The sequence below is a fragment of the Monomorium pharaonis genome, chromosome 1, assembly GCF_013373865.1.
Source record: "Monomorium pharaonis isolate MP-MQ-018 chromosome 1, ASM1337386v2, whole genome shotgun sequence".
Classification (NCBI taxonomy): Eukaryota; Metazoa; Arthropoda; class Insecta; order Hymenoptera; family Formicidae; genus Monomorium; species Monomorium pharaonis.
In genome coordinates this window covers 29,848,595-29,992,773 of record NC_050467.1, presented here as the reverse complement: position 1 = coordinate 29,992,773, position 144,179 = coordinate 29,848,595, and the positions used below count along the sequence as shown (strand labels likewise).

General features: G+C 33.9%; 9 protein-coding genes and 1 long non-coding RNA gene across 11 annotated transcripts; 6 read left to right on the top strand and 4 right to left on the bottom strand.

Moving 5' to 3' along the window:
* The first annotated feature begins 5,874 nt into the window (after window positions 1-5,874).
* LOC118647449 lies at window positions 5,875-10,862 on the top strand. Its single transcript, XM_036292425.1, has 2 exons — window positions 5,875-6,292; window positions 9,225-10,862. Exons 1-2 carry the CDS (start codon window positions 6,256-6,258, stop codon window positions 9,677-9,679), a joined length of 492 nt encoding a protein of 163 aa, XP_036148318.1. The 5' UTR covers window positions 5,875-6,255; the 3' UTR covers window positions 9,680-10,862.
* Window positions 10,863-18,231: 7,369 nt separating this feature from the next.
* Window positions 18,232-29,267, bottom strand: LOC105840204 (peritrophin-48). The gene is made up of 2 exons (XM_036293467.1): window positions 27,683-29,267; window positions 18,232-19,409 (listed from the first exon to the last, which is right to left on the bottom strand). Exons 1-2 carry the CDS (start codon window positions 27,687-27,689, stop codon window positions 18,391-18,393), a joined length of 1,026 nt encoding a protein of 341 aa, XP_036149360.1. The 5' UTR covers window positions 27,690-29,267; the 3' UTR covers window positions 18,232-18,390.
* Window positions 29,268-62,912: 33,645 nt separating this feature from the next.
* LOC118647836 lies at window positions 62,913-68,350 on the top strand. 2 transcript variants are annotated; one of them, XM_036293536.1, is made up of 4 exons: window positions 62,913-63,863; window positions 64,211-64,406; window positions 64,650-64,847; window positions 66,338-68,350. In XM_036293536.1, exons 2-4 carry the CDS (start codon window positions 64,250-64,252, stop codon window positions 66,622-66,624), a joined length of 642 nt encoding a protein of 213 aa, XP_036149429.1. In that variant the 5' UTR covers window positions 62,913-63,863; window positions 64,211-64,249; the 3' UTR covers window positions 66,625-68,350. The 2 variants fall into 2 exon arrangements, with proteins under 2 accessions (XP_036149429.1, XP_036149412.1); XM_036293519.1 differs by having other exon boundaries at window positions 62,913-64,406.
* Window positions 68,351-82,521: 14,171 nt separating this feature from the next.
* Window positions 82,522-83,600, bottom strand: LOC118647859. Its single transcript, XR_004964999.1, has 3 exons — window positions 83,563-83,600; window positions 83,093-83,267; window positions 82,522-82,826 (listed from the first exon to the last, which is right to left on the bottom strand). It is a non-coding gene; the product is annotated as an uncharacterized LOC118647859 (long non-coding RNA).
* Window positions 83,601-83,705: 105 nt separating this feature from the next.
* LOC118647848 (mucin-7-like) lies at window positions 83,706-118,187 on the top strand. Its single transcript, XM_036293563.1, has 4 exons — window positions 83,706-83,766; window positions 117,229-117,332; window positions 117,426-117,891; window positions 118,029-118,187. Exons 2-4 carry the CDS (start codon window positions 117,312-117,314, stop codon window positions 118,151-118,153), a joined length of 612 nt encoding a protein of 203 aa, XP_036149456.1. The 5' UTR covers window positions 83,706-83,766; window positions 117,229-117,311; the 3' UTR covers window positions 118,154-118,187.
* On the bottom strand, window positions 95,265-97,949 carry LOC118647819. Its single transcript, XM_036293419.1, has 2 exons — window positions 95,870-97,949; window positions 95,265-95,505 (listed from the first exon to the last, which is right to left on the bottom strand). Exon 1 carries the CDS (start codon window positions 97,603-97,605, stop codon window positions 95,872-95,874), a length of 1,734 nt encoding a protein of 577 aa, XP_036149312.1. The 5' UTR covers window positions 97,606-97,949; the 3' UTR covers window positions 95,265-95,505; window positions 95,870-95,871.
* A 2,537-nt stretch (window positions 118,188-120,724) lies between the features above and the next one.
* On the top strand, window positions 120,725-122,371 carry LOC118647854. The gene is made up of 3 exons (XM_036293621.1): window positions 120,725-120,872; window positions 121,014-121,193; window positions 121,848-122,371. The coding sequence occupies exons 2-3, from the start codon at window positions 121,066-121,068 to the stop codon at window positions 122,074-122,076; spliced, it is 357 nt and encodes a 118-aa protein (XP_036149514.1). The 5' UTR covers window positions 120,725-120,872; window positions 121,014-121,065; the 3' UTR covers window positions 122,077-122,371.
* A 176-nt stretch (window positions 122,372-122,547) lies between these two features.
* Window positions 122,548-123,419, bottom strand: LOC114254346 (protein ANTAGONIST OF LIKE HETEROCHROMATIN PROTEIN 1-like). Its single transcript, XM_028190409.2, has 2 exons — window positions 123,297-123,419; window positions 122,548-123,213 (listed from the first exon to the last, which is right to left on the bottom strand). The coding sequence occupies exons 1-2, from the start codon at window positions 123,417-123,419 to the stop codon at window positions 122,548-122,550; spliced, it is 789 nt and encodes a 262-aa protein (XP_028046210.1).
* Window positions 123,420-135,416: 11,997 nt separating this feature from the next.
* Window positions 135,417-136,622, top strand: LOC118648895. The gene has a single exon (XM_036295421.1). It carries the CDS (start codon window positions 135,446-135,448, stop codon window positions 136,619-136,621), a length of 1,176 nt encoding a protein of 391 aa, XP_036151314.1. The 5' UTR covers window positions 135,417-135,445; the 3' UTR covers window position 136,622.
* A 1,888-nt stretch (window positions 136,623-138,510) lies between these two features.
* LOC118648896 lies at window positions 138,511-139,233 on the top strand. The gene has a single exon (XM_036295422.1). It carries the CDS (start codon window positions 138,526-138,528, stop codon window positions 139,207-139,209), a length of 684 nt encoding a protein of 227 aa, XP_036151315.1. The 5' UTR covers window positions 138,511-138,525; the 3' UTR covers window positions 139,210-139,233.
* The last annotated feature ends 4,946 nt before the right edge of the window (window positions 139,234-144,179 follow it).

The following is a 144,179-nucleotide window of genomic DNA, read 5'->3' as shown; positions in this document are numbered from 1 at the left end:
CATTATGTGGTCTTTATTACCATGTTATAGACACTGTCTAATCCTCAGCTTCTCTTTTTAAATTTATGATATTATAATTCTTTTTTATAAAAAATATTTTGGCAATCTCTCTTTTTCTTTTGTTATTTTCACAATGCAAAATCCACGAAAATTGCCAATCGAACGTGGTTCATTGTTAATTGTTAATTGTTAATGTTTATTGTTAATATAATTTTATTTTTTTCTTATAATTTTATATTTGTAATAGTTATAATTTTAGAATTGTTTGTAAATTTGCTGCCACGGACTTTTAATGATTGTAGTCTCGCAAATTATCAATTTGTAATCACTTGAGAAAGACCAAATGTCATGGTCAAAACGTCGGCGTCGTATTATTTAATTTAATAAAGGAATTTTAGTCAGTCAGTCGACTACATAGTTGTCTTTCTTTGGATTTAATTACTAGCGGCAATAAACAATCCCTGCTGGTTTTTATTTCCCAACTTATTAATGATAATGTATGAAACAAATTTATTTTACCAAAATTCAAATGGTAATCTGTGTAATATTTTAATAAAACCCGATGTTTTTTAAAATGCATATATGAAATCTGTAATGTCAGCTCAAAAGAAAAAAGATATTACATATTTCTTGAAATATAACCGTTGTAAAGCTTTTATAATAAAAAACATTTTAAATTTCTAAAAGTATTTATATTATTATTTTTCTTATACACTTACACACAATCAAATGTAATTATTTGCATTTCACAAAATATTCTCTTTTTATCCACGTGCTCAAGTGATTATTGCATATTTGTCAGTAAACAATTATATCCATATTGTTTCCACTTTATTACATTATCGGAATTTCATTAATAGTGCGGGCACTTACCTTTCATCGTAAGAAACCTATTTAAAGAGCAATATCTATTTCTTCGCTTAAATTGCTAACTAATAAATACATTATTGCGAAATGATTTTTATATAAGTGCTTATCACATAGTACGTGCTTATCATATCTGACATTTGACAAAGCTAGTAATAGATTAAAGACAAGACAAGAATCTAACGTTCTTGTCTTAATTCTCTAATATCAAGAATTACTATGTCTTAATCTCAATAGGCAATTTCTTGTCTTTTTAATTCATGCAAGATTCTTGATACTGTTATAATATCTATAAATATAAGAGAGACCGGGGCTAACTCGATCCGTGGGTAAATCCCTTTCTTATTATCTCAGAGATAATCATATATTCAAAAAATATTAAATGAAGAAAATTCATTTCAAGATTGTTGCAACTTCCACAATTTCTTTATAATTTATATTTAATGATAGTCACGCAGAATGTAATAATTTTTTTTAACATATCTAAAGTTATTATAAAAGTTTATTTTTATTCGCGTCATTTAATAACGCTAATTTAGTAAATCTTCAAAATAGCCAATCAGATCCATATTGTTTCAAAATACAAAGACAAATTTATTATCACATAAATACATTATTATATGTTGCTCAAAATGAAAATCCAACGTATGGTCAACTCTTTATTATAGATGTTAATGAAACTATAAATTATCGTCTTACTGATAATTCAGGTTTAGATTTTGAAATTGTACATAATCTTGAACATATAATCAGAGAATCAAATGTATTTGTTCAATCTTGTCAAATAATGGGTGAAGAATTATACAGAATCAACGACGATTAAAAATAGAATCTGGAGAATTGATGCCAGAATTGCAATTACCATTTATTTTTAAACCAGGTATGGATCGACGTCGATACAATATTCAAAGAATCAATGAAGTTGCTGCTGTTTTTCGTACAACTGTTGATAGAGAAATTCTAGAATCATATGTAACAATACGTAATAAAAATATTAAAACTTTGCGAAAGGTTAGTTCTATGGATCCAAATGTTGAACCATGCATGGATATATGCATTATTTTATCCATATGGTACTTAAGGATGGCATAGTGACTTAACAAAGTTAAATAGTAATAAACGAATATCTAGAAGTCAAAATATACTAAATATCGCATAGCTGTTCGTGACAAATATAACGTTTTTTTATTAGGCCGTTGTCTATTTCAACAGTGGCTTGTAGACAATTATGTTAAAATAGAAAAAGACAAAATAAGTTATTGTAAAGATCATTAAAAAGAATTACACATTGGAACATATTACAAACTATGGCAAATAATCTAAATGGACGTGTTGGAATAGTGATTATACTTCCACTCACATTTACAGGATCACCATGTAATATGTTGCAAAATTATCAAGGTGCAATGGCAATTGTTAGTAAATTTGGTAAACCAGATCTTTTTATTACTATGACTTGCAATCCTAAATGATCCTTTTGCCTGGTCAATAAGCTTCTGATAGACCTGATACTTATGAACGCGTTTTTAATATTAAAAAAGATTATTTAATTGATTTGATTGTAAAGCAAAAATTTTTTGGAGAAGTAGCAGCCTTTGTATATGTCATAGAATTTTAAAAACGCGGTTTACCACATGTTCATATGTTAATTACTTTAAAATACGATTACAAAATAACAATTTCCCAAATCGCTGACAAATATATTTCTGTTGAAATTCCTAATTCTCTTGAAAATCAAAGATTACATACCATTAGCTATAAGATATATGTTTGATAGATGAAAAATGTTTAAAACATTATTCTAAATCATATCTCGAAGAAACTAGAATGAATGAAAATGCTTATCCTTATTACCGTCGACAAAATAATGGTAAAAATTATGAACGTCCTGGTGGATATATAGTTGACAATTGTTATGTAATTCCATATTGTCCTATTTTTTTAATCATTTTTAATTGTCATATAAATGTTGAAGTAGTTTCAAGTATCAAACTATTATATTCTTTATTATATTCATCGTTTCACTAATGATTGACAATGAGATACATACGTTCTAATGTATTACCTTTATGGCGTTTTCATTTTTTTTACATTTTTTATTTTTTTTATAATTATATATTTGTGACCGTTTTAATTTTAGAATTGTTTGTAAATTTGCTGCCACAGACTTTTAATGATTGTATTAGTCTTGCAAATTATCAATTTGTATTCTCTTGAAAAGGACCAAATCCCATGGTCGAAACGTCATAATTATTTAACTTATAATAAAGGAACTTTAACCAGTCAATCGACTACATAGTTGTCTTTCTTTGAGTTTGAAAATATTTGCGACTTTTTTACATTTTACAGAACATTTAGTATTTTCTAGAAAAGTAGAAAAAGTCGTAGCAAAGTATGAAAATGTAAACAAACAAAATAAAACTTAAAAAACCAGTTTATCTTTTAGATTTTATTTTGAAAGTATTCTATTTGTAAATTACATAAAATTAAAATTTAATATTTTTTTAATAATTCCCTTTACTTTAAAACATTGTAAATTATTAAAAATATCACACAAAAGTAACTTAACCCGGGATAAAATATTTCTTATATGCTCGTATATGCTCATATTAGAAGTAATTTTATACGCTCATATATGTATTTTGTCCCCAAAAACTTATATATGGTCATATATGTGATTATCTAATCATATTCAAGCATTATATATATTTAAATAAGTTTATATTTGAAGGTATAGTATTGTGATCTGAACATATATAACTCCATAAGTTTGTATGTAATTATATATAATTTTAGTTTTATTTTCTCAATTTTTGGAAGCTCTCTTTAAGTTGTAGAGACTCACGATGTTTCAAAAAACGAGCTACATTTTTCTAAAATGCGAAGATTTTAAAAAAATATTTTTTATATTTCATATTGAAAAAATTTTTTATTGAACCCTTATACCATTTATTGGAAGTTTCGTGCTACGTCAGTACTCCGGGTCCTCGAGTAACCATCGTGGAATTTAATTTGCACTTTACAGATAATAAACGGTTCTCTATTATTCCCCATCCCTTCAAGAACGTCCTTAAGGGGTTACACCAACCTAGCGGAAAAAAAAATTCGATTTTTTTAAATTACATTTTCTTGAAGCTTCAAGTTTTGAGAATATATCCTGAAAGTTTTATGTTGATATCTGAAAAAATGCCGGAATTACAGAGAGTTGAGTAAAACGGGATCGAGCGTTCGAGTGCTCGAATTGGAGCAATATCAACATAAATCGCCACTGGACGATGATGTGATTAAAGTCATTCGTCCAATATTTGAAAACAACTTTCTAGTGATAATTTACTGGAGAAATGCGTCGGTGGATTTACGCAAAACGTTAACGAAAGTTTGAACAATCTGATTTGGCGCATAGCGCCAAAAGTGCAGCACAGCGGTGCACACGTTGTGCAAATTGCTGCCAATATTGCTGCATACACATTTAATGAAGATGCTGCCGCATATTTATTAATGATAATAAAAAAATTGTGCTGCATATTGCGAAAATCAAGACCGAGCGCGCATCAATGTGGCCGAAGTACGAGCGCAGAAGGCGACGCGCAAAGAAAAGATTGCTCGCTGTCAACAAAAGTCTTCACAAAGCACTGCTGTTATTGATGTGGAAGGAATCTCATATGGCCCCAGAATTGTCGACTAGAGGTAAAGTGCAAAATTCGGCTATTAACAATAGTAGAACTAAACTTGAAACTTTAAACGCGTTTTTCTCAAAACATGGTTTTCAAAGTCGGTGACCACCAGATCTCAAAAACTAATGGATGGATCGTTTTCAAATTTTTACACAATACTCTCAGAAACATTTTTTTGTCGGTGACGATCTATTTTTTTTTTAATCGGTCTTCATTAAAAAATAAAAAAATGAAAAGGACAAAAATTTTTCGTTTTTTTTTTAATTTTAACTTCAACTCATCGCCATTTTGTAACAAACGATAAAATCGACAATCGGCGATCGTCACCGACAAACCACTACTGTTAACTTAAAAACACCATTTTGTTTTTTTGTTTCAGATGAATCGTTTAGACGGGACAGTGGTCACCGCAAAATGCGTTTTTCCAAACCTCAATATGTGTCGGCGGCCATATTTCTGCTTTCCGTCGCCATTGTTTAATAAAAAAATTTTTTTTATATTGTCGAAACATAAGTCAATAATCACCCAAAATTTCATTTAATTCCCACTACCCGTTTAGGAGGAATAAAATATCAAAGTTAGGCCTGTTTTTCGACCGTCTAGGTTGGTGTAACCCCTTAAACTTATTCTCGCAATAGCCAGTCCGATGGTCGACGTTTCCCCTCTCTGCTTCCAACAGGTTAAACTAATTTAGGGCATCTACGTCAGTTTCGAAACATCTTTGTATTTGAGCAGTTTCGTGTTCAATCTTTATTCATCATTATATATCTTTGATCTTCACTGTTGTACAATATAACTTGTATTTTTATTATAGAAGTTTGTTAATAACGATATATGAGAAATGTTAATATAAAAAGGAATACGAAGAAATTTTCGGTATGACAGTAAGATTATTTATTAAATATGTAAAAATTGTTAGTTTCCATTGTGTAATAGAAAAATCATGTATGCGTATATTTATATTCATATTATAAATTTTGTAGTTTAAAATTTAAATAAAAAAATTTTACTTTTTCATTGTTTATAGCGTATGTGTGTACAAGCAAGTTGTTTTTTTAATACTTTAATATTTTGAATGTTTCTTTCCTATCTTTTTAATACAAAATGCATGTGAGTATCTGTATTTATCCGGGTAATCCGGGTATATAAGAGTTAACATTTAAGAATATTTGCGATTAAATTTAAGGTCTCAAAAAAATTTATTTAACGTATTTCGAACGTTATTCAAGTTTTCAAAATTTTACAGCACGTTTCAGATTATTATTTAAAATCAAATATAAATAAAAGAAACATTTCTCTTTTAGGTCTCTTTTTTTCTGTCTCAGAGATTCAGGTTACCATAAAAAATTTAAGATTATTGTTTAATATTCAGGAGCAACGGGCGGATTGTAAAATATTCAAAGACAGAGATTCCTCGAAGATTCAACGGCAGATTAGAGGGAAAAATAGGATTATCAAAAATCGTTTAAGGATCCAACAATCGAGGAATCGCTACAATGGCTGAAAGACCGTCGGTGGCTGACAGTGAAAAAGTGGTAAAAATCGCGCCCGATGAGACGCAAGAGGTCAACGCCATTTTGTCAGAGGAGACGCCGGTTGTCACGGAAGACGAAAGCGAAAGTAGAAGTCGGACCAAGAAAAACATCGTCGCCGTGCCGGAACAAAACGAGATGGAGAAAAACGGGAAGAAGTATCGCCGTGATAGGAACAAACGATGGAGGCTCGAATTGAATTGATTAACGTTTCACACGGTTAGTTCGTTCTTTTGGTTTTTTTTGCACTAGCAATCTTTAAACCTCTGATTGACGACCTGTGAGACGCACGCAAACAGCCTCCAAATTGGAAATATAATAAATTTTTAGAAACGTATAAGTAAAGTGATTGCAAATAAATAAACATTCGAGATATCATTTGAGATTATAAAACATTACATCTGATATATTCATTTTATTATTTACATAATTTAAATTTTTGATTTCAAAGTCAAAACCTGTTATTTAACAATAATATTTAAAATTATTAATTAATATTCCATTGTAATCACAATAAAAATATTATTAAGTATGTTTATTAAAAATATTTTTGTTGTCTATCTTAAATTTTGTATGCTGCCAGATTTATGTTTAATGGTGCCTAGTGTTAAAAATTAATAAACTAATGATAAATATCTTTTTCAAACACACAAATACTTGATAAATAAACTTGATAAATAAATAAACTAAAATTATATTAACATAATTTCAATTTTTTGCAAAAATTCTGTGGTTTTGTTGTAAAATTATAAAGCAAACATTTTAATGAAAATAAGTTGACTTAAAGAAACAGCAAATATATTTGTTATTGGAATTATAAGCATTAAAAGTTAGTAATTCATTTTATCGTTATACATTCTAAAATTTTTCACCTAAAAGCTGTTTTGTTATAAAAGTTCAATTTGTTTAATTGTAAATCCAACTTTCTGTTAATCTGCAAAGTAACTGTTATTAAACCTAAAAAATCGAATTTAAAAAATCTCTTAGAAGCCATTTTTATAGTAAGAATGTGGTTTTTCTAAAAAAAAAGAAATTAAATTTTTCTGTGTAGAAACTAAATAAATTCTTGTCATTTAACGTTACAATTGATCTAAAAATTAGATTTTATATTAAAAGCTAAATGTTTTTTATTTGAAAAAATCAAACTGACTTTTTGATCTGTAAAAATTTTTTTTCAATTTAGAAACTAGAGATATATTGGGCTTGTTTTAAGCTATACCCTGTTTCGTTACTAAAAGCGATATTTTATTCGCGGCAAAAGTCAAATATTTGTTGGACTGAAAAGCCAAATTCTATCATCATAAAAGCTATTGTTTCTTGCGCACCAGTCCTTTCCTTATAAAAAGCTAACCATCTGTGAAATTGATTTTATAAAATATAGATAAATTTTTTTTACTATTTTGGAAAGATGTGAACAACAATAAATAAAATCTTTTATCGCTCATTAAATATTTCCAATTTTTCATACGCTTTACCAAATGTAACTGTCGTAATTTGAATTTTAAGCGCCTTTTTCTGTTTTTCTTTTTGTCCTTTCATTCCGCTCTCCCCCCCCCTCTCTCTCTCTCTCTCACTCTCTCTCGCTTTCTTTCTCTCACTCTCTCTATTAATAATGTCAATATTCACGCAATTTGAACAAGATTTTTTTCTATGAGCCACTCAAATATGCATATTATAGAATTTTACATTGCATTTGAAATGCAAAACGATGCTTGACTGTTCCGATAACTTTAAGTTAAACGTACTAAACAACTTCAATTGCAATTATTGACCATTTTTTTGAAACTATAAAGTGTCATATTAAATAATATATTACATCAGGAAAATTAATTTAAATTAGAAGTGATTACAAAATGTTCCATTATTGGTTACAATGAAAAACAGGGTAGTTCTATACATAAAAAAATAAGTTAAAAACGTAAAATAAACATAGATTAATTATTTTGGGATGCATCATTTTTTAGATAATCAAATTTTAAAATATTTTGATATAAAATATAAAATATCTTCTAAACCGCTATAACTTTTTTTACCATAATTTTATCTGAATATTTTTATGCACCGAGAATAATAAAATTAATAGCAATAATAAAAATATCTAGCAGTTATTATACAATATTATATAATATGCAATATAAAATTGTGTATTCTTTTTATAGTATTTATATTTTTTACATTAATTGATTTATAAAAATATAAAATTAATAAATCAAAAATATAATAAAATTATATAGAACGTTTATTTACTTTTATATGCTAAATGGTTACACTAAATTAACAAAGTTTATTACAGATAACACGGTATTTCAAATTCTACATTTGTGGAATATATATGTTTAGCATCAATAGCTCTATAATGACGCCACAAAGAGATAATGTAAAAAAATAATGTATTTGAATATCATTTTATAAAATTAATAATTTTTATTAAAATTTTGTAACAAACAAATTAATCAATGACAGCCGATGTAGCGTTATATTTCATTAAATTTTGATAACAGTATTATATGATTTAGTCTTTTACCGATTTAATATACATAAAATAGCTTATTAAAATACATAATTAAGCACATAATGTGCAAGAGTTAGTTAAGCATAAAATTAAAAATTTTTATTTCCTATATTTAAAATAATATCTAATTATTTAAGAAAAAATGATTAAAAAGTAACAACTCGTTATTTTTTTAGTAACTGTAAATGTAACAAATTATTTTTCAAAATCAATAACTTGTAATAATTGTAATTAATTACTTTTTAATGAAAAAACTGTAACTGTAACTAATTATTTTTACAAAGTAACTTTCCAAAACTTAATTTTATTTACCCTCTTCCCGGCTCTCTACCCATAAAATTAGAAAATTATGTTTTTATTTTATTTTTTCAAGTTGTTATCAAATTTAAATTTAAAAAAATAAAAAACAATTTTTTTATTTTATAAGTAAAAAAGGGAAAGAAGATTGTATTAAAAAAATTTTTTAGAGGAATTAATTTATATATTTTGTGGTTATTATTAAAGCAAAATACATTTTCATCATTTCACACAGCTCGCTATATAGTCTTTAAAAATTAAAATATTACTTTTTAAATTTATTTATCACAATTACTTTTTTTAAAATAACTAACATTACCTGTGTATTATTATTATTTTTAGGAATTTATTCAGTGGCTATTTTATACATAGTCACGTTGAGTGCTGCTGCTCATCTCAACAAATCATCAGTGGCTGATTTTCTGTCAAAATGTCCCAAGAATAATCCAAGGAACAAAACAGTTCTTATACTCCATAAAAGTGACTGTACAAAATTCTACAATTGTTATATGGGAAAGAAAGAAGATCCAGTAAAGTGTCCTATCATGGATAAGAATGGCAACAGATTACATTTCAATCCTAAACTTCAAATATGTGATTGGCCCTGGCAAGCAGGATGTCAGATATTGTCATCGACCCCAACATTCAACGCCAACAACCCCGTCACCAAGTATTACGACGCCAACCACACCGATACCGACTACTCCAAAGCCACCAACCCCGTCACCAAATACCCCAACAACTCCCTCATTGAATTTTTGTGTTTTAGATGGCAAAATACATTTGCTTCTCCATAAGACTATGTGCGATCATTACTATTTATGTTCTAATGGTATAGTAAATTCCATCCCTCAAACATCCCACACAGAATAAAATATCTAATAGATATCTAATAAATATCTACATATCTATATGATGTTCATATCTATTGTGGATAACTAGCAGACATCTAATAGATGTCTTAAATATCTATATCTTCTGAATAACTAGCAGGGATATCTAATGGATATGCACACATTATCTACATATCTATGTCCACCAAACAGCTATCCATTAGATATCCATGCGCTGTCCACATATCCACGTCCACCAAATAGCTACCAAGGATATCTATTAGATATCCACGCGTTGTCCACATATCCACTAAACAGCTACTAAAGATATCCATTAGATATTCGGTCGCCAGCCGAGTAGTGCGTGGCGTCGCCGATAGAGCGGCGTGCAACTCGGAAGTAAGATGCAACAACCACGCTATATAAGGATTACTCGCAGTGCAAGAAACAAGTCTAAAATTAGACTTCCCCAGCGACGAGGGTGTTTCTGTGGTAACTACAGGACCTCTCAGAGCATGCTCGACGGGCCTTCACCCACTTTTGATGATTTTTATGACATCCTCCCACACACAACGTAATATGTATTACATATCTAATGAATATCCTTGATAGATATTAGGGATATCCATGAATATATAGAAAATATCCATTAGACATAATATAAATATCCAAATGTCCGCAATATAAGATCTAGTAAATATCCATGGGATATATAGATCAATATCCAATCGACATCCATAACAGTATCTTTATGTGGATATTTATGTAGATATCCACTGGATATTCTATAGATGTCGACTGGATATTGATCTACATATCCTATGGATATTTATTAGATTGCATATTGCGGACATCTGGATATTTATAGCATGTCTAATGGATATTTCCTATATATTCATGGATATCCCTAATATCTGTCAAAGATATCCATTAGATATGTAATACATATTATGTTCTGTGTGAGATGCAATCGCAATTTATTATTCAATCCAGTTCTTGGTGTATGCGATTATACGGAAAATGTAAAATGCAATGCTCTCATTCCACGAACTACGGAAATCATGTTATCAACTATCTGCTCACTAATTACGACGTCGCCAAATCCGCCATTGACTTCAACATCGTTTTCTCCAAAAAAAAAAAAAAACCGATAGAATCAGTAAAGCCATCTGCCTGTTTAATTTGCGTACCAAAGATTAAGCCTTACAAAGTTCCCCATAAGATTTGGTGCCATTATTATTATTGGTGTACTTGGAGCATAAAATCTATGGTGCCAAAAAAATGCAAAAGCCCTTTAGTATTTAATTCAGATATCAGCGAATGTGATCGCCCAGAAAATACAGATTGCGGTAACAGAAGTACTCCATCACCAAGACTTACAACACCTGAAGAATACACAACAACGACAACACATTCTCCACGAGATCCCAATAAACCTCGTGAGAATTGTCCTCCAAAGGATTCAACAGAAAAAGCGCAAATAGCTCATGCATGTCTATATGTACCCAATATTACGAATACGTAAACAGTAAAAAAATATTAAAAACATGTCCAATAGGCAAGCATTTTGACTACGTGAAGGAAATTTGCGATATGTCGGCAATAGTAAAGTGTATTTGGCTGATACCGATGTTCGACATTCCAATATTTGACGTTCAAGTTGATGACTATAATATGTATTACATCCCAGTGAACACATTTTATAGCGGCAATATAACATGGAAGTTGCATGTAATTTAACATTGTTATTTTTGTGATATGTAGGTGCTATATGACATAGAAATAACCTGTTACGTAATATTTGTTATACGCAAGTGATATAGCTGTTATACATCGTTTTGGCGTTACAGTTATTCAACAAAAATTGTATAATTGTAACATAACACGTTCGTATCAATGTTATTACGGAACGATGCGTCGTAGTTGACTCAGAAATCAGATAACATTATAACATCCTGAATGATAGATCTATTTGATAATAAAAAAAATTATTATAAAGATAATGTTTTCAAAAATAACGGTTTGTCTACAATTACTGCGCACAAAAAATGCACAAAATCTAAATTTATCATGTGCTGAACAAAAACAGAATAATAAATGTATACTATTCAATTTTTCTTAGAATTATGATCTATATAGTTAACCATCTAATTAATCATTTGAACGCTTCAAAGATTAGTGCTAAATAAATTGCAATTCAAATTATTAAGGTTATGGAAAAAGATAAATTTAACAATAAAATTATAAGTAAATAAATTAATGCTATTTATTTTTAATGTTTTGCAAAATTTAAGTGCTTTTATAAAAAATAATATAGTTGCGTCAGTTTATAACATATAAGTATATGTAGACAATAACAAGTACCCATATCGATGAGTCAAATTGGCGTAGCAGGTAGAGTACAAGGTTCGTCATCCTAAGGTCCCGGGTTCAAAACTAGCAGCGGCAAGTAAGAATAAATTAAAAAATAACATAATTTAAATTTAATTAATTAATAAAAATTTATTCTAAATTTATTATGTGCTGTTGATAAAAATAATTTAAAAAAAATAAAATTTTTATTTTATTTTATTTTTCTTTGTAACTGTTGTGTAACGGTTAAATAACATGTAATTATAACATGTTATATTGCTGAGTCGGAAATTGTAACTTACATGTAAGTTACGTGTAATTTCAGAGTAACGTAACCTGTTATATTCGGTTACATTGCTGTTACACTGCTACTGATCACTTGCGTATAACAAATATTACGTAACAGGTTATTTCCATGCCATATAGCCCCTACATATCACAAGAATAATAATGTTAAATTACATATAACTTCCATGTTATATTGCCGCTATAAAATGTGTTCACTGGAATCTGTTTGCAATCGTTCTAGGCGTTTGCCCTCTCACAGACTCTGTAGAGGAAGTACGTACTGTTGCCCCATGAGTGCAAATGTACGCAATATTACAAATGTAAAACAGATTCTTCGAAATTGTACGAATGGCTTATATTATGACCATGCATGTTCGTCAGATTTGCAACGAATAAAAGCAAAAAATTTCAGAAAACATTACATAAAATTCTGCAAAATACTCTACCGAATAATTCTAAAGGAAAAATTTCCGAAAACTTTGTACAAAAATCTGTAAAAACTGTAGAAATTCATGCACAAAAATATGCAATTTTTTGTGCAGTAGTTTTTGTATAATTTTTTCTTACGGGTATGTTTATCTGTTCGGGATTCAGCATGTATTGAGTTCGCGCCGTCACGTCAGATGGCAGCAGCTATCGATCATCGTTCGCGTAGATCGCGGGGCACTAGCATGCGCCAGCATGCGCATAGCACTAGATTACTAGAATCAACTACTTCGGTACGTGTACTACTGTACTCTATGGTAGCGGTTCACTTTTGTTCATCGTGCTAGTGCTTCGACATAGTTTTGGTGTTCGAATCTATTCGTGAGATCATAGACGATTCATCCGAAGAGTGCTCAAGGAAGGACTCATTTTCATCATCTTTAGAGAGACTCAGCCACACTGCTCTGGTACACCACCATCGAGAGACTCACGCTCATCACGCTAAGCTAAGCGCACGCCGCCGGCGCGCGGCGCCGCGTGATACCGGCTCACGGGCATCATCGTCTTCACCGGTAACAATTAATATAATTTCTGCCGAGTAAGTGGACATTATTTCTTGACTATAGACAATCTCATCAGTGCTCTCAAAACTCAGAAAACGCGTGTAATGTGTATAAGTTAAGATCTGTAAAATATACGGTACGACTCAGACATCTCGGAGTCTACGTGACACGTAATTGTTGTGCAATTAATTAAACATTTTTTCCACGAACGTCCTCTCACCCTGCATAACATTCTCAGGGGCATCTCTTCGCAGAGTCGCGAACATTATCTATATGAGCCAAATTACTAAAATTACCTTACGATAAAAAATCGGATTCCGTTGTGGTTTGTCCTATTCTTATTAATACTATAATTAATGACATACATATAAGATTTACCTTTTATAAATAAAACTTACAAATTTTTTGTATCAAATATAAAGTACAATAAAATATGTATATTATGAAATATATATTTTTACAGTTTTATTCTTTATTTCAGCAACATTTTAATTTCATTATTTTTTACTAAATATGATGAACCATGTTTTTATATCAATTTTATATGGTTAAAAAACGATAAAAGAATTATATGTATCTCTATACAACTTGAAGCAATTATATACGTGTGCGTGCGTGCGTGCGTGCGTGCGTACAATTCAATTTTTTATTATCAACGCAATCTTACAAACATATTTCAAATGCAATGTTGCGGTTGACATGTTGCAAAAATATTATTCTTACATTGTTAATGTGATATTACTTTTATCATGTTTTGGAAATATTCTTGAAATATTGCATCTAAAACATTTTTTTGTAATATTTCAGAAACATACAAATATGAAATCAAATTTTTCTTTTCTTTCTGAAAGATTACAGAAATATAGCACATGCAATATTACGAAAAATATAAAACCGAACATTTCAAAAATATTTCACATGCAAGTTACAATTAAAATGTTGATAAAATATTTCTGTACCATTTCCAACCATTATAATATTTCAGTAATATTACATGTCGTGTGGAATTATTATTAATGGGTTAAATTTTCGTTATTAATTTAAAAAATACATCAATTCTTAAATTACTACTTAGGCTTAATTGCACGAACATGATTTTAACTTTTTAGGGCCGGTTGTTCCAACTTCTTGATAAATTTATCTACAAGGTAAGCATGTATCTATCTTTATTTCTTTTCTAAAGAGTTAGTTGTTCCAACTTTTTGTTGTTCTTCCACCATGGATTTTACCGAGAGCCTTGTCAATTGTCACGCTCTTGGCAACGTTTGTCAACAAGCGAGTCGAATCTCGGTTTCGAGTCTTGTCGGACGCGTTAATAAAGCTGCTTGGTTTTAAAGTTCTAAAGTGTCTTTTATTTCCGCGGCGCGCACGTTACAATATGTATAAAAGCGTGGCTGTCATGGAAACTTCTCGAGTTTGCCAAGCAGGCACATGATTATATGTTTCAAGAGCATTAATTAACAAACAAAATAGATTTATTATCAATAACTAAAATTTTAAATGTGATCTTTGTGAATGTATGATGAAAATTTTTCTTACCATATAGAAATTTTGACTAGAACAAATCATTACTATTTAATACTAGTAGCTTTATAAGTAAGGTTGTAGTATTAATGATTTTATACGCTTCTTGCTGCTCTTCCGTCAACTTCAGCCTCTTTGGAATTAGCTTAAATCTAAGATACATTAGTGTAAGATTTGTAATTCTTCCTTTTTCTTTTAAAACTAAAAAAGGAAACATACACAAAGTATTAATTTTATCTCAGAATAGTTTATTTATTTTATACAAAAATGAAAATTTTGTATAACTTATCTGATTATGCAAATTTCTCTCTACAATGTAATTCACGATGTACTTCACGATGTAATATGCATAATTATGCATAACACCGTACAAATTCCCACCATTTGTACTAGACGCCGGGCGACGACGATAATAATGACTACGACGTTTTTTAAGGGGTCAGAGGCAGATAGAAAGTCAAAAAAAGACACTCTTTGGGATTTTTTCTTTGAAGCTACAGTATTATAGTTAATTTATGAATATTGGCACTGTGTTACATAACATTTAAAGAAAATTGAAAAAAAATTGAAGTAAAATTATTAAAATTTAAAGAAGTTATAGTTAATTATAGAAACCGCCTTAAAAAAAAAACTTTAAAAAATGTTTTGCGGTGCCAACTGCTGTGTGAAGCCGGATCATGTGAAACAGATGAATAAAAAAATTTTAGTTTGTACATGAAATTTTCTAGTTCTTAATCGAAGATTTTAGGAAAAAATTAATTTAGGACAAAATGGAAGCTGCCAAAAGTCAAACATCCGTTTTGTGTAAAAAAGCGCCAATTTTTTGTACATAAAATTAAATATATAAGTAAAAAAAAATTTTTTCGATTAAGGACTTGCATTTTATTTTAGAAGAAATATTCTCTATTCGTATAAAATAAAATTAAAATTTTTCAAATGTCATTTTTTACAATTATTTAAGGTAATTCTTCCGAACCAAGGCTCCATCTCCAAATGGGCTAAAATATTTTGTAACGTTTCAGTATTGTTAATATACCATATTGTTTTGATAAGTGTATAATATTGACTTAATCTTCACTTTCTTTATATTAGAGATTTAATTAACGCTTTTATCACTCTCATTACAATATAATTCACTAATTTGCGCTTGATTTACGCTTCATAGTGGAGCTAAAGGATATGATGTTATAATATTTTATAATATTATACATTTACTTATACAGCACACAATGTCATTCGAATATTCTGCACTCATACTGTAAAATTACGTAATATAATATACTGCGTATAATGTACTAAGAACATTTCTATTTTTTTGCATATCTCAAAATATGTTTGTAATATCTCTTGTAGTATAAACATTGATATTTAATAATTCTAATTAAATTATAATTAATTAAAGTTGCAGTTGTATAAAAATTAGTTTTAATTACATATTAATAAAAATTAAATTATATTTATTCTACGTACAATTATAATAAACTTTAATTAAATTTACAATTAAAAGTTTCTACACACACACACACACACACACACACACACACACACACACACACACACACACATGCACATATAGACACATAATTTCAACAAATAAAATGATTTTTTTCTATTTATTTTACTCAAAAAATTAAAATTTGTTTAATGTCACTAAAATTTGAAAATTTCGGGATTTTGACCTTTTCAGAACAATATCTTGAATCTCAAATTTTGGGATTATAATTTTTTGGAAAAATGCATGTTCTCCCAAAAATATGCACGTTTCTAAAATGCAGGCGAGGCAGCGCAAATAGTGCGGTGTGCGTGCGGGGTACGTTGGCTTATCAGAACCGTGGCCGACGAAGTGTCTTCTAGCGCGCGCTTTGCAACGACAAAACCTTGGGGAATTATAAATAGCGCAGCGCAGCGTAAGAAAGGCGTGAATTTCATGTAGTCGTTTTTTATAATAATAAATAACTAAGATCCTTTTTTTATTCTCTTCTACCGGAAAACTTCAATTAATTATATACCAATATATTATGATATATTACAACGTAAAGCAAACCCCCATGCCGAGGGAAGTAAATGTTAGCATTAAGTCTTCTCCTTTCTCTCCTGCTCCTTTTTCTGTCAACTGGAACCTCTATTCACTTCTCTAAATATCTTACGCAGTCTTTTATTTGTAGTTTATTATTTAGTTTTAGCCACAAATTTATTTATCTGCGTTTCATAAAATCAGAGTTTATCCAAAACGCTACCAGATTTTTTATATCCTTTTTTTGCTGATTCTTTTGTATTAAAATATAAGATAAGTGGAGTATGAAGTAATTGCATTACGCAATTCCACAGTTAGATACTTTAGATAGGTATAAGCACAAAGAATGTAATAACCTTAAGATATTTAACATTGTGTTACCGTTTAAATTTCTGAGACTAGCTCTATAATGAGCCCGTAGCGATCTCACAAATTGTTAACGCGGACAAGCTTGTTTATTTGGCTTTTAAAATATATATTTGTATTATATTGTAAATGGGATCAAATAAAAACTATATTAAAAAAAGAAAGCGTACGATCATCGAAGTCAAGCAACGTCGATTATGGCAGACACTTGATCGTTTTTACACAACACTGGAAGATTTTAAAATTTTCAGAAAGCTGTCAGTGAAATATAAAATATTAAAAAAAATATTTTAGACATGTTTCAGATATGTTTCAGACAGATTAAAATGTCCACTTTCATGTAATGTCAAAAATGTCGTATCTGAAATATTTTTGAACAATTTCAAAATATATTTTCGATATATTTTTGATGCTTTCAGAAATATTTCAGATGCATTAGAAAGAGCATGTAATGAACTCTCTTTTCCGCGATGCTGATTGGTCCTCTCGCTGCGCTTACATCGTGTTGCGAGAATAACTGTCATTGCGATTGTATTTTGAGCTGTCAAATTTGTATAAATGCTTATTTTTGAAATATATTTTATTAAAGTTAAAAATAAAAAGTCAAATAGCGCGCGCGAAGTGCGCATCTATGGTGTCTACTTCGTGAAAAATGACATTTTATGTATCTAAAACATATTTGAAACATGTCTAAAATGGTTTTTCATCAATAATTTTTCTACTCACTAATATACCTATGATACGCAACGATGCGCGCTGACTCACTTTCTATTTTATAACTTTTAAAGTACTTTGAGTTAAACTCTAAAATTTCACGAGTATGTTGTTGAATATTTTTACTATTGATTAAGGCAAATTTTTTTTTAAATTTTGATCTTATAAACTATATTTCCTATATTAGTTTAAATCTTTTATTTGAATAAAACGTAACAAACATACATTTATAACATGGCTATTAAAAGGTAAAAAATAACAAGGAAGTTTGAAGACGATTAAAAGTCTTTTTATCAGATTTATTAAAATATCTGAACAAAATATATTATTTAAATGTTTACAAATATGGCAGTATAATATAAGCCATATAGGCAGTTTAATAAGTATGCTCTATATGTTTCTTCTATTCCACGTTATTCTTAACATTTTTATACCTTTTTTGTAATTAACGACTGTTTAGGGAGCCAGTGGTCCCAACCATTTCTGCAATCTTTAACGTTAGTTGCGTCGTCGCATTTCATATTGGTTCTATCATAATAGAATCCCCAATTGCATTCATATAGCTTCTTCTTTCCATTTACACACTGGTAATACAATCTACAGTCACACTCGTGGTACCATTTCTTGGGAGTAGGTCTTGGGCAATCGTCAGGTTTTATATCCTCGCAACCAGCATCTATTGGATTCGTACAGAATTTCAGAGTCGGGTTAAAATGTAAATTTTTTGGGCAGGTTTCGGAGGTCCATTCGTTATTTTTGCAGACGAAGTACTTCTCGCAGGAACACTCATGTTTTATTTTGTCGCCATTACTGCATACATGTGTCTTATTGCAGTCTGTACCTTCAACGCAGGTCAACGTAACGTTGTCAAAGTGCCATCCTTTAATGCACTCACGCAAAACCCAATCGGTTGATTTGCACGTATAGTATTTTTGGCATCGGCATTCATGTGGTTTATTTGTCCCTGTTATGCATGGGACAGGATAAACTCTGCAATTTTTCTTATCACCCGGTTGGCAAGTTTTTGTTGCATTATTAAAGATTTCGCCTTCTGGACATTCACGCAGAACTTTTTTAAAATTACTGCATTCGTAGAATTTCTCGCAGTTACATTCGTGCTCCGTTAGATCCCCGTTAATGCATATGCCAGGAGAGATCGTCGATGAAGTAGTCCAGATTGTAGTTGGGGTGGTCGTAGGAATAATTGGACAATCCGAAAGCTCCCATTTAACACATCTTTGCTCCTTTTTGCTAAAGTATAGGTCGGCTGAGCAAATACGCAACAGCTTTTGACCGTTTCGGCATTCGTAGAATTTCGAGCAACTCGTTTCGTGAAATATTAATAGCGGCGGGTAAGGGTCCCACGCTGGACATTTCTCATTGGTAATCGGTAATTTACTTGCAATAATTACAGTCCAAGATGCCATAAAGGCGATTAGGTGTATGCCTGTGTCAAACAAAAAATATCTCGGTCAAAATTTGTAAAAATTTGTTTTAATTGTTATACAAAATAAAACATTTTTTATAAATACTAAAAAAGTTTACATTTTGTCTCAAATATTTCTTTATACATATAAGTTTTGAAAAATTTTTATATCAAAAATTAAATAAATTTTCTAAAAATTATAAAATTATGCACAGAAATTCTAAACAATATTGCAATTTATATAATAATTGCGAATAAGATATACACAAATTTTCAACATATTGTTGGAGTGCAAACATATCACATCATATGATTATGTTTAATTTATTAAAATAATCCTAAGGCTAATTATCAAAAATTACTTTTTAAATTAATTTTTATTTTTTAGTATAATTATTATTATTTTATATTTTGTTTTTTTTATCTCGAGAATGTTTAGAATATTTATTTTTGTTGCTTAAAACTTTTTTACAAATTTTATTTTCTATTATATTTGCAATAATTATTTTTTAGTTTCTCGGAATACTTAATTATTATACCAGACCAAAAAACATCAACTTTTTATATTTTAGTTTAAAACTTAAAATAAAACTTATTAAAATTTGGAATTTAAAATTACACTACAGGTATACTTATATGCGTCAGATTTGACTACTAAGTAATTGAAATTGAAAAAATTTGAAAAAAGTTTTAAAATTTTAAAAACATTTTTTTCAAAATTTTTTGTAATTTTTATATAATTCTTGTATAATTCTGTGTAATTTTTTATTCAGCACCAAGTCAACTGTTAGTTCATTTTGAGTCGGCAAGAAATATCAAAATTAGACTAGATATCGACTTATATTTGACTAATATCTGACAAAAGTTTTGATTTTATTCAACTACAACCTGCTAATAAATCAAATTAGAAGTTGACTTATGACGACTAAGTATCAAGTTTTAGCCAATATTATGCGGCAACTTTTGGTTTTGCTAAAAGACAACTTTAAATTTCCTGCCAATAAACAACTTATAGTCAAAAATTAAAGTCGACAAACAATCATACAAAAAGCATTAAGTAAAAGTAAGTACATTATATAAAAACTTTAAACGTCAATTTTGAAAAATCAATGTCAAGTCCACTTTTAAAGAGACAATTTTTAATTGGCAAATAATTACTTGTGCTGTGCCAGTTTATGACGTTTTAAGAATTTTTTCGATTTTGCAAATCTTAGAATACTTTAGAATAATTTCAAGCGACGCGGTAGCGGCGCGACGTCAAGTACATAAAGAATCCTGCTGCATGATGCAAATGACGCAAACTTTATTGCGCAAATGTCATGCCGCTACTAAGCTTTATCTGGAATTTAGCTGTCAAATTCATTTTCAGTTAAAATATCTCAGAAACTAAAATTATAATCTAAAATCTAATGGCAATTTTGTTATATAATATTGATGTAAGCTTTCGATTGCGACCACTCCGAGTAAAATTGGTACACTCGATCATTTCTGAAATCTCATAATCTCTTGCGCGAAAAGCTCACTTGGATTATTTTTCTCATTCACACGTACACACACGCGCAAAGCCAGTTTGTCGTTCAAGGGGCTTCACAATGTGCCTACATATAATTTTATAAAATTGAAATTAAAATTACTTCGTAATGTAAGTGGTGAATATTGGTACGCAAAAAATACATATAATAAATTTAATAATTCTGTGATCTTGAGATCTCTTGCACGAAAAAGCTTATTTGAGTTATTTTCCACAGATTCACATGTACACACATACGCAAAGCCTGTATGTCGTTCAAGGGGCTTCACAATGTGCCTACATACAATTTTATAAAACCAAAATATTATTTTATAATGGAAATGGTAAATATTGGTACGCGAAAAAAGTATAATAAGTTAACAAAAATAAAATAAATATATAATATAAACAAATACATGATATATATGTAAATGTCAAAAATATTAATAATAAAATATTAAAAATTAATAAAATTACAAGCTTCTAAATATTTAAGCTATAATTACAATTATAGATGTATAATATATGTATAATAGAGAGAATAAACAGATGGTGAAAGAGAAACGAGAAAAAGAAAGAGAAAAAGAGAGTGCGAGAAAATAAAAGAAAAGAAAATGGGACAAAGCAAATAATTTTATAATTTCAACTTAACTTTATCTCTCAATGCAAATAAATATAAAATTATTAGTACAATATTTCAATGAAAATATAATTGATGTACATTATACAAACATGATATGTACCAAAAGCGCAAAATAGGTGTTAATAAATGATTTAAGTAAAGAAATGCAATTGACCTCAAAATGTTAAAAATGCATTCATATTTTTTGCAAAACAAATAAAATAAAATAAATTATGAAAAATATATACATATATACATACATACATATCAAATTAACACATTTAAAAGTATGTATAATGAAACTTATGTAATTAAAAAAAAAAGTAACGCTTTAATTTTTACAAAAAGGAGTGAAATATCATAAAAAAACCTTAAAAAGGTAAAAAAATACGCCAAGTACATAAACGCGTGCTTTCCAAAATAAATTTGAAATTAATACAGTTAGCCAAGTATATTTTAAAAAAGACTTAAAAAAGGTTAATAAACATCTATTAAAGAATTGCTTAAACGGGCTTGATGATTAAATGATTAAAATCAACCAACGGGATTATAGTGAAGCAAAAACTTGGCGTGCCCGGCTTAAAACGCCCGACTTAAAATGACCCATCAATGTTATACAATATAAAAATTATTTGTACAAATGAAATAATAAAAAAATAATACAACAACACAACAATACGACAAGAGACACGCACAAATAAGTTATGGTACTTAAAAAATCAGGAATTGAATAAAAAACTAGAATGACTCACCAATAAACAAGAAAAAAAGACAAGAAGTGAGATCAAACCAATTATCTTTTACAACCAGAGCTCTAACAATAACAATATAAACAGGTACACACAAAATTATAATATCAATGTTACACCGGATTAATTCACACTACAAATAAATATCAACAAACTTCATGAAAATTGGTTTGCAAATCTTTTTGGGACCTCCATTCCTAAAGAGGTACAATTATTGTTGCAATTCGGAGAATGATTCAATTTACCAATGACCAATACAAGAAATACGACATTTGAATTTATTAAAAACATTGAGAATAATATTGACAGATGCGATGAGGAATTACAAATGGCAATCAGGAATGAAACAATACCAATTATCAATAAATTGACAAAATGTTACATGAATTGCAACAACAATGATAAATTGATACTGAAATATCTAAAACGTACTAAGGAATTCATAAAAGAGCAACCGAATATAATATTTACAAAGGCTGACAAGGTGTTACGTCATTGTAAACGCGCGATAAAGATTACGGGCTGGCAGAATCCTATGGAGGGAGAAGCGGGGGAACGTCCCCTAGATCAGCGCCGAAAAACCGGTTTCAAGCGGCGGGACCTGCGCACACGGCTCGGCCTATGGTCTTGCCTTTGCTTCCTCGGGAGCCCCCTCCCTTGCAATCTTGGATTCTCTCTTTCTTTCTAGGCTAGAAAGGAGGGCCGTCCGCCCTTGTCAGACTTGAGGTACAGGTTCGGGCACGAATAAGCGCTGTGCAGGCACGTGCGCGTTCGGCTTTTAGGCCATTGTTGCGAGAGACGAGCGAGCGTTCGGACGAAGTGACGAGTGATTGACTACAAGCATTTTTACCTGAGTTGGAAATACGCACGGGATATTGAAATAATCCATAAAATTTCTTGGGAGCTATTGCTGTACGCCTCAGGGCAAGGAGCGTGCGACACGTGCTGATGCGAATTATATCAGTGCAAGGCTGACTTCTGTCGCATTCTGGGCTTTGTCTAGCCGACAAGAAAAATCTCGGGCAGATCTCTGGTAATAGCTGGGCGATAACAGCAATTTTGATTTCCTAATATTATTCATTGGACATCAGGTAATTCTCACTTGTTATGAGTTGATCACTATACGGGAATTGCGCTCGACGCACTATTTTACGAGGTGTGAAAACCTTTGTCGTTTTACGGCAAGCGACGGCATCGCTCACTCGTCCTCGAGACAGGAATACATCGTTTAATTGAGGGTTCGAAACTCATACAAAGTTTCGGAATCACATTTTATAACGATCTCTTAATACTACAGCAACCTATTTTACTTACTCGTTATCTTTCATTATATGGCAAATTGATACGCATGCTAGAGAACACGTGGCTTCTCTTTTGTTTTCATTATTTAATGCTAAGAAATTAATACTTTATTTATTTTGCGATTTAGCCAAACGCTTTCATTTTTTGTTCATTTTTTAACTAAACCTGCTAATCTAAAGTTTATTAACGATGCAATTTACATTTTATCTATTTTATCTACTTTATCTATTTATCTATTTTTTTAACAATTAACCAAAGATTGATTTGTGACCATGCGATTTCCGACCCGCTAGATGTACGCAATGTATCATAACAAACGTAATATATTGTTCGCTTTTATCTTTATATGATCTCAGTTCATTTAAACCTTTTTTTTTCCTTTTGCTTCCGTTAGATAAATGTTCATATTCGATTACGAACGAATCAGCCTGTAGATAACCAACACAAGGGGAATACCACGGTGGCATTGGATAGAGTAAAAAAATAGAAGAAATGCTCTCAGACCAAAATACTTACAACATTATGAAAAAAGATCCGATCAGAAAACTAACGTACGAACTCCGTACATTACTAACAAAATGGAAACAAAAGAAGTATATAGACGATAGTACATACAGACGCTTAATGACCACTGATATATCCTGCAGATCGGTCCATGAGTCTATGTTTCATTTTATTGATTGATCTAGGGCAATTAGTCACTAGTTTTAAATAATAACTTGTGTTCTTGTCAACTGTTAAGAAAGTTAAAAAACTGTTGTCAGGTGTTATTCCACGTGCCTATGGATTGCCAAAGATTCACAAACCCAATAATCCATATAAAATCATAGTTTCGCCAATAAATAGTCCACTCCACAAAATTGCTGAATTTTTACACAAAATCATATATAATAGTTTAGAGACCACTAATAGCTAAATAAAAAATAGTTATGAATTGGTTGAAAAACTAAAAGGTATTAAAATAGATTCTAGTTTTACATTAGCCTCATTCGACGTAGTGTCACTTTTTACAAATATCCCAAAGGAAGATGTTATTAAAAGTATTGAAAGAAGATTTAACGCGATCACACATAACAGCTCCATTCCATTCAACGAATTCATAATAGCAATTAACTTAATTCTTGGCTCTACTTATGTTTCGGACAACGCGGGATGACGGCGGGAAGGTGTTTGTGCGTAGGCGAGGGGCGCAAAGAAGCTCAACTCGTTTTGGTTTCGAATAACACACACAACTTTACTAATGGTCACTTATGTACAGTACAAGCGCGAAATCGGGTTCCGCGAGCGCGCGGCACGACGCACTCCGATACAGCCAACCGATCTCGCAGAACCCGGTGCGAACTCGATCTGGTCGATAACAGCACGCGATAGATTCTGCTTCCTTGCTATCATCCGCGCCCGACTTTCCCTCACGAGCATCCGCGCGCTTTTCGCCAACCCGCTTCCCATTGGCCCGCGATCCCGCGCCAGGAACGTGGCGGCATGACATTACCAAATTTGGTAATGTCGCTCTCGCGCGTTCCCGTCGTTCGCACCTGCTCGCGCCTCGGTTTTTCGGCGCGAGCAGCCTTGCTGCCCGTGTACATCCGCCGTCGCGAAAGTGATGCGAATTCACTCGGATTCGCAACAACTTACTTTAAATTTACTAACATAACATACAAACAAATCTTTGGCACTCCCATGGGCTCCCCGTTGTCACCGATCATCGCAGAAATTGTGATGAGAGACTTTGAAAAGGATATTATAAGCTCATTACTTTACCAATTGCCAATTTACTTTAGATACGTGGACGACATTTTACTGGCGACTCCCGATAACAAATTAATAGAACTGTATAACAATTTCAATAGTAAACATGGTAGCTTAAAATTTATATTGGAAGTTGGAGCCAACAATAAAATTAGTTTTTTGAACGTTACATTAATGATAGAGAACAACCATGTTATATTCGATCTATTCAAAAAACCGACTTCTTCGGGAAGGTACCTTAGTTTTTATTCTCATCATCCATTATCACATAAAAAAGGAGTGATTATGGGATTGGTGGATGACACATTGTTCCTATCGCATCCAAAGTTTTTTTCAAAAAAATATAACTAATACAATAGACATATTATTAAACAATGGATATCTTTTAAAAGATATATTCAACACAATAAATAATAGAATAAAATTTCACAAATACAGAGAGAACAATAATGATAACATTAACAATAAAGAAAAATCAAAGTTGTTTATAATACCATATGTCAAAAACATATCCAAAAAATTTTTAACACTGGAATCAATAAAAAAATGTAGGCTATCGTATAAACTAAATAATAATCTTAATAAATACATAAAAACTGGTAAAGATATATTGGAGCCGATAGAACAATGTGGTGTGGTATATAAGATCTCATGTAATGACTGAAACTTATGTAGGACAGACGAAAAGGAAACGTATCACTAGAGTCAAAGAACACAAGAATGACATTAATAGAACATGCAAATCCCCTATTTCACAACATAAAATTGATTTTCATCACAATTTTAAATGGGATAAAGTAAAAATTTTAGACAAAGAACCGAATTATTCCAAAAGATCAGAGATGCTATATATAAAAAGACAACAGAGGGGTCTTAATATACAAAATGACAGAGCATTTAGAGAGTGTTTATCTACCTATCCTTGACTCCTTTCCGAAAATCTAAACAATCATACATCAGTCTATGTTTAACCACGTTATAAGAAACGTCGTGAAAACGAAATGTGAATATTAACCAAGTAAGATTTCTTCTTCTACTTTTTAACTATCACAAATTTTTACACTCATTCTTGACAGTTATTAACCAATTTTATTTATAAATCTATTTATTCATTAATTTATTTAACTTATTAATTTTACAATTTTAATTTTTAATTATTGACGCAATTTTCAATTCCTTTTACCTCTTAATATTGACTATAATATTCATCCAATTTACTTTTAACATTTTCTTAACAGTTGACGAGAACACAAGTTATTATTTAAAACTAGTGACCGATCTGCAGGATATATCAGGTACGAATGATCAAATATTTCAATATCTACAACCGAAAATTGTTGTCTTTAATTTCTAATCAATTATATTCCGGTTCTAGTAACATTAACAAATGGGAAGGACATTCCAATAATATTAGATAATAGATATATTATAACACCGTACATTCACACTATATGACTCCCAGTCTAAGATAATGAAGACAATCTGAAGATGGCCGAAACAAATGTGCCAAAACGTCATTGTTAAATTGTACAAATAATTATCTAAGTAAATTTTACATGCGAATTACAACTTGCATCGGCTCTATTAGTACTTTATTTAATCATAATATATTATAAAAAAATAATAACCTATGAAAAACTTCACAAAATTAAAAAAGATATGTCAAGTATATAAACACATTCAAAAATGGTTCTATTAAAAAATTATTTGAAAAATAGGAATATATAAGTGATAACATATAATAAAGCAGAAACTGACAGATAGTAAAGCAATATCCGAGTCACATTAATTGCATTCTTGTATATATATTTATCAATATCAATAACATAGAGCCTTGGAAATTCAGAAAAAATACGAGCCGGGCACGCCAAGTTTTTGCTTTACTTACTTTACTATAATCTTGTTGGTTGATTTTAATTATTTAATCATCAAGCCCGTTTAAGCAATTTTTTAATAAATATTTAATAAATTTCTTTAAGTTTTTAAAAATATACTTGGTTAACTGTATTGATCTCAAATTTATTTTGGAAAGCACACGTTTATGTACTTGGCGTATTTTTTTTTACCTTTTCAAGGTTTTTTTATGGGATTAACGTATATGAAACGTTCTGAAAAATATGTAAATTTTCTTAATATATCTGAATCTTTGACTATATAAGTATTTATATAGTCAAAGGTCTGAATACGTTTCCTGTCAAAAAATTTCGAGATTATTTTTTATTACAATCACCAATTATTGTTACAATTATTGAAATATTGATTATTTATATATATTATTTACCAAGTAAATTATAGTACATAAAAATTTCTTAATGATTTATTGCTACAATTTTTATTATAAGAAGAATTGATAAATGCTTACCTTTCATCGCTTAATACTTGTTCTATTCGTATTTGAAATAAAAACGAACTTGTTATGATGTATATATAAAATATCCTTTACACCTTACTAATGAATCTGTTGAATATATAACTGACTGAAAAACCGCGTCGGCTTTTATAATCACATTATCATATGACCAGAATCTTCCGTGTATCATGGTGGTGATAACGTGATTATAAAAGCCAGACAAGAATTTCAAGATATCGACTTGTTTTGTCTTGATTTGTTATAATAAGGATATCAGGTTCTTGTACTTGATAAAATCAAGACAAAATAAGATTCTATTAAATGGTGTCGGTATTGTTATACTATTGTGGCATAGATATTTTATACGGTAAAAAGCTGCGCAACGACATGACGATACCGACACGGTTTTGTGAACTTGGCACTCAAGTTGAAGCGATTTAATTTCTTAATTTTTTTTTGAAAAATTTTTGTATGTCGTTAAATATGTAGTAACATTTATTTTGTTTGTAGTAGCGTAGAAAAAAATATCGGAGTATAAAAAAACGTCATCTCCGACTTTGAATTAAATCAATTATAGTAACTGTTTCTTATAGAAAATTGTTTGTAGTGGATTGTAGTACAATTATTTCCGTTTGTAGTTAAACTGTTTACGCGGTATAATTATTTAAACAATTTATAGACGGCAAAATTTTTAATTTTATAGATAGCTCAAATCCACTTGCAGGACTAGATCAGAATTGTTTGTAGTTGTTTGTAGTAATATTGCTTTCATTTGTAGTTGACCCATTCGCTCGGTATAATTAAATAAATAAAGGTCTTATAAGTGGTAATTGTTAATTTTTAAGATATTTTAAATTTGCTTGCAGAGATCAATTCAGAATCGTTTGTAGTTGTTTGTTGTGATTTTGCTTTCATTTATACAATGGTTAAACCGTTCGCCCGGTATAATTAAATAAACAAATGTTTTATAAGTAGTAATTGTTAATTTGTAAGATATTTTAAATCCGCTTACAGAGATCGATTCAGAACCGTTTGTACATAGTTGTTTGTAATAATTTTGCTTTCGTTTTTAGTTACCTTGAAAAGTAACAAATTCCCGTCTTTTTCCAATTGTTGCAATTATATCACGAAAACGGTTCAACTTCAAACAAAAGAAAAATTATTACAAACAATTCTGAATCGAGTCCCGCAAGCAAATTTGAGCTATCTTTAGAATAAAAAAAGTTGTTATCTATAAATTGTTTAAATAATAATACCGCGCAAACGGTTTTCAACTACAATCGAAAAAAATTGTACTACAATAAACTACAAACAATTTTCTATAAGAAACAGTCGTTAAAATTGATTTATTTTAAAGTCGGAGAGCGATGTTTTTTAAATGTCTGATATTTTTTTCTACGCGCTACTAGAAACAAAATTAATGTTAATTACTACATTCAAATACATACAAAAATCTTTCGAAAAAATAAAGAAAAATACCCGCTTCAAGTTAGGTGCCAAGTTTACAAAGTCTATCGACACCTTTTAACGAGTTACAGAATCGCATTAACTATATACTTATTGTTTTAATAACCTTTTTTAGAAAAGGTATAAAAAAGCGCCAAGTATACGCGCGCATGAAACGTCCTTAAAAATCTATTTCTGTACAAAATAATTTTAATTTGGCAATACAAATGTGCACTACAAATGAAATTTTAATAAAATTGTTTTCCCTCCCCCAAAAAAACAAAAAGTTTATTTTTTCTACAAAAGAAATAATACGAAAAACCTGCGCTTATAAAAATGAATGTTCATACGAACTATTATTTGTACCAATATTATAAATAAATTCAAAAGGTTCACATTTAGCAAATTAAACTTTCGCCTAGTGATTCTCAAAGTAGAGTCTTTGCCCCTTAAATTAAAAAAAAGTACATGTAATTTGGATGATTTTTCGCAAAGTTGCATCACTTTGAAAATTGCCTAAAAATCGATCAAAATTTTTGTCTCGTTTTTTTGCGCCAGTGTATATGCTTATTACATCATAGATGATGGAAATACAGCTGTGTTCAATTTGAAGATTAGTATAACACTATGTGTGGTACTTTGCGTTATAGTTCATTTCAGTGATTATACACTGGCGCAAAAAAAAACGAAACAAAATTTTTGACCGATTTTTAGGCAATATATTCAAAGTGATGCAACTTTGCGAAAAATCATCCAAATTATATGTACTTTTTTTTAAATTAAAGGGCAAAGACTCTACTTTGAGAATCCCTACGCGAAAGTTTGATTTGTTAAGTGCGAACCTTTTGTATAGCATAAAAACCAAACATGTGTTTTTTAATTGAAAAAAGTAAAAGTTTGTTATCATTTTGCACAAGTTTTTCGTTAAAATTTTGCTAATATTAATTCAGATTCTTAAAGTTTATTTTTTTCTAAGCAATTAAAAAAAAATACATGTCGATACGATGTTTTTTGTTGATTGCACGCGAGTTTGAAATTTGCACTGCATTTTAGGGTATTTTAGCGAATAAATACGGTATTTTTTGAATATCATGAATTTTGAGTATTAATATGATATTGCACATTGATTTTATTCGTATTTAACTCAATCATACCGCCGTCATTAAAGTGACCCGATGTGCACCACGTGGAGAAAGACGATTGGATTTTGTACATCATGTGGTCCTGAAAAGGCTGATTTTTTAGAAAAAATTTGAACTTTTATTTTTTATGTATTAGCATGTGTATATCTATGTTCACGTGTATGTGTGGGTTAATGAGTATAGATGAATGTGATCTTCTGTTGACTTCAGTAAAATTGGTGCGTCAGCTATCCGTTATATTCAGATCAGTAAGTACAAATTTCCACCGATGAATTTCAGAGCCACATGATGTTCAAAATCCGATCGTCATTCTCCACGTGGTGCACATCGGGTCACTTTGATGACGGCGGTATAATTGAGTTAAACACGAATAAAATCAATGTTTAATATCATTAATACTCAAAATTCATGATATTCAAACATACCGTATTTATTCGTTAAAATACCCTAAAATGCAGTGCAAATTTCAAACTCGTGTGCAATCAACAAAAAACATTGTATCGACATGTATTTTTTTTTATTGCTTAGAAAAGAATGAACTTTCAAAATCTGAATTAATATTAGCAAAATGTTAACGAAAAACTTGTGCAAAATGATAACAAACTTTTACTTTCTTCAATTAAAAAACACACGTTTGGTTTTCATGCGATACAAAAGGTTCGCACTTAACAAATCAAACTTTCGCCTAGGGATTCTGAAAATAGAGTCTTTGTCCTTTAAAATAAAAAAAAGCACATATAATTTGGATGATTTTTCGCAAAGTTGCATCACTTTGAAAATTGCCTAAAAATTGGTCAAAAATTTTGTTTTGTTTTTTTTTTGCGCTAGTGTATTTAAAAAAAAAGAAAAAATACTTTATTTAAACTTAAATTTAAAAAATAGAAAAAAATGAGTGGACAAGAAGGGAAAGAGAAAGAAAGAGAGAAGAAGGAGAAAAAGAGAAAAAAAAATTTGATGTAGTTAAAAATTAATAAAAAAAAATAAGAAAAGTAACATAAAGTAAGTTATTTAACATGTAAATAAATTATAATTATTGTCTTAGAAAAATTATTATTGTTAAAGTAAGAAAGAGTGAGAAAGAGAGAGAGAGGGGGGAGAGAGAGATTAACTTACTAAAATAGTGTTCCGAACGTGAGCTTCGCGAGCGTGAGCTTTGCGCGCGTTGTGAGCGCAAGCTTAACGCTAAAAAAATCAATATATCGATTGCTTCAGTCAGCTGAGTCTGTCGGCCCCGGCGTTGCTTAGTTATGTATAAACAAATGGTTTTGTTGAGAACTTCCTGAGACGTCAACTCGTGCGGACGTGCTCGGAGTTGTTGTAAACGTGTTCGCTGCTTATAATAAAGTTCCTTGTTCGCCAAAAGCGTGTTCTTATTCCGCCGCGTTCGCGAGCGGAAGTGAGTGTGTGTGTGGAAGTGCGAGAGTGCTTCGGGGAGCGCAACACTTTTTGGGGAAGGAAACTTTCCCACCTGGGAAAGGAAAATCTCCTTTGCAAATTTATAATGTTGGAGCACCTTTCGAAAGATTGCAAATGGACATTCTCGGTCCCCTTCCGAAAACTTCTTCTGGAAACAGATATCTTCTCGTCATCGTTGACTGTTTTACCAAATGGGTCGAAGCTTTTCCTCTTAAAAATTCAAGAGCGAGAACAATAGCCGAAGTTTTCGTCGATCAAGTTGTTTCCCGTCATGGAGTTCCCGTAGAAATTCACACCGATCAAGGTAGGAATTTTGAATCAAAATTATTTACGGAATTAATGACTCTTCTAGGAGTGAGAAAGACGCGTACAACTGCTTTACATCCTCAATCTGATGGGCAAGTTGAGCGTCAGCATCAAACAATAATAAATTATCTTTTGAAATATATTTCTGAAAATCAAAAAAATTGGGATCGTTGGATTCCAATGTTTCTTTTAGCTTACAGAACTTCTAAACATGAAATTACTGGAGTTACTCCTGCTGAACTATATTTTGCAAGAGATCTAAGACTTCCATTAGATTTATTTTTAGGAAATCCTCCAAAAACATCGTCGCAGACTAGGAGTCGGTATATTGAGAATTTGAAGAGTAGATTAACGGAAATTCAGAAGAAAGCGAGAGATAGGATGAAAGTAAAATCTTTGCGAGTAAAATCCTGGTATGACTCGAAAACCAGATCTAGTCTTTTTGAGATAGGAGAAAAAGTTTGGTTGTTTAATCCTCGAAGAAAACCTGGAGGAAGGTCTCCTAAATTGCAGAGTAATTGGGAAGGACCTTATTTGATTTTAAAAAGATTAAATGAAGTAGTTTTCTGTATCCAAAAATCGCCAAGGCACAGAAAGAAGATTGTTCATGCAGATAGGCTAGCGTCTTTTTCAGAGAGACATTCTTTTATTTAGGAGAACGGAGCCCGTAAAAAAAAAAAATGAATGAAAATGAATAACAAAAAGGATATTTAAAATAGAATTACTTTTGTCTGGTTGGTTCTGCTGTTTTTCTTTTTCAGATTAAAACGTTGAATTTGGTGACGCTCGGGTCGAAAGTTTACATCTGAAGCAGGAGAGAAACGAATTGAGTCTTCTGAAGAGGGTACTCCTTCTAAGAAGACCGTCTCGCTCACGGTTTTTGGACGTGGTTTTTCCGTGAGACTTTGGGCAAATGCCGAGACGGGGACTTGGGAGTCCTTCGGGACTAAAGGGGACCACGGAGTCATACCCCCCCCCCTTGTCCGAAATACAAGTAAGAAGGGCGCAAGTCACTTGTGAAGAGTGAAGCGTCGTCGATGTGAGAAGAGGAAACGGGCGAGTTCTTCGCTTCGGAAGGTTGGGACTCCGTGCATCGCTCTGGAAGCTGGCCACTTCCAAGATGGGGATGAGCGGAAGTTTCGGCAGGTGGAGGGGAAGAAGGCGTCGCTCGGTAACCTGTGGCTGCGGCTCAGGGTAGAGCAAGAAACGTCTGAAACTAAGTCCAGGAAGTTTTCCTCGAAGAAATCCTCCTTGAATTGTCGGGACGACAATTCTGAAGAAGGGGGGTAGTGTTGCGAACGTGAGCTTCGCGAGCGTGAGCTTTGCGCGCGTTGTGAGCGCAAGCTTAACGCTAAAAAAATCAATATATCGATTGCTTCAGTCAGCTGAGTCTGTCGGCCCCGGCGTTGCTTAGTTATGTATAAACAAATGGTTTTGTTGAGAACTTCCTGAGACGTCAACTCGTGCGGACGTGCTCGGAGTTGTTGTAAACGTGTTCGCTGCTTATAATAAAGTTCCTTGTTCGCCAAAAGCGTGTTCTTATTCCGCCGCGTTCGCGAGCGGAAGTGAGTGTGTGTGTGGAAGTGCGAGAGTGCTTCGGGGAGCGCAACAATATGTTTAAACAAAGCATTAATTAATTAAGCTTTAACTAATCAATTAATCCGAAGACCGTAATTATTTACCTATGCGGAGCCACCCCTAATTTCAATGTCCTTCACATATGTTATTAGGGACATGATCCCGAGTAACTTTTTTTTATAACTTAATCGTCGGTCATTGTTTGTTAAAGAGTTATTAACAAAAAATTTGAGAAAAATATTCATGTAAAATAAAACAACATAATACACATGCAAACACACACACACACACACACACACAGGGGAAATGCAAATGAGGGGCCTTTGACCTCTTTCTCGGCCTGCACCCACTCTGTTGGTAAAAGGGTGCCTTACACAAAAATACGCAAAAGTATGATACTTTGTTGAGAAATAACTATGTCACACAAACTTTTTACACAAAATTTGATGTGGAAGGAGAATGTATTCTCAGAAAAAGCGTGGGCGGAGGAGGGGCTCCGCCCCTCCTTCTGCACCCCCTCCTCGTAACTTTTCCTAACTCTAACCCACCAATTTTATGTCGCTATTTGGTTAATGTGAAAACATTGAAAGCGAACAGAGTGGAAAGTCGCAAACCCATGTGGTACAGTACAAGCGTGGACGTCGTTCACATTCAAGTTTATTAGTACTGCAGTAAAAATGCCGAATGGGTTTGCTTCGTGTAGAAAGTCAATAAAAAGGCAAAAACCAAGAAAAATACTGAGCTCAAATATTCAATTTTTCAATTATATTTGATTAAGAAGATGCTGGACTGCCTCTCAAACTTGATCGAGGTCGATAGTGTAGAGTCATTCGTGCACATTATTAATGAGATTTCGTATATATTTCTTTTATAGATTAAAAAATTGTTTTTTTTAATTAATATACACGTATTAATATTAATCTGTGAATTAAACTAGTGCTCTGTTCTTATCCTCGGATCGCCTCGTACCGATTCCTCACTCACACATATATACGAAATTTTTTATGAGGCTTTTTTCTTATACCAAAGCTTCTAGCATATTTCTGCAAGCATTTTATTATTCTTTCATATAATAAGATTAGTGCGTACTAGTTATTTGTACTTACAAAGTTTTTAAAACTTATGTGTTGCAAATGAAAAATACGAGACGACTGCACAAAAGTATAATTTACTAACTTTTTTTGTTTTCTACAATTATAGGGAGGCACTATTTGTTATTGTCTATACTTTAATTCTAGGGAAAGATTTTTAATTCTATGAAATTAGTAAAAAAATAGGCTTAATTAAAAATAATAACGTTCAATCGGTAAAACAGACGACTCCAGCATTCCCTTAAACTATGTCCACGCTTAATATACTGTACCACATGGGTTGCGACTTTCCATGCTGTTCTTTTCCAATGTTTTCACATTAACCAAATAGCGACATAAAATTGGTGGGTTAGAATTAGGAAAAATAAAAATATAAATGAATAAATATAAATTAATAAATATAAATTAATAAATTGAGTATTGTTTTTATATTCATTTCTTGTTTAAATATTATAATAAAAATTTCAACGTCAAATAGTACATATAATTGTGAAAACTTTCCGTGTTAATAACTTTTTAATAAATGCCGAGCGCGACCTAAAATCTTTACAACATTATTCAGAATGACGACCTTGATAACTCGTGATTCACGAGTAACAAGCGATAAAAGTTAAAATGACCATTTTGTATTGAAATCTCAATAACTCGGTCAAAAAAATCGTACAGCAATAAACAACCACTCACATTAAAGGAAAACGTTCCCGTTCTAAGATGCAAGTAACAAAAATACTCTATGATTTTTTTCACGCGAGATGCAGCGCAGTAAATTCGTATAAAAAATATTCATTTTAACGGGTCAAACTTTATCATTGTGCCACGTTGGTAGAAAATAAGATAACTAAAATCGCCAAAAAGTATTCGAAAAAAGAAGTTTTAAACTTAAAACGCTTTTTAAATTTTGTTTCTACGATAATTTTTCGCTGAGTTGCAGCAGTTTGAATATAGCCTAAATTTTTGGTATAAAAAAAGTGTTCTTTATTTTTTTTTAGTAGTATATATCAAATTCTTTAGAATTAATAAAAATTTTATAAAAATTTTGTAACAAAAGAATATATAAATAAATGTATGACAATCAATGTATCGTTATATTTCATTTAATTTTAATAACAGTAATATACGATTTAGAATTTTACCTTTACAAAGTTCTTATTTAGTGTACATAAAAAACCTGTTAAAGCACATACTTAAACACATAATATACAACACTCAGTAAAGCATAAAATTTAAGATTCTTATTTATTATATTTAAAATAATGTACAATTATTTAAGAAAAAAGTAACGACACTTATTTTCTTAGTAACTGTAACTGTAACTGTGTTTTAAAATTGAAAAATTGTAACTGTAATTAGTTATTTTTCAAAAAAAAAAATTGTAACTGTAACTAGTTATTTTTACAAAATAACTTTCCCAGAGTGTAATTATATTTTAACATAGCACTATACAAATATAGTCATTATTTATATTGCAATACTTTTTAAGTGAAAACATTTATGTAAGATCAAACTTTGCAAAATGAGCAAACTGATATTAATTCGAGAAAAAATGTCGTTTACAAAATCTGCTGCAATACATGCTTTATATGTGGGACAGACCAGGGTATGAACACTGGCCAAAAAATACAGTAATAGATTAGATGTTTTAGTATATGTAAATATTTATTATTATAATCGGCGCAAAATATTTTGATATTATTTTGGTAGAAAAAATTAATATGTATTACTTCAAATTTTATTCAAAATATCATCTTATATTTTTGTGATATATATATAATGCAAAAAAAACAAAAATTTTGATCAAATTTTTAGGCAATCTTCAAAGTGATACAATTTTGCGAAATGTCGTTTAAATTACATGAACTTTTTTTAAATTAAAAGGCAAAAACTTTACCCCCCTTTTTTTTTAAGTAAAAGTATCATGTTTTGCAAGTTTTTCGTTAAAATCTTGCTAATATGACTCTAAGCTTATAAAATTCATTCTTTTCTAAGCAATTAAAAAGAATATCGATACGATGTTTTTTGTTAATTATACACAAGATTAAAGAGCGACCGCAAAAATCACCCGTTTCCTGGTCATTGAGTTTTGATGCGATTTTAGTAGTAAATGATTGTATATCATCAAACATTCATCATGAATATGATGTTGCACATTAATTGTATATGTGTGTATTTAACTCAATTATACCACCGTCATTAGAGTGACTTAATATGCATCACGTAGAGATTGACGGTCGGATTTCGCACATTATGTGGCCAGGGCCAATTTTTTAAGTAAAATTATAATTTCTATTTTTTATGTATGTTTATCGTCAGCTATCCGCTATGTTCAGATCGGCAAGTGCAAATTTCTAATGATGAATTTCCGTCTCTTTCTCTCTGTCTCTCCGATTTTTCTTTCTATAAAACTTGCTGTTTCTTTTTTTGTTCCTTTTTCTGCTTCTTCTTTCTACAAAGTCAAGATCCTCTTTCTTTCTCTCTGCCTCTCTCTCTTTCTTTTTTTCTATCTTTATAGCTGCGTTCCGATATTTACTGTCAATACTGAAAATCAGCAGTATATGTGACATAAACTATAAATTTTTAGTACTGGCAGTGAATATCGGAACGCATCCTATATCTATCTGTCTACTAATCTATTTCCCTTCTTTATTTATTTTTTTCTAAAAGATTATAAAATTTTAAAGATATTGTAAGATATATTTAATGTATTAAAATATGATATATTTTATCACTATTTTAAAGTAAGATTATTCTTATGAAAAAATACTATTGGACTATTGGTCTATTTGCTAAAAAACTACTGAAAACTATTGAAAATAATAGTGTGTCCAATATAGTATTACTAATAGTTCCTATAGTTTTTAGTAGTTTTTTGGCGAATAATCCAATAGTTTAATAGTACTTTTTCATAAAAATATAGCATTACTGTACTATGTTATTTTGCATTTTATTATATCTAATATTTTTTCTTATTTTTTTTACAGTTTTTCCTTTTTTCTTTCTTTCACTTTTTCTTTCCTTCTTTCTTACATTTCTTTCTTTCTTTTTTAAATTCTTTCTTCTTTATTCTCTCTCTCTCTCTCTCTCGAAAGTACGAAAAGTTGCTGTTTTTCTTATATTTAATGTTATTCCTTATTTTATTCTTTTTTTTAAAGGCAAGTAAGACAGGTTAGAGAACCAATCGATATCGCGGAAAAACAGCAACAATAAATTTGATTTGATTTAACATCTCCTTTTTCAAATAGAATATATTAAAAAAATATATTTATTTATTTAAAAACTACCTGTTGTTTCTCCTTATTTTTTTCTCTCTAAAGCTCTTTTTCTCACTCGCTGTGTCTCCTTCTAATTACTTACCAAACGTAATCTCTCGCAACGTAATCTACCTACCTCTTTTCGATCAAATCTCTTTCTTTCTGAAAGATATACATTTTTTAAAGTAAAATTTTAAATTAAATTATAAATTATAACACATTTTTAGGTTGTTCCTATATATCGACCTATTTCTTTCCTATCGTACTAAAGAACAAATATACAGAAATATTATTATGCAAAATGTCAAATTTTTGAATACCTAATTGTATATCTTATTAAATACGCGAAATGGCTCTCTTTCTTTTTCTCAATCAAATTTAGTTTCTCAAATATTTCTTTTTCCTTTTCAAATATAGGAAACTGTCAAAAGTTTCTAAAAACTGTCAAATACGGAGAACTGACAACAGAAAACAACGTGAAGCAAGTCACACAGCACAAACTTGACAACCAACAACCAATTTACATCGCCGAAAAGCGATAACAAAATAAATAACACTTTTTTTGTACAATAAACGCTAATAATGTAAAAATAATTGAAAATAAATATTTTAAAAACCATTAAAAATTATTGTGTGTTCATTGGGATGGTAATCTGCAGAAGAAGAGTGGAGAATTATACATGTGCGATTTATGATAACAATAATATAATTAAAAAATTCCAGCACTATCAAAAACTTTAATTATCAATCAAAGCCGACTATCACCACCATTTAAGTATTTATGCGCAAATACTAATACACGTTTATTAAAGCATGTAGATAACAAAACTGCGTAGTTATTTGGACTTACGTAAAAGGACCCCACCACAAAAAAGATTTCTAGATTTAATGCTATCACTCTTCGAACTATCATTAAATAATATTAGGATTGATATAACGTTAATTATTTTTATTGTTAGAAAAGAAATATTTTATTCTTAAATGGAATGTCGAGTTGCTTTTTGTGCCGTCAAATCACGGAAAAATGTTTTGTATAAAATCATACATAAATAAATGTATATAAAATATGTCCATATATGTTTACATTAGTTTCCTTTTTTTTGTAAAATTTCTGTTTGATATAAAAAAATAATAGTCCATACTTAAAAGACAGAAACTAATTTAAAATATAAGAGTTGCATTGCTTCTTTAAAAAACATTAAGTGTAAAAAATTGTCCATATATGTATAATCATAAAAATGTTTCACATAAAAACATATATAAATACATATAAAATATGTCCACATATGTTTATACTAGTTTTTTTTTTTTAGATTTGCTTAATATAAAAAAATAATTATTATACTGAAAAAATAAAAACTAATTTTAAAAATAATTTTTGCATTGCTCTTTTTAAAAAAGCTGAATATGAAAAATTGTACATATATAATATTATATATATACGTGAAAAAGAGAGAGAGAGAGAGAGAGAGAGAGAGATTGTTAACGAACATATGAACAATATAAAAAAACACGAAAGTTGTCAATCCGTTGTAAGCTTACATCGATGTTCCAAAGATCACAATTTTAATTGGTTGACACCTACTGTACTATATAGCGAGAAACACACACGTAAAAGAAAAATCGCAGAAATTTTTTTTATAAAAAAGACGGCCAATACTTTAAACTTACAAAAAACCACCGAAAATTTAAATCCAATTTACAACAGAGTCATTAGACATACATGAACGTTTGCCTTTTACTTGTACCTTGCTATTTTTGTTTTTGTCTATCAATCAGTCTAACGGTTACTGTTCACCAGTAAAAACCTACATCGTCTCAATTTCAATATTCATCGTATTATTATCTTTATAAATTAACACTCTTTGATATCATTATCTGCATTATTATTATTAAATGACACGAATGTTTAATGTAACAACACGTATGTTTTTGTTGTTTTTCTTTATTATTTATGTCTAATTTAACAACAAAAATTTTTATGTTTCTGTATTATATAGTTTCTTATACTTTTTTTTAATATAATTTACAGCTATAATCGATGTTTCGTTGACACGAATCACAATTTTATATGTAATTGTACATTACTTGAAAAGGACTCAAAGCAGAAGCTGAAACGTCGTAACTGTTATTGTCTCAATAAAATTTGCCAGTTGTATCGTTTTAAAAAATAGTCTTATTTATTACAAATCATCACTAGCAATTTTCAAATTATACCGTTGACTTTGTTGATTACAATAAATTTTTACATTATCTTTGTATGCTATTTAAATACTAAATTAATATTACATGTCAACGTTTTAGTTATGTAATAGAAACAGTTTTTAATTGTGTAAGTGTAATATAAAAATGTAATATTAGATGTTATATTAATAAGTAGGAAATTACTATAAACCAGAATGTTACTGGTAATGTTTTTGGGATATTACTTGTTACATTTGGTTACACGACAGTTGTATGGCAATTATACAGTGTTTACTGGGTAGGCTCAAACAAAAGCTTGAATTTGATTTGTATCGGAACATTTTTGTCATTTTTTTGCTACGTGTCCTACGAGTGGAGGTATCGCAATGTGAAGTCAGAAATCTAAAATTTTCACTTAAGATACGTTCGTGGTATGTCAAGTTCATACTAGCTCACACTCGCCTAATCTTATATGTTTATCTCGAGAACGGTTGGAGATGCGAACTTGGGATAAGCACTTATATATATAGTATCATCAAAACACTTTAAAAAGTCAATCTGTATCTAAGATCAATTAATTAATTAATTAAACCTTGAAACATGCGAATCTCAAGAATGATTGAAAATACAAACTTGAGATAAGGACTAGTATTATCACATGTTTTTGAATTAATTAATAATTAATTAATTAATTAATTAGATATTAAAATATGCATATCACGAGAACGGTTGGAGTTGCGTACTTATAGGATAAGCTAGTATCGTTAAAAGACTTTATACAGTCAATATGTATCTAAAAATAATTAACTAAGTAATTAATTTTAAAATATGCATATTTAAAAAAAAATTGGCGATGCAAAGTTAAAATAAGAACAGTACTATCGGCAGACTTCAGAGAATCAATGGAGTGAGTTCCGTTTGCCTACGTTCCCGATTGCCTACTGCTTCGTTTGCATACAAATTCTGCAGAAATTCCCGATTGCCGACATTCCCGATTGCCCACGTCCCGATTGCCTATGCTTTATTTGCACACACAAAAATAATTAAGGTGCAAACTACACATTGCACACGTGACGTTACTGCACACGTGCACATTGCACACGTTATATTATTACGCTCATACACATTGCACGCGTGACATAATAAGGACTAAAGTTCTTATTATTATTTATGGTATGGTAAATAATTATACGAAAAAAATGAGAAATTTTATATAGAAAACAATATGCATTCGCGTTTTGAACAAACAGATAAAATACGATAAACGTATAAAAAAAGCATTGCTAAACATTACTGTAAGATATGAAATTATATTACTCATAATATTTTATAAAATATAGTACACAATTATTTGTAATAATTTATAGGTTTTTATTTGTATAGTAAATAAAATATTGTAATAATTAATAACACTATATTGAACTTTTATCACTAATATGTTAATATTCTTATGGAAATCAAAAATGGAAAACACGATTAAAGTACATAAGCATATTTTTTCTTTTATTTGCTGTCTGACCTTTTAATTTTCGAGTTTCGGATAGCATTACATAAAAATCTATTTTAACATTACTATAAAATGACATTTTATTATTTGTAACATTCTGATATAATATAACATACACGATAATTAACGAGGGAACTAACAAGTTACTTGTAACAAAGTTACAGTTACAGTTACTTTTTTTGTAAATAATAATTTAATTTCGTTACATTTCTCCATCTATAACGGCTACTTAACGCAGTTACATCTTTTTGGTAAATGATAACTACATATTTCGATAGATATTTCAATAGTTACTTTTTTTGAAACATGCGCTAAAATTTTTAATCAACAACCGGAAAAAAGTTGAATCTACACAAAAGGAATTGTATCGATTCTTAAAATCGAATAATTGCAGTATTAATATGCTAAATAATTACGCTGCAATTAAGAAACGTTTTATTAAATCTAGTACTGAATCTCGTTGGGGCAATATCACAATATTATTGATAAGCCGTAATATCAATGTATTTGTAGTTGTACAAAGTAGAATAAGAATAACTATTTAATTTAAACTACCTACCTACAATTTTGAAATAAATAAAAAATGATCACAATTTATTTTTTACATTAGAATATGCTTTTTTTAAAGCATTTTTTATAAGAGTATCCGGAAACTACTGGGTTTTCTTTATATTTTCTATATTGCAATAAATATTTCTCTTCAATTTTTTAAATATTTGTAACCTGCTTATAGTGTCCTTTTAATATTTCTATATACATAAAAGTTAGAAGCAATTAAATCAGAAACCCATGACGTATTAAATTGCCAAAATATGAATAAAATTAAACCGGGTATAATTCTTCAAAATTACCAATAAAAAACTAAAAAATACATACTCATTTTTTTATATTTATAACTAGCAGAAATAATTTGTTTATAAAAACAAAATTGCAAATAAATTATAATGAATAGATACACAAATATTTTTATTTTTACAAAACTTATTGTGATTTGTGACGTTTAATACTTAAACTACAATCTTGTCAAAAATAAACAGATTTATCAAAAATAGACAGTGCTATTTCATACGTTATTTTTAACATGTAATAAAAATTTATAACGTTCTATATTGATAATTTAGAGAGCTTCTGTATCTTTTAATCAAAGAACCTTGCGTGAAGAGGTCAAGTAAGATATGAATATAAAATTTGTTTTATTGTATATCCAGAAACTAAAAAAAATGTTCTTAAGTATTAAAAGAGCAATTGCCATTTTAAAAATAAAAATTATTTACTGCAATATATTACATTCAATTATTTTGTTTCCATTAATACTAATTTTTTTAACAAACATTTAAATTAAAAAAGTATATAATGTTTTAGTTATATAACTATTAATTGCACTAAAGTTTTCTTTTTAATTTGAATGTTCGTTAATTGCACTAAATTATACAAAAAAAAATAAAACGCACACATTTCTTGCAATAAAAGTAATAAAAAAATTAAATTATATTAATTTAGAGCATATGCATGCGCCGCATAGGTAACAAAATTATTTATACATAGGTAACAAAATTATTTATACATATTTAACGCGTCAAATAAATAATTTAAAAAGGGAGAAAATTAATTAAAACGTTTATTTGAAGAGATATAAAAAAAATGGTTTAGCTCATTAGTCTTGTCTCGTCGAGATAGCTCAATTTAAAACAAATTCGTCTTTCTAGGACGCTTAAGGGGATCCGGGAGTGACAGAGTTACCGACATTTTTTTGGGAACTTGGATTTTCGAATTGGAGTAACAGAATGCAAAATCCTTTTACAGGATTAAAGTACGCACAAAAATGAAGGGGGCGACGTACGATTTGTTCTGATAAATAAAAAAAAATTGTTATTTATTAGTCACCTAACGACAATATTTGCTTCATACAAAAAATCTATAGTTTATATGTATAAAATAATCACGTCGCCCCCTAGAAAAAACTCTCAGGAATAATATCGTGCAATTAGAAATAAGATTAGAATCCTAGAAAAAAAGATTCGCATTCCGCAAATTGGAAAATGAAAAAACGAAAATTTGGGTTATGTACACGTAAAAAGTCGATAAGTAGAGCAATATGAGAAAAATTTTTTTTGTTTTCAATATAAAATTCAATTTATAGATTAATATTAATATGTGTACTTTAATTCTGGAAAAGGATTTCTAAATCTATACAAGAAATACATATAAAATCTCATTAATGATGTGCACGAATGACTCTACCTTATCGACCTCGATCAAATTTCAAAGGCACTCCTGGATCCCCTTAATTCCCGAGATATTAACGATTGAAGTAATTTGAACGCGCCAGATCCATTTTGTACGCGGGCGTCTGGCCACGCGCTAGCAGACGACGTGCACACGCGCGCTCGTCGCCGGCTGTCGCTCTCGAGTAATACTGCTTTTAATAACACATTTACAGTGGTCAATCTTCATGAATTGCTTTAAACTTTTGGAAAAGGTTACTTTTACTATTTAATAAAACGCTGTCAAAATTTCAGCTCTTAATATTTATAACTGTAGAAACAGTAATTAAAAAAAAAAAAATATTTCGGTTTCTAAGCAAGCTAGAACAATGTTCTTTTTTTAAATTTAAAGAAAAATTGCACCTTTCAAATACATCTTAGCCCATTTTAATAGCGTTAATATTTAAAAAATGATTTAATTGTCAATTAGGCTTATTTTTAACACGTTTATTCGAGGCACTTAATTGCATTGCACACATTTCGCAATACCAATATATGATACTGCAACCTTTTAAGAAAAGAAAAAACTTTGGTTCAGATTTGTGCATGACTTTAAAAATGTAGAAATTAAATTTTAGTGGAGCGCGTTTTAAATAAACAATTGACATTACACCAAAAGTTGTTAATATTTTTTAATGAAATTTAGTACACATTTTTATCGTCATAAAAGCTATATTTTCTTACAATTTCAAATGCTTGAGTTAATTTCTAAGAAAATTATTAACAATTTAAGAACTGGCCTTTTTTCATAGTTTTTTCTATTTTACAACCAAACTAATTGACCAATTTTAATGAACTAAATTTATTATTGTAGATCTTCTTAATACCTACAACTTTTGAAACTTTTTTCGATTCCGTTTCTAGTTTACAAGACGCAAGCAAAAAACTGCTTTTTTCTCACTTCAACCCGTAATTTTGCAATATTCTCACTTTTTTGCAAGTGGCAAACGTACTTATCTTAATCTACGCATATTAATTGTGGTTTTCGCACAGTCAAACCTGAGTTACCAATTTTTTTTCAAAAACGGCCCTTTTTCAATCTAATTCTGCCGTCAAAAAACGTTTATTTGCATCTTAGTATTTAGCACATTGTATAATGCGGCACATCGTAATATCTACATTAAAATATTATTAGAATTAATACTATTTTCTGATTTTATATTAAACTAGTACATTACGAGCGCGCATTAATTTTATTTTATATATATTATATACCAAACAAACACGTTTCAGCACGGTTAGATCATTTTCTGGTTATTATGTAAATATCTTTGTTATATAACAGCAAGATGGCTTTGTGATGCAACCGTGACAACTTAATATAGTAATGAAATTTTTGTTACAACTCATTATTATATATTTGTTACGTAACCCAGATCTATAAATTATATGTAACTAAATCACATGCATGTTTTGTTCCATGATTAAGACGTAACAAATACAAAATGTAAGTGACGTCACAGAGCCATTTATTAGAAGCTGTAAATTTTATATAATTTTGTTACATCTATATAATGTGTACTGTGTTCTCTAACGATTATATTACAAAGTTCTAAAATTGTTTGTTCTTTAAAAATGACATCACTGAAATGTAATACAATTTCATATAAATAACGCATCAAATCCTTTAGTTCCACGCCAGTTGCTATGAAAGTTTGTCACAAAAATTTCGATACCTGACACCTGGACATAGTCCACGGATAATTATTTTTGTGCCAATAAATAGTATTTTCAACTATATTAAATGTTTAATAATTAGTGCATATATACAATAATTGTCGTCACAATTAGATTCTTACTTGACACGATCCACTCCGCGTATGGCCTTGATTGAGGACACATGCAAACAAGCAGTTATAATAATTCAATATATAATACAAATTCAGTTTCTTCTGGAAAAACTTGCATGTTTTTTAAAAAAAAATTTTAAAAAATGTATTCAAGTATAACTAAACTTAATTGAAAGATTCACGATTTCACTTCAAGTATTATGTGTTTTAACAGAAAGTAGTTGTCTAAAATCACCACCTAATATAATAATTTTTTCACCAAAAGGTAAATTATTATTCATAATATCACGTAACGTTCAATCTATAATTTCTAAAGCGTATCGTAGTGCTATTGGCGCTTCATCCCAAATAAAAATGTATGTTTTCTTTAAATATTGAGCTTAATTCCTTTGATTGGATTTTAATGTTAGATGTTGAATCAGCAAATAATAGAATTGATAATCCAAATGTTTTATGAACTGTATTTCTTCCTGATAATAATGTTGCTGCAATGCCCGTGAAAGCCATCGTACATACATGCTTATTATGAATTTTGGCTAAATAATAGATATATAGTTGTATATATAAATATTTTACTTAAACCACCAGGACCATCGATATAAAAACAATTACTATTATGATTACGATTATCTAATCTATTTAATACAAGATGTACTATTTCTTTTTGTTTATTATTTAACTGTTGGTATTGATTGATACCAATGTCCATAGCTTTTTCAAATATTATGTAATCTTCTTCCTCATAATTTTCTGTCAATTGTTTTATTTGTGGAAAATTATTGAAACTTTTATCTTCAATAGAAAGTAAAAAATTAATTTGTGCATAAGTTCTTTGTTGGCCTTGTAATATACCAAATTGGATTCCAAGAACATAATCTTCTGACATTGCTACTTTAAAATTTTCCCAGAGCTTTTCAGGATGTAACAGTTGACAATGTAATAATATACGTACAAATAATCTTTGAAGTTGTCTTGGCATCATCCATCCAATAGCTTCATTCATTGTTTGTTTCCACCATCATCTTCAATTAAACCTAAAGCTAGACATGTCGTTGAAAATGATTGACGTACTTTTCCATTTACAGTTTTTAAATCATCGAAACTTGTAGCTTCCTTTATAGTAAGTAATAATAGTCGTAAATGAAATAATTATGTTTGTGTTAAACTAACAGAATACATTTGTCCTGTACAATTATAATGACTTTTACGTTTAACGTAAATGTGAAATACTTTTTCCATTAATTTTTTCTTTCTTAAACGTATAATATTGTAGAATTTCTACATATAAATATTGTCTTGCTTTTTCATCACAAAAATTTAAGGAAAAGTAATCAATTAGCATAGTAACTTGATTCAAAGCAGACGTCATTGCTTCTTCAATATATTATAGCATTATTTTCAATTATAATGCTTTGTTGATGATAAAGATAGATTGGTAAACGTATTATAGCATGACTTTTTTCTTGTAACTTTTTTTCGAGAATACGCCAAGTGGCTTCTACAGGATCAACATAATGAGTCTCTATTAAATTATTTATTTTGTCATGATCAATAATTATATTGTTTGTTGTTGGCTCAATTGTTATGGCAGCAACATCAGGTCCTTTGTAAATATACTTATACAGATATTTAACCGATTTGATACTTAAAACTACTTCAACATTTATATGACAATTAAAAATGATTAAAAAAATAGGACAATATGGAACTACATAACAATTGTCAACTATATATCCACCAGGACGTTCATAATTTTTACCATTATTTTGTCGACGGTAATAAGGATAAACATTTTCATTCATTCTAGTTTCTTTGAGATATGATTTAGAATAATGTTTCAAACATTTTTCATCTATCAAACATGTATCTTATAACTAATGGTATGTAATCTTTGATTTTCAAGAGGATTAGGAATTTCAATAGAAATATATATATTTGTCAGCAATTTAAGAAGTTGTTATTTTGTAATCGTATTTTAAAGTAATTAACATATGAACATATTTCCTTTATTAAAAAGTGTGAATCGTAACCTGATAAATTGTGGAAAACTATTGGAATGTAATATGAATTTTTGTAATTCAGGTTGCAATTTGAATATGCAGGACCACGATATTTACCGGTTAAATGACAATGATCGCGCACCCGCGTATCATCCGGCGCGAACAAATTATTACAAATATGACAACGTGTCGCGTTACGGTATGCCTCCCACTGTTCTTTTGATAATGGAATCATGGGAACATTAGCGGATAAACGCGTCTTAACATTATGTGACAATTCTTCTAGCTGTTTCGTAAACCACGTGACGCAATCAGGATCGCAACGAAATCTAAACACGGATAACGTATCGTCAAATGAGCATTGCACGTAATATTCAATGCTAAATACTTGATAGTGTTGGTATTTGTACGATCCTTGCTCCATGTTAAATTGCGTCTTCTGCAGCACACACTCCAAATCGGCATATACGATGAAGGGTAGCCGCCCCTTGTTTTTGGGGTTATGGAATTTCAACCACTTGTCTTTTTCACTCGGTAAAAGTATTGCGCAGTCGTTCATCTGATTACAGTCCGCTGCGTGTGATTCTAACTTTTCCTCAGAACTGAAGTAATGTAGACATCTGTGAATAATAAAAAAAAATTTAATTTACTATTGTTTTATTTAAAAAAAATTTATAAACATATTTATAAGAGAATTATTACTTACTGATCACAAATGTATTTTTTGTGTTCCTTTTTACTCAATTGTGATCCCACGAGCCGGAAGAGATTTTTTATCCACGTGAAGTGTCCCACGTTGCCCTCGTCTTGCATGTACAATAAGTTTACGTGTTTCTCCTTCTTGTCATCGGAAAGTCGCAGGGGGATAAATCTTTCCTCTTCGATGCCGTACACATTAATGGAAATGTTGTTATTGAGTCGCTCGAATTTTTTAATGTCTTTTAGCGCGACTGGAAAATCAATATCTCCGAAATTTAAAATTGTTGAATAATGCGGGTACGACGACACTCTATCACTATTTCTTTCTGCAGGATGTAGAGCGGCAACCACTGACCACGCGAAGCATGCACTGTCTTTTGATTGCACGTTGATTATCGCTTTTTTCATCATAATAGGTCGTGGTAATGTGAAACAACATCTCGCACGCATAGGATTATACTTATTTATATTAATAGTTAAATTTAGTATACGTGATAACGCCCACCCACTATCACGTTCTTGAAATTCACCAAGCAACGCTAACGTAGGCTCGATAACGTACCGCTTGTACCACTCATCCAAGTCCGATGTTTTAAAAAGATCGCTGTTTCTTGTGGTAATACTCTTATTAGCACGTTTATCCCCCGCTACAAATTCGCCATTGAATGCGGTGTTAACTTTTACACTACCGTGTCTTTCTAAAGCATCCCGCACTCGCTCTAGCACAACGTCTTTAGTATCTTCCAGAAAATGGTGAGGTTCAATGTGACGCACGTTAATCACTGCACCGGTTAAGATACGGCTCTCGAATGCAGTATCTATTTCGCGCCATTCAAGTCTTGCGTTATTAGTATCATCACTAGTGCCCGCGTAGGTACCACCAACGTGCATAAAACGTCTTTCCAGTCGCACCTTTTCACCCGCGAGTCGAACGATTCTCGCCACCATAGATTGTCTCTGTCTAATGGTGAGTCGAGGACGCTTACCACGATTATGTTCCTCGAATTGTTCGATGCACTCCTCACATCTTTGTGACCATGTGAAAATTCACCTAATGTAGCGACTCCGTTTGATTGTTCTAAAAGTTTGCGTTCCATTCGTTCAAAATTATCCATTTTTACGGAAAAACTATATCTTTTACTAAATCGCACTTGAAAACTAATTGCACAGACTTATTATAGAGACAAACTATCTTGCAAAGAGACTCAAAAACGTCTAAGGGATGTTTTAAGAGTTTTACCTATATATACCCAGACAGCACCAGATATCGTACGAATATTATACTCTCATACGTAATGTACTGTGATCATATCGAATATACGTAAAACATTCATATAACGTCTCAGTAGAATGTCATTTTGATATATCCTCAAGATAAACTTAGAATATAGCGACTGAACTTCGCAACTCCTACCGAATATACTGAGATTATATCTAATATACTCAAAACATCCGTAAAATATCCTATGATATATCTCATGTATATCTATCACATATTTCCAAAATATCCACGTAATATCGAAAGTGAATCATGTCAACGCTATCTATGATGTGTAACGTTACGCATTTTCGTCTGCCGTGTGATGCAGACACGTGGTGAAGTGTAGGGTGTGAACGTGCGAACACGAACTCACGGACAACGTGGTTTTCTCAGGAATTACGCCCAGATAACTCTGGTATGTACATAAGATATAATATAGTAACGTAAACTATAATAATATATATATATTGTATATATACATATATTATTTAGGTTATAACCTACAATTATCTGAGCATAATTTCCCAAAGCACCCCAGCGTATTCAACAGATATTACGCTTCATTTTTTGCGATAGCTTCCTGATGTGCGAAATGATTAATTCCTCTTCTTATTTCTTTTTGCTAATTCTGTATGTTTAATTCCTTGTTCCTTATTCCTCTCATTATGCATGAGCCCATATAATGTGAACATACTGTAGACATATTGTGAATATACTGAAGATATACTTTAGACATACGTATAACATTCTTAAGATATATTCGGTATATTCTCATAAACTGCCAGCGAAATTCTATGGGATAAGGCAACGCGGACATACACTGGAACCCCGCGTTAGCGTACTCCGCGTTAGCGGAAACTATCCCCTCCATATGCACTCGGCCCACATGAGTAGCGTGTGTGGGGATAGCAATGAGCAATGCAGTCGCGTATTTCACGGAGTGGGTGTGAAACCAAGCAATAGGAGATAACCCCGCGTTAGCGGACCAAAGCCCCGAACAGTCCGCTAACGCGGGGTTCCAGTGTAGTACGTTATGAGTATATACTCGCCATATCACAGACGTATCTCTAATATTATACGAATATTGCAATATACTTTCGCAATATCCTATTATCGTTCTCATAATCTACATGTGCTGTCTGGGTACTTATTTGTAAAGTCACGTGACTTTTGAAAAGAATTTCAGAAAAAGGGAAAACTGAGATTTAACATGTTGTGACACGTTCAATTGTATCAAAGAAATTTTTCAGGTATAATATTAAACGTAGACTACAGTATCCGCATGTTATATTTTTATTTTTTAAACTAATACTTTTTAATATTTTTTATGTTTATAAAATCTGACAGCCTGATAACGGCGCTGCTTATATGAATAGTGTAGTGGGGAGTGAGGTCCGATTGCACGCATAAACGGTCGGATACAGTTTTATAGTAGGGAAGAGAAAAAGAGAAAGCAAACTCTAACTGGGGTGGAATATACGTAATATAATTTTTATTATTTAATTATTTATAATTTAAATTAGAATACATATGCATATGTAATCTAACTCAAATTATAAATAATCAAATAAAAATTACATTACATATATGAAATAATAATAAAGTCTCTTTACCTGAGCGGCGGCGGCGGCGACCCCTGAGCACGAAGGACTTTCGAAAACATGTTGAGACAAGTTTCTCATTTGTTAGAAAAACAATAAATGAAAGAATTTTGAAATTTATGATAGAGATATTTGTTAAAAAGAAACAATAAACAAAAGAAGATTGAAATTAATGACAGTGTCATTTGCTATAGAAAAACAATGAACAAAGAAAGTTCGAAATTTATGACAGGGTAATTTGTTAAAAAGAAACAATAAATAAAAGGAAGTTTAAAATTTATGATAGAGACATTTGTTATAAAAATACAATAAACAAAAAAAAAGTTTGAAATTTATAACAAAGTAATTTGTTAAAAAGAAACAATAAACAAAAGAAAAATTTATTAACTTGAAATTTAAGTGACAGGTTAGCCCCACTCCTCCACGATAAATTAATTAATACCCCTCCTTTCGCGATAGATTAATTAATCTCCTCGATTAATTTCCCCAATTAATACTCCCCCTCTATTAATTATCCTCTTTCCCCTACAATTAAATACCCTCCCCTCCTCTCCCCTTAACCCAACTCCAACTTGAGTCAGAACCGGCCTAGTACAACTACTTTAAATGGTACTTAATAACAATGTTTATTAAATTTAAAAAAGGTATAACACTTTTTTTATATTACAGCAATGTTACTGTTTGCTCTTTTTAGTAATTGTAAGATGTGAAATATTTCATTTTTCTTGTTCATATACGCAATATGGGTATAAGTTATCTGTAAACAATAAAATTATTGTTCTGTTGTATGACACCAAAATGCGCTAGTAAATAGCTAAACTGATCAATAATGCATTGATAACAATTACCTCTATTCTGTGAGTTTTGAATGTACCCAGCAAACACAAAGTTACATGTAACGTGCCTGTTAGTTATAATTTCTCACTCAACAATGTAATTGTAATATAACACGTGTGTTATATTACAATTACATTGTTGAGTAAGAAATTATAACTAACAGGCACGTTACATGTAACTTTGTGTTTGCTGGGTACATTCAAAACTCACAAAATAGAGGTAATTGTTATCAATGCATTATTGATCAGTTTAGCCATGTATATTGTATTGTTACACGCACTCCCGATTGAAATAAATTGTAACACCACTGAAAACTCACACGGCTCTTTAATGTAACACAAATACAAGAACGCAGTGATAGAATTGCAAGAAATACGTCCGAACAGTTTGACAGCTCGGAATCTAGTCGCAAAGGCACTTGTTTGTAAATAGCAGCCCGTCGTCAAGGAACGCCACGCGGCCTTCTCAGTAATCGTACAGCAGCGCGGGCGTAACACTACCCTCTCTCTTCAAGATTGTCGTCCCGACAATCCGAAAGGGTAGTTCCAAGGCAGTCTTCCGTTTCCCCGATTAGGACACAAAAGTTCCAGGACGGCCTCCTGCTCTCCCTGAGCTTTGTCCCAGGTTACCGAGCGCCGCTCCTAAATAAGTTCTAATTGTCTTCAGGGAAATCCAGGACCTCCATCCTTTCCAAAAGTCCTTTTAGAACCACTATTCGGCATTCTCTGAGGAAGAGACGATCTCCCTCTCCCTGGGCCGACTCCTGAGTGAACTCCACTCCTCTAGGTTCTCGTCTACTGGATTTGATCCAAACGCTGCCCTCCACGCTTTAACCGACGTCGCCGTTCCTCTTCGGACAAGAGGGGGGTAGCCACCGTGGACCCGTCGTCCTGAAAGGACTCCTCTAGTCCCTGCCTCGGCATTCGCCCTTCGCCCCACGGGAAAACCACGGCTCAAAAACCGTGGGTGAGGCAGTCTTCATTTAATCACAAAGAAAAGAAATTGATCCCCCGTCGAAAGGATTTCGCTCACTTTCCAGGAAAGCTTGTAAAGCATCTCTCGTTTCGTAATTTTTTTTTTCTTTTCCTGAAAAGAAAATAAAACAACAAGCAACAAACTTCTCCAATTTCCAAAAAAAAAACAATTCCTTTTTTGTCAACGTCTCGTTTCCTTTTTTTATTTTCTATTCCGGGCTCCGACTCACCTATCGCACCAATTTCCTCTCATAAAAAGGAGCTAACCTATCTGAATGAACTATCTTTCTTCTATGTTTCGGAGTTTTCTGAATACAATAAACTACTTCGCTCAATTTCCTAACAATAAAATAAGGTCCCTCCCAATCACTTTGTAATTTAGGAGCCTTCCCCTTAACTCTTCGGGGATTGAAGAACCAGACCTTCTGCCCCTCCTGAAATAAAATATGTCTAGCTCTGCGATCATAGTGAGACTTAACACGTGAAGATCGAATATCTAATCTTTCCTTAACACTCGCATGAAATCCCTCCATTTTTCGTTGAAAATCCTTAACGAAACCTTCCGCAGTATGAGGGTCTTCCTTACAAGATTCAGGCGGTTTCCCTCGTAACAAATCCAAAGGCAATCTAAGATCTCGCGCAAAATACAACTCTGCCGGAGTCACTCCAGTAGCCTCATGCTTTGAGGTTCTATAGGCCAAAAGAAACATAGGAATCCAACGATCCCAATCCTTCTGATTTGAAGAAATATACTTCGCCAAATAATTAGTAATGGTTTGATGCTGTCTTTCAACCTGACCATCCGATTGAGGATGCAAGGCAGTAGTTCTTGTCTTTCTAATTCCGAGAAGTTCCATGAGTTTAGTAAAAAGCTTGGACTCGAAATTCCTTCCCTGATCCGTATGAACTTCGAAAGGTGTCCCATGCCTGGAAACAATTTGATTAACAAAAACCTCCGCCACTGTTTTTGCTCTAATATTTCTCAAGGGAAAAGCTTCTACCCATTTGGTAAAACAGTCGACTACAACAAGCAAATACTTATTTCCAGAAGAAGTAATGGGAAAAGGACCAAGAATATCCATTTGAACTCTTTCGAACGGAGTTCCAACATTGAAGATTTGCAAAGGAGACTTTCCCTTTCCCAAGGGGCCCTTTCTTGCCACACACACTTCACAGGATTTACACCAGTCCTCTACATCTTGTTTACATGAAGCCCAGTAAAACCGCTTCCTAATTTTCTCCAAGGTCTTATTCACCCCGAAATGTCCTCCCGACAAAGAATCATGGGCTTTCTCTAAAATTTCCTTGACTCGTTTATGTGGAACTAATAATTGAAGGAAGCTAGATTTCAAATTTGGAGCATACCAACTCTTATAAAGGACACCGTTCTTAAGATTTATAACGTCCCAATACAACAAGTAAATACGGGTAGAAACATCCGAAACTTCCGTGCGTAAAGGACGTACTCCTGTTTCCTTACCGCGAAAAATTACCGACAAACTAGGATCCTCTTTCTGTTCCCTTTGCCATTCTTCTAAATTTTCTTCAGCCAAGGTAATACGAGCCAAGGTAATAGTTTTCCTCGACTCTCGAGCACAATTTTCTTCGATCTTAGCACAATATCTACAACCTTGAGATTCACAGTGACGTCTAGACAGTCCATCGGCATTTCCGTGAAACTGTCCTTTCCGAAAAACAATTTCAAATTCAAATTGTTGGAGTCTCTCCAACCAACGCGCGAGCTGTCCTTCAAGATCTCTGAAAGACAAAAGCCATCTAAGGGAAACGTGATCTGTACGAATCAAAAATTTTTGTCCCAAGAGGTAATGACGGAAAGCTTTGATTGCTTCAACTATCGCCAAAAGTTCTCGACGCGTAACGCAATAATTCCTCTCGGCTTTATTCAAAACGCGACTAAAATAGGCTATAACTCGTTCCTTTCCATCCTGTTTCTGGGAAAGAACTGCACCAATACCGATATTAGAAGCATCGGTATCTAAAATGAATTTCTCCTCCTCCCGCGGAAAAGAAAGCATAGGAGAAAAAGATAACACGCGTTTCAATTCGTCAAAAGCATTTTGACATTCTTCTCCCCAAGAAAATTTAACTTTATCTTCCGTTAATGCATAAAGAGGTTTTGAAATAAAAGAAAAACCTTTAACGAATTTGCGATAATACGAACAAAAACCTAAGAAGCTACGCAATTGCTTCTTAGTATGCGGAACTGGCCAGTCTTTTACTGCGGAAATCTTTTCCGGATCTGTAACTACCCCCTCGGCAGAAATTATATGGCCCAGATATTTAACATTTTTTCTGAAAAAAACACATTTCTCCGGATTAATTCTTAAATTTGCTTCCCGAATTCGCCGAAAGACTTTACTAAGATTCTCTAACATTTCTTCAAAACTTTTTCCAAAAATAATCACGTCATCAAGATAAACTAAACAAATTTTCGTTAACATGTCTTTTAAAATTTTTTCCATTAGGCGCTGAAAAGTTGCGGGAGCATTACATAATCCAAAGGGCATTACAGTAAATTGCCAAAGCCCTTTACCAAAGAGAAAGCAGTTTTTTCCCTATCCTCCGGACGAATTTTAACCTGCCAGTAACCACTTTTCAAATCAAGCGTAGTAAACCAAACATTACCTGAGAGTTGATCAAAAATGTCATCGATCCGAGGAAGAGGAAAGGAGTCTTTAATCGTAACCGCATTCAATTTTCGGAAGTCCACACAAAATCTCAATGCTCCATTTTTTTTCCTAACTAACACCGCAGGGGAAACCCAAGGACTTTGAGATTCCTCTATTACGCCATGTTTTTTCATCTCCTCTATTATTCCATAAACTTCGTCTCTCATATGATAAGGAATACGTCGGGGAACCTGTTTTATGGGGGGAGAATCTTCAACATTTATAGAATGACAAATAATATCACAATTTCCTGCAATTATCTCTTCAGAAAATATATCCTGAAATTCATTCAATAAACCAGCAAAAACTTCCTTCTGAGAATCAACAAGATTTTCAGAATTTTTTTCAATGAGCTCCCTTAAGACAGAAGGGACAGAAACAACACGAGAACAATTAAAATTCTTTTCTTTTTTTTATTTAAAATTTCCGAAGGCGGATTCAAAAACATTTTCTAAACTAACCTTTTTAAGAAAGTCAACCCCTAGTAAACAATCGTCATGAATTTCCGCCACGAACATAGAAATCTTCAAAGAATATTTACCAATAAGAATATCAACTAAAATTTTATTTTTGCAAAGAATCTTTTCTCCGGTAGGATATCTCAAAAAACAATTTACCGTTTCCAACTTTTCTCCATAATCTTTCACTAATTTTCTATTTACAATAGAGATGTCAGAGCCCGTATCAATCTTAAAGGAGCAACGTTTTTCATTAAGCATTCCTTCATAATAAAAATAAGAATCATTATCATTATTAAAACTAAGAGAAAGATAAACACAATAATCTTTATTCAAATTATAATTAGAACGAAAAATAATCGGGGCATTACCCTTCGGAGTTGAACTCGCCCCAAAAAGCTCAACTAAGCCGCGTTTCCCTTTGCGTCGGGACATTCAAAACGGAAATGTCCTGTTTTTCCACACGCCCAACATTCTTTATCTTTGGCTGCAGATTTGAGACCGCGCCAATTTTTTCGGGGCCCCCCTTCCTCCGATTTCTCACCCCCAACACTCCGCGCGTCCTTCCTCTCCTCCCTCTCAAAATTCCTCCCAAAACGATCAAAATTTCTCCCGAATTTTTCTTTTCTTTCAAAATTCGCCCCCTGAATGATTTCGATAGCTTTGGCTCTCTCCACGGCCGCTTTCAAAGAAGAAATCCCTTCCAGCTGGAGAGTTCTTCTAAGAAAATTATTGGAAACGGCGGAAATAAATTGCGAACATGCAATCTTGTCCCGCACCGAAAAAGGACACTCCGGATATGCTAAACGCGAAAGCCTTTCCAACTCAGCTCCAAAAGCAGCCAGGCTTTCCCCAGATTTTTGTTTTCTATTGGTAAAAAGAGAATAAGAATTTTGAGTAAGAATTCCCTCCCCAAAACGCAACTCGAGCTTTGATTTTAATTCTTCAAAACTAAAAACCTCTACGTCCTCTAACGATTCTAAAACTGTTCGCGCTTCCCCCCTTAAACTCGCGGCCAAAGCTACAGATTTCGACGCGTCGTCCCAAAGGTTCGCGCGCGCGATTAGGAGAAATTGAGAGAGGAACTCCCGCAGCGGAACCGTCCCGTCAAAAGTGTCAGGCTTCAATTTGAAACCCAATTCCGTTCGCGCACGATTCCCGCACGTGTCCCCCGCGGACGCGGCCCCCAATACATTATCGCCCGAGGCTCTATTATTAGAAGGACTTAGCTGGAAATTTCGTAAACGAGAAAGCTCTTCTTCTCTCTGCCGCAACAACATTGCAAATTCCGATTCCCTTCGTGCTTGCTCCTCACGTATCGCACGCATCTCCTGGAGAACGGCTTGCAGTACCGCCGTCTCCGACATCGTAGATTCAGAAGTCTGCTCTCGAGCCCTTTTCCTTGTAGTGGGCATTTCGGTTCCCTCCTCAACGGAAATATCTCGCGGGCTCGGACGTGTCGGGGTCCTCGAAACCATCCGGACTCTCTCCCTCTCTCTCCTTAAAGCTCGTTCCGATATCCGCTCGTCCGATCCCGGACGAGCCCCCAAAATGTTACACGCACTCCCGATTGAAATAAATTGTAACACCACTGAAAACTCACACGGCTCTTTAATGTAACACAAATACAAGAACGCAGTGATAGAATTGCAAGAAATACGTCCGAACAGTTTGACAGCTCGGAATCTAGTCGCAAAGGCACTTGTTTGTAAATAGCAGCCCGTCGTCAAGGAACGCCACGCGGCCTTCTCAGTAATCGTACAGCAGCGCGGGCGTAACAGTATGTATCCGTTTTATTGATCTATTGTGCAAGAACACATACCCAGCAAATACAAAGTTACATGTAACGTGCCTGTTAGTTATAATTTCCCACTCAATAATGTAATTGTAATATAACACACGTGTGTTATAATTTCCCACTCAACAATGTAATTGTAATATAACACACGTGTGTTATAATTTCCCACTCAACAATGTAATTGTAATATAACACGTGTGTTATATTACAATTACATTGTTGAGTGGGAAATTATAACTAACAGGCACGTTACATGTAACTTTGTATTTGCTGGGTATGTGTTCTTGCACAATAGATCAATAAAACGGATACACATGTTTCAAGCTGGTTTAAACATTTGTATTAATCTGCCCTAGTCTATCTATTTTAGTATGTACAATATATGTATGTACAATACATTTGTGAGACACTCTATTTATACCCAAATAGCACACGACATTCTATGGATATCCATTCTTAATCTATAAAGTGAAAAGTATATACAGGACATTATACATATATAAAATGAATATTTATGGATGGATATAAATGTATGTATACGTCATATGTACATAATATAAATATACTTCGATGGATTAATTACTTATACATCTCCATGTATATTGTATGTATATTGTATTTATATACATGCAGGTACGTATTAAAACATACATAAATGTACTTTCATGTACATCGGACAAACATATTTTCATGGATTAATTTAGGATGTTTTCCGATGCATGTCGAATGTTTATTGTATGTATACACGTGCATATACGTGTCGAAATAAACATAAATGTACATCGGATGAATATACTTTTGTGGATCAGTCATGTATATTTTTCTGCCGGTGAAGTTTGAAAACTTGGCGCTGCAAAAACCCTCATTTGAAGTCTGAACATATATGATCGATATAGTTAACCATCTAATTAACCATTTGAACGCTTCAAAGTATTAGTGCTAAATAGATCGCAATTTCCATCAAATTATCCCAGACAGCACATGTAGATTACGAGAACGATAATAGGATATTGCGAAAGTATATTGCAATATTCGTATAATATTAGAGATACGTCTGTGATATGGCGAGTATATACTCATAACGTACTATGTCCGCGTTGCCTTATCCCATAGAATTTCGCTGGCAGTTTATGAGAATATACTGAATATATCTTAAAAATGTTATATGTATGTCTAAAGTATATCTTCAGTATATTCACAATATGTCTACAGTATGTTCACATTATATGGGCTCATGCATAATGAGAGGAATAAGGAACAAGGAATTAAACATACAGAATTAGCAAGAAGAAATAAGAAGAGGAATTAATCATTTCGCATATCAGGAAGCTATCGCAAAAAATGAAGCGTAATATCTGTTGAATACGCTGGGGTGCTTTGGGAAATTATGCTCAGATAATTGTAAGTTATAACCTAAATAATATATGTATATATATATAATATTATTATAGTTTACGTTACTATATTATATCTTATGTGCATACCAGAGTTATCTGGGCGTAATTCCTGAGAAAACCACGTTGTCCGTGAGTTCGTGTTCGCACGTTCACACCCTACACTTCACCACGTGTCTGCATCACACGGCAGACGAAAATGCGTAACGTTACAGATCATAGATAGCGTTGACATGATTCACTTTCGATATTACGCGGATATTTTAGAAATATGTGATAGATATACATGAGATATATCATAGGATATTTTACGGATGTTTTGAGTATATTAGATATAATCTCAGTATATTCAGTAGGAGTTGCGAAGTTCAGTCGCTATATTCTAAGTTTATCTTGAGGATAAATCAAAATGACATTCTACTGAGACGTTATATGAATGTTTTACGTATATTCGGTATGATCACAGTACATTACGTATGAGAGTATAATATTCGTACGATATCTGGTGCTGTCTGGGTAGTATGTACTGTTGATAAAAATAATTGTTAAAAAATAAAATTTTTATTTTATTTTTTTAACAACATATTGTTCACTGGGTATATATATATATATATGATATACATAGAACGTGCAGCTGTATGTTTTATGGATAAACAATGGATCTCATATGGAGTGCATTTGCTGATACAATGGATATACTATAAATGCTAATTTAAGTACATGTGGATATCCTATGGACATCCAATATCCATGAACATATATTTAATGTATATACACTGTATATTTTTGTGCTATTTGGGGAAGTACACGTTGTAAAATTGTAAATTTATCTATTAAATTTAGTTTTTTGTGGAAACAATTTCAAATATTTTCATTAACAGAAAATCTAAGAGTTTTGTCACAAGAAAAGGAATTCGTACAATTTTTATTAAATTTGGGTAATGGTTCTTTAAATGATCAATTAGATAATGTACAAATTCCAGAAAAATGTATAGCAGATGATAACGCAGATATGGTAAAAGATATGTACCATATAGAGATATCATAACATGTAGGCAATATAGATCTCTTGCAAATTATGTTATATTATCTGGAAGAAATGTCGATGTTATTGATATAAATGAAAGAGTGGTAAATTTGTTAGATAAATCAACAGAGAGACTTTATACAAGTGCAGATACTGTTGAAACTACTAATGGTAATGAAAGTATATATGTAGGAAATTAAACACGCACACACTCAGTTAAAATGTAAGTTTCCTTTATTATACTCGCAAGGATGTGACCTGCAGGGCTTTCTCGCAAGGACTATCTGTTCAATGCTATCCGCATGAATCGCTCGCAAAGACTGATTGTCCCTTTTTTTTTCTTGTTGTTAGGCTCGCAAGTCCAGCTCCGCGGACGCTATCGCATGTCCACTCGCGGGCAAAAAAAAAGAGAGACGCATAAAAAAAAATGCATCTATCTTTGCGACCGCCGTACTGACCCATCGTGTTAGCGTCGGAAAAACTTTTTACGATCGGGCTTGTCCCGCGCCCGGCTCCACATACCACCCAGACAGCACCAGATATCGTACGAATATTATACTCTCATACGTAATGTACTGTGATCATACTGAATATACGTAAAACATTCATATAACGTCTCAGTAGAATGTCATTTTGATTTATCCTCAAGATAAACTTAGAATATAGCGACTGAACTTCGCAACTCCTACTGAATATACTGAGATTATATCTAATATACTCAAAACATCCGTAAAATATCCTATGATATATCTCATGTATATCTATCACATATTTCCAAAATATCCGCGTAATATCGAAAGTGAATCATGTCAACGCTATCTATGATCTGTAACGTTACGCATTTTCGTCTGCCGTGTGATGCAGACACGTGGTGAAGTGTAGGGTGTGAACGTGCGAACACGAACTCACGGACAACGTGGTTTTCTCAGGAATTACGCCCAGATAACTCTGGTATGTACATAAGATATAATATAGTAACGTAAACTATAATAATATATATATATTGTATATATACATATATTATTTAGGTTATAACCTACAATTATCTGAGCATAATTTCCCAAAGCACCCCAGCGTATTCAACAGATATTACGCTTCATTTCTCGCGATAGCTTCCTGATGTGCGAAATGATTAATTCCTCTTCTTATTTCTTCTTGCTAATTCTGTATGTTTAATTCCTTGTTCCTTATTCCTCTCATTATGCATGAGCCCATATAATGTGAACATACTGTAGACATATTGTGAATATACTGAAGATATACTTTAGACATACGTATAACATTCTTAAGATATATTTGGTATATTCTCATAAACTGCCAGCGAAATTCTATGGGATAAGGCAACGCGGACATAGTACGTTATGAGTATATACTCGCCATATCACAGACGTATCTCTAATATTATACGAATATTGCAATATACTTTCGCAATATCCTATTATCGTTCTCATAATCTACATGTGCTGTCTGGGCATATATGAAATGATTTTAACAGAATACATATCTTAATACTTTAAATCCAACATGTCTCCCTCCGCATAAATTGCGTTTGAGAAAATATACTGTTATTATACTTATTAGAAATCTTAGTATCAGTGAAGGATTGTGTAATGGTACTAGATTAATGGTTTTATATTTGGACAATAATTTATTACGATGTGAAATTTTATCTGGTAGCAAAACTGGTGAAATTGTTTTTCTTAATCGTATTACTTTATATTGTGAAAATGTTTACCCGTTTACTTTCAAGAGAAGACAATTTCCAGTAAAATTAGCATTTGCTATGACTATTAATAAGTCACAAGGACGAACTTTTGAAAAAATTGCAGTAGATCTTCGTAAAAATGTGTTTAGTCATGGACAACTATATGTTGCATTTTCACGAGTTCGTTCCTGGGATTCTTTAAAAATATATTTAAATGTTAATAGATTATCTAATAATGTAAAAAATTATGTTTATAAAGAAGTACTTGAATAAAATAATTGACTTTTGAAATTTGTTTTTATAATTGTAATTTTAATATACATAAAATTTATATGAGAAGTGCATGAGATATGCATGAATAGTTTTATGTCAATTTTGTTTGTTATAAAAATATTGTTATAAAATACATACATACATACATTTTATTTAATTTATTTTCCAATAATGATTATAATATAATGATGGTAATGATAATAATAATAGTCATTTTTTATATTGTTGTAAATAATAGAAATAATGATTGAATCATTTATTTTATGGAAAATAATCAAATCCAAGTAAGAGAAAAGTAAGAGTAAAAGAAAAATTTTGTTTTAAAAGAAATATTTAAATTTTAATAGAATTTGAATAATAAAATTTATTGTTTATTGAACTTTGAAAATATATATATGTTACTTTAAGAAAAAAACTTTTTAGAAAATTTTTTGAACTACAAATACTTTTCAGTTAAACATTTTTTAGAGCTTTTATTTTTAGTTTTTAATTTTAACAGACGACGTTGTATATTGTATATTGTATATATTGTATATTGTATATTGTTTATTGTATATATTATAATATATTTTTAAGAAAGACTCAAAAGAAATAAAAATCTGAATTTTTTAATAATTTTAAAAACATGATGTCTGAAGAACATAATATTAATGAATTTAATAATTTAAATTCCATTGAAATGTTCACAAAAACAGAGGAAATTGATGCTATCAAAGTATATGATTCTACAATGTAAGTAATTATATACCAAATATACAAAAAAAAATATGAATATATATGTATAAATACATTGTATTTTAAAATCTATAAAACTACAAAGTAGAATATTTAAAAATATAAAGATTTTTTTTTTTTATCATATTATATTTTTATCCGATATTTCTCTCTAGGAAGCCTAATATTAGGCTTATTAGATTTATTTTGAAAACACTATTCAGCTAAAATTAATTCTTTCATTATAATGTGTGTATTTATTTCGATGTTATAAAATAATGTTACTTTATATAATAACATTTTATTGTCTCATACCTCACAAAATGTGACATAATTATGTTTTTATACATATTTTTCAAAACATTTTTATTGCAAATGACGTCAAACAATTATTTTAACAATAACTATTAATATAAAGTTTAAATACAACAAAAAATAATCACTTATTTTTTCTGGACCAGAAGCCTAATATTAGCCACCGAAACGATATCTTTTTCGTAGTACAATTCATTAATAAAGACAAAGATATTCTAATATTAAAACTAAATAAGTCGTCCAAAAAATGTCGGTCCTCTAAAAGTTAATAAACGATATTAATATTTGAACATCTTTACAGAGAAATAATTGGATACCATACGTAGATGGCATTGAAGCACCAAGATTTGTTGGTAGTAACAAACAATATAAATTTTTTAAATTTTATTTGAATAATAATGATGGAAGACGCATACAGGTGGTGGCATGGAACGAGTTTATTAATACAGTTGAATGCCACATACAATCAAATAATGTAAATTAATTTACTTTTTATTAATATGTTATTTACTTAAAGATTAAATTATTAAAATTTTGTTTGTCATATAATAGGCATTTCTCAGACAGAATAATTGTCGTGTAGTTTATTTCGTTAAAAAAAAATTATTCACATCAAGATTATTTAACAAAAAAATCTAGCATAATCCAATATCAACGTTTCACTTATTTATCAATAATTTAATTTATTCTATTTTCTTAAAAGTTAATTTATTTAGTTTAATTGTAAATTTATTTTTATTATGTCTCTTAATTTTAATTATAAGAACTATACTTGTTTTACATATTTATAACATTTTAATTTTAAATTGTATATTTGGATAGATTATTTATTTAGATGGGGTACAAGCCAGAGTGCCCAAAATGTCACAATTTAATAATGAAAACGTTTTATTCGAACTACAAATTCAAAATAACACCCTGGTTTCCAATTTAGGAAAATTACAAATAATGTCTTCTAATAACATTAAACCGAATCGAGTTCAATTAAGTGATGTATTAAATACAACTAAACTTGTCAGTAAGTTATACTTAAAAATTTATGTTTATATACATAAACTATTTACATAGAATATGCATACGAGTTATTTTTGTTTTACATATAGGTGTGTGTGTGTGTTTGTGTGTGTGTGTGTGTGTGTGTGTGTGTGTGTGTGTGTGTGTGTGTGTGTGTAAATGGAACATATAAAAATTAATATCTTATTTATTATATTATTGCAAAAATTGCTAAATAAAATTGGCATTGTATATTTAAATTTTTTAGACCTGGAAGGTTATGTAAAATCAAATTTTGCAAGTATACATAATAGTAAATTAAATAAGACGATTGGCTGTGGATCTATCAGAGATGGTGTATATAAACTTGAAGTATACATTATTGATTTTAATGAGGATAATTATCACAAAGAACTCATACAAAAAGGGAATAAAATAGAATTGACTGGAATAATACAGAACACAGGTAGATAACTATTTAAATTAGGAAAATTTATAAATACATTATGAACGGCAATCAAATGATTAGAATTTTTGTATAATATATGGATATCGAATATTATATTGTATACTTTCCACTGATTTCAATATCTGGATAACTAAATGGCGTCACTTTTAGTGAGGATTCACCAGTGGACTACTTGAACCAGTGTTATTATATGCGTAAACCTTGTGTACATATGACGTGTTGTTGTGACACATAAGTCTAAGCAGAGATGGGCAAATTTGTAATTGACTATTACCAAATTACAAATACTCAAAACAATGAATAATTAAATGTGATTTAATTACACATTACTTTGAACATTTGTAATTAAACACCATTGAATTACTAATTTGTTTGAACATTTGTAATGGATGTTCAAAGTAATTAAATTACACTATTGTAATGTAATTACATTTGTGTAATTTATTTATGCATTTGTGTAATTTAATTACATTTGTGTAATTTAATTACATTTGTATAATTTAATTACATTTGTGTAATTTAATTACATTTGTGTAATTTAATTACGTCTGTGTAATTTAATTACATTTTAATTTTTATTCGAATTGAGTTAACATAAGTTGATAACTTATGAAAAATGTCTTATGCATGGGAGAAAGCTTTTTTTTTTAGACTCGTATGATTGCCGCCCAAGCAGAAGGCAAACTTCACGCTCGTCTAAAAAATGTCGCTTTCTCCGCTAGATACACAATATATTATTTTTGCAGTATGTACCGTATGTACACTCTCATGTTTTCTTTGTCGTTAACTCAATTCGAATAAAAATTAAAATGTAATTAAATTACACAGATGTAATTAAATTACACAAATGTAATTAAATTACACAAATATAATTAAATTACACGAATGTAATTAAATCACGCAAATGTAATTAAATCACACAAATGTAATTACATTACAATAGTGTAATTTAATTACTTTGGACATCTATTACAAATGCTCAAAATAATGAGTAATTAAATGGAACTTAATTACAAATGCTAAAAATAATGGATAATTAAATGGATTTCAATTACAAATTATAAAAGTAATATGTAATTGAATGTGTAATTTGGAGACAAAAGTATTTGCTGCCACCCATCTCTGAGTCTAAGTAAGTCACTAAGATGGCTTTAGCAAAAGTGGCACCGTCAGTTATTTAGATGTTCAAATCACTAATACTTTCATATAATTAACCTTAAAAGGACACGTTTTTTTGGCGGAAAAATTTCTACAAAATTAAAAAAAAAAATTACTAAAATTTACGTGTTCCAATTATATCATTTTTATTAGAAAAATTCTAGAATTGGAACACTTTTGTAAATTTTTGTAGTCTATTTAAAATTTTGTAGAAATTTTTCCACCAAAGTTTGTTGACTACTTTTTACGAATTATGAATTGTAACATACAATGTACTTCTTAAGTACTTTACGAGTTATATTTTTTTTTAGTTATGATTTTTTTTTTAGGGATTGTCCGGAATCACTTAAACGAGGTATATGGCAATAATTGGATGGGCACAAACGGTCCCATTCGTTGGCCACCTCGTTCACCCGATCACAATCCGTGCGACTTTTTTCTGTGGGGATGTGTAAAGGAAAATGTTTATTTTGAAAGAATTGAAACGCGGAATGATCTCGAAGAAGCTATCGAAGTGGCTTTCGCAAGTATCGATCCAGATATGATTCGAAGGGCAACAGAAAGTGTATCACGTAGAGCTCAAAAGTGTTTAGACAAGGTGGTCACTTTTTTTTGAGCATATACCATAAAATTGTTTTTCATATAATTATTTGTTAATAAAATTATTGTTATAATATTTGTTAATAAAATTATTGTTACATTATACCTTTTCATTATCTAACTTTGAAGAAACGTTGACTTTATTTTGTACTCACTGATAAAATAAATCATAATTATTGACGTTAAACTTTATTGTAACTTCTTCATTATTTCGTTAATCATACTTGCCCTTCACTTATGTTAGTAAGATAGTATTACTTTATGAATTAAAAATTATTTTACTTGTTTGGATTGATAAATAATCAATGATTAACATTGGCATTCAAATTTAGTTGTTCATTTTTTCAAGTATTATATTATTATACACTTTGAAAAGTATCATTTAAAACTTTCCATATACTACAATAAAATGACAATGTACTTTAATTATTTTCTTGATACAGAAGCTAACTACAATTCTAGCCATAAAAACCAAATACATATGAGTCACATCAAGAAATTAAACTAAAATATTCGTTATTTAATATTACATACACGACAATCCTGATAAGGGAAAAAGGAATTATGTTGCCATACCAAAACTTTTTACACATTATTGGTAATTGTATTGTCACAAATCGTAAACGTACACAAAACGTAATATTTATAAAATGAAAGTAGACATTTTCACGGACGCCGGACTTCACAATTTGTGGAATTTATTCCAGCGTGCAAAATTTCCAAAACGAATAGAGAACAATTAATTGTTCACGAATTATTCGCTTTTATTTATTTAAAATTTAAGTATAGCAATGAAATTAATACGACATATTCTTTGGAAACTGTTAAATGCAAGTATAAAATGTGTGGCCAAAAATATTAACCTTACATATTTAATCAATAAAGTTGGAAAGTTGCGAGAAAAAATCAAAAGCGGTAGACTTTTAATGAATTATTCCCTTTTATTGATTTAAAACTCTAGATTATTATTGAAAATATTATAGCGCATCTTCTGAAAGCTGTAAAGTGGCCTGCTAGTATAAATAGAGTAATAAAAAATATTAAAATTTTACATAGAGTTCTGATAAGTTTGCAAAATTACGAAAGAGCATAAGCTGTGGTGGATTTTCAACGAATTATCCGCCTTCATTGATTTAAAATTTAAGTATGTATATCAATAAAAATACTATGAAATAATTCTCTGAAAGCTTTCAATCAACTTTTAATTTTTTTTTAACTTTGCAATTTATGTAGTACAGTTAAAAAGTCTATGTGTAAATTTTAGTTATAAGCTATTGTCGACCATCCTTAGTCCCTATCGCTGACCGTTACGAACAGAGTTGCGGATAGCAATGAATTTTGTTTGCGCTCTTCTCGCCTTGCGACGAGCGACGATCGTCTTGTTTCCCACTGCGCTCATGTTTCCGTTGTAGCCGTGCGTACATTGACAATATTTCACTATTTTCCGACAATAATTATAAGAACTGTACGCAAGGAATCGAAAAAATTTAGAGATCTTTTCGTCTTCGATTTTCGTGGGCAACACGATGGTATAAATATTATGCGAAGGTTTATTAACACCCTGTATATATATACATGGTTCATTATTAAATTATTTTCTTGTTTTATAAGATAATTAATGCATTTAACTCCAATACATAAAATAGTTGTCTTTTGTTGGAAAAAAATTATAATAAATTTTGAAAATATATACATCAATTATTAAAGACTTGTTTATACATAATATTATAGCATTTTTACTCCTAAACAATAAATATACATGTCAAAATGGAAAAAAACAAAAGAGGGTGACATAATTTTTAAGCAATGTAAAATATAGTTATACTAGAACACAACATTGCGCGCGCTTCGCGCGCGCCACTTAGCATTTTTATATTGAACATTGCACTTATTCTTCTTCTGTAATATTACTCTCACACACTTTATCATATTTAATGCCCTTCTCTATCTCACGCTCCTTCTCCCCCTCTCTAAATTATTAATTATATTATTAATGATATTAATTATATTATTTTCATATTGTTCAATATTACTCTTACACTTTACTTTCTTATTTAATCCTCTTCTTTATCTCTCACGCTCTCTCACTCCCCCCCCCCCCTCTCTCTCTCTCTCTCTCTCTCTCTCTCTCTCTCTCTCTCTCTCTCTCTCTCTCTCTCTCTCTCTCTAAACACAAATTATTTATTATATTATATTTGCATGTTTCTTAATATCACTCTTACACACTTTACCTCCATACTTAATCCCCTTTAAATAAATTAAAAATTATAATATATTATATGTAACGTTACCTGTTAATTTTCAATAAAATTTCAAAACTTTCTGGCTTTCTTGTTTAATCTCTCTCAATTATAATTTCCTTTCATCTAATCTCTTTCCTTTTCTAATCTCTTTCGATAAAACTCACTATCGCTTTCTGACCATTTCAACAACTTCTGACAACAAGCATCCAACAACTTTAAAATTAAATATTTTAAATCTTATGCCTTAATAATATTATAAGATAAGATAGACTTTATTGTGTCCCAATATGGGGTTACAAGGCGCTTTTTCCACGGAGCGTTCCCGAACCGTTCACAGTTGTATCCTCTCTACTCCCGAACCGGCCTGGCCATTTGCGACCCTTACATTCTAACACCCTCCCCCCTCGCACGCCCTTATCCCCTTTTCCCCACCCCCTAATCCCACTCTCTCCTCTCTTTTGCCCCTTCTTCATTGTCCTTCTTCCATTCATCTCTCTTCATCTCTGCTCTCTTCCTTCTACTTCTCCTCCTTGATTTCCTCTTTCCGTTTTTCATCAAGGGGCCTCTCCCCCTTTCCTCTTTCTCCTGTCTCCCTCTGCTCTCTCCGCCTCTTCGTCTCTTTCCCCTCATGCTTTCTCGCCGTCTCTCCTTCTTTCCTGCCTCTCCTCCTAAGACAATCAATTAAATCATTATTCTCCTTCCACCTCTCATTCTTCCCAACTTGCCGTCTCTCTGTCATCTCTCTACTTTCCGTGCTGTTGAGTCCCCCCGACTCTTTACGCTCTTCTCTGCTCTTTTCACTCTCCTGCTCTTCTTAACCTCCTCTCCTTGTCTCTCTTTCTCCTTCTCTGATCTCCTCGGCTCCTCTCTCTTCCATCTGTTTGACCGTTCTTCTCTTTCACTAGCAAGCCGTTTATTCATACATTCATACTCTACATATCAGCCATACATATAAAGATATAACATATATAAAATATATAATACAACACAGGAACAAAATATACAATAACAAGACAAACACAATTGTAAACGAAACGGAAGTCCACCTGTCCCCCAACTTCTTCCCTATCAATATCTCATTATAATATATTACATGTCTAATCTCCTCCTACCAACCTGGCCCTTGAGCAGCCTTACAGACGTATACCCCTTCTCCCCTCCACGGCCCTTCTATACCTCTTTCTCCCTCTCTCCCCTTCCTTATCCTTCTTTATCCCCTCTCGCTCCCTTCTCCAAATGCCTTCACTGCCGCATCCAAGTTAATTCCTCTCTGCTCCCCTCTCATTCCATCTAACTGTCCTCTCCCGAACTCCAATTCTTCTGGCTCCGTCATCCTCTGCCTTCTCCTCTACCCTCTGTCTCTCCTCTCTCCAGTTTCTGTTCCTGTTCTCACCTCCTTTTTAACTCCTACCTGTCACTTCCTCCCTCCTCCTTGCCGTCTCTTCCTGTCCTCCTTGTCTCTGCTTCCTTCCCCCCACCAGTCTCCATCGTCCCTCCACTCCGCTCCCTCTCTACACCGACTTTCTTTGCTCCTTGTTCCCTTTCCGCCTCTTTTCCGCTTGTCTCCATCCGACCGTCTTTTCTTCCCCTCTGCTTCCTCTTCTTTCTCCCTGGCCGCTTCTCCATACCTTTCTTCCCCTCTTTTCTTCCTCGTCTGGATCCAAGTCCTCTTCTCCCGTCTGCCACCTCTCCAGTCTCGCCTCCAGACTTCTAAATCTTTTCCTAACCTCTTTTAACCCTTTTGGCATTTTCACTCTGTTTTCTTACTTCTCTTCCAATCTCTTCTATCCTCCTCTCGACCGCACTTTTTTCCCTCACTCTGTCCTTTTCCGTCTCCTTCATTATCCCATTCTCTTCTCCTCATTATTACATTTCATCTCTGTCTCTATTTTCACCTCATCTGCTTTCTCTCACTCTGCTATTACTGTTTCTGCGTCGGCTATCTTTTCCTTCGACGGACCACGTGCTGTGAGAATCTGCGTTCCCAAAGCTCGCTACCGTCTGCCGCCTCACTCCTGCCAACCTGTTTTCCACCATCTTCTCCATCCGCGCCATCTCTCCTCTCCTCGTCATCTTCCTCGTTCCCGTCCTCATCTCCTGCCAACCGGCTTTTCCTTTCTTCTCAGCGCCCTCTCACTGTCCTCTTCTTCTCCACGGCTACTTCACTCCACATTCTTTCCTCTCATCTCCCAAACTCCACCACGATATCTTTTCATATCTTTTCTTTTCCGCCGTCCTCCTGCTTCCCTCCAATCGCCCGACCACCACTAGTCCTCTTCTACCCGAATTTTCACTTTCCTACTCTCCCTCTCACCTCCATTATCACTTAACTGCTCCTTACTTTGGAGCTTCCAAATTCACACCCGTTCTCACCGACGCCATTATTCCTCTCATCATCTTATGCCTTAATAATACAACATTAAATTTAAATTTTTAAATAAATTAAAATTTATAATATTATACGTAATGTTACCTGATAATTTTCAATCAAATTTCAACACTTTCACTTTCTGGATTTCTTTTTTAAACTCTCTCGATCTCAATTCTTTCTCTTTAATCTCATTCCTTTTCTTCTATTAAAATACACAAAATGTCAAAATAATTAAAACGCAAATGATATTTAATGAGAATAATAATAATTAATAAAAATTGATAATTATTGAGAATGATAATTAATAAGAAATGAGATTAAGAGTTTAAGATTCCTTTTTTTTCAAAATATTTAAAACGCAAATGTTACCTTCCCGAAATCTCGCACTCTCTCTCTCTCTTTTTCTCTCTTAATAAGATCTTCAAATTTACTTAATTTCTCTCTCTCTCTCTCTCTCTTTCCTTCTCTCTCTCTCTCTCTCTCTCTCTCTCTCTCTCTCTCTCTCTTTCTCTTCTTCTTCTACCTATCACTTAATTCTTGCAATTTTTTTAAACTTTTTATTTTTTATAAATATCTATATAAACACTGGCGCAAAAGAAAACGAGACAAAAGTTTTGACCGATTTTTAGGCAATCTTCAAAGTGATGCAACTTTGCGAAAAATCATCTAAATTACATGTACTTTTTTTTTTAAATTAAAGGGCAAAGACTACTTTGAGAATTCCTAGGTGAAAGTTTGATTTGTTAAGTGCTAATATAACATATAGTATTGCAATGAGTAGGCAGTCCTCAACTACATATCTCATTGGATACATTAGATTTTTTTTGCAGTGTATATGGTTTTACGTCCGTATTAGCTATATTAATTGATTTTGAAACAGCTATAAGAAAATCAATATATCTACCAGTTTGGAGTCAATGTTAATTACAACCAAATGATATATTGATTTTCTACCCCTGACATTCATTAATATTATGTAAATTTTTATTTCTATTTTCTGTATATACCTCTTTAATATTTCTTTTTTTTTCTTCTCTTGCTCTCTGCTTCCTCTATTTCTTTTTTTTCTTTTTTTAATATAATGTTTATTTTCTTTAACCTTAAATAAAAACATTTATATATGTTAAAAATAAAAACGCAATTAAGTCATTAAAAATTCAAAATTTTGACAAATCAAGCTTTACAGCTTTTTAAACAATTATTAAATACCTATCTCGTCTTTCTTCCTTTTTTCTCTCCGCTTTTTTATGAAATGTCTTAATGTTTATTAATTTAAAAGAATTATGCTTTTTGAATCTTTTCTCTCTTTTCTTTTTTTTTCTCTCCTTTCTTTATCTTTTTCTCTTTCTTTAATCCTCTATCCTTTATCTTCTGCAATTTTGAATAAAAAACGTGTAAGTATAATTTTATAAATAATTACATAATATTATATAAAAACATTTTTATAAAAAATTATTATTTACTTAATTATTTTAAATTTTATTTTTTATTTTTTTTTATCTCACGCTCTCTCACTCTCCTTTTCTCCCTCTCTCTCTTTCTCTCTTTCTCTCTCAACACAAATTATTAATCACATTTTTATGTTGTCTATATCTATCCTCTATCTTCTGCAATTTTGAATAAAAAACGTGTAAGTGTAAGTTTATAAATAATTACATAATATTATATAAAAACATATTTTAATAAAAATTATTTACTTATTTTTTTTAAACTTTTTTTATAAATACACACACACACACACATATATGTATGTATTTATTTAAAAAAAGTTAAAAGAATTAAGTAAATAATAATTTTTAATAAAATATATTTTTACATAATATTATGTAATTATTTATAAATTTACATAATTTTACACACACACACACGCGCGCGCACGCACAAATATACACACACAGAAAAAAATATAGCCAATAATATATGTAATTGCGAGCTGCTAACTTACAATAATATTTACTGTTAATGCTCTAACACTCTTCTTTTTCTTCTTTCTTATACTCTCTTTCTCTTTTTCTGCTCCTTCTTTCTATAGAAGTCGCTGTTTCTCCTTCTGTTTTCTTTTCTGCTTCTTTTTTCAACAAAAGTCGAAACTCTCTTTCTCCTACCAATCTATTTCCTTTCCTTCTTTTTTTCTAAAAGATTATAAAATTTTAAAGATATTATTGTTATTTTCTATATATATTACATTATTACTTAATATATCTTAATATTATATAAAAACATATTTTAATAAAAATTATTTACTTATTTTTTTTAAACTTTTTTTTTATAAATACATACACACACATATGTATGTATTTATTTTAAAAAAGTTAAAAGAATTAAGTAAATCATAATTTTTAATAAAATATATTTTTATATAATATTATGTAATTATTTATAAATTTACATAATTTTACACACACACACGCGCGCGCGCATACACAAATATACACACACAGAAAAAAAATTAGCCAATAATATATGTAATTGCGAGCTGCTAACTACATAAAATACTCAATACAATAATATTTACTGTTAATGCTTTAACACTTTTCTTTTTCTTCTTTCTTACACTCTCTTTCTCTCTCTCTTTTTCCGCTCCTTCTTTCTATAGAAGTCGCTGTTTCACCTTCTGTTTCCTTTTCTGCTTCTTCTTTCTACAAAAGTCGAAACTCTCTCTTTCTCCTACCAATCTATTTCCTTTCCTTCTTTTTTTCTAAAAGATTATAAAATTATCTAACGGAGTTTCTAAGAATTGAAAAAAACTTGAACAAAAAATAAAAAATTCTAATTATTTTTACGGCAATTTTGTGAGAGAAAGAAGACTATAATATAACATGTTTCAGCCAAGCCGTCGTACCTGTTAAAGCACGTTTAATAGTTTAATATCTCTGAAAAAACGGTCACCCATCCAAGTGTCAACCCTCGCCGATGTCGCTTAACTTCGAAGACCGTACGCATTCTAACGCTTCGTGGTGATCCATAAACACTTCTTGTTTATGGATTCATATTTGTTATAGATCATTACAATAGATGTTGTCAGAAGAATAAAACATGTATAGTTAACTTATATTTTTATAAATAAATATGAAGTTTTACCATTTTTCTTACTTTTTTTACTATTTTTATATATGCGCGCAAAATAGTATGTAGACTAACTTATTAAAAAAATCTGTTTTTGCTTTGTTTGTATAAAATAAAAAGAATTTTTTATGTCATTTTTTATAATTTTTTAGTATATGTGGCATATTATTAATATGCCACATTGTTTCCATAAGTGTATTTTCTTTATGTTCTGACGTTTTAATCTACGTTTCTTAAAGATTTAATTTACACTTCTGTCACTCTTTTGTTACATTATAATTAACTTTCCCTTTATACTTGATTTATGCTCCATTAATTGTAGAGATAAAAAGATATGATGGGATATTATTTGGATGTAATAGGATATCGTAAGATATTAATGAATATCTTACAATATCTTATAATATTTTAAGATATTTTTTGGGATATCGAAATATATTAATAAGATATCATATAATATCTTAAGATATTTTACGATATTTTAAGATATTTTTGTAGGATATCCCGGAAGCTACTCATTGAGATATCCGTGGGATCGCCTTCGTCTGTCTGGGATAATTTGGGATATCCTCAGGATAAAGTGTGCTGTGTGGGATGATAAAAGATTATAATATTTAGGGATATGAAAAAGGACAAAAAATCACAGTCAATAATTTTCAATAATATTGTTTCAATTATAATAGTTTTTTGATGCACTATACTATATTTATGTTTGTTATCAAAAGTTATTGATTTTTTAAGACATATTTTAGGACAACTTTTATATTTTCTGCAAACAATATATGCAATTTATTTGCTTAAGCGCAATCAGTAACCTATTTTATTGACAGACAATTAATAATAAAATTCTTTACTGTAATACATGTCATACATCATTTATACAAGAGTAATGAAAACTTTTTTCCGAAGGTATTTCAGCATTCAAATATAAATAATAAAATTTTGGTAGAATAAATCGATGTTTTAAATATCAATTATATATAATAAATAAGAAAAAAACATATATGTTTGACTTTTCTTGAGTCTTTCTTATGATTAAGTTTAACCAAAACTATATAGATGAGTTGGCATATAATGTATTAATAAATTACATTTGAAACGTAATTTTCTACATACACTTGGTAGCTTATAAATTTTTCATTAACATTGACACGTATTGCGTCAAAGAGGTTTCGTAAAGGAAAGATTAAACATTAATACAATGACAATGTGGAATCGTTAAATAACGTTAAACATGTTGTATATTTAACAGTGCACCGTTATACTTTGCTCTTCCGTTTTCACATGATTCTTTACGTACTATTAATAGAATACAAAGGTATAAATTAATTAAAAATAATTGTTGACTTAATAAAATAATGGCTTTGTATTTTATGACCGTATTCAGAACGCGTTTCTATCCACATAGCATGTAATATTGTAATAATATCACAGTAATATTACGTGCTATGCGGGTAAAGATGTTAGCGTGTTTTCTTATTATTTTATTCTTCTTTGGCGTCTAATATATAAATAATAAGGAAACATATATGTTTAATTTTTTTCTATAAGTTTTTTTTGTCATTGAGTGTAATCATATGTAGATGATTTGGCATATAATGTATTAATAAATTACTAATAAAATTTTCTTCTCAAAAAGAATTTATATATTTTTCAGTAACCTTGACACGTATTGCGTCAAAAAGGTTTCGTAAATAAGGAAAGGTTAAAGATTAATAAAATGACACGTGGAATTGTTAAATAATGTTAAACATGTATTCAATAGCAATCTCTTCCGTTTTTACGTAATTTTTTACATATATTTACCAATTTATTGGAATACAAAAATTATATATAAATTAATTTAAAAAAATTGTTGATTTAATAAAATATAATACCTTTGTATGACTCGTATTCAGAACACATTTCTAAAGAAGTTAGCGTATTTTCTTCTCATTTTATTCTTGTTTTACGTTTAATGAACGTAAAAAAATAGAATAATGACAAAGTGCATTGGCATATTGAAAGCACATTATATATACACTGAGCAACAAAATTAACGCAACAAAAATTTTTACCAAAATTTCACTCAACTTCAAATAATCGTAACTTCGCGAAAACTTATCGTATTGGAAAGTTCTTTTTTTTTATTTTAAAGCTTGACGTTTCTACTTTAAAGAGCATTTGTCAGATTTTGATACTCACCTTTTCCCTTTTCGGCATTTCTTTAAAAGTAAGAACGTGTTTTGTCTTAAAAAATTTTTATACTTTAACGCGGGAGCGTCCCAGATGCGCACAGTAATAAACGGACACAGCAAGCTGAGTGAAACGGACACAGTAGCAAACGGACACAGACCAAACGGACACAGTAATAAACGGACACAGTAACAAACGGACACAGTAACAAACGGACACAGACCAAATGCGCACAGAGCGAAACGGACACAGTGCAAAATGGACACAGTAACAAACGGACACAGACCAAATGCGCACAGAGCGAAACGGACACAGTGCGAAACGGACACAGACCAAATGCGCACGGACCAAATGCACACGGACCAAATGCGCACACTGCACATGCGCACACTGCAAGTGCACACGGACCAAATGCAATCCATGTACATTGCAAGCAGAGTAAAGTCCACATAGGTTAGCGACTTGGACGGGGTGGGTGCGGGAGGGGGGCCGAAGGCCCCCCTTGCACCCCCCGTGCGTGCGTGCGTGCGTGCGTGCGTGTGTGTGTGTGTGTGTGTGTGTGTGTGTGTGTGTGTGTGTGTGTGTGTGTGTGTGTGTGCGTGCGTGCAAAGCATTCACTGCATCACATGGGTTTGCGACTTTCCGTGTATGCATTTGGTCTGTGCGCATGTGTAGTGTGCGCATTTGGTCATGATAAAACCAGAAATGGATGAATAGAACCAGAGGGAGGGTAATAGTGAGGAAACAATAGGAGAGGAAGGGAAGGGATGAAAAGCGGAGGAAAAGGAGGTGGAGAATGGGGGATGAAATAGGCACGAAGGAAAGGGAGAGGGTATGAGAGTGTAAGGTCGCTTATAGCCAGGTCGGGAGAGAAATGTAATGAGGTTGTAATTTTTTATCTTGGTACCATATTGTTGGAGGTTGGAGGTTGAAAAAGGATCTGTACGGGGTTTGGTGCACCCCTTGAAAACACTCCGGCACCTTCGTAAGAAAGCCCGGAATAAACTTCTATCTATTATCTTCGTTACCAGCTGACAAATTCTAGTATTTATTTATGATGTTATTTGTTTAGTAACCTACTTGTTATACATATAATGATGCTAATATGGCAAAACACAACAGTCAACATTTGTTATAAGACATTTTTACTTTTAAGAATTTCAAACATTTTTTAAGGTACACTTTAACATTTAATTACACATATTCCTTATTCTTTTTAAACTTAACCGCATTATTACCCAAATGTATGTACACTTGAGTACTTTCTTATTATTTAACTCTTTATTCGGTTGTATATATTTCGAGTTATACAAAATTAAACGATATAGGATGTTGTCAATATAGCCATCTAAGTGTGCTAATAATATGGTTACTTTTTTGAGATTTCCATATCGACAAAATTCCTCGATAAATCGATTAAAAGCTTAATTTAAAGCTGTTAATTTTTTTAAATCTTTTATATGAATAAGGTTCTTTAGATTTATGGTTATTTTTGTTTAACTTCTATTAAATGTAAATAAAAATCACCTGTTTTGATACAACTTATTTTATATAAATATATATGTTTCTAACAAAATACTTTGACGTTTTTAAACAAAACCAATCTTTTTACATTTATTTTTGTGGTGGCCATATTACCCTCCCTATTTCTATTCAACCCATTATGCAGTTACATTTTTATAAATAATATATAATATAATAAATATTTTATAATTTTGAATCAAAAATCTAATGAGCAACACTTTGATGAATATACAGGGTGTAATGTAATTGGAAGCCATCCCGTAATGGAAAGATAGATGGGATCGAGATGAACATAAAAGTCCAATATTGTCTTGGGTTAGGTCTATCAATAATCGAGATATAAATTTTTCAAATTGTACGAATGAGAGCGCGCCGTGTGAAGAGCCGAGACGCTCGAGCTGTAGCGCGGCCCACTGTGTCGAGCATTGGCTGCCGGCGGCGGGGGGAAGAAGGAGAAGCAGTGCCGCTGCCTGTGCTTCGCCGCCTTCGCGTTTCATCGCACCGCGCCAACACTCGTGGCGATGGCAGCTATGCACATTCGCGATTACTTGACAAATTAGGAGTTAGCAAAGATATGACAAATTAAAACCATAATAAACTGCTGTCATTAAGAAAGTCGAAAGAGCGAAAGCGATAGATACTTATGGAATCTACAAATAATCTAATTTCTATCGTAATTGTGAATAAGTAAATTAATAAAAGTTTTTCGTACATTCACGAAAGATTCTTTCTTTTTCTTAAATATCTTATTTACAGTATCATACAATTCTAACTTTGCTTCTTATCGAATTGTGTCGTACTGTTAAATCCTTGATGAAAACATTAATAAAAAATTACCATAAATTCACGATTGATTTTTAAAGTGATAATTTTCTTTTATAAGTGTATTATAATATTTGCCGCATCAAATTCTCTCATCGTTTCTTATTGTTTTTTTTCCATGGAATGTTAAATTAACGAAGGTTTATCACGATTAATATCTACGATTGATTCTTCATACATTCTTATTTCGTAAATATTTAATTAGAAAATTATAAAATGCGCGATATATTCATATAATATGTTACACTTATTGTTCATAACACGATAGAAAAATATTTCTTGATGTAACGATTTCACAATAGATTATGTCTTCTACGATAATTATGCTTAGAGATGTTCAATATCAAATATTATTAATATAACGAAGAGTTTTTCTTTCATAACAATAGGGAACTCGGAATTTCTTTTATCTTTAATTACATTATTAATTACGACAGATTTTTACTGATTGATTCAGAATAGATATCAAGAAAAATACAAAAATCTAATTGATTTCTTTTTCGTAATCCATTATTTGTCTGAATAAAAAAAAAAAGAATTTCAAGAAGTGATATCATTGTCTATCGTTCTCTCGTTTCCTGTTAGGAAAGTATATTTTCTCGTTGGAATATGACAAAATATCTACGGAGACATCATGTTTAATAGTTTTGTTGGAATATGCCGTAAACTTAAGTTCTCTATTGTATAATTACGAAAGAAAACGCTTTGTTGTTAACCATACTGGTGACATTAACATCTCCAAGTATAATTACGATCGTATCGTATAATTTATCACGAAATCGTTAGATCAGGCATGATACAAGATATTTAAAAAAAAGAAAGAATCTTTCGTGAATGTACGAAAAACTTTTATTAATTTACTTATTCACAATTACAATAGAAATTAAATTATTTGTAGATTTCATAAGTATCTATCGCTTTCGCTTTTTCGACTTTCTTAATCACAGCAGTTTATTACGGTTTTAATTTGTCATATCTTTGCTAACTCCTAATTTGTCAAGTAATCGCGAATGTGCATAGCTGCCATCGCCACGAGTGTTGGCGCGGTGCGGTGAGACGCGAGGGCGGCGAAGCACAGGCAGCGGCACCGCTTCTCCTTCTTCCCCCCGCCGCGGGCAGCCAATGCTCGACACAGTGGGCCGCGCTACAGCTCGAGCGTCTAGGCTCTTCACACGGCGTGCTCTCATTCGTACAATTTGAAAAATTTATATCTCGATTATTGATAGACCTAACCCAAGACAATATTGGACTTTTATGTTCATCTCGATGCCGTCTATCTTTCCATTACGGGATGGCTTCCGATTACATTACACCCTGTATAATCGTAAAATTTCAACTCAAAACATTGATTATTAACGAAGTTATTAAATAAAATATAAATGGGTGGCCATATTACAACCTTCTCCTCTGTATAATTATAATAAAAAAAGAATCGGATTTTGTTAACAATTTTTACAATTTTACCATTTGAGCATTTTTTGAATAACTAATTTAAATTATTAAAATATATTATATAACTAAGTAAACTTTTTTTAACATAAAAAAGTGATTTATCTCAGGGTCTTTGACATAATAGAGAAGATCAAATTGAATGCACCATTTTAAAAACGTAAATTTATATTTTGACATAAAATTAATTATTACAGATTATTATTAGCAATATAGTAGTTATATAACAGAAATATTAAAACTTTATGTTAAAGACACCAGAATAAATCAACATTATTTTGCAAAAATATAGGTATATTCTTTTACTTAAGTAAAAATATTTTTTGATAACATTAGCTTTTGCTATAACTGTTAATAAATCACAAAGTCAACTTACTGTCAGAACTATTGTGTATTATTATTTATTTTACAAAGTACAGAATTAATTATCACAAAATTATTTACCAAAGTTAGCATTTTATACATAATAGTTATATAAAAAAGTTAATACAATAATTATTAATATTAATAAATAACACGCTTTTTTTATTAAACGTATAAAAATTTATACAAATTCTCTCCGTGTGACCGTAATCATTTAAATTTTGATCACCTTACCAGTCTTCTTCAATTACAGAAATATCAACTAATCCAATTGGTATATTAAGTTGCACACTGTAAAAATTCATTTTTATTATTGCAAATAAAAAGTTACACATTATTGAGAAGTTTTTAGGTTTTATAAATAAAACTTTTTCTTTTTTTCCTCCGTTTCGTCAACAGCAACTTGCAGTTAGTCGTTTGATCGTTTTAAGCTTGTTACTTATATTTTATTTAATAACTTCGTTAATAATCAATGTTTTGAGTTGAAATTTTACGATTATAGTCATCAAAGTGCTCATTAGATTTTCGATTTAAAGTTATAAAATATTTATTATATTATATATTATTTATAAGTTTTCTATAAAAACAGTAATTTTACAAAAATTATTATAGTATAAGCAGAAAAATAAAAAAATTTTACTCTTATAAGATCTTATTCTTTTGCATTTATTTTATGTTCAGAAATTATAGAAAAAAATTTTTCTTTAATCTATTTTGTTAATATGTTAATATGTGGTTAATAGAATAGTTTTGTGCAACACAGTGTCTGTAGTTAGAAAACGTTTAGACATATTAAAAATAGAGCGACTGATGACAGATTGACTTAAATAAAATAACATTTAAAAAAACCCGGCTCAAAAACCGAAATAAAATTTTCGGTCCGGTTATGATTCCTGTCTACTAGCCTGCATAATATTTTAATCCGGTTTTTTGTTTTTTGTAGTAGGTTCGACTACAATAGTGGTTACGGCCCGGTCCGAGTCCCTAGTGTAAATACACCTTAAGTAACATCATTCTGATTTTAGTAAATAATTTGCTCGTCCGAACGAGCTTGGATGAAAGAACTGAAAGAAAGCCTGGAATGTTATATTTCGTTGCAATCTTTATACTTAGAGATATTCATATCGTCGCTTTTACATCTCAAACTTATTACATGTATTATCATTATCAATCTAAAGAAAAAAATTTTAAAGTTTGACCATTTAAGTATATTGATTGATCGAATTGTTCCTATGAATCAGTCCAATGAACGGATATTTATAAAATTAATTGGAACTTGAACTTAACTTTTTATGTATATCTACATTTTATTAAACCATTTTAATGGACTCAAAAATTCTGAAAAGACTTGAAAGTTCAATAAAATAAAAACTAAATGTCTGAATCGTTGATTGTTATAAAAGTTTACGTTTAATATTTAATTCTTTGTTACTTTGTGGTAGAAAAAAACTGTTATTTTGAATTCGCTTGGACAATATTAAATGACTTTAGAATTCAGTTAACAGATTACATGTTATATAATTTTAGTAATTATTTTACTTATAATATTTGAAAAATGACAAAAAAGACAGTTATTGAAAAAAACTTGTAAAAAAATTAAAAATTAAAAAAAACTGAAGACAGACATTAAGGGAAATAAATATATTGTACTGTTTTATTATTATTTATCCATATATATTATTAAATAGATTATTATTTAAGTTAAGTTTGACATTTCAACAAATTTGGTTAATTTAAGGGAGTCTCTCTGTTCAGGTCCGGCACAACAAGTGGCACAGAGGTTCAAGTAAAGGAAAATTTTCAAATGACCATTTTATTGCTTTCCTTTTTTTCCTGTATATGGTCTAAAGTTAATAATGGTGAATATAAGAACAAATTCGGCTATAAAGTATATCTTTATTACTACAATAATTATTTTAAAAATTGAGAATAAACATTTTTTACTATTATACCACTCTTAGATAACTAAATACAACAATTTGAAATTCATGTTAGATCACTAGTACACATTTATCATACTTACGTGCTGCATTACTTTGATTATAAATTTTTATATTTTATCAGTTATATTACTCAAACGATCAAGTGCATCGTTTCAAAAATTTAACAGTACTTTTCTGGACCGTTAAGATGTATTGTTGTAAAGTTTTACTAACATCTGTTTATTACTTTTATGTTTAATACAACAATAAAAACTGAAAAATCCTAAAAATTATCGATTCCCATAAGAACCCATGTTAATAAAATATTTAATATTTAAATAACTAGCTAGTTCAGCTTTCTAAAATTTTAACAGTTAATTTATGTCACTAATTTGAACTTCTCTACAAAGTTTCATAAAAATCTGTTCATTTTGATTTAGTGGAACCCCATTAAATAAATTTGAGCAAGCTTTTGATAAATGTCATTATTAGAAGAAAAATTTATTATAAATGATTTAAAATTGACTATAAAAATCGATTTATAATTACCATACAACCTCGGTTAAAAATTGACTTTTAGTCGCCATAAAGTAGATTTCTAAGTTGACTTACTGGCAGATTGTAGTAGACTATAGTCAAGACATTTTTATCGACGTAAGTCGACATTTAGTTTGACTTTGAAGTCAACCTTAGACCTTTTCTGTTGATTGATAATCGACTCGTGCTGTGTGGAAAATTACATATTTATAATAGTTATAAAATCTACAGCGTATATTGCTTAGATTACATTAACATATATTACAATAAACATTTGATTTGATGTTTATATAAATAGCTTCAGAGCTTGAGAAAATGACATTAAAGTCAATTTCTTGCTTACAACTTAAACACTATCACGGTGATATTGCGAGTGTCAAAACTAGGTACAGTATTACACACACACACACACACACACACGCGCGCGCGCGCGCGCGCGTGTGTGTGTGTGTTATACATATATATATATATATACGTATAACCTTTTTTCTAGATCAAAACAGTAATTAAAACCATGGATGACAAAAAAGAATGTAGACCGTGGAACGATATTAACTCCGGTGAAGAAATTGTTATTTCTGGTATTGCTGGCAGATTTCCAGATTCAGACAATATGAATCAGTTACGAGAAAATCTGTTTAATAAAGTTGACCTTGTTAAAGGAAACCATGAACGTTGGAAAAAAGGTGATAATTTTATTATTTACAATTTATTATAGTTTTACATTACCCCTGTAGAAACTTAGTGCAACCTTTGATTGATTACACAAGCACACAAAAAAGTTGTATCCCGCATATTATTAGAAATTAGATCATGATATCTTATGTTTTGGGGGTCGCTGAATCCGAATCCAAAGCCCATTTTGGCCTATTAGGTCAAGATTCTTCAGTAACCTAAAAAAATAACCTCTTAAATGACACTTTTTGGACTAAATTATAATTTTGACTGAAACTATTAAGGAGAAAGAATATTCTTATATTTTTGGATTGCTAAATTTAATTCTTACGGTACCTCATATAGTTCGACATTCAACAGAAATTGACCATCATATTTACAAAATGTAAACCAAGACAGTAGGCTCTTAAACGTACATTATCACAGAAAAAAATTAATCTGATTTTCTAATCTTTTTATACTGTCTTGATTTAAGCCTTGAGTAGATCTCTTATTCCCTTCCCCTGAATTATGTGGATTTGAGAATCGACTCTTGGTTTATATTTTATAAACATGATGACTGATTTTTATTAAATGTCAAAAAGGTAAATCTAATGTAAGAATTAAATGCAGCAACCAAAAATATAAGAATAAATTTTATCCCTAACAGTTTTAGTCGTCAAGATTTTTAGTGAAACAAGTGTCATTTTAATAGTTATATTTTTTAAGGTTACTGCAGAACTTTTACCTGATGGGCCAAAACGGGTTTCGAATTTAGATTCAGCAAAAATATAAAGATATTATGGTCTAATCCGCTGGGCATACAACTTTTTTGTGTGTGCCTGTAATTGGACAGTTATAGTATTTTTATATAGTAATTAAATGGCAAAGTTCTTTCCAATCAAGACGTAACAATTTTTTATAATGTTTTAGAATTTTAGTTAAATAAAATAGTTTTAAACATTTAATTGTTGTAATTGACTATGTAGTATTGATGCAGACAACCTTCCTTTAATTCTATTAGTGATACAATAAACCGTTCTGTTTGTAATATCAACATACAGCATGACTACGCCCACACAGCACACTTTATCCTGAGGATATCCCAAATTATCCCAGACAAACGAAGGCGATCCCACGGATATCTCAATGAGTAGTTCCCGGGATATCCTACAAAAATATCTTAAAATATCGTAAAATATCTTAAGATATCATATAATATCTTATTAATATATTTCGATATCCTAAAAAATATCTTAAACTATTATAAGATATTGTAAGATATTCATTAATATCTTACGATATCCTATTACATCCAAATAATATCCCATCATATCTTTTTTATCTCTACAATTAATGGAGCATAAATCAAGTGTAAAGGGAAAGTTAATTATAATGTAACAAAAGAGTGACAGAAGTGTAAATTAAATCTTTAAGAAACGTAGATTAAAACGTCAGAACATAAAGAAAATACACTTATGGAAACAATGTGGTATATTAATAATATGCCACATATACTAAAAAATTATAAAAAATGAAATTTAAAAAATTTTTTTATTTTATACAAACAAAGCAAAAACAGATTTTTTAATAAGTTAGTCTACATACTATTTTGCGCGCATATATAAAAATAGTAAAAAAAGTGAAAAAAATGGTAAAACTTCATATTTATTTATAAAAATATAAGTTAACTATACATGTTTTATCCTTCTGACAACATCTATTGTAATGATCTATAACAAATATGAATCCATAAACAAGAAGTGTTTATGGATCACCACGAAGCGTTAGAATGCGTACGGTCTTCGAAGTTAAGCGACATCGGCGAGGGTTGACACTTGGATGGGTGACCGTTTTTTCGGGTATAGAGATATTAAACTATTAAACATGCTTTAACAGGTACGACGGCTTGGCTGAAACATGTTATATTATAGTCTTCTTTCTCTTACAAAATTGCCGTAAAAATAATTAGAATTTTTTATTTTTTGTTCAAATTTTTTTCAATTCTTAGAAACTCTCAAAAATACTTAGAAATATTAAAAAATTTTTTAATTTAATCAAAAATTTTTATTTTTAAAGTTTTTCCGAGAAACGTTTCAATTATAAAAAATCGAAACATTTATCAGAAATCCTGAAAAAAATTTTTTTAATTCTGACAAATTTTTTCATTAGCCCAGACAGCACCAGATATCATACGAATATTATACTCTCATACGTAATGTACTGTGATCATACCGAATATACGTAAAACATTCATATAACGTCTCAGTAGAATGTCATTTTGATATATCCTCAAGATAAACTTAGAATATAGCGACTGAACTTCGCAACTCCTACTGAATATACTGAGATTATATCTAATATACTCAAAACATCCGTAAAATATCCTATGATATATCTCATGTATATCTATCACATATTTCCAAAATATCTGCGTAATATCGAAAGTGAATCATGTCAACGCTATATCTATGATCTGTAACGTTACGCATTTTCGTCTGCCGTGTGATGCAGACACGTGGTGAAGTGTAGGGTGTGAACGTGCGAACACGAACTCACGGACAACGTGGTTTTCTCAGGAATTACGCCCAGATAATTCTGGTATGCACATAAGATATAATATAGTAACGTAAACTATAATAATATATATATATATATATATACATATATTATTTAGGTTATAACCTACAATTATCTGAGCATAATTTCCCAAAGCACTCCAGCGTATTCAACAGATATTACGCTTCATTTCTCGCGATAGCTTCCTGATGTGCGAAATGATTAATTCCTCTTCTTATTTCTTCTTGCTAATTCTGTATGTTTAATTCCTTGTTCCTTATTCCTCTCATTATGCATGAGCCCATATAATGTGAACATACTGTAGACATATAATTGTGAATACTGAAGATATACTTTAGACATACGTATAACATTCTTAAGATATATTCGGTATATTCTCATAAACTGCCAGCGAAATTCTATGGGATAAGGCAACGCGGACATAGTACGTTATGAGTATATACTCGCCATATCACAGACGTATCTCTAATATTATACGAATATTGCAATATACTTTCGCAATATCCTATTATCGTTCTCATAATCTACATGTGCTGTCTGGGAGGGTATATTACGATATCTCAGGAAATCCCTTGGACATTCTCTGGATATCGTTTGAAATATCTACAGGATATCAAATCGGTGGACATTTGTGCATCCCTTGGATATTTCTCGGATATCGCAGACGGTCCACGGATATCCAACGATATTGCGATATCCCAAAATGACATCCCAGGGACATCCCTAAGATAAAGTGTGCTGTGTGGGTAAGATGACGAACCTTGTACTCTACCTGCTACGCCAATTTGACTCATCGATATGGGTACTTCCCACCAAACACCAAGTTACATGTAACGTACCTGTTAGTTGTAATTTCCCACTCAACAATGTAATTGTAATATAACACGTGTGTTATATTGCAATTATATTATTGAGTGGGAAATTACAACTAACAAGCACGTTACATGTAACTTTGTGTTTGCTGGGTTGTTATTGTCTACATATACATATATGTTATAAACTGACGCAACTATATTATTTTTTATAAAAGCAATTAAATTTTGCAAAACATATTAAAAATAAATAGCATTAATTTATTTACTTATTAATTTCATTGTTAAATTTATCTTTTTCCATAACCTTAATAATTTGATGGAAATTGCGATCTATTTAGCACTAATCTTTGAAGCGTTTAAATGATTAATTAGATGGTTAACTATTTATAGTAGATCATAACTCTAAGAAAAATTGAATAGTATACATTTATTATTCTGTTTTTGTTCAGCACATGATGAATTTCGATTTTGTGCATTTTTTGTGCGCAGTAATTGTAGACAAACCGTTATTTTTGAAAACATTATCTTTATAATAATTTTTTTTATTATCAAATAGATCTGTCATTGAGGATGTTATAATGTCTGATTTCTGAGTAAACTACGACGCATCGTTCCGTAATAACATTGATACGAACGTGTTATGTTACGATTATACAATTTTTGTTGAATAACTGTAACGCCAAAACGATGTATAAGCTATATCACTTGCGTATAACAAATATTACGTAACAGGTTATATCCATGTCATATAGCACCTACATATCACAAGAATAACAATGTTAAATTACATGTAACTTCCACGTTATATTGCCGCTATAAAATGTGTTCACTGGGTACATTATCGACCTCAATCAAGTTTGACTAGTAGTTTAGTATCCCCTTAAGGGGTCGATAATGTAGAGTCATTTGGGCACGTTATTAACAAAATTTTGTATGTATTTCTTTTATAGATTTAGAAATCCTTTTCCAGAATTAATTGTGGAGAATTTTTAATTCTGTAAACATAATAAAAAGTTGTACATTGGAACAAATTGTACAATTCTGACGATAAAACAGATAGGATCCTCTTAAACACCAAAAACTTTTTTTCTAAAAGGTTCCTAGGCTCATTCTAAAAGCACAGTATTGTTCTTTGCTGAAATGCCAAGTGCGCTCCATGCTTATTTTATACGTACAAAGTCTAAAACTTTTATACGCAGCCAATGTTTTCACGAGTCGACTACAGAAGTCGATAACAAAACTATAATTTTCTAACTTTCTTTCGTTTTTTGTATGAAATCGATCGCAGCGCACCGCGTTATTATTTGTACTTTAATTTGGAGAAGGATTTTCAATTCCATGCAATCAATAAAAAGATTTCGGTGTCCGAAAATTAATGATAAAACAGAGCAGTTTAGTATCCCCTTAAGGGGATGCTGGAGATGGGTCTGTTTTACCGATTAAACGCGATTATTGTTTTTCTAAAAAATCTTTTTGTTAATTACACAGAATTAAAAATCCTTCTCCAGAATTAAAATATAAACACTAACAGAGTGCGCAGTACACAAGTTTATATGAAAAACAAACAAAAATTAAAAAATTACAGTTTTGTGATCGACTCCTGTAGTCGACTCGTGAAAACATTTGCTGCGTATAAAAATTTTAGACTTTGTGCCTCGCACATTGCATTAAAAGAAAAAACAATTCTGTGCTTTTAGATATGAGCTTAGATGCTTCAGTATGATTTCTTTTAATGAAAATCTTGTATGATGTGTGAGTGCGGATTCGGAAAAAGTCGGTAAGTAGAGTAATATAAAAAAAAATGTTTGTTTCTCGTTATAAAATCCAATTCACAGATTGATATTAATATGTGTACTTTAATTTTAGAAAAGAATTTCCAAATCTATAAAAGAAATATATACGAAATCTCATTAATGATGTGCACAAATGACTCTACATTATCGACCCCAATCAAGTTTGAGAAGCAGTTCAGCATCCCCTTAAGGCTGCGTTGCGATATTCACTGCCAGTACTGAAAATCTATAGTTTACGCACGAAGTAAGACTAAGGAGACGTATCTTCTATAGTGTAGAGCGAAAAAGTTGGTTACGAAAAATGTTCCGTATGTGACCAGGTTTGCCAAATGGAAAAACCTGGACCATTTCGTCGCCATCTTGAAATTTGTATATGTACATGGTATTACGTTTAGTTGAGTTAGTCAAAAGTAAGTGTGTGTATGTAATGTTTTATACACACACTTACTCATTACTACCTCAACTAAATGTAATACTTGTGTACATATACAAACTTCAAGATGGCGACAAAATGGTCCAAATTCTTCCATTCCCACATACGGAACATTTTTTGTGACCACTTTCAATCTATGTAGATAAGTCTTCTTATTCTTACTTCATGAGTTTACGTCACATACACTGTAGAATTTCAGTGCTGGCAGTGAATATCGGAATGCAGCCTAAGCATACGGACGGCGCGGACCGCCAATTAGCGATGCAAGTGTCAACTCGTACAGCCATCTGCAGCGCGAAAAGCAACCATAGAAATCCCCACTTGGCCGAGCGACAACGATAATAATAACAACAACGACAACTATGACGTTTCTTGATCAAATTTATTCTTTAGCGAAAAATTTTAATCGTGATATCTCCGTTCGTAAATTACATAGCAGAAAAATAGAAACACTTTTATTACACAGGGTGTCTCTGAACATGTTGGTTAACGCTCGTAAAAAGATAGAAGGGATTAAGATGAACATAAAAGTCCAATATTGTCTTTGGTTAGGTCCACTAATAATCGAGATATTAGCGTATGGGATTTGTATAAATCGGATGCGAACTATCCATTAACCCTCGAAGAACACACCTATTTTTTTGATCACGGAGAACACTGTGGGTCAATCTGACCCTACGCACACTTTGATCGTCCACCATTTTAAATTGACGAGTTTGATCAACTCAAAAAAATTTTCAGATGTACTTGGAACATTGTTAAATCAATTGATATAAATAAAAAGTGCTGTTGAAATTATTTACATATTTTTAAAAATTTACAAAGAAATTATTTTTTTGAAAAAAACATAATTTACAAAAAAATTGTATTTTTTTATTTTTTTAATATTTCTGGCTAAAAATTTATGTGTGTATTTTTGAAATGTAGTAGAATCAAGAAAAAAATTGTGCTTTAGTTTACCTTAAAAAAAAGTATTTTGTTAGGTAATAAAAGTGGTTTTTAAGGTAAAAAAATCAAACATTTTTGTAAAAAAATTTTAGAAAAATTTATTTCTTATTACATATATGTGAATACTTTATTATTTAAATGACTTGTGGTAAAAGTTAACTTATTTATTGTCGGCGACGGCTTCACTATAATCTGAATACGACGTGTTAGTGTTTGACTGTACTGACACATTATTCATCTCAAAAGAAACTGTTGCCATCGAAATCTTCTTGCTCGACACGTACTAAGACATTTTGAATACGTGGCCGCAAACTATATGCCATCGTGCTCACTATTGAAAAATCGACGCTTAGTACACAACAGGGTCAGAATGACCCTGCACCGACTTCGAATAATGCCCAATACCTATTAGGTGCTGCGCTGTACAAAAGGAGCATATTAACATATACCCACACAGCACATGATATCATTCGTATATACTGAATTGACACTGAATATACTGTAGATATCCAAGATATACTAATAATAACCATATAATATATCTTGTAGTATATTATTTTTCCAATATTCTCAGAATATAAGACATTCATCAATAATATTGAGTCTATTTAGCGGATATTCTCAGGATATACTAAAATTATCAGTAATCCTAGACAACACGCATGCCTAAAAGACGTCTTTATGACGTCTTAAAATCGTCTTATTTTATACGTCTCTCTTAAGACGTCTAAAATACATCTTTTTTTAAAACATCTTATTTGAAACGCCATTTAGATGTCTTTAAAATTTTTAATAAAATTTACGACGTCTTAGAAAGACGTCTTTAAGACGTCGAATGACGCGCATAACCAAATCTGCCGTGTGATACGATCAAGTCGACCGACGTGCTTATCCCATTCCCGTATCAATTTTTTGAACTCTCGCACGTACGTGTGTTGAGACGTTTTGTCCCGGTTTTCTGTGTAACGCAGTCGAGTATGGATGCATTAATCTAACACAATTTTTTAACTCTCGCACGTGTATCACGTGTGTGGACGGGCTGTACTGGAAATAAAATCTCCCAGCTAACCTTAGATATTCCTAAAATATTCGTGGAAAAATACACGTGGGATACTGTTTATTAAGTTTGCAGCAAGATTCGACCTCTTTCCGTAAGTAAATTTATTCATATTTTCATTTATGTATATCCTATATATACCTATAAAACATATATAATGCATCCTACCACGCACATACACACACGTACACATATACATTGAGTATTATTATTGTTGATATGAATTATTTACGGGAAGAAGTAAACTTAGAATAAGATGCTTCTAACATCAATACTATTAAATTTCCCGTCAATTTAAAAGATAAAATTTTTTTGGTTAGGTGCTGGGTGCCAGTTGCCTGCTCGATGACATTGTGTGGTCAATGCCGACTCGCGCCTTTGTTTCCAATCCAGGACGCTTCGCACCTGTATGATTGTGACGTGAAAATCCTGTTTAAGCTCCATGGTGTGCTCCCGGATACATTGACCGGACACCGCAATAGATTCTCAAAGCAATTCCACGAATCAAAGAGTTTTTACAATACAGTTAAACATATGCGGTATTCTAAACATTTGATAACAATTCCGTCATTACCCGAGGTAAAGTCTCCAATTAATGACTAATCTACAAGATAATTATGTTATGTAGTAAGCATGACTAAGGCCATGGTGGCCGTACGTGATAGAGGCTCTTGTATTTAAGATAAATAATAATTTAACTTTTGGAGTAAACAATGATTCCAAGGACGGTCAATTCCGAGTTCGAAAGACGAACGATGCAACGACGCGGAGCGAGAGTCAGTCTGTTCCCAGCGCCCGACTTGTTAACACATTTTAAATAAAGACTCAGCTTATACGAAATCTTTATGTGCTTCTGCTTATGCATCTGCTTATGCCGCTTACGCATCCCTATTCCGTCTCACATTTAATCATTATCCATCCCTCCTCCTACAATTATCAGAAGTGGGATTGAGCTCAGGTGCCTGTATTAAGTGAATTGGTGGAAAACGCGAAAATAGAGGCCACAAGAAAACGGACTTAAGCGTGACTCGTGGTGTGATCGGTGGATCGGACGAGAGCACAAATTGCCGTGTGAGTGGTATCAAGATGATGGAAGGTGAGAAATTTACAGTAGCGCAGTTGAAGGAGGCGCTCAAGCAATTAAGTTTGCCGCGAGGAGGTACCAAAGCCGAGATGGAGAAAAGGCTCTGGGAAAATGTTCCGGACGGATCATGGAAGGAACTCGTGGCAGGAGAAGATCGTGGGGACGGACTCGAGGATGAACACCCGGAGGAAGAAGTCGGTGCAGATGAGATTCGGCCGACGAGCGGGAATCGGCCCCTGTTACGACCGGGCGTTGCGGCGTGGGAGACGGGAGCTGGAGTAGCGTTGCGCTTACGTGATCAGGAGATAGATCGTTTACGAGAAGAAGTTGATCGGTTACGGCGGGAGAGATCGCCGACCGGAGCACGTGGACCGGGCGTGAATTCGTTTCAAACGGCGAGACCCTCTATTAATGCTCTTAGTGAGCTATTGAGCGAATTTTCGGGAGCGGACGGTGCGTTCTGGAAATGGCAACAGCAGTTCCAACTAGTGCGGACAACATACCAGCTAGATGACCATTTGGCACGTATCCTTGTGGGAATGAAATTTAAGCAGAAAGCCTTAGAGTGGTTCCATTCGCGACCGGAGCATTTGGAGATACCGGTGGACGAGCTAGTGGAGCGCATGAAAACTCTTTACGATCATCGTCCGACGAGAGTTGACCGGCGAAAGAAATTTGAGCGAAGAGTCTGGAAGGCCGACGAAACGTTTAGTGAATATTTCAACGACAAGGTTTTATTAGCAAATCTAGTGCCCATCGAAGAAGAAGAGATGATTGATTATGTGATCGATGGCATACCGGAAGCGCCGTTACGCAATCAAGCCCGTATACAATGCTTCCAGAGGAAAGAGCAGCTGTTGCAAGCGTTCGATAAAGTGACGCTGAAACAAGAATTTAAGAATCGGCTGGAGCGCGAAGGAAGTAGGGCCATCACTGGAGCGACGGACGGCAAACAACGGGCCAAAACAACGCCGGGAGAAAGCGGACAGCGGCGGGAAGACAAATGCTATAACTGTAGCAGATTCGGGCACATTGCGAGGAACTGCGATAAGCCTAGGCGTGAGAGAGGCTCGTGTTACGAATGCGGATCAACGGAACATCGTATACGAGATTGCCCGCGGAAGAAGAAGGCGACGACGAGCGGTGGAGGAGAGCAGACTTTGGACACGCAAATCGCAAACGCTGAAGAGCAACGAAGCGGGAACAACGAATTCGTAAGACGTACAGAGATACTGTTAGGCGATGGCGATGTTAAGTATAAAATTGTAATTAATTCGCAGCTCGATACCGCGAGCCCAATAAGTCTAATTAAAGCGAAATTTATTCCGCCGGGATCGATTAGAGAGGTAACAAACCGTAATTATGAGGGCTTAAATGGATCGGTTCTGTCGGTATTAGGAACGGTTACCGCGAAGATTTCGGTAGGAAGTAACAAATTAGAAGATGCGATTTTGAGAGTTGTCTCGGAGCGTACAATGCGATGCGACCTTCTGTTGGGGAGAGACGCCTTAGGGGGGCTAGGATTTAATTTCGAAAAACCGGTTTCGGAAAGTAATTGTAGAGACGCCGAGAATGAAATACTAAATATTGAGACGAGTATTTTTGATGGGGACACCTTGGATAATTTAGAAATAAATCCTGGTCTGCCGAACGCGATCCGAGACGAGGTTAAGGAGAAATTCCGCACGTTCTACGTAGAAGCCGAAAGACCGCGAATGCCTAAGCTCAAGGCCGAATTAAAATTACGTGTTAAGGAGAAGGAACCATTTTATTATGCGCCGGCGAGAATGTCGATTAGTGAGAAAACGAAGCTTAAGGAAATAGTCGACGATTTGGTCAAACGAGAGATAATACGGCCGGGAGATTCGGAGTACGCGTCAAGAGTAGTGTTAGTACGAAAGAAAAACGGCGGATTGCGGATGTGTATAGACTATCGTACATTGAACAAAATTACGGCGCGAGATAATTATCCATTGCCTATTATCGAGGAGCAGATAGATGCGTTGCAGGGCAAGCGTTATTTTACATCTCTCGACTTAAAAGATGGCTTTCATCACGTATATATGAACAAGGAAAGCATAAAATACACCGCTTTTATCACGCCTTTTGGGCAATATGAATATTTGAGAATGCCATTCGGGCTAAAAAACGCGCCAGCGCGATTTCAAAGATACGTAAATGAAATATTACGAGAGTTGATCGAAGCGGGGGATGTGGTGGCGTACATGGATGATTTTCTCGTTGCTACGGATACGATCGAAAGACATTTAAACGAGCTTAAGATGGTATTTCGTTTATTGTCCGAGAATTTGCTTCAATTGCGATTAAGTAAATGTAAGTTTGCGTACGAAGAAATAGAATTCTTAGGCTATATCGTAACATCGGAAGGTGTGCGCCCGAACGAAGCGGGAATTTCGGCGATAAAAGAATTTCCGACACCGAGGACGGTCAGGGACGTCCAGAGTTTTTTGGGTCTATGCTCTTATTTTAGAAAATTTATTAAAGGTTTTTCACTAATTGCAGGTCCCTTGTACGATATACTGAAAAAGAACGCGCTATTTAAGTTCGGGCCAGAACAATTAGATGCATTCGATGCGTTAAAGAAAAAATTGATCTCGGCTCCGATTTTATCCATTTACAGCCCGAACGATGAGACGGAACTCCATTGCGATGCAAGCTCTCATGGATTCGGTGCAGTTCTTATGCAAAGAAAAGCCGACAAAAAATTCCATCCAATATTTTACTTTTCAAAAAGAACGTCGGACGTAGAGACGCGTTACCACAGTTACGAACTGGAAACTTTGGCAATTATATACGCACTTAAGGGGTTAGACCCCCTTGACGGGCTTAAAAAATAGGTGTTTTTTGAACGTTGATTAACGGAGAACTATAAAAACTACGAAGTTGCTATTTGGCATATGATCTAAGTATACAATAAACATATAAGATATAAAATTACAATTAAAAATATTAATAATTATAGGAGTTATAAATTTATTACTAAAACGTGTTTTTTTTTGCGCGGTCAACTGGTGTACCTAATTCCGCCATTTTGGCTTGTCTGAAACAAAAAACAAAAATATTTTCTTATAATATAGTGTATTTCTGAAGCATTGACCGAACTTTTTCTAAATATGTTGAAAATTAACCTCGCAAAAAATTCTTGAATATTTGGAACAAATTTTAGCCAAAAAATTGTTAATTATTTTGTCAATATTTTTTAAACTAACAATGATATTACAAAAATCGTCGGTCAATGCTTAGATATTGTTATAAAGATAATGTGTTTCAAATTTCAAGTCAATCCGATAATTACACTCTGAGAAACCTTGCACACCGTTTTGAAAAACATGGTTTCGAGAAAAACGCGTTTAAAGTTTTACAACACATTTTTTCAATTATATCGTAAAATTTTTTATTCTTACCGCTAATCTGCCATTCCTGCTTCGTAATATAAATTCTTCTTCTCGCACAGGGAATCCTGAATGGACATTCTTTCTTGTCTGCGCGCAGTTCGGCTTTCTTTAGACATTTGCAACATTCGCGCCTCGGCGATCGAAATCCGTCTCTCGTCCAGAGTTTCACAAATGCTATTTGTAATCGGACCGATAGTAATGTGCATTATGTTCATCATTAAAATAATGCTTGCATAGCCTTTATTGAATATGCTGGCGGCAATATTTGTAGCTATTTCCACGGTTTTTAAGCCACTGAATAATTTTTTGGGAGCAAAGGACCAAATTAATCCGTTAAGGCTTTCGTTATTATTTTGAGTGTAACCACCCACACAACGCTCTAGCAAATCATCCCTGCTCAGTTCTTCATAGATAGGGGTGATTGCTTTTATGACATCTTGATGTAGAGCTGGTTTATGAACATATTCTGTTAGTTTATTGTTCGCCTTGGCCACTTGCCAGGTGCACCAACTATTTGGCCCAGGAGGACAGTTGTCGTGCTGCGGATTATTGTCGGTAGAACATTTGTGTTTAAGCGTAGCCCATATTGCTGTTTTCATTTCTTCTTTTGAATCCTTATGTCTCCTGATAGCCAATCCATAATACACGCTCAATTCGTCTATCAATTTAGCTGTTAATTTCCCTTTTCCTCCTAATCCTTTCGTGTCTTTCTTTACTTTACGGAGCCGTGCACCCATTCGTTTTTGAACGTGACCGACACATTCTTTTTTATTGATCAAGACATCATCTCCGTAAGGTCGAGATTCAACAATTCCTTTATATGTCTTACAGTCACCGTCGCCGATGTATGATGTATATTTCACGCCATGTAATTCCTCAGATCTTGCGAACATTTCTACCGCTCCGTCTACTTCCATTTTTCCCGCGTTTCCTTCGTGAGTAATTGAGCACGTATCCTTATGTGATTCCTCCCACGTTTCGAATTCCTGTGTATTCTCAATTTTTTTTCCATATTCGCAACCCTTGCAATATAATGATTTTACGATAATGTCTAAAACTTTGCCAGAATGTATACCAATTAGCGACACGACACCTTGTAAGGACGAAAAACCTCGCTTTCTCCATGTTCCGTCACCAGAAACATATAATCCTGCCAGTTCAGATGTATTTTCTGCTTGTGCTGTTAACAGTTTTTCTTCACAAGCAGCTTCAGAAAATAATATAGAGGTGACAGCTTTCGACGCGATATGTATATTTTCTAAAATGTCATAATATACATTTTTGGTAAACATTTTTGAAATGTCCATTAGACCGCAAAACTTTTTTACTCCATCATAACCAATTCCGAGAAGTCTCATAACAAATACAATCCGTCTATTAATTTCATACGCGTTTTTAATAAGCGGGCACGAATTTATATACCGCGGTTCACAATTGTCACAATTTACAACCAATTTAAATCCAAGTCCGCAAATATTCGATTCAGAGAAATTTATATTGCCATTACATGTTTTACATTTCAACATTTCGCTCAAACTCGAAAATATCGCCACAAAACTAATTATTCGATATCCATGCGTCGCACTTATCGGTACTTCCTCGTCAGAATGTTTTAGTTTTTTCGCGGAAGAACTCGTTTCACCAAAGGAATGACGATTTGGCGGAGTTGGTCGTTTTTTAGGTCTGCTAGCACGTCCTAATATAGATCTTGAACCTTTTCGATTAATTCTTTTTTGCTGATCCATTTCGTACACGTGCTTCGTCGTCGATGTATGACTAACGACTGTAGAGATTTAAACTGTCGAAAAATACGTTAGAAAGTAGTGGAGGGGACTCTAGGCACATAGGGACCTCAAGGGCACTGAGCCTGTTTTCATCTGCCGATCTCATTCTATTGCTGGCGCGCTCGGTCTATTGTTACGCGCTGACGCGCAGGTACAGGAGTCCGTTGTAGACTCTATATCTCGTGAAATAATTCGAACTTTAACTTCGGACCTTTTGCATGTTATTTTAGAGGCTTCAAACTATTTTTTAAAGCAAAAAAAAAATTTTCGATTTTTTGAAAATTGTAAAGGGGTCTAACCCCTTAAAAGATTTAGGATTTATTTACAGGGGATTCGGTTTAAAATCGTTACAGACTGCAACGCGCTTATCATGACGCTAAATAAGAAAGACCTTAATCCGCGTATCGCCCGCTGGGCTTTAGAACTTCAAAATTATGATTATGTGACGGAGCATCGGCCTGGAAAACGAATGTCGCACGTTGACGCGCTAAGTAGAGTTAGCGAGATTTTAGTACTTGAACCTAACACGTTTGAATTTGAATTGTCGGTTAGTCAAACGCAAGATCCACACATTGCGAAGCTTAAGGAGCGTTTAGTGAAAGAACAGGACAATCAGTTTGAGATGCGTAACGGATTAATATATCGCAAAAGGGGTGATAATATTTTATTTTATGTACCACGAGCGATGGAGCGCGATTTACTCCATAAATACCACAATGATTTCGGACATTTCGGCGTCAACAAAACGTGCGCATTGATAATGGAAAGTTATTGGTTTCCGGAGTTAAAAAGAAAGGTGCGAGAGCACATAGAAAATTGTACACAATGTATAGCATATTCCAAGCCGTCGGGGAAAATTGAAGGATTCTTACATGAAATTCCTAAGAAAAGCGTACCGTTTGCGATGATCCACGTGGATCATTTTGGACCTGTCGCCCGTGCGAGCGCAGTAAAAAAATATGTATTTTTGATTGTAGACGCCTTCACTAAGTTTGTTAAACTGTATGCGGTAAAAACTACCACGGCGCGTGAGACAATCAGATGCTTGAGAGATTATTTTAATTCCTATAGCAGACCAAAAATCTTAGTATTGGATAGGGGTACTGCTTTCACCGCGAAAGAGTTTGCCGAATTTTTAGAAGAGGAGAATATAAAGCACGCTAAGATCGCCACTGCGTCCCCTCAGGCAAATGGTCAAGTGGAGAGGTACAACAGAATCTTGGCACCGGCATTAGGCAAGCTGTATGAGGGAAAGGACTGGCACAAAGCCTTAGGAGAGATCGAACACGCGATAAACAATACTGTAAACCGAGCGACGGGTGAAACACCGAACAGATTGTTGTTTGGCGTGGGGCAACGCGGGATGGTGAAGGACGCGCTAAAGGATTATGTCGAGGAGCAAAATTCCGCGAGAAACAACAATTCTCGCGATTTACAAGGACTAAAAAACGAAGCAGCGGAGAAAATCGAGAAATTACGCTTCTATAATGAACGATACGTTAACAGAAAAAGAAAAAGGGCGACCATCTACGAGGAAGGCGACTTAGTTATGGTAAAGAATGCGGAGGCAGGCGTCTTAGCGCCTGCGTACAGAGGACCCTATAAAGTGATACGACGATTGAAAAATGACAGATACGTGGTAGCGGACGTCGAAGGATGTCAAATTTCGCAGAAACCGTACCGAGGAACGTGGGAGGCGGCAAACATGAAGCCGTGGCGGAGGCGCGTAAATTCTGGCGTCTCAAATGTGGAGAATGGTGAGAGCGAAGAGAAGAATTCGGAGGGACCGGATGAAACAGGAAATGTAACGAATGATTGCGGAAGTGATAAAAAGAGGAGTGATATAGAGTATGACGAATAACTCACTGCAAAATAGGTTTAGGACGGCCGAGGCGGCTTGTTGTCAGGCTGGCCGAATTGTAGTAAGCATGACTAAGGCCATGGTGGCCGTACGTGATAGAGGCTCTTGTATTTAAGATAAATAATAATTTAACTTTTGGAGTAAACAATGACTCCAAGGACGGTCGATTCCGAGTTCGAAAGACGAACGATGCGAAGACGCGGAGCGAGAGTCAGTCTGTTCCCAGCGCCCGACTTGTTAACATATTTTAAAATAAAGACTCAGCTTATACGAAATCTTTATGTGCTTCTGCTTATGCCGCTTATGTTTCTGCTTACGCATCCCTATTCCGTCTCACATTTAATCATTATCCATCCCTCCTCCTACAGTTATATTTCTCGTATATTATTTTAGAAGCCACTTAACTTTTTAATATAAACTGAGTTAATGTTACACCGATAGTGGTACTTCCGCCGAAGGCATCTATTGATTCGATAGTGGTACTTCCGCCGAAGGCATCTATTGATTCCGAGACTGCCATAGATAATCTTATCGATACATCTGATACAGAATCATTAAGGGGATCCGGGAGTGACAGAGTTACCGACATTTTTTTGGGAACTTGGATTTTCGAATTGGAGTAACAGAACGCAAAATCCTTTTACAGGATTAAAGTACGCACAAAAATGAAGGGGGCGATGTACAATTTGTTCTGATAAATAAAAAAAAATTGTTATTTAGTAGTCACCTAACAACAATATTTGCTTTAGACAAAAAATCTACAGTTTATATATATAAATTAGTCACGTCGCCCCCTAGAAAAAACTCTCAGGAATAATATCGTGCAATTAGAATTAAGATTAGAAGTCTAGAAAAAAAGATTCGCATTCTGCAAATTGGAAAATGAAAAAACGAAAATTTGGGTTATGTACACGTAAAAAGTCGATAAGTAGAGCAATATAAGAAACAATTTTTTCGTTTTCAATATAAAATCCAATTTATAGATTAATATTAATATGTGTACTTTAATTCTGGAAAAGGATTTCTAAATCTATACAAGAATTACATATGAAATCTCATAATGATGTGCACGAATGACTCTACATTATCGACCTCGATCAAATTTCAGAGGCACTCCTGGATCCCCTTAACAGGCGATCAGTTGGATTCTGTACATACACGAAATGACTATATCACCTGATGCTCTTACACAAAGGTATAAGATTTAACTATTTTATATGTTGTATGTTACCTTCTGTTTTATTATTCTTAATTGAGAAATAACTAAAATAATTTCTGTATATTTTTTTACAAATACATGTTCTTTCAGAGACAGCTTTATTGATCGCTCAATTGTATCAAGAAAATGTTCTTCAAAGACAAAAAGTAAATAATTTGTTAATGGATCATCAACAAATCATCAACAAATAGTTGCAGATAATGCAATATGAAACGCAACAGATGATCAAATCTCAGCCCCGATAAAGATATGGTTGGTCCATGCAAAAGAACGCGCCGGAAAAGAAAAAAGTTATATTTGAAGATATGATTTAGTGATTTTTCAAGTCAAGTTTCACGTTTTTTTTTTGTTAATTATTTGACAATTAATATTTGACGAGCTTCACATTTACTACGTTCGGGTTTGATTTAATTTTGTTATTCAGTTGATGTGGTCGAGTTTTTCCATTATCGTTTCAGAAGGGAAGATATGTTATACATGAGTTTTGTTTTCTATTTTTATTTTAAAATTATCTGTTATACGATATTTGTAATCTATGCAAAATAGGGTGCGTTCGGAGAGACGCTGTTAGCACTACCAGCATCAGTCTATCTTCATTACTCATTAAAAGTAGAACAAGGATAGACTGATGCTGATAGCGCTAATAGCGTCTCCTCGAACATACCTATAATGTGATAATATATGCATAATACATATATAATATATATAATTTCATAAAAATGTGATACTAAATATATATATATATATATTCAACACTTATTTATTTTTACATGAAGTTACATATTCTTATGATATATACCCAGACAGCACATGTAGATTATGAGAACGATAATAGGATATTGCGAAAGTATATTGCAATATTCGTATAATATTAAAGATACGTCTGTGATATGGCGAGTATATACTCATAACGTACTATGTCCGCGTTGCCTTATCCCATAGAATTTCGCTGGCAGTTTATGAGAATATACCGAATATATCTTAAGAATGTTATACGTATGTCTAAAGTATATCTTCAGTATATTCACAATATATCTACAGTATGTTCACATTATGTTTATGCGATTAACAGAATGAATGTTTTGCCATCCACACCACGTTTAGGATTACAAATAAATAGTCACTTATTAATTTATAGTCACTTTATATAGTGAGTTTATTGAAACACTCCGCGATACCGATCGTTTTTATTTGACAGTTTTATTTTATATTAAAGAAGCTTTCGATCGCGCACGCACTATTTCACAGCGACAACGCCTAGGAACACGTATGCCCTGAGTCGCCGGATTATGATTGTGATTAGGCGGCGACAACGCCTAGGAGCACACGCGAACTGAGTCGCTGCAAATATCAATATGATGCGTAACGACCGTGTTAATAATTCGTTGAAGATCCGTGGATCTCACAATCACTAATGGCAGTGCGTCGCGACTTCGAGATCGTAGCGATAACTGCGTGACCGGGAGAGAGAGAGAAACCGTCTTTATTACTCGGGGGCCGAACCAAAAGAGAAGTTCCTTTTCCCAAAAGACATACTATTTTCCGACTTTCAATTCCCCTTTTTTTATAATTTTCATTTGCGTTATTTTAGACAAAAGAACGATCGTTGACGACGGCCTTTAAACAACTCCAAATATGGTCATGTATGTATGCCGACGTCACGCCACGATCTCGAGCACTAACACAATGCCAAATGCATCTATAATGCTTTAATATTATTGATTTTATATATATATATACGATTTCTATACGCAACACATTATATGGGCTCATGCATAATGAGAGGAATAAGGAACAAGGAATTAAACATACAGAATTAGCAAAAAGAAATAAGAAGAGGAATTAATCATTTCGCACATCAGGAAGCTATCGCAAAAAATGAAGCGTAATATCTGTTGAATACGCTGGGGTGCTTTGGGAAATTATGCTCAGATAATTGTAGGTTATAACCTAAATAATATATGTATATATACAATATATATATATTATTATAGTTTACGTTACTATATTATATCTTATGTACATACCAGAGTTATCTGGGCGTAATTCCTGAGAAAACCACGTTGTCCGTGAGTTCGTGTTCGCACGTTCACACCCTACACTTCACCACGTGTCTGCATCACACGGCAGACGAAAATGCGTAACGTTACAGATCATAGATAGCGTTGACATGATTCACTTTCGATATTACGCGGATATTTTGGAAATATGTGATAGATATACATGAGATATATCATAGGATATTTTACGGATGTTTTGAGTATATTAGATATAATCTCAGTATATTCAGTAGGAGTTGCGAAGTTCAGTCGCTATATTCTAAGTTTATCTTGAGGATATATCAAAATGACATTCTACTGAGACGTTATATGAATGTTTTACGTATATTCGGTATGATCACAGTACATTACGTATGAGAGTATAATATTCGTACGATATCTGGTGCTGTCTGGGTATATATATATATATATATATATATATATATATATATATATATATATATATATATGTGTGTGTGTATATGTACATATATACGTACAGCGCCAAAATGCCAAATATTTTATTTGCTTTTTTATGTACATCGTCCACCTGGAAAAAAATTTATATATTAATAAAACAATTGTTACGTATGTTTTTATACATGACGTTACTCAAATAATTCAGAAAATTTTAATTTTGTGCATGGATAGTGTTGCGCCTTGCGGTACAACAAAATATTTTTGCCGTACCTTGCGGTGCGACAAAAGATTTTTTGGGATTCGTTGCTGCCCAAGGAGTTAGAACTCGCGGAAAGAGGCGGTTTTGTAGGCAGGATCCTCAAATCACTCACTCACTGATTTTAATTTAAACTGATATAAGATTTATTTCTGTTGTTGTACACTGGTTGCGGTCGGCGAAGGTGCCGCGGCGTGTTACAATAGATTAGATACGACGCGTGACTCGGAGCTACCGCGTCGTCTCGTTGCTCGCTTGCTAGCGGCTAAGTCCCGAACTCTTAATGCACTTGTACGGGCCGTACGTATCGGCTTGATTTCTGATTACTGATCCCGCTGGCCGCTGTTCGGCAGCGGCTTAAATAGTGTCGCGGATTTAATTATTAGTGGGGGCATCGGGCCCTCCGTATGACCATATATGGTCATTCCCGCGCGCATCCGGCGCGCGGGAAATATTTGCGAGTTTAGCAACAATTGCCAAAATGCAGGTATGCATTTCCGGTGGCATGATTGTTGCTAAGCTGGCTTCGCTACTTCGTTAAGGTGGCTGGTGCGTTGCCCAGTGCGATGACCGGCCGGCAGCGCACGAGGCATGTGTCACCTGACACCTTATGATAGCGAGCCTTCCTCGGCGAGCTATCTTATTATTTTAATATTTTATTTCCTTTATTTTATAATATGTATTTATTGGTTGTGAGTGTTTCGCTCACAACATCCCTCCCCCGTAAAAAAAAAACAAAAACGGAGGTACGAAGTTTTTGTATATTTAATTAAAAACGCGTGCTACTGCTACGCTTTAAAATAGATCTGGGAATTGTATATTCCGAATCTATGTCTAGTGTGACTCGCTTCTCATGGCTGTTTCTCTTTTTCTTTTTTATTACAATAACAGTTATTATTATTGCTAGTATTATTACAATCACTGTTCCGCTGGTAGCCGTTGGATAGATAAAATGTGGTGATTGAAAAATTGTATTCGGTTGTTCGTTCAATCTTTTGTCCATTTCTATAATTTGTTTGTTTAAGTCCTCTAACTTTGAGGAATGTAGGACAATGTTTTGTAATTCTATCGGTTTCACTGCATTTATGCTTAGCTTTGCTTCGTTCTTTAGTATAGAAATATTGTATTGTGGTAAAAATGTTTCTATTTCTGTACTGTGTGATAACTTAGGAGACTTTATTATCGTGTCTTCCGTCATTAATTTGCAGTTGTTCTTCAATATTATTTTACCCGTTTTTTCAATCACTTCCTTTATCTGTCCGTGGTCTTTACAATAAAATGTTACAGTTTGTTTTTCCTGTACGGAATATAGCCATGAGTGCGAGTCGCCTAAGGCTATCCAAAAACTATGGTTAGACGCTATGTTTATAATGTTACAATTTTCGTGATATTTATCGGTTTCTAAAAACGTTTTGACTTCACACACGGAGTGTGGATTAATCCTGTTCGCAGGATAATTTCGCTCGCATAGGTAATCTTTATTTATCTTCATACAATTTTGTAAATCGTTGCGCGGTAAGGTTATATACGTGTGCTGATCCCCGTCTATCGCTATGGTCGGATATCTGATGTCTATTACAGAGAATGTGTTATTATGTTCTGGCACAGGTAGTGCTATCACATTTAATATTTCGTATTTTGACGTCGATATCAATGGAAAACGCAAAATCGTGTATATATTTATGCTATCGCAGTATGCGCTTACAAGTGCGAATTGTTCAATAGTTGACCACTCTTCCTGGTTTGCTCGAAATGGAAAGTAGAGTCCTTCCGGGAGTTGAGAGTTCGCATCTTTAAGCAGTTGTATAATATGGTCTATAGGCGTTAGTCTGGGGTGCATTATACCCCTTTTTAATAGGGTGACGTAATCTAAGACGTCCTCCGCATCGCGAGTTAACTCTGACAGTACGGTGCTGATAATTATAAAATTTGACTGTATGTTGTTTGCGCGTTCGCTCTCTAGTAGTTCTAGCTTGAGATTTTTGGTTGCGTTCGCGAGAAGGTATTCGTTATGTTGTACTGTTTTTTCTGTCTCGTCGATGTGCGCTATAGTTGCCTGAATTATTTTTAATTGGTTTTTTACTGCATGCTGTGATGACTGTTGTGCGTCATGTAGTATTGCGAGTTGTTCGTCAATTGTCTTTTTGTCATCGGCGTCCATTGTACCGAATAGCGATTTGGCTATTGAGCCTACTCCGTCGATCAGTCCTCGTTTCTGTACTGTCGGCGTCTTATATGTGTCAGTAATTCGCAGGATCAGTCGATTTGTCCTTTGGTATTCTTTTGTGATGACAGTGTTAAAACTGTCGCATATAGCCTTATTCATTACCGCGACGATTCTACATAAGTTGTCAGTTTTTTGCACATATTTTTCGATTTGCGTCAGTCTTTTCGATAAAGACGCGGTGTTTATCTTAATTATTAGTTTCCATTGCGATTCTATTGGTCGGAGTCTACCTATTTTTTCATAGTAGATCCCCGGATGATGGGTGAATTTTTCCACTTGATACAGCGTGTCGCTTCCTTGAACTGCTGTTGCCAGGTAGATACATATGAGAAGTCCCCTGCAAGGTGGTTTATTATTACTGCCTTGCATCTTATTAATCAGCAATATTTTATCTCGTCGACGTGCTCTTCTTTAATTGTGCGTGAGAAGAGGTGTAATGTTTATCTATCTCAGCTAATGTTGCCTTTGGGTCGACTGTCTTGGACTGTTCTAAGATCAGTCTTGTCCGAGCTGTCGTGCGAGATATTTTTTATTTCTTACGGTTCGCGAGAGAAAAAAGAAAAAAGTTTTCATTATGCAGTTATTAGTGCCGCCGTCGCCACCCCCGTCGCCTAATCCGGGGGTCATCGCGTTAGATGATGCGTCTCCGGACGAGGGCGAAATCGTCGGGGTCTTCGAAGACCAGGTGGAGGACGCGGCGGAGTATGAGGGCTCCGAGGAGGAGCAGAACGATGTGTCCTCCAGTGAGGATGAGGACGATGTGTCCCCCAGTGAGGATGAGGACTCCGATGTCTCCGAATCCGGGAGTGCTCCATATGCTTTTCCCCCGTCTCCCGGTATGATAGACCGGTTACTGGAGGATATTGGGGTCTCCGACTCCGAGGAGGAGTGGGACCGAGGCTTCGGTGCCCTGGAAGGACACGGAAACTTTCTAGGGGAGGGGGGGAATGAAGAGTCGGAGGAGTAGTTATTAGGACCTCCTCTCTCTTTTAGTTTTTTAATTTGTAGTTCGTAAGTTATAGTTTAAGTGTAGTGTTTAGTGTTTGTTCCTCCCCCTCTTGAGTTAGTTATTTCCCCCTTTTTTTTTTTCTTTTGCGTGCCATTTGGATGGGATCGTTCGGGATGGTTTACTCAGGCGTTTTTCAACCTGGTGAGTCTATTTTTATTTATTTATTATTGTTTCTACTCTCTCTCTTTTTTTATTTTCGCGTTATCCCTCAATAAACGGTTTAATGCGATTTACGTGTACGCGAATTGTCCGTCTTCCCCTTTTTACCGTATAATTAACGTGCGAATGTCTTTCGGTAACTGTATAGGGTCCGGTCCATTGCGCGTCTAATTTTTTAGAACGCCCTCGGCGAAGCGTTTCGTCGAAGAGTAGAATTTTATCGCCAATTTTATAATTAGTTTCCTTCACGGATCGGTCGTAATAATCTTTCGACTTTTGTTTTTCATCCCTTATGTTATCCTTGGCGATACTATTAGTGGCGCGTAATCTCTCCCGTAACTCGAGCGCATAGTCGTCGTAACTGTACGTCCTTTTAGGCGGCTTGGCTAGCGCTGTTGGTAATTCTGGGGGATGCCCGTAAAGTAATTCAAAGGGAGTGTACCCTGTTGCGGTGTGGGGGGTGGTATTATAGGTGTAGTTAGCATACGGAATCCACTCGTCCCAGTCCGTCTGATCTTTATTAATGAAATGCCTTAGATACTCGGCTAAAGTTCGATGCGATCGTTCTAATACGCCGTTGCTTTCAGGGTGATAAGCAGTCGTCTGTATCTTCTTAATTTTGAGCAGCTTGCAAGTATTCTTAAATACTTCGCTCATAAAATTAGTTCCCTGATCTGTTAAAATGCATTCCGGAATTCCATATTCTAAAACGATTTTCGTCACGAATGCCTTACTTACGGTATTCGCTTCTTGGTTAGGAAGGGGCATAGCCTTACTAAATTTTGTTAGGTGGTCCTGAAATGTCAGCAGATACCGATTTTCGTTATTTGTTATGGTTAACGGTCCGACGATATCCAGCGCGCACTTTTCAAAGGGTCGGCTTGGTGTATCGGTGATAACTAGCGGTGCTTTAATTCTGCGAGAGAGTTTGTTCTTCTGGCAGAGTTCGCATTTCTTTATGTATCTCTCTACGTCGGCTGTTAATCCATGCCAGTTGTGTTTCAGGCGTATTCGTCTTATCGTTCGCTCAATTCCCTGATGTCCTCCTGTCGGGGCATCGTGGTATTCATATAGAATCTGTTTCTTTTCTTCTTCAGTATACTCCTGTATACTTTCATTATTTTTTATCGGCGTGCTTAGTTGTGTGTGTACACTGTCTTCTTCGAGCGCGAGGATCTTATCCGAGTCTTCCGTAACGTGAGCCTCCCGCTTCACGTTTCGACTCAGCGCGTCGGCGTTCGCGTTCGCTCGACCGGCCTTGTGTATGATCTCATAGTCATACTCTTCTAATTTTAATCGCCATCGAATTAGTCGCGATCCGGGGTCATTTACGCTAAATAACCATGTAAGTGGTTTATGGTCTGTCACTATTTTAAATTTTACGCCGTACACATATGGGCGGAAATGCTTAACAGCCCATACGATTGCTAGCAGCTCCTTTTCGGTAGTGCTATAATTTTGCTCCGCGCGATTTAACACTCGGCTTGCGTAAGCAATAGGACGGTCGCTACCTACCGGTCCCTGTGACAGGACTGCTCCGATTGCATAGTCGGAAGCATCCGTGGTCACGTTGAATTCCTGGGTGAAATCCGGATATTGTAGCACGGGTGCCGTCATCAATTTTTCTTTCAATGTATCGAACGCTATCTGCTGTTCGGTAGTCCAGACGAACTTTTCAGTTTTCTTTGTTAGCTTCGTCAATGGCTTAGCAATTTTAGAAAAGTCGCTGATAAATTTTCGATAGTAACCTGCAAGTCCGATGAAGGATTGAATATCCTTGACCTTGCGTGGTTCTGGAAAATCTTTGATTGCCTGTAATTTTCCGGGATCGGGTGCTATCCCGTCCTCTGAAATAATATGGCCGAGGTAATTCACCTCTTTTCGAAGGAACTCGCACTTATCGGGTTGTAGCTTCAGATTAGCTTCCCGTAGGCGTAATAGCACTTCTTCTAAGCGCTTGTTATGTTCCTTTAGACTTGAGCCGTATATGACAATGTCGTCTAAATACACGAGGCATCTAAGTCCTTGCATTCCAGTAAGCACAGAATTCATTAGCCTCTGGAATGTGGCTGGCGCATTTTTAAGTCCGAACGGCATCCGATTGTACTCGTAGTGTCCATACGGTGTCGAGAATGCGGTTTTCGGCTTATCATGCTCAGCCATGGGTATCTGGTGGTACCCCGACGCTAGATCTAGCGTCGTGAAATATTTGGCATTTCCTAACTGGTCTAATATTTCATCAATATTCGGCAGTGGAAATGAGTCGCCAATAGTTAAATCATTCAACTTTCGAAAGTCAATCACTATTCGAAGTCGTGATTTTCCAGTCGAGTCAGCTTTCTTCGGCACAACTAACAAAGGTGCGTTCCACTGGCTCGTACTAGAGCGGATAATGCTATTTTTCAGCATTTCCTTTATTTGTGTACTCACTTCCTCCTTATGTTTGGCGGGGAGGCGATACGGTCGCACGTTCACAGGCGCGGCGTCGGCTCGCGTGCTGATCTCGTGTTTCACCGTCGAGGTACACGTCAGAGGTTCTCCGTTTAAATGAAATATATCCTGATATTCATTGCATATCCGATTGAGTGCCTTTCGTTCCTCTGGATTGAGATGCTGCGTGCGTAATAGTTGTCATATGCGTTCTCCGCGGGGAAGCTTTGTCTCGCATTCCGTTTCGGAGGTCACGACATAGACTTGTTGCATGACATCTTCTTCGATATCTTCCACGGTAACGATCGGTGTGGTGATTTCCACTGGTCTATCCGTGGTGTTAATTATGCTTATAGGGCACATAAAATTTTTCGGCTCTACCATGCATCTGCCAATGTAGATGCCGGGCGAAGTTTCTTTGGCTCGGATTACCCCGGTTTTATTTCGGTTCGTTACTGCACGAACGATGGTTTCGCTGCGCGGTTTTAAAATAATCTTATTATATGGTTTAAGTCGCAGGGTGACGTCTTCTATGGTCACTGTCTTATTTTTGTAGTCGCATGATACATGCTGTTTGCGCAGGAAATCGAGGCCGATTATCCCTTCGTATTCCATAGGGAAATCGTCTCTCACCACGTATATGGCGTGTTTAATTTCTCGCTCGCCTATCGTGATAGTGGCTTGCATCTTTCCTATAGTATGCACTCGGTGGCCAGTTATTCCTACCAGTGATACTTCTTCGGGATAAATTCGTGTTTTTCCCTTTAGGTTTTTTACCTTTATTAATGATATCGTCGCGCCTGAGTCGAACAACATGTCGATTTTACCAGCGCGTGTTTCTTTGATTGGGAGCGTAATTAGGTCAAGACCGTCGCATCGTGTGCCGTCTCGTCTTACGTGCGTCACTTGATACGCTCGAGCGCGCGTACTCTGTGTGCGGCTCGTCGCTCCTTCTTCCTCGCTACTGTGCTCGGAGTCAGAGTTTCTTTTTTGCGTTATCGCTTTCTTTCTCGCTCCCGTTATCTCGGTGCTTTGCATTTTTCCTTGCGCGTTCGGTACCTTTGCTTTAGGCCGTCCGTGTAGATTCCAACACTCGTTGCGAGTGTGTCCGCGTTTTTTGCAATAGTTGCAATGCTTGTCGATTGCATTTATACGTTTGTCTGGTTGCGGCAGGGCGTATCTATTACTGCTCCTGTTATTCCGGCAATCCTTACTGTAATGGCCATACTTGCCGCAATTTCGGCAACGGGCATCGGACTTGTCGTAATGCCTCGGCGAGTCGGGTGTCCGTCTCGTGTTACTCACGGCGGGACCCTTGATTCTTTCCTCTGCGCTTGCGGCTGCTATCGCGTCCTGTAGCGTAACGTATCCGCGCGATCGGACTACTGCCTTTGTATCTTCGCGTAGCCCTATTTGGTAGTTTTCCAATGCTTGCTGCTGCAGCATTTCTAAAATGATGCGCTTATGCTCGGCCGTGTATTGGTGTCGGCCTTCGATCATCGACTCGTACAGGTCTATCGTGAGCTTATCTGTACGCAGTCCGTAGGCTCGAGCGCTTTCTCCTGGCTTTTGCTTCAGGGTATTGAAGTCGAGCTGTAAATGTGTTGTGCTTCGTTTACTCGCATAGCACGATTCTAATTCCGTTCTTAATTGCACGAAATCGCTTATCCGTCGTGTCTGAAAATCTAACATGGCGCGTCCCTTCAGTTTGGTACACAATATCGCGCCTAGTAAGGACACTTCATCCGACGGATCTATGTTCTCGATCGCGTAAGTCATGGCGCTCAAAAACTCCTGTAATTTACTCGCGTTGCCGTCGAACTCGGGTATCATTCCGCGAGCTTCTTTTAATGATAATATTCCGCGACCTCTCTGTCGGCGCACGTCGTCGTCCGGGTACTCGAACGCGGTTTCTCGCCGGCTATATCGCGTTTGTCGAGGCGCGTGCGGACGTAGTGTTCGCAAATTTGTTTCTCGCACCTCGTTGACTTCGTTGGTCAGTCTCCGGACCTCGTGCATCATTGCACGTAAGGCTTCTCGTATTTCCTGCACATCGTCTCTTTGCGTGGCAGTGCGGGCAAGTCGTGGTGCATTAGCACTTAGTTCGTGGTGCAGATTCTGTAATTCCTGTTCTGCACCGGCGATGAATTGTTGGGTCTCTGCTTGATCGTCGTTAGGCATCGCGTCCGTTTGAAAAAAGTTAGCTGGGTCGAAAATGTCGGACTCGTATGACGTAAGTGAGAACTCGCCTCGTGACGAAACGCGACTAGGGGTGCGACTCTCGTACGGTCGTGTTCGTCGTTCTACACGGTGTTGCCGTGTCGCGTTGAATTCGCCTTGAAACAAACTCGCGTCGAGGTTCGCGAATGGGAATTCTCGTTCGCGGATGACGTTTTCCGGTAACTCGCTATCGTACGGATCTAGTTCTCTACGGACTCTATCGCGTGCTTCTATGACGGCTTGTTCGCAGTATTCGATAGCTCGAGTGGCTTGCTCGCTATGCAACCACGAGTCGTTTGCTATAGCAGCGTCGTTGTCTTTCGACATTCACGCCTATTCTACGCTTACGATAATCGTTATGTGATTACCGGGGGATCAACACGTTTTTACTATTAATAGGGCTTATCGCTTTGCCCTTCGTATTTCGCTTTATACAATATTATTTCGACTTACAGTAACGCTGCGCTTCGCTTCATGTTGTCAGCTGTGTATTGCGGTAGGTCGGTACTCCGGTGTCGCTGATTACGCTGCGTTGAGTGTTGAGCCGTGGCTGAGTTCTGCTCGGCGGGCTCGTCCAGTCAGCTGGTCCTCGAGGTCGTTCAGCTGCTCTCGGCTCGTGACGTCGGTCCCTTGGCCTTGTAGGTAGTTCCTCGTTGGAGTTGTTTGCCTTCCTTCCTGGCAGTTAATCGATCCCACCGCTGCCACCAATTTTGTTGCGCCTTGCGGTACAACAAAATATTTTTGCCGTACCTTGCGGTGCGACAAAAGATTTTTTGGGATTCGTTGCTGCCCAAGGAGTTAGAACTCGCGGAAAGAGGCGGTTTTGTAGGCAGGGTCCTCAAATCACTCACTCACTGATTTTAATTTAAACTGATATAAGATTTATTTCTGTTGTTGTACACTGGTTGCGGTCGGCGAAGGTGCCGCGTCGTGTTACAATAGATTAGATACGACGCGTGACTCGGAGCTACCGCGTCGTCTCGTTGCTCGCTTGCTAGCGGCTAAGTCCCGAACTCTTAATGCACTTGTACGGGCCGTACGTATCGGCTTGATTTCTGATTACTGATCCCGCTGGCCGCTGTTCGGCAGCGGCTTAAATAGTGTCGCGGATTTAATTATTAGTGGGGGCATCGGGCCCTCCGTATGACCATATATGGTCATTCCCGCGCGCATCCGGCGCGCGGGAAATATTTGCGAGTTTAGCAACAATTGCCAAAATGCAGGTATGCATTTCCGGTGGCATGATTGTTGCTAAGCTGGCTTCGCTACTTCGTTAAGGTGGCTGGTGCGTTGCCCAGTGCGATGACCGGCCGGCAGCGCACGAGGCATGTGTCACCTGACACCTTATGATAGCGAGCCTTCCTCGGCGAGCTATCTTATTATTTTAATATTTTATTTCCTTTATTTTATAATATGTATTTATTGGTTGTGAGTGTTTCGCTCACAACAATAAACTTGTAACATAGCCTGTTATTACAAAATGTCTTTTATAAATAATATTGTAGTATTAACACATTGTAACAAAAGCAACTAACAAATAAATGTGACGTGTACTTAAACTCAATAATATATTTTTTTATCAATTTTTTAATAATTTATTTTTTATAATTTTTGTATTATATGTAAATTTTTTTTAATTATTGTTAATTATTGACACATTAATTAGGACATTTATTGCATTTAACAGCAGCAGGCTATACTACAACTAATTTATACGCAAAATTTAATTTTCGTAAATTTTTGAACATCTTGTATATATTTATATAAATTTACCAAAATCTTGAAATTTTTATTTTTCTATTGTCTTTCACAATAAAAAAGTGCTCAATGTAAATACGTTTAACAGTAATTGGACGTATCTAAATATTTATATTTGCGTATTTATACATGTAAAGAAAATCGACGTCACTTTAAGTTTAAATCAAATTCGAATTTGCCACGCATTTTGGACGCAAGATGAGAGAGTAAAGCCTACGGAGAAGAAGGGGAAAAGAAGAAAGTGGGAGAGACACGCGTTCACAGATATTAAGTGAAACTAAGAGACTAAATCAGTTTATGTAAAGTGTAATCAAAGAAAGATAGCAAGGAATAAACCTTAAATGTCGTTTCTTTGTTTACAGGTAAGAACCTTGGACAAAACCTTGTATATAATGTAAATAGCGGGAGGGGAAAAATTGCGGAAGGAGAAGGATGGTTAAGTGAGTGCTCGTGGTTATACAAAGGTGAATTAGTGGAAAGGAGGTGAAAAAAGAAGTGAGAAGGTATGGAGGAGGAAGAGGAGGAGGAGGAATAACTGGGGCATTGAAGGGAAGCACGAGACGGAAGGTGGAGATGCAGGAGAGATGGTGAAAGAAATTAGAGCAGGTGATGGTGAAGAGATGGAGAGTTGGTAGAGGAAGACGAGGCGCAGGATCGGAAGGAAGCAGAGAGGCGGTGGTTAAGTAAGATGAGAGATAGAGAGTGGAGACTGAGAAGAGAGTGTTTAAAGATCTGGACAGATGGCGCGGCGGACGGAATGAGCGAGTGACGGATGCGAGATATCAACATACGAGGAGAGAGGCGGATTGGCGGAAGGACCGGGAGAAGGAGAGGATTGGTAAAATCGGAGATATCGATAAGTCGATGGGTCGAGGAAGATGGAGATTGGTGGAGAGATCGAGATTGGAAAGATGGAGAAAGAATCGAACATCGAGACGGAGTAGGGAGAAGGGAAGCATGAGGTGACAAGATTAGAGATGGTAGTGAAGAAGGAGGTGAAAAACGAGAAGCGGAACAAGGAAAACAGAGAGGATAGAGATAGAAGAAAAAAGGTGGAAGACGGGAAGATGGAAAGCGGAAAATTGAGAAAAATAAGAGAGGAATTGAGAGGAATAAGAGAAGGTATAGTGGACTTGATGGGGTTATGGAGGAATTGGATAGAGAAAGAGGAAGGACAGGGAAAAGGTGGAGAGAAGAGAGAACAGAAGGATAGCAGAAAGGAGGAGAGGACGGAGGGACAAGAAGAGCAGAGATCAGCAGATGAGAAGAATGAAAAAGGAGAATTCAAGAGGAGCGGGAGCGGAGACAGGCAGCGGGACAGCAGGGAGAGGAGGGAAGAGGAGAGAAGGAGGAAGGTCACGGAGGAGGAAGGAGAGGTAAAGGACAAGAAGATAAAAGGTGAGAAGAAGAAAGAGGAGGTGAAGAGCAAGGAAAAGAAGACAGAAGGAGGGGAGGGGCTGAAAGACGGAGGAGAAGAAGACAAGGAGAGGAGGGGAGAGATGAACGAGGTGACGGAAGAGATGATGGAGGAGTGGTGGAGAGAGGTGGAGGCGTCCTCTCTCTTTTTTTTCATCCTCTCTCCTTCTCTCCTCTCTTTCTGTCTCTCTCTTCCACAACCTCTCCTCCCGGAGGAGGAGAGGTTGTGGAAGAGAGAGACAGAAAGAGAGGAGAGAAGGAGAGAGGATGAAGAAGAAAGAGGGATGACGCTGAGGAGGTGGCAGAAGGACGTAGTAAAGGAAAAGGGGGAAAGTGAATGGAGAGAGGTACAGAGGAAGAAGAATGGATAGAAGGTGACAGAAGAAGGGAGGAGCAGGACAGAAGGGAGAGAGGAGCCGGAGCAGTTCAAGAGGAGGGAGGAATGGGAGAAGAGGACAGATAGAAGGAAGGAGATGGAGGAGAAGACGAGGAGCAGACTGGAGGAGAGAGAGAGATCCACGCAGAAGGAAAGGAGGACAGGAGGGGAAGAAGAGGACAGAAGGAGAAGGGAGAAGAATGTAGTATGGAGAGGAGTAGAGGGGGAGGATGGAGAGGAGAGGAGGTTTTTTGTGGAGGGCATTATGGAGCGGGTGTTGGGAAGGAGGGTAACAGTGGACAAGGCGGAAGAAAGGAAAGGGGAGGGGGGAAGGTGGGTATTAATAACAGAGATAGTAAGAGAGGCGGACAGAGAGGAGATTCTGGCAAGGGGAGGGGAGGTGAAGGGGACATGGGGAGTGGGAGTGGACGAGGACCTGACGATGGAAAAGAGAAGGATGAAGTGGAGGATAGTGGAAGCGGCGAGAAGGGAGAGGGCGAAGGGTAGAAAGGTGGTAGTATCAAATAGAGGGCTGTGGGTGGAGGAGAAGAAATGGAGTTGGGATGGAGAGGGGGGTAGATGGAGGGAGGAGAGAAGGGAATAAGAGAAGAGGAGGTAAGGAGGGGATGGCGGTACGAGATTAATAAAATGTGTTTTTAATTTGTAACAGGTGGAGGACAGACAGGAGAGAGAAGGAGAAAGGACAAAAGGAGTATAGAATAAGAAGCGAGGGTAGGGAGAACGAGGAGAGAAGGAAGAAGCGAGAGGAGAGACGAAAGATGGGGAAAAGAGAGGAAGAAGGAAATGGAAGAAGAGGGCAAAGAATGAGATGAGTGGAAGAAGAGTGAAGAGAGAGAAGAGAAGGAGAGAGGACGAACAGGGTGAAAGAGTAGGGGGAGGGGATATTGGAGATTAGAGGGACGAGAATGGGAGGGAGAGTAAGAATGTAGAGGTCGCAAAATGGCCAGGTCGCGTAGGTGGGGCTGTGACTTATGAGATGTAATATATCTTTTATATGATAATTGAGAGTATATGACATGTAATGTATTATTTGATGAGACTGCAAACCCTGAGGGGAAGCAGTATAATAAATATCTATTTATCTATCTAATGTAAATAGCGAATGTAAAATTAATAAATCTATAAAATCTTTGTTTACAGAAAAACTAATCCGGTTTATTTAATTGCGCAAATTTCCTTACAAATAAAAAAAGAACATATTATATACATTAACATAGAAATCTAAAAAATATTTAAGCAGATAATTAATTAAAACATATAGACAGATAAATAATTAGACAAATTAAAAATAATTAAACAGATAAATAATATATTAACATTAACATATTTTGTAAAATAATTTATAATGTTTTTTCAATAAATATTTAATTAGAAGTATACAAATAAAGATGACAGTCAAACTAGCCGCACGGCAACCAGCCGCATCAGGGGCGAATAGCCTCTGCGGGGCCTGAGCACAAAAAATTTAGAATTCTGAATTTAAATTAATAAAAACTCTACAAATTAGTTACAGAAAGAATAAACATTACGACAAAATTTATTTTTAGTACATCTGAGCACGCTGAGTAAAGAAATTTGCAATTCTTCTAGCATTTTTCGTAACCCGTCCAGAGATTCGCGACATTTATACGAAATATTAATTTTCTATGGTGTTGTGCCACTTCCATATCGGTTACAAATTGTTATATGGACAATAAACAATACGAAAAAATTTATTTCATGTGTATCTGAGTATGCATTAGTGTAATTTAGTAATTAATTGTAATTATGTTAAGAAAATATTCTTTCAATTTACAACTTTTTTTTATCAATAAAGTGTATTAATTTGTTTCAAATTTAGTTAGAAATATATAAATAAATTATTTTTTTAGTTAAAGTAAATTTTTGAAAATATTAATAAATAATTCTCACATGTAAGAAAGTAGGCTATTTTTTAAGTATATATTACACAATATTTATCTATTATTAATTTTTTATTACCTAATATTTCTTTTTCTTTTTTCTTGCTTTTCTTTCTATTTCTCTTTGTCTTTTTCTCTTAATTTTTCAATAATTTTTCTTCTTTACCCGTAATTACATTTGCAATAAATGTGCGATTTGATAATTGATTGATCTCGATATACGTATATATCGATTTATCGATAATTTAGCAACGATTGTTTCATTTTTTTAGTTGTCATAAAAAGTTAATTAGTGAAAACTTGCGCGTTGAACTAAAAGTTCAAAAGTACAATTAACGATTAGAAAACGAACGAAATGGCACAGAATAATAATAAAGTAAGTACTAATGATGTATATATATATATATATTTATTTAATATTTAATATATATTATAAATATAATGTATATTTTTTAAATGAATATTATAGGATGTCGAAGATAATTTAGACATGAAACTGGACATGAGTGATTTTGATTCTGTCCATTTATTTTCACCTCTTCAAACGATAGCTTCTCCAATGGCAGTTCTTCCGCCCGCCACCGTCGCTACTCTTCCGCCCGCCACCGTCGCTACTCTTCCGCCCGCCACCGTCGCTACTCTTCCGCCCACCACCGTCGCTACTCTTCCGCCCGCCACCGTCGCTACTCTTCCGCCTGCCAGCGCAACCGCTCCTTCTCAGCCTGCCAAAACTATCGCTTCTCCATCCGCCAGCACAACCGGTCCTCCTCCGCCTACCGAAACTATCGTTCCTCCATCCGCCAGCACCACCGCTCCTCCTCTGCCATCTGCTAATACCGCAGCTCCTCGAATAGACACCTCAGCTTCATCACAAATGAGATTTTTACGTCCCGGCACTACGACTGCTCCACGTGCATCTTCTCATACAAATCAATGTAAGTTATATATATATATATATATATAAATTTTCCAGTAAAAAATATAGAAGTAGTTTGCTGTCATTAATTATAGCATAATAATATTAAAAAATAATATTAGGTAATAATACTTACTTTCCTTTTCTGTTTCATAGCATGGAGACCGAGAGGAACTAGAGCGGGAATGCGACGGAAGGCACAAAAATTTTTTAATTTCTTGTTTAATATGAGTGATTTATACGGTCGTTACTATTACCAAAGAAGAGGAGGAAGAAATTAAGAAATATGTTTAAATTGCATTGTTTATGTTGATTAATTGTATTATTTGTGTTTATGTTTATGTTTATGTTACTGTGTTACTGTATTGACATTATATAAAATTAAAAATGTTGTTAAAATTATAAAATATAAGATTATTTGCTTTTCTCTTTCTTTCTTTCTTTCTTTTTCTGTTTTCCTCTTTCTTTTTCTCTTTTACCCACTTTCTTCTCCTATACTATATATTATGTATACTATTTATTTATGTTATTATTATTTATTTATTTTATTTTTATTAATTTTATTAAATTTTTTCGTGTACTAATAATATCACTTACATTACTCACATTCAGACGTTTGTTGTAATTTTATTATTAATTTTTATATTAATATTTTTGACATTTACACATATATCATGTATTTGTTTATGTTATATATTTATTTTATTTTTGTTAACTTATTATACTTTTCTCGCATACCAAATTCACTATTTATATCATAAAATAATTTTTTATATGTTTAGTTTTATAAAATTATATGTAAGCACATTGTGAAGCCCCTTGAACGACAAACCTTTGCGTGTGTGTGTGCATGTACATGTAAATTTGTAGAAAATAACTCAAACAAGCTTTTTCGCGCAAGAAATCTCAAGATCACAGAATTATTAAGTTTATTATATTTTTTCGCATACCAATATTCACCACATATATTACGAAATAATTTTTATTTTAGTTTTATAAAATTATATGTAGGCACATTGTGAAGCCCCTTGAAGGACAAACCGGCTTTGGGTGTGTGTGTGCATGTATATGTGATTGCGTGGAAAATAACTCAAGTGAGCTTTTTTGCGCAAGAGATCACAAGATCTTAAAATTATCAAGTTTATTATATTTTTTTGCGTACCAATATTCACCACTTACATTACGAAATAATTTTATTTTAATTTTATAAAATTGTATGTAGGAACATTGTGAAGCCCCTTGAACGACAAACTGGCTTTACGTGTGTGTGTGTACATGTGATCTGTGGAAAATATCCAAGTGATCCAAGTGAGCTTTTTCGCGCAAGAGATTACGAAATCTCAGAAATGAGTGTACCGATTTTAATCGGAGTGGTCACAATCGAAAACTGACATCAATATTATATAACAAAATTGCCATTAGATTTTTGATTATGATTTTAGTTTCTGAGATATTTTAACTGAAAGTTAATTTGACAGCTAAATTCCAGATAAAGCTTAGTAGCGGCGTGACATTTGCGCAGTGAAGTTTGCATCATTTGCATCATGCAGCAAAATTCTTTATGTACTTGGCGTCGCGCCGCTACTGCGTCGCTTGAAATAATGCTATAATTAATTTACATAAAAAATGTTTTTTATTTGAATATTTATATTTCAAAAACTTAATGGAATATAATTTATATTTTACAGAAGATGGAACCATTGTGTACGATGAGCCAACTTTATCATGTACCACACTTCCACATGGTAAATAAATATTTTATATGTAATATTTCTGCATTGTAAATAGGGTTGGATAAGTTAATACTTTTTTAAACTAAAATTACAGTTGATATCTTATATAATTAATTTAGTCATGTTAAAACTTGCATGAATAAAAAACTAATTCAGTTAAAGTTAAGATTACATTAAAATTAAGTTAAATTAAAAAATAATTTTTTAAAACATTTATTTATATTAAATTAGAATATCGTAACTTTCTAAAATTAAATTAAGCCTTTGGCACACGATACGATTTTTCATGCTAGATCACATACGAGGCATCTTAATACGTGTTCTGATTGGCTCGGATGATTATGATACCAATCGTAAGCCAATGAAGATACGTAGTAAGATGCCTCGTATGCGAGCTAGCATGAAAAATTGTATCGTGTGCCAAAGGCTTTACTCTGAATAACAAAACAATTAGAATATGGATCATTAAATCAATTTAATATTTTATTTGTAAATTAAGTTCATGTGAAATAACAAATATTATTTTTTATATGTTTATAAAAATGTATTTTTTTCTTTAAGTAAATTTTTAACTTGGAGAAAAGTTAATAAGTTATTGTTTATGTGTTTTAAAAAATAACAAATTAAAATTAAAAATTAACTCATTTAAAATTAACTAAGTAAAGTTAAAAATTATTAACATTTTAACTTTATTATTTGACTTAACTTTTTAATTAGTTACTATCCAGCTCTGATTATAAATATACAAAACAAACATTAATATTATAGTCTGCATATAAAAACCTCAAGTGGATGATTGTAAAACTTTAATTAATATAAAAAATATAATATAGCATTATCTAATATAGAATATCTGTATTACAGAAGAAATCGAAGAGCTTCTTATAACTAATGTAAAAAAGAGAAAAGAATTGTGGGATTACAAATTACCAGTTGTTAAGATTTCGAGATGTAATTACAAAACGCTGGGAGGAAGTAGCAAAGAAATTAAATGGTAAGTTTAATATTTCAGTTTAATCTTTTATTTAGCTACGTATGATATCTTTTAATCATAGTCTTTTTTGTGGAATAATATATTATTAACTTTTATTATAGGAATTTTAACACCAGAGGCTGCATGTAAAAAGTGGCGTTATCTCAAAGATTCATATATGCGTATCCATAATGATATCATTAAAAAAAAGAGTGGCTCAGCTATAAATAAAGTTATTAAGTGGAAGTGGTATAAATTAATGCAATTCTTACACGATACATAATATTCACGTAGGTTAGTTCATCCAAACATTGTTTACGTAATTGAATACTTAGTAAATATGAATTGCAGTAACATCAATGTTGTAAATGCAATATGTAGCATAAATTAATAGTAATTGTTACTTTTATATCTACAGTTTGCTTTATGTTTCAGTACTACTACCAATATTTCAAGTAAACATGACGAATCTGCGTCAACAAGTGAAATGTCAGGACTTAAAGAAGATGCTGTTCCGATGCACAAGCGACGAAAGAGATCGGATAGCAGTTTTCTAGACACAGTAACAGCCATCATGAGAAAACCAATAAATAGAAGCATTGTTGCCAAAAGAAGGTACAGTACCTGCATCTGTAGTATCTGCACCTGTATCTGTACAACCACATGATAACATTAAGCATATAATGACATTAATAGAAAATCTATTACGTGAATTTCCAAATAATGAAGGATTTACTCATGGATTACAGTTATTGCAAATAATCTCAGAAAAAGAAGATCAGTTACGTAAAAAACGATAAAGGTTGCATTGTGTTCTTTTTACGTATATTGTAAATGTTAAAGTTATTTTACATTATAAAGTATATTTTTTATTAGAGGAAAAAAACAAATTAAAACTTATTCATTTACGATAATTCTTTAAAAAAACTGTTTATTTTACATTACTTACATATTAAGTTAGAAAGTACAAGTGATAACAAAAAGACAAACTGATTATTAATACGTAAACAAAGTTTATTTTACGTTTTGGTAATACATATTAAGATAGTTATTTGTCCGTTATTTGTTATTTGATAGTTATTTGTTATGTAATTTATGCGTAAGAAAGTTAACTTTATGTTATGTTAATACACATTAATAAAAAAAAATAAAAATATATTACAATAAAAAGTAATATTACATTTATTATACACTTATCTTTATTATCTTATCTTTATTATCTTTATTTTTTTATCTTTATTATCTTATCTTTGTGGCGATTGTCACTAGGTTCCGGGGCCGACCAACCGCCCCACTATACGGGACGCCCCTCCCGAAGTCTAGTATCCGATCCACGCTGCTGGGAGCGCGTGGGGATCGCCCCGACGGGTATAAAAGCCGAGCTCGATCAAGATCGAGCACCATTCCTCGTCGACAGGGCTGGTCATTAGGCCGCTCTGCCGCCTGGCGCACGCCGGCTTTCGACTTCCTGGTTCCCGCCGACGAGACCGGTCATTAGACCGTCTCGCCGCCTGGCGCACGCCGGCTTTCGGCTTCCTTGACTCCGCCGACGGAGCAGGTCATCAGACCGTTCCGCCGCCTGGCGCACGCCGGCTTTCGGCTACCTGAAATCCGCAAACCTCGCGACCGCGTACTACGGTGCTGCGCATAAGCGCGCTCCCGTCCGGATACCGTTAGACTAGCCTGTATATATCTTGTAAATATCTCTCCGTAGGTTAAGGCCTAGCATAAGATTACCCGTAGGCTAAGTATGTACATAGCAGAAGCTTTATAATAAAGAACTGTTAATTTGATATCGGTATACGCAAGTTGGTTTCCCTCCTTCTCCCGAATCCTGGCATCCGGCGAGCCTGTCCGAGGCGATCGGGAAAGGCGAACCGTTACATCTTTTCTTTCTCGTTTCTAGCATCATTAAACAAGGACAGCTCTAGAGTCCTCTAGGACTACCCAGGAGCCTTAATGCGTTTCTTTACTGCCATGGAACAGCACCTTCATTATTGAAATAATCAACAAAGATGCTTCGTATGCGGGATGCTTCTCGTGCATGAGTATTGCTGCCAAAATTGCCTATATTTGTAAATGCCGCAGCTTCTACTTCAGAATATGTTGAAACATCTACAGTATTAATAGTTTCCAAAAAAACAATGTCTTTATTTTGACGTAGAAAATTATGTAATACTATAGTCGTTTTTATTATACTTTCTGCTGTTTCGATTGATGTGTTAATAGGTCGCTTGTATATTCTCCATTGCGAAGAAGGAATTCCAAACGTGCATTCCACTATACGACGCGCTCTACTAAGTCGGCAATTGAATATTCCTTTCTCCTTTGTTAGACCTCCTTTTCCAGAAAACGGTCGCATCATATAGTTGGTTAGTTGGAAAGCTTCATCTCCTACTAACACATATAGTAAAATAGGTCCTTTAATGACTCGATCTGGTAGTGGTATGTTCATTTGACCTTCTGCAAACATTTGATCCATAGTAGATCTTGACCATATACCTTCATCACTTTGACGACCTGCCGCTCCAATATCAACTAGCACAAACTTATAATTTCTATGACAAATAGCCATTAATACGATACTATGTGAACTCTTATAATTATAGAAAGTAGAACCAGAATTTGGTGGTGCCTAAAATAAATGTTTTTAAATATAAAAATATTCTGTAAATAAATAAATAAAAAGAAATAATATAAAAAATAAAAAAATGTTACCTGTATAACTACGTGTTTTCCATCTACAGCACCTATACAATGTGGAAAATTACATTTCAATTCAAATTTTTTTGCAATTTGTTTCCATGTATCATATGTAGGTTCTTTCAGAACAATATTCATTAAAGTAATCCATAATGCATTACAAGTTTCTTTAATTATGTTTGTTATTGTTGTTTGAGCAATATAATATTGATATTTTGACGACATCATTGAATCTCCAGATGCTAAGTACCTATAAAAAATCTTAAATCAATATTGGTTTTAACAAAGTAAAAATGTATACACATAATTATCTTTATTGTCTCAATATTGTTATATTTATATACAGCTTTTTTAAAAAATTTGAGTGAGTCCCAGATGCGCACAGTAATAAATGGACACAGCAGGCTGTGTGAAACGGACACAGACCAAATGCGCACGGACCAAATGCGCACAGACCAAACGGACACAATAATCAACAACTTACCACATGGGTTGCGACTTTTCGGGCACCTCTACCGACGGGGTGAGTGCGGGAGGGGGGGCGAAGCCCCCCTTGCACTTCCTCGTGTGTGTGTATTTTATTAATAATTATTAGCATTAGAAACATTTTTAAATTTATAATAACAGAGTCAATTTCACGCATTCTCCGTCACTGACTTTCTCTTGTACCTCCGCGCTTATTGACTTATTACAATGATGAATTAAGACGAAACTATTTACCGCATCGAAAAATAGTATTAGACATTTCTTCTTAGATTTTCATTTTCTATCGTATGGTGCTAAGCAAATCCGATGCTTCAGAAACACTCTGTATATTAATAAATTATTAATAAAAATTTCGTACCTTAATGTAAGCAACAGACGTTGATCAGGTGATATTGGCTCTTGAATAAATGTCTGCTTTATGATTTTTGGTGCAATTAATGTAAGTAGATTCTCAAATTGTGTTTTGCTCATTCTACAATAATTTGTAAATAAATCAGAATTTCTTAATAGAGTAGGAATCGTTGTGTAATAAACTCCGTGAGTCTTCTGTTGATTAAGAAAATCTGATGTCCAAAATCTTTTCGTCTGATATTTTCTCTTTTTACTAAATAATAATGCTATAACTAATAATCTTCTTCGTTGTATCACTTGTGCTATTGCATATAACAAATGACGATTTATTTGAGACATTTCAACTTTTTTCAAATGAAAATAATGTATACTCAAGTTAAATTATATATTAATGTATACGCCGTTTATCTAAGATAAACAAATAAATTTGAGTTAGTGCACAACAACATAATTACCCTGTATATGTAAGAAATTCATTTGATACATACTTTTTCTCTTTCCAAATGACAAAGTTTTAGAAGATCTTAAAAGTGAATACAGAACTATAGCTTCGGATTATTATAACTATTGCAGTATATGCTTCCTGTTGTTGTCTAAATCCCAGATAGCACAAAATATTTATAAAATATTTATAAAAAGGAAAAATATTTATAAATATTTTGTACATATTTTTATGTCAGAGTTTGTCAAGTATAAAAAAATTACGATAAACATTTATGAAAATATTTTAAATAAATATTTATACCATTATTATTAGAGAATATAAAAAGTATTTTAAGTTCATATACCATAAAAATTTTTCAATACATTTTAAAAATATATTCAATATATTGTTAATAATAATTTTTGTATCATTTCTAAATGGTTTATGAAAAATAATTATATAATCATTAAAAAATATTTTTTGAAAATAAATTTGTAAAATATTTATAAATATTTATGATAATATTTTGTGCTATCTGGGATGTTATTTTTTTAGCAAAAAGTACCTCAACTGATGCGGGTTATGTACGCGTTGAATTTTTTCTTGTAATTACTTTACCATAGCTTAATTAGGATAAGCGAACGCTTGTAAATTAATAACAATAATTAAGCTAAGGCGTTTTGCAGTAGCGACACAGTTAGTGCTATATTTCATACAAACGACAAAATGTTGTCGTACGAACGACCGCATGCACACTAGCAGCCAATCAGTACGCCCGACAAAGTTTGTCGCACGACACATAAAATATTAGCTTTAGGTACGTCGTATTATGGTTATTTAAATAACGTCTTTTATTGGTTCAAAGTCTGATGTCACAGATACGTCGTACAATTGATAAATTACTAACGTCATTAAATGGGCACTAATCTGACGTTGTTTAGACGTTACAGTTTGATCGAAGTGTTTTTATGATCATATACATGACGTCGCTGGTACGTCATAATAAGATCATTCTATTTTGGTTATTATTTCGTCAAAAAAGTCACGTTATACATACGTCTTAAATTGGTAAAATGACGTCGTACCCCAAAAAATGACGAATTATTGACGTCGTATTAACGTCACCTTGCTACCTAAGTAAATAAATAAAAATAAGAAATAGATAAATTATATATATATATGTTACTATTATATAAACCTAAAATATAAATGTGATTAATAATATTATGTATTAATTAAATGATTAATTTCTCAAAAATTTATATTAAATTTTTCTTTTAGAATATATTAACATTAAAAAAATTATTTACATTTTAAATATTATTAAGTGAGATAAATCTATTTTTTATTTTGCAAAATGCCAAGGCGTAAAGTAGAACGTACTTTAGAAGAAAAAGAACAATTTCGACAACGACGTCTTGAAAGAAATGTAGAAAATCAATGTCGTCGTCGTCAGAATGCAAAGACAGCAGACATTGTTTTACCAAATATAGTTAGATATAAAAAAAATCATAGTGTTTGTATTATTGGCACTATAAAGACTAGAACCAGGAAACCGATCTCTGTGGTTTTGAGTGAGATGAAAATCTGTTAGAAATGTAGTACCAAATGGTGGCGCTGACGATGCTGATACACCAAGATAAACCGGAATATATTCCAACTCTAGATACAATCGTCTAGTCTATGTTTATCGTAGTCAGCCGTGCTAGTGGTGTTAGACTGTACGCAGTTGTTGTATTGGTATAAGAAAACTGAGATAAGTACTCTAAATGTAAAATTGCTAAGATTTTTATTATAAATTTGCATTTATTGTCAAATGCTTGTCGTTATACTCCATATTGTTTTCGGTAAATCATTGTCGCCAGCGCCACCATTTGGTACTACATTTTTAACAGATTTTCGCCTCACTTTTGGAGGCAAAATCAGGCTTAGTTCTAGTCTTCATAATTGGCCCAATAACTAATAATCATATAATAAATTTTAATAATGAAACAATTGGAAAAAATTCAGAAAATTCTAATAATCACATAATAAATTTGAATAATGAAATAATTGAACAAAATTCTGTTAGACCATTATACCAACAATGTACAGCATATCAGTCTTATTACAGATCACAAAAGAAAAATTATCCTTATTTAAATATTAATAATAGAACATTAATTAATGAAATAGTTGAATATTATATTGGTTCTATGGATGTTTCTTGCATTCATTGTAAAGCAAAACATTTCACAGCTGAAAAAATATCTAATAAAGGAAATTCATTTCATGATTGTTGTAATCATGGTACGGTTTGTTTGGAATTATTACCTCAATTTCCACAATTTCTTCACAGTTTATTCTACGGTAGTCATGTAAAATCTGATCTTTTTTTCAGACATATTCGTAGTTATAATAATTCATTTTCATTCGCATCATTTAACGATAATTTAGTTAATTTTCAAAATAGACGACCAGGCCCATATTGTTTTAAAACACAAGGACAAATTTATTATCAAATTAATACATCATTATATGCTGCTCAAAATGAAAATCCAGTTTATGGTCAACTTTTCATTATAGACCCTAATGAAGCAATAAATTATCATATTACTGGAAATTCAGATTTAGATTTAGAAATCGTACAAAATCTTGAACAAATAATGCGAGAATCTAATGTATTTGCTCAATCTTATCAAATGATGGAAAGAGTTAGAAAATCAACGACAATTAGAAAGAGAATCTGGAGAATTCGCATAGCTATTTGTGATGAATTTAACGTTTCTTATTAAGCCGTCGTTTATTTCAACAGTAGCTTGTGGACAATTATGTAAAAATTGAAAAAGGCAGAATCAATTATTGTAAAAATCATCAAAAAGAATTGCGTACTGAAACATATCAAGGTTTAAGAGATTATATACAAACTATGGCAAATAATTTAAATGGACGTATTGGAAAGATGGTTATACTTCCATCGACATTTATGGGATCACCTCGTAATATGTTAAAGAATTATCAAGATTCAATGGCAATTGTTAATAAATTTGGTAAACCAGACCTCTTCATTACAATGACTTGCAATCCAAAATGGCGTGAAATTGAAGAAAATCTTTTACATAGTCAACAAGCTTCTAATAAACCTGACATTTGTGCACGTGTTTTTAATATTAAAAAAGATTATTTAATTAATTTAATTGTAAAACAAAAATTTTTTGGAGAAGTGGCAGCCTTTGTATACGTTATTGAATTTCAAAAACGCGGTTTACCACATGTCCACATGTTAGTTACTTTAAAATATAATTTTAAAATAACAACTCCACAAATTGTTGACAAATATTAAATATATTTCTGCTGAAATTCCTGATCCATGTGAAAATCGTACTTTACATGACATAGTTATGAGACACATGATTCATGGACCTTGTGGCAATTGGTGTTTGGTAGATGGAAAATGTACAAAACATTATTCTAAACCATATCTTGAAAACACCAGAATGGATGAAGATGCTTATCCTTATTATCGTCGAAGAAATAATGATAAGAGTTTTAAACGTCCTGGTGGTTATGTAGTTGATAATCGTTATGTAGTTCCATGTAGTCCTATTTTATCGATCACTTTTAATTGTCACATAAATGTTAAGATAGTTTCAAGTATTAAATCAGTTAAATATCTTGTTCGAGACTAGAACAGTTTTATTAGAATTTCAGCATTTTCTTGCTCTGTTTTATCCGCACCTAGTCGCACAACGCTGTCACTAGCTCACCACGCGCGTTCCTTTCGTTTTCTCGCATCGTGGTATCTATGCAAAACATGCCCAAAAAAGGGCATGTCAAATCGATGCCCAAATAAGGCTCGAAATCAGTTCCCTTGCCGCCCCTCTTTTCTCCTCCGCGATCGCAATTGTCCTAAGACGAAAAAATAGTCAGTCTCTCGCAGCGCAGCATCGACACGAGATCGTCTCGCAGATCTCTCTCGTCATCCGCCGATCTTAGCTACGGGGATTCATTTCTGTTCCATCCCCTAGCACTCGCGCCGTGATAGTGCGATTAATTTATTACTCCGATGCATGTTTCGCAATTTAGTCATATCCGTGATCTACGGATCCACGCATCGCGCATTCAGGCCGACCCTCACTGGGCGATGTCCAATTCGGTCATCACGATTATTGCGGTTTTAACTGTTTCGGCAACCAACATTAATGAACATAATTTCTATTTCAGCAGCTACTGCCAAGTAGTTCTTAAGTTCGCGTATCCGTGTGAACGTGTGAGTGCATCACGTCAATGCGCGGGTGCCCGTATCTCTCCCGCGAATGTCCTCTGCCTCGTGCACAAGATATCCGTCGGATCGCGCGCAAGATTTCCGGGTTCGCAAGAGCTTCGATCTAGAGGCTCTTCAAGATTTCCGCGTCGACTACAGGCAGCGTAATATCAGGACATTTCAAGATCTCCGTAAAATTGTAAAGAGATACGGCTCGCCCCTTGCTCTGAACGTCCGTGTCAAATAAATCATTAAAGTGTGAGTGACAACATCGCTTCCCCTTTCTTCTTTTCACCACCTACGTCCCCGTGAACCAACCGCATTCTTCACCATTCGCTTAATATAATTATTGATCATGATGAAATACGTAATTTTATAGAAACTCGTTATGTTGGACCTGTAGAAGCCTGTTGGCGTATTCTCGAAAAGAAGCTACAAGATAAAAGTCATATTATCGTTTGTTTGCCAGTCCATCTTTCTAATCAACAAATATAATAGAAAATGAAGTCATTGAAGAAGCAATGACTGATGCTTTAAATCAAGTTACGATGTTAATCAATTATTTCTCGTTAAATTCTCGTGATGAAGAAGCAAGACAATATTTATATATAAAAATTCCACGCTATTAAACGTTTAAAAAAGAGAAAATTAATGGAAGAAATGTATCGCGTTGGATCAAATGCAAAAGACATTATAATTGTATAGGACGAATGTATTCCGTTAGTCCAACACAAACAAAATTATTTCATTTACGATTATTATTACTAATGGTAAAAGGAGCTACGAGTTTTGCTTTAAGAACAGTAAATGGAGAATTATGTCAATCGTTTTCAGCAGCCTGCCTAGCTTTAGGTTTAATTGAAGATGATGAAGAATGGAAACGAGCTATGAATGAAGCTGTTCGATGGATGATGCCTCGACAACTTCGTAGATTATTTGTACGTATATTATTACATTGTCAACCGTTGCATCCTGAAGGGCTCTGAGAAAATTTTAAAGTAGCAATGTCAGAAGATTATGTTCGACATTTTGGATTCTTACAAGGACAAAAAAAGCGTATACGCAAATTAATACTATGCTTTGTGCTGAAGGTAAAAGTCTTGCTGATTTTCTACAAATGAAACAATTGATAAAAAACGACGAAGAAGATGATTGTATCATATTTGAAGACACTAGAAATTGGTACCAGCCAATATAAACAGTTAAATGATAAACAGAAAGAAATAGTAGATCTTGTATTAAACAGATTAGATACTAATAATCACAATAGTAATTGTATTTATATCGTTGGTCCAGGTGGCTTGGCTAAAACGTTTATATACATGACTATTTATTATTTAGCCATAATTCAAAATAAACATGTATGTTGCGACGTTACTTTTCTTCGCGTCTACAACTTTGTCGTGCTCCTTAACATTAGTTGGGCGCCAGGCGCGGTCTGGAGTGCTCCTCTCCGGCTTGCCTTTCTGTAAGAAAGCGACACACGGTAGTGGCCGTTTCGCGATCCTCGTTTCCTACCGCGATAATGTCGATGCTATACTTGCCAAAGCTCTTTGCGATGGTCCGGGTTCCCGCCGCTCAGCCGTTCCTGCAACCGCTTTCGTTGTCCCTCGACGGCTGCTCCCACTATACATTGCGTCTCTCTGGCACACCACTCCTCCCGTGGATCGCGTCTTCCGCTTGACGGGTCCCTAAGTATCTTATCAACTATTTAAAATATAGATCGGAAAAGGAGAGGCCGCTCTCCCCTTGGGGTAATGAGCAGCCCCAAATGACCTTTCCCCGTCGGGCCCTTGTGACTGACGAAAAACGTCAGGTCACAATGTATAATGGCTTTTACGGGCATTGCATCGACATTATTGCCAGTAGGAAAAACCGTTCATAAAACATTTGGATTGCCAGTTCCATTATTTGCTTATTCATCATCTAGCATTAAAATCCAAGGAAGCTCATTATTTAAAAGAAACATATTTTTATTTGGGATGAAGCGTCAATGGCACCACGATATGCTCTATAGATTATGGATCGAACGTTGCGTGATATCATGAATAATGATTTACCTTTTGGTCGAAAAATTATTGTATTATGTGATTTCAGACAACTTCTTTCTATTAAAGTACATGATACTTGAAGTGAAATCGTAAATCTTTTAATCAAATTTAGTTCTACTTGGAAACATTTTATAAATTTTTCTTTAACAAAAAACATGCGAGTTCTTCCAGAGGAAATTAAATTTGCAAAGTTTCTATTGGATATAGGAGATTATGGGAGATTATAGGTATATTAAATGATTCTAACGATAATATTCAACTTCCTGATTGTTGCATTCCACCCATTAATGCCGATGATATATTGTGCAAGATATATATGGTGATTTGATACAAAATAAAGAATTTAATAAAATGGCGAATTGTGCAATACTTTCTGCAAGAAATGCCGATGTAGATGAAATTAATAAACGAGTTGTAAAATTATTAGATACGTTTGAAGAATGAGTTTATACAAGTATAGATAGTATTGAAAACTGTGATGATAATGGTAACATTGGTGAAGCCTTACTACCAGAATATTTAAATACTTTGTCTCCGACACCTCTTCCACCTTATGAATTACGTTTAAGACCAAATTCTATTATTATGTTAATTAGAAATCTAAGTATCAATGAAGGTCTTTGCAATGGCACTAGATTAATGATTATAGAACTTGCTGATCATTTATTGAAATGCAAAATCTTAACATGTGATAAAGTAAGAGATATTGTGTTTATAAATCGTATAACACTATATTGCGAAAATGTATATCCTTTTACTTTTAAAAGAAGACAGTTTCCAATAAAATTAGCTTTTGCTATGAAAATAAATAAGTCACAGGGACAGACATTCGATAAAGTTGGAATAAAAATCAAAGATGTTTTTAATCACGGACAACTTTATGTTGCTTTTTCACGATTACGTTCTTGACAAGCATTAAAAGTTTATCTTGGTAGCCAGCCATAACAAACAAGTTAAAAATTATGTATATAAAGAAATATATATATATAATTTCTCTGTTTTTAAGTTTTTAAAAAAAGTAGTTTTTGACATAATGATATGAACATATAATAATATTAACATAATAATATAATGTAATGGAAAAAGGATAGACAAATGTAATGTAATGGCGCGCGCGTAGCGCGCGCAATGTAATGTTCTAGTAAAAGAAACCACCAAAATTACCTTTTTAAAAAAAGGTACAAAAAGCGCCAAGTATACGCGCGCGAAGAAACATCCTCAAAAATGTATTTTTGTACAAAACAACTTAGATTTGACATTACAAAATGTCTGTACAATACAAATTATAACAAAATACTTTTTTTAAAAAAATACAAAATAATTTGGCATTATAAATGTGTGAAATTTTAACAAAATCATCTTATTAAAAAAAAATATTTTCCCTACAAAAGAAATGATATGAAGAAAATGCGCCAACTAAAAAAATGGATGTTTATACGAACTAGAACATCTACTTTATTATTATTATTCTTTGACTGGCGTTCATAGTTTGGTTTTTTATTAAGCCCATATGAGACTAGAGATTGATATTGGGATTGAATTGAATGAAATGTAACCAATCACAGGTACAAATATTCTTTAACTTTGCTTTGGTTGGTCTAATTTCAATTTAATCTCAATCTTAATCTGTAGTCTGATATGGCTTAAAATTGTTTTAAATTTGTCTTTAGATACAATTTCATTGAAAATGAAGTATTTAACAATAAACTTAAGATTTTAAATATAAGATCAAACTATAAATATCAGTCTTTTATATTAAATTATTGGCTGTTGTGCGCCGATACAAGGCTGTTGCGCGCTTTTAAAAAACAAAAAAAAAACAAAAAATTATTTTCTCTACAAAAAAATGATATGAAGGAAATGCGACAACTATAAAAATAGATGTTTATACGAATTCTTTGGCAGGCATTTATAGTTTGATTTTTTATTAAGCCCGTATCAGATTAGAGATTGATATTGGGATTGAATTGAATGAAATGTAACCAATCACAGGAACAAAACAAATATTCTTTAACTTTGCTTTAATTGGTTAAATTCCAATTCAATCTCAATCTCAATTTCTAGTTTGATATAACTTAAGATTGTTTTAAGTTTTCTTTAGATACAATTTCATTAAGAATGAAGTATTTAACGATAAACTTAAGATCTTAAATATAAGATCAAACTATAAATATCAGCCTTTTATATTAAATTATTGGCTGCTGTGCGCCAATACGAGACTGCCTCTCAAGTCGGCTCGAAGCTAGACTTAAGACAATTCTTGAATCATAGGACGGAATTCATAGACCGATCTTAAGCTCAAGAATGGTCTTAAGTCTAGCTTCGAGCCGACTTGAGACTTACTTAACCAATGAAATAACAGCATTGACGTCTCAAGATCGTGCTTAAGATGGGTCTTAAGTAAGATTCGACTATGAATACCGGCTTTAAAATAAGACTCGAACATGAATACCGGGCTATAAATATCGGTCCGGTATTCAATAACGACAAGATTACAAGATCACCTTAATATTTATATATTACCATAAAGTAGTGTTTAAAAGAGAGTTCTGAGCCGGGTACTCCGAGGGGGGAGCGGATGTGGGGGGAAGGCGCATGGTGACGAATTCGGTGAAGATGGAGGTGGGGTGGGGGGGGGGATCCCTTTACGACGTTTAGACACTTATGAGGTGTTATAAACAAGGGTGGCATGCGCTCGTCAGAGGATATCGATAGCGCATAATAATTTAGAGTATTCTTATAGCGTCTCTTTTGTCGGCTTATTCCATATCGCTTTCTCTCGCTCTATCCCTCGCAATACTCGCGTTCATCGCTCTCTCTCTCTCTCTCCCACCCGCGCGTTCTATTCCTCGCGGTCCATTGCGCGCTCCCGCTTGCTCTCGATATTTTTCATTTGGAAAAAGGGTATACGAAATTAAAAAATGGAATATACGTTTACTAAATTTTTTAAGTAAACGTTTCATTTCTCTCGGTCTAGCGCCGGTATCTCGGCTGCTCGTAGATTCGCGCGGTCCCTGCACAGGTGCAAAAAAATACCGATGCTCCGGTTGAGACAAGGGATATAGACGAGTTCTCAGCACCGTCTTTAGCGCCGATACCTCGACTCTTAAGATTTTAAACACATCATTTTTCGTCTCGCGGTCTAGCGCCGATATCTCGGCCGCTCGTAGCTCGCGTTGACGCTGCACAGATATAAACAAATACCGATGCTTCGGTTGAGACAAGGGATATAGACGAAATATAATTTAGTTAGGAAGCGTACGACACCACAGTTGGTGCGAGGTCCGCGACACGAGAGAATCAGAATAATGCGTGACTCGAAAAAAAAATGGATAACCATTTGAATAACGCGGAAGTAATCGATGTCGCGAACGATGCAATGGTTATAGATATCGCGGGCGATGTGAATAATGTGGTAGACATTGTGAATAATATTGAAAATAATAATGGTGACGATAACGTGAATGATCCGGAAAACTTTGTAAACAATGAACATTTTGTGAATGATCTACTTTAAATGGATGAAGCAGGCATAATGAACGTTATAGATGATTTTAACTTTGAGAATGTGATGGCTGATGAAGACGAAGAAATTGTATCTGAGGACAGCGATTATACAAGCGATTGCAGCGAAGAATTTAATGACACTATTGAGAAACATTTGACGCATGCGGAAGTAAATGCGATAACTGGACGCACAAGACATTGTGCTATATATTTTTATTATACTACAGGTGGTACTTATTCAGCGTGTGCTGAATGTATAATGCGAATAGCGGACACTGATTTTAACATAATGCACGCTTTTCGCAAACATATAACTGACGCGTTCGGTAGGCTGGATGGCAAGTACTGTTCAAATTGCAGACAGCCTATGTTCGTGTTGATTCCCTGTAATATGTGTCCAGTGTGCACACATTAAAGACTTTCAATATAAAATTATACAATATGGATTATGAAGATATCATTAATAAACGAGTTGAATTTGATGTAGATGTCATTTATGTTCTTAAGAATAATGATGATTCTGAAAAACAAAAGTATGTGCAGCAAATATCACCAGTGCAATTTCTACGTGATCGAGAACTCAGTATACGCGGAATGCATGAACGCATCGCAATACAGGAAGTTTACGTGTATGATCAACCTGTGTATGACTGGCCTCATCATGTAAAGCAAAAATTATATAAAGAAATACTAAATTGGGTTGACACCGATGAAAGTGAATACGATATAGCGAAACAAATCGTACAAAAGACTCAGGAAAACTGTTTTCATCTCATTGAGATACCAGCAGGTGTTGGAAGGTATATCGAAGTGATAGCAGGAATGAGTAACACTTGCTATGAAAATCCTAACGTGGAAAAAATGTTGCGCACTTACCACGAATTTTCTGATCTTTTAAACAATGATGATGACGAATACGTTTTGTCTAAACGAGAGATGGAGGTGCGTATTTTTATTGTATGTGAAAGACAAAGCAAGCTAATGCACTTTGACATTCAAAACAAATATCGATACTGCATTAGGTGCTACGAAATTACATGCAAGTGTCCTGTTGAAGATTGTACGGTATTGTTTTAAAACAGTGCTAAAGACATTATAAAAAATGGAGAACAATTTCAACCAAGAGGAACGTGAGCTCTTGGAGCAAGCAAACGGAGTCGCTACCTTAGCCGAGTGTTTCGCGTGGTTACAGCGATGTGACGAGTGTATACAACAGCTCGAGGAACTTAGCCGCATCAAGCGTCCTCGGCACACCGTCGGACAAAGACAATCGTTGGTGGCTAGAATCGCGCGACTCGAGGGTAAAAAGACGCGACTGCAGAGACGTTTCGTGCACGTCGGCGGTAATTACGCGAGTGATAACGCGAAGAGACTCGTATGGCGAGAAATAGATACCGCGTTCGAGAATCGTGTTCTGACCGGTGCAATAATTAACGCAGACTATATCGAGCCGCGGCAATTTCTCGAAGATGCCGGTGGTATAGTGCTCGAGCATGTGCGGGACGCCATAGAAAGACACGATAGTGTGAAAGTGAACATCGCGTTTAATGGTGAGTTCGTAACGGGTGAAAAACACGCCAACAAGAGTATCACTACGAAAAATTGTGAACTATTTCAAACGTCAGACTTGAACGAGTGGTACGAGCGGTGCGTCATCGAGCCCACGCTAGCGTCCCTCGAAGAGTTTCAAGAACGCGATAGTGGGTGGGCTTTGTCGTGTATATTAAATTTAACTATAAACGTGAACAAGTACAATCCTCTACACGCGGGGTGTTACATAACATTACCGCGAGAAATAATTTTGAAAAAAGCAGTAGTGAACATTAATTCGAAGGACAATGCGTGCTTCGCGTGGTCAGTGGTCGCCGCTCTGCACCCTGCTAAAGAACATCCATATCGGGAGTCGTCGTACCCTCATTATACGACGGTCTTAAAGTTCGACGACATCGAGTTTCCCGTTACACTAAAGGACATTGGGAAATTTGAGAGACTCAACGATGTGTCGGTCAATGTCTACAAGATCAGAAAGGAAATGGCGATGCTAAAGATTCTTCCGCTGCGGCTTTCCAACGACAAAAGGGAGAAGCACGCCAATTTTCTATATGTGCAAGATTCGCGCGAAGACAGCGTGGGTCACTTTGCATGCATCAGGAATCTGTCCCGCCTAGTGAGCTCGCAAGTGAGCAAACACAATGGAAAAGTATACATTTGCGATCGGTATGTATATTATATAAAAAATAAATACACTCGTGTTCTCTTACAAAAAAAAAGTAATTAAAGTTTTTTATTACAGGTGCTTGCACTATTTTCAATCATGTGAGAGGTTGCAATCACACGCTGTAGACTGTCGGAATATAAACGACTGCGCTATCACATTGCCCTCTGAAAAGGACAAGTGGCTAAACTTCCGCAACGTAAACTATAAGGAGTGAGTGCCCTTCGTCGTCTACGCTGACTTGGAATGTGTGCTGCGGAAGACGCAACACGATCCGGAGCAAACGTCGTACACATACCAGCATCACGAGGTAATCAGTATTGGATATTACGTGCGATGCTCGTACGACGACGCGTTATCCGCGTACCAGTTTCGTCGCGATGCCGATTGCGTGTCATGGTTCGCCAAGCAATTAGAAAAATTAGCGCATAATATTAAGGTTCGTTTATCCGCCAATGTCCCCATGATAACTTTAACGAAAGAGCAATGGGAGGTGTACCGTAGCGCAACGCGTTGTCATATTTGTGAAAAACCATTTGAGCCGGATGATAAACGGGTGCGCGATCATTGTCATCTGACCGGTCGTTACCGCGGTCCCGCGCATTCTTCTTGCAACTTATTTTATCGAAATGTATCATACATACCGGTGGTCTTTCATAATTTATCCGGATACGACTCACATTTTATTATTAAGAAAATAGCGACATTATTTAAAAGAAATATCGACGTGCTTCCAATCACGAAAGAAAAATATATTTCTTTCACAAAACATGTTATAAGTACCGCTGATAAATTAGATCCCCACAATCACATAAAGTTACGGTTCATAGATTCATACAAATTTTTAAACACAAGTCTCGAAAAATTAGCATCATATCTTAGCACCGATAAATTAAAAATTGTTCGGTCTGAATTTGCACACTTATCCGACGAGGATTTTAATTTACTGACTCGAAAGGGTGTATTTCCGTACGAGTACGTTGACCGCATCGAAAAATTAGAGGACACGTGTTTACCACCGCGCGAATCGTTTTACAGTTCTCTGACCTCTAACACAGTATCCGAGAGCGATTACGCACACGCTGTCAACGTATGGCATCGGTTCTCAGTTCGAACGCTGGGTGAATACAGTGATCTGTATTTAAAAACGGATGTATTGTTGTTAGCCGACATTTTTGAAAATTTCCGCGATAAATGTATCGAAAGTTACGGTCTCGATCCCGCGCATTATTACACTCTCCCCGGATATACGTGGGATGCGATGTTAAATTATACCAACGTTACTTTTGAACTGCTTACCGACATTGACATGGTAATGTTTATCGAACGCGGTATACGTGGCGGTCTAAGTCACTGTCCCAGCAGATACGCGCAGGCTAACAATAAGTACATGCAGTCGTACGATCCGTCGAAACCATCGTCGTACCTTATGTACTTTGACGTTAATAATTTGTACGGCTGGGCAATGTGTCAGCTGTTACCCTATACGGAATTTCAATGGGTCGAAGACGTTTCGAATTTTAACGTGGACGCAATCGCTCCGGATTCACCCACGGGATACATTCTCGAGGTCGATCTCGAGTATCTTCAGGACCTTCACGACACACACACTGACCTGCCCTTCTGCCCGACGCGTGACAAACCACCCGGTACGTCAGGATAAACTTTTAGCGACACTCTATGACAAGAAGCGTTATGTTATTCACTACCGTAACCTGCAACAGTGCACGTGCCACGGTCTTCGCGTAACGAAAATACATCGTATATTACAATTCGCTCAATCTGCATGGCTTCGCGATTACATAGAATTAAATACACAATTTAGAATGCGCGCTAAAAACGATTTTGAAAAAAATTTATATAAATTAATGAACAATGCAGTTTTCGGAAAAACAATGGAAAACGTACGCAATCACGTTAACGTTAAATTATTAACAAGATAGGAGGGTCGGTACGGCGCTGAGGCAATGATTGCAAAACCTAATTTTCACAGCCGTAGCATTTTTTCGGAGAATCTAATCGCCGTTGAATTGCGTAATCTCGAGGTGAAATTATATAAACCGATTTACGTAGGCGTGAGTATCCTCGATATTTCTAAAACATGTCTATACGAATTTCACCACGAGTATATGCAGCCTCTATATCGTAGTAAATGTAGAGTTATGTATACAGATACCGACAGTCTTATATATCACGTCGAATGCGAGGATATTTACAAAAACGTGAAGCATGACATTCATAGATTCGACACGAGCGATTATCCGGTCGACAACGCATACGGTATACCTCTCGAGAATAAGAAAGTGCCGGGTCTAATGAAAGATGAGAACAATGGTGCGATAATGACCGAGTTTGTCGGACTCAGGGCAAAAATGTACATGTTGAGAGTGGACGGAAAAAAGGACACTAAAAAAGCGAAAGGTGTCAAGAATAACGTAGTAGCGCGAACCATAACGTTTGATGATTACACCCGCTGTCTCCACGAAGAGATCGAAATGACGCGTCGCCAGTCGTGTATAAGATCTAAGCTGCACGAAGTATACACGGTGTCCAAAACAAAAATTGCTCTAAGTCCGTACGACGACAAGAGATATCTCGTACCTGATTCGGTCGAGACGTTACCGTGGGGAAATTATCGAATACCTTTGTAACATTATACTTTTATATTTTCTTATTTTGTGTTTTTTTTTTTATAGTTTTGTTTTATAGTTTTGCGATTATGTATTTTATATTCTACATATATTTGTTAATATTACATCTCGCGTTTCATATATTTTATAGTTCATTTTTTACGTATTTTACATTTTACACTTATTTTATAATTTTACATTTAGCGCTTCATGTATTTTATATTATACACATATATTACATTTTATGTATTTTTTTATACTTTTGTAATTTATATTTCATAGTATATGCATTTTGTATTATTTTCTTTTAAAAAAAAAGTGTGAATTAATACTAAGAACAATGCGTTATGGATTATATTTTATGCATTATAGACATCTTATAGTATGTATTTTATATCAAGAACGTGTATTAGTAATAAGAAGAAGAATGTATTGGAAAGGGATAATAAAGAAGCTATTGATATATTTAAAAAAAATGTATTTTATCTTTATATGATTACATTGTATTTTTATATGATTATAATAAAAAATCAAAAAACAATTTTATATGGCTTAAATAACATTGTCTTTGTGTATCCACGAATTGTGTGATCCATCGAATCCCAACCACTTTACATAGATCTTGTCTCCCTTCCTGCGCATTACTTTCTCCACGAGAAATACGTCAGAGTGAGTTGCGCGACGCAACTCGTGCTCGTAGAACGCTTTAGCTATAGATGTTCCGCGATAATCCTCGAGTAGATAAGTTACGGGATTGGTACGTTGTACTTTAATAATTTTAAACACCTCGGTTGTCCAATTCGGTGTGTAACCCTTTTCAAAGATCGTCTTGAATTTACTCATGCGTACAGAGTCACCGACTTTAAATTTCGCCGGACCTGCAATCTTTATCGAACTGTACACCGTATCCAAGAGTCTTTCGGCCACAGCGGGGGTTACGTCGATGGGTCGCATACCGATCGTTCGGTGTTTCCGAGTATTGTAATTCGACACGAGCTCCGGTAACAGGTCAATCCACTTGTAATTGCCGTTGAGCGTAAACATCTTCCACATGTCGTTTTTCAGCGTACGGTTAAACCGTTCGACGACCGATGCCTTCATTACCGAGTACGAGGAATAATTATTAATGTCATGTTTTTTAAGTATTTTCTGCACATTAGTGTTGTAAAATTCCTTTCCTTTATCGGTTTGCAAGTTTTTCGGACATCTTCCGCTCTCTCGAATTATTTCAGAGATAGCGTCGGCCGTCTCGCTTCCACCCTTGCTCTTGAGCGGAACGGCCCACGCGTGCTTGCTCAACACATCGATGACGGTGAGTATGTAGTGACAGCCCCTGTTAAAACGTGAGTATGGAATCATCTCAACGATATCGGCCTGCCATAGATCGTCATAGCCCCGAACTATGACGCGTCTTCGTGGAAAATTTCTTCTCGCTGGAGCATGCAGTTCCTCGACGAGTCGTTGCCTTTCGGAACTAATATTTGATTTCGACGGTCTCATGTTTTATACTTTATTATTGATCAAGTAATAACGCGCTCGTTTTTTCCCGTTCTGTACCCGTTCCGTTCCCGTTCTGTACCCGTTATTTCCTGTTTCGTTCCCCTTTCTTTTCCGTTCCGTTCCCGTTCTTTCCCGTTCTGTACCCGTTATTTCCTGTTCCGTTCCCGTTTTTTCCCGTTTCGTACCCGTTCTGTACCCGTTATTTCCTGTTCCGTTTCTGTTTTTTCCTGTTCCGTTTCCGTTTTTTACCCGTTCTATACCCGTTCTGTACCCGTTATTTCCTGTTCCGTTCCCGTTTTTTCCCGTTCCGTTTCCGTTTTATACCCGTTCTGTACCCGTTATTTCCTGTTCCGTTCCCGTTCTTTCCGGTTCGTACCCGTTCTATACCCGTTATTTCCTGTTCCGTTTCTGTTTTTTCCTGTTTTTTTCCCTGTTCCGTTGCCGTTCTTTCACGTTTGTTACACTTTTGTATTGTTGTTTATTACTGCTTTCTACCGTCTTTCAGCAGTGGTTCTTTGTCTTCCGGTACCGATCGATTAGATAATCGTTCGTAACTATTCCTGACCTGATTTACAGCTGTTCCATAACCATCCGACAATCGTTCCCGAGTTGTTTGATAACGATCCTGCACCGTTCGATAGCTATCCGACAACCGTTCCTGAACCGTCCGTTCTTGATTTAGGAACCGCTCGAAGTCGTTCGTAACCGTCTCTTCGCCGTTCGTTATTACTCATTGTTTCTGATTTTGATACGATATGAGTGACATCAATCGATCGACTGACTCGTTTCGCGGATACGCGAGTTAATTTATAATAATACCCACCTCGCGAAGTTCTTCGATAATTGACAGCATTTCGTTGTCATGCGCGTTGTGACCGGCTCGACGTGATGCTTTGAGCAACCGCAAACGATCTACCAGCTCGTTAGGATCGTCCCAGTGTACATAATCGATCTCGTTATCATTTAACGTCATAGCGTGAGGTAATCCCTTTCCAGATTTCTTCTTTTTCGGCGTAGATTCGATCGACATCAACGGTGCGATCAGGTGTTTGTACTTGTATCCTCTGTTGCTCCGTAGTTGACTGTCCTTGGCGTAATTGCGTCTATGCACGTTTGTGGCAAACAATATGCTTTTGTACTTTTGTAAATCATCATCTGTGTAGATGTCATCGGCGGGGATTTTCTTGAAGATCAATTCGTAAAGACCGGGTGTACCGACATAACGCACATTATCAATAATTATGTTATCCTCGTTATCCACATCGAAATGTTTATTACCGAGCATCATTCCATTCTTCTCGAGACGAACACCGTATATATTGTCTACATCGCTCTCTCTGCTACCGCTCAAGACAGCCCCGACAAATTTTTGACCAAGCGGGCCCAATTGAGCTTGCAACGATTTTCGTCCTTGCGATGTCTGTAACTGATTTCGAACAATCGTTGCGAGCGAGTCGTCCATCGTTTCGAAAACATTCTCAAGCGATTCTATCGGTTGTACGGTTGTGGGACGCGGTGTGGAGGTTGTCATTGGTATATCGTTTGAAATTTGTAAATGATTAGATCTTTGAGGTGTTGCGGAGAGATCGAATGAGACGTTCGACCGTTTTCTCTTATTGACATATTCTTCCTTTTCTTCCTTCTCACGTTTACGGGTGAACGATGTTTCAACGCTTGCGTCATTGTCACGCGGCTCGTCCTTTATCTCGCGCACGCCGGAATCGTCTACAATCTTTTGTAGCGGTTCGATTAGCGGTTCAAAGTGTCTCTTGGTCGCGATCTCCTCCTCGATCTTACCGGTTTTCAAACCGCGATGTTTCTTTCGGATCGATTCGCTCGTTTTCTCGATTTCTCTAGCAATCTTTTCGCGCTCACGCGTATCTTTGTTCTCAGCCATGTCAATCGTTTTACCCCCGACAAAATATCGATGATAACTAATTACTTTGCGGTATTGCAAACTCGTTAAATCCTCTTCTGTATCGTCCGTTAGCAAGCGCACTCTCTTTGTCTATCACTAGAAATCCATAATCAACAATCGCTGCCAACAATCGCTACATAATTTACTGAAAACATCGTACGGCATATCAGTATTTACGTGATCGTTGTACACGCGTTTCAAGTTGGTACCGTCCTGTTTAAATAGAATCAGCAGGTTTGCGTTGTCGCGTATAAGATGTTTGGGTATTCTCGCGTACGACTGACAGAGATAGAAGCAGTCGACGTTCGAGTGTCTGCCCATTGAAAAGTATTCTCTCACGACATCTTGCTTATCGCACGCAACGTCATTGAAGACGAAAATTGAGTTTGGACGCGCTTCGCTCGGTGGAATAACGTCACTGTTATTGGAGAATGTAAAATAACCTATCTCATCTATCGCATCCCTCCGATATTCTCGATTTAAGCGCAGAGCAGTTACAGTTTGTGCCAAAGATCGTTCTGTTACGCGAGTGTGGCAACTATATCGAACATGTGTGGGACAAGCTTCCGGAACATTTAAAAGCTGATCAAGAGGTTCGAAGCTATCGTCGCTGTAACGAGCATTACAATCAACCGTGGCAGCAAACGCACATCGACGGCCCCGCACCGTTGATCAAGAATTGTAGCGAATGTCAGCTTTCGCGACGAACAAATCGGTAAAAAGCGGCTGCGGTCATTTGTTGAATCGCGCGATAAACGCGCTCCCCTTCGAGTTACACATCCCTGGCTATCAGTTTTGCGGACCAGGAACGCACTTGGAAAAGCGATTAGCTAGAGGCGATCGAGGTATAAATCCGCTGGACGCGGCGTGCCGCGAACACGATATTGCGTATTCTCGAAGCAACGAGCTTGCCGATAGACACGCAGCGGACGAAATACTTGCCAACAAAGCACGAAAACGCGTAATCGCGAAAGATTCGGCTCTCGGAGAAAGAGCCGCCGCTGCTGCCGTCTGGGCAGCTATGCAAGCCAAGACAAAGATCGGTATGGGCGTAAAGAGCAAGAAGAAGAAGACGGCGACGAAGAAAAAAAAACGTATACTTCCGGCAGCAAAACGAGGCGGTGCATTACCGATTCTACCGATATTAGGCGCGCTCGGATCATTGATCGGCGGAGCGGCCGGCGTGGCAAAGGCGGTAAACGACCGCAAAGCCACGCGACGTCAACTCGAGGAGCTGCAACGTCACAATCGCGCCATAGAAGGTCGCGGAGTGTATCTTGCCCCGTACAAAGGCGGGCGAGGGCTGTATCTCGCCCCATACAAGTACGGAAAAGGCGTAAAAGCGAAAAGAAAAAATACTTCAAAGAGGCGTTAAAAAAATTCGTGGGTGCGATGACAAACGTGCAATTACATCATTTGGCTATTCGTATGCGTATTCCATATTTCAGAGGAGTATTTATGCGTAACGCGTTACCGATAAGCGGCGCGCGTCTAAATGAAAGCGGTATCGTAAACCTGGACGATGCGGCGGGCCCCGGTAGCGTACGCAAAGAGAGACAATCACGTGATGTAT

What these genes read in the sequence shown, in the direction of transcription:
- LOC118647449 (XM_036292425.1), top strand. Translation starts at nt 6,256, where the DNA reads ATGGAGGCTCGAATTGAATTGATTAACGTTTCACACG. An exon ending in ATTGATTAACGTTTCACACG is followed by an intron (nt 6,293 to 9,224) that starts GTTAGTTCGTTC and finishes TATTATTTTTAG; the next exon opens with GAATTTATTCAGTGGCTATT.
- LOC118647836 (XM_036293536.1), top strand. Translation starts at nt 64,250, where the DNA reads ATGTCACAATTTAATAATGAAAACGTTTTATTCGAACTACAAATTCAA. An exon ending in AAATACAACTAAACTTGTCA is followed by an intron (nt 64,407 to 64,649) that starts GTAAGTTATACT and finishes TAAATTTTTTAG; the next exon opens with ACCTGGAAGGTTATGTAAAA. An exon ending in TGGAATAATACAGAACACAG is followed by an intron (nt 64,848 to 66,337) that starts GTAGATAACTAT and finishes TTTTTTTTTTAG; the next exon opens with GGATTGTCCGGAATCACTTA.
- LOC118647819 (XM_036293419.1), bottom strand. Translation starts at nt 97,605, where the DNA reads ATGGATCAGCAAAAAAGAATTAATCGAAAAGGTTCAAGATCTATATTA.
- LOC118647848 (XM_036293563.1), top strand. Translation starts at nt 117,312, where the DNA reads ATGGCACAGAATAATAATAAA. An exon ending in TGGCACAGAATAATAATAAA is followed by an intron (nt 117,333 to 117,425) that starts GTAAGTACTAAT and finishes TGAATATTATAG; the next exon opens with GATGTCGAAGATAATTTAGA. An exon ending in ATCTTCTCATACAAATCAAT is followed by an intron (nt 117,892 to 118,028) that starts GTAAGTTATATA and finishes TCTGTTTCATAG; the next exon opens with CATGGAGACCGAGAGGAACT.
- LOC118647854 (XM_036293621.1), top strand. Translation starts at nt 121,066, where the DNA reads ATGTCAGGACTTAAAGAAGATGCTGTTCCGATGCACAAGCGACGAAAG. An exon ending in AGCATTGTTGCCAAAAGAAG is followed by an intron (nt 121,194 to 121,847) that starts GTACAGTACCTG and finishes GATTGTCACTAG; the next exon opens with GTTCCGGGGCCGACCAACCG.
- LOC114254346 (XM_028190409.2), bottom strand. Translation starts at nt 123,419, where the DNA reads ATGAATATTGTTCTGAAAGAACCTACATATGATACATGGAAACAAATT. An exon ending in GAAAACACGTAGTTATACAG is followed by an intron (nt 123,214 to 123,296) that starts GTAACATTTTTT and finishes CATTTATTTTAG; the next exon opens with GCACCACCAAATTCTGGTTC.
- LOC118648895 (XM_036295421.1), top strand. Translation starts at nt 135,446, where the DNA reads ATGGAGAACAATTTCAACCAAGAGGAACGTGAGCTCTTGGAGCAAGCA.
- LOC118648896 (XM_036295422.1), top strand. Translation starts at nt 138,526, where the DNA reads ATGATTGCAAAACCTAATTTTCACAGCCGTAGCATTTTTTCGGAGAAT.